Raw genomic sequence first — 115,978 nt, forward strand, 5'->3', positions numbered from 1 at the left:
GAAAGTATACTTCTTATTGGTACCTTGGTATTCTTCAGCTCCATCTGAATAAAGAAAACACATTGCTAAACAAAGAATGCAGACAATATTTTTCTGGTAGTTTTTTGTTTGTTTTTTAGCCGTTTTTTCACATGTAATGTACATACTATCTTCAGAGGGTTGGGACTAGGATCAGTCCAAAATTGTACCGTAACGATTGTACTGAAAAAATAGGATTTAGATATGTTCTTCTATACTATATCGTACACAGGCATCCTTCATGTACCATCATTATCATCATCACAAATTGTATTATTATTATGATTTTAGACGTTCCATAAAAAAAGGTGTCATGCGTGTCATCTCACTCAGCCAGACACAGAGAGAGAGAGAGAGAGAGAGAGAGAGAGAGTGGAGTAGAGATAAGGTGATATAGTTACAATGTTTGATCAGACTAAGATTGTGTCACAAATGGCACCCCATTTTTGACAAAAGTAGTGCACTGTGTAGGGAATAGGGTGCCATTTGGGACTCAGCCAATATCAACAGTACCACCTTGTGTCTCTTCATTACACTGTAATCAACCAAACCCTTCTCCCCAAAACAAAACACCTAAGAAAAGATCAAACTAAAATGCACTTTTTCAACACATGAAAATAAGTCAGACATAAACAAACAAACAGTTCAAAAGGTCAGATCAGATCCAGTCCAGAGCCACTGTCCGTAGAGAGTTCAGCCACTGTCCTGCTGAAACTACAACTCCCATGAGTCTTTGGGCCTGGAGCACTCCTCCAATCCGATCAGTGTATTTGTACCAGCGATGACATCAGTAAGAGCGTCCTTCCCACACTCACCATGATAGGTCAAGGGTTTAAGGGGGATGGGACCTCCTGAAACACCCCTGTCTGGGGGGGAAAGAGAGAGAGAGAGAGAGAGAGAGAGAGAGAGAGAGAGAGAGAGAGAGAGAGAGAGAGAGAGAGAGAGAGAGAGAGAGAGAGAGAGAGAGAGAGAGAGAGAGAGAGAGAGAGAGAGAGAGAGAGAGAGAGAGAGAGAGAGAGAGAGAGAGAGAGAGAGAGAGAGAGAGAGAGAGAGAGAGAGAGAGAGAGAGAGAGAGAGAGAGAGAGAGAGAGAGAGAGAGAGAGAGAGAGAGGGGAAAAGGGGTGATCTGTGGTGCTAGCATCTAGCAGATTAGCGGTTAGCCTTGGCTGCTTCTTTGGCTGCCAGGATGAGAGGAGTCAGACTGGATAAAGGCTTGGCCACCTTCAGGAACTGGTGCTGTGGATGAGTGAAGAGGAGGAAGAGAGGAGAGATGGGTTTAGTTTTATTACTGGTAAAACTAGTAATGTGGTTTGATGCTCAAACCAACCTTATGCACCACACACACACTTCCCCTATCCAACCTCCCGCTCTTCCTCCCTCTATTCCTCCCTCTATTCCTCCCTCTCTACCTGTAGTAGGTCTTTAGCGCTCCCTCTCTTCTCCACATCCATCTCCAGGCAGCAAGTGAGGAAGTCTCTGAAGACTGAGGACAGTTTCTCTGGGTTCTGAAGCTCTGGAGTCCCGTTGGTCGCAATCAGATACAATGCCTAGGAGATATGACAGGACAGACAGGGGCCGTTATAGACACACACAGACAGTGACACGCACACACACTCTCGCTCTCTCTCTCGCTTACCCTTAGTGGGTTCTCATTGAGGTAAGGGGGTTCTCCCTCCACCATCTCTATAGCCATGATGCCTAGAGACCAGATGTCAACTTTAGGACCGTAAGCCTTCCTGGTCACCACCTCTGGAGCCATCCAATAGGGAGTCCCCACCATGGTGCTCCTCTTACTCTGCTCTGGAGTGATCTGGGCACAGAACCCAAAGTCAGCTAGAGAGGAGAGAGAGAACACATGTTAGAATAGGACATTGCACTCAAATGCACTATATAAGGCTAAATATATGAAATGGCACAGTGGTAGTGCTACATTAGAACACAGACTATGAGCTCCCTCTGCTGGTCAAATGGAGACACTGCCCATTAATGCCCCCATCTCCAACCCCAAGTGTGTGTGTGTTACATCTCCAACCCCAAGTGTGTGTGTGTTACATCTCCAACCCCAAGTGTGTGTGTGTTACATACTGAGTTTCACTGATCCGTCCATTCCCAGAAGGATGTTGTCACTCTTGATATCGCGATGGATCACCTGGTTAGAATGGAGGAACTCCAAGGCCTGCAGACACTGGAGAGCGAGAGAGAGAGAGAGATGTACAAAAGTGCTCAAGGCATCACTTTCTGAATTAGCAAGCAGGCCGACAAGCCAGGTACACACACACACACACACACACACACACACACGCAGCAGCACTGACCTCCCGACACACAGCAGCGATCTGAGCCTCGTCCATACAGGTTTCAGTGACGACGTCAGTCAGAGAACCTCCAGCCAGATACTCCATCACCACCCACAGCTCCTCTCCCACCAGGTAACTACATAAACACAACAACCACACCCATGTTACCATGGTAACATCAAATATCACCACTGTACCAGTTCCTCAATGGTAAGGGGAAGATATGAGAGGGTGTGAGGGACAGTTAGGTTGTGTCTGTGTGTGAAAAAGAAGGAGCCGAAAGACAAGATGAAGATATCTACAGTGAGGAGAACAAGTATTTGATACACTGCCGATTTTGCAGGTTTTCCTACTTACAAAGCATGTAGAGGTCTGTAATTTTTATCATAGGTACACTTCAACTGTGAGAGACGGAATCTAAAACAAAAATCCAGAAAATCACATTGAATGATTTTTAAGTAATTAATTTGCATTTTATTGCATGACATAAGTATTTGATACATCAGAAAAGCAGAACTTAATATTTGGTACAGAAACCTTTGTTTGCAATTACAGAGATCATACGTTTCCTGTAGGTCTTGACCAGGTTTGCACACATTGCAGCAGGGATTTTGGCCCACTCCTCCATACAGAACTTCTCCAGATCCTTCAGGTTTCGGGGCTGTCACTGGGCAATACGGACCTTCAGCTCCCTCCAAAGATGTTCTATTGGGTTCAGGTCTGGAGACTGGCTAGGCCACTCCAGGACCTTGAGATGCTTCTTATGGAGCCACTCCTTAGTTGCCCTGGCTGTGTGTTTCGGGTCGTTGTCATGCTGGAAGACCCAGCCACGACCCATCTTCAATGCTCTTACTGAGGGAAGGAGGTTGTTGGCCAAGATCTCGCGATACATGGCCCCATCCATCCTCCCCTCAATACGGTGCAGTCGTCCTGTCCCCTTTGCAGAAAAGCATCCCCAAAGAATGATGTTTCCACCTCCATGCTTCACGGTTGGGATGGTGTTCTTGGGGTTGTACTCATCCTTCTTCTTCCTCCAAACACGGCGAGTGGAGTTTAGACCAAAAAGCTCTATTTTTGTCTCATCAGACCACATGACCTTCTCCCATTCCTCCTCTGGATCATCCAGATGGTCATTGGCAAACTTCAGAGGGGCCTGGACATGCGCTGGCTTGAGCTGGGGGACCTTGCGTGCGCTGCAGGATTTTAATCCATGACGGCGTAGTATGTTACTAATGGTTTTCTTTGAGACTGTGGTCCCAGCTCTCTTCAGGTCATTGACCAGGTCCTGCCGTGTAGTTCTGGGCTGACCCCTACCTTCCTCATGATCATTGATGCCCCACGAGGTGAGATCTTGCATGGAGCCCCAGACCGAGGGTGATTGACCGTCATCTTGAACTTCTTCTATTTTCTAATAATTGCGCCAACAGTTGTTGCCTTCTCACCAAGCTGCTTGCCTATTGTCCTGTAGCCCATCCCAGCCTTGTGCAGGTCTACAATTTTATCCCTGATGTCCTTACACAGCTCTCTGGTCTTGGCCAGTGTGGAGAGGTTGGAGTCTGTTTGATTGAGTGTGTGGAAAGGTGTCTTTTATACAGGTAACAAGTTCAAACAGGTGCAGTTAATACAGGTAATGAGTGGAGAACAGGAGGGCTTCTTAAAGAAAAACGAACAGGTCTGTGAGAGCCAAAATTCTTACTGGTTGGTAGGTGATCAAATACTTATGTCATGCAATAAAATGCAAATTAATTACTTAAAAATCATACAATGTGATTTTCTGGATTTCCGTCTCTCACAGTTGAAGTGTACCCATGATAAAAATTACAGACCTCTACATGCTTTGTAAGTAGGAAAACCTGCAAAATCGGCAGTGTATCAAATACTTGTTCTCCCCACTGTAGCTCTCACAACTAATGTGTGTGTGTTTACATCTGAAAGTGTGTGTGTGTTTGTATGCGTGTCTCACCTGTCTAGTAAACAATGTTGGGGTGTGTGTCTCACCTGTCCAGGTAGTTAACAATGTTGGGGTTCTTGTTTTCCCTCATGACCAGTATCTCGTTGATGATGAGCTCCTTCTTGGGCTGCTGCTGCAGGTTCATCTGTTTAATGGCCACCTCCTGGCCTGTAGCGATGTCTATGGCTGTATATACCGTACCTGACGCACTGGAGGGGGGAGGGAGAAGGAAAGAGAGGAGGGGAGAGAGAGACTTCTTTCATTTCAAAGTTAAGAAGTGTGTGTGTGTGTGTGTGTGTATGTGTGTGTAGTGTAGACTCACCCCTGTCCAATCTTCTCGAAGCGCGTGTATTTCTTCTTGGGGTCTCCCACACTGACTATACTCCCTGAGAGGAGGGAAGTAGGGAAGAAGGGAGAGAAGTGAGGTTAATAAATGAAACAGAAAGACAGAGTGAAGAGTCAAACACACACACAGAGAGAGCGAGAGAGAGAGAGCGAGAGAGCGAGAGAGAGAGAGAGAGAGAGAGAGAGAGAGAGAGAGAGAGAGAGAGAGAGTGAGAGCGAGCAAGAGAAAGATAGAGTGAGAGAAGAGAGACAGTAACAGACAGAACATCTTGTTGAGTAGACAGGAGGAGATGAGACTGTCAGATACGAAATTTCACAGAATCACTCGGTAACTCCAGGAGATTGGGTGGTAGAGAGAGAAGAGGACCAATCAGATGCCAGGGTTGGACAGGAGGGCGGGAGGATATGTCTGAGTGACAGTTTTGTTTCTTACCAGTAGAGGGAGACCTGAGTACATCTGAGGCATGGAGTGTCACAGGATGATATAGTTGAACTAGTTATACACACACACCCACACACACACACACACACACCCCTCCCCCATTGGATTAGAGTATACACACCATTCATCACTACAGAGTACCTTACGGCACAATGACAGGAGATGGTGCCTGGGATCTGAAACCAGCAGCCAGCGCAGTTCACTTCTATTGCAACTTTCAGACCACCTGTGTGTGTGTCTGTGTGTGTGTTACTTACGTAGTTTCTCCAGTATCTCTTCATCAGACATCTTCTTCTTGCGTGTTTTGTCTGCGGGGCGTGGCACAGAGGGGCCAGGGGCAGGACTAGGGGTGGGGCTAGTGGGGGGCGTGATGGCAGAGGTGGCGCCCTCCGGAGGTGGGGGGGAGATAGGCGATGTGGCAACGTCTCTGGTGGGAGGGGATGGGAGGGGATCTATCACAGAACGAGTGTATATCTGAGGCGAAAGAGAGGGGGGGAGAGGTGGGAGGGAAAGAGAGGAGGAGGGAAGGAGATAAAAGGGAGGGAGAGGGAACGGAGAGATAAGGACTGTTAGCCTTCTGAGCTATAGCTCAGTTCCTGTTCCTTATGTTACGGTGTCTGTGTGTCCCAGTCAGGTGCGCTGAGCTGCTAAATCACTGTGGCAACAGTGGCGCCATGGCAGTAGCCCTGTCTCAGACGCCACTTCAGTTCGGACCGAAAAAAAAAACCCTCACAGCCAATCAGAGAACAGACTTCTCTACGGGATTTCTCTGGTGTGTGTATGTGTGTATGTGTGTGTGTTTTCTGTGACAACAGAGTGAACAGAGAGACAGTGTGAGTTTAGTATCTCAATTCAGCCTCCTGCTGCCGCCCATGATCGTCACACACACACACACACACAATGCTGAGTCTGTTAGTGAGGAGCAGCACGAGGAGAGTGTTACTTTATTTACCCTGTCTGGAGCCAGGGGGCTGAGTGTATGTGTGTGTGTATGTATGTGTGTGTGTGTGTGTCTTACTGATTTGGTGTGTTCTGGTCGGGGAGCGACAACAGGAGGGGGCGTGGCCTCATCTTCATCCTCGTCTTCCGATACGGTTGCTATGGCGGGCGTCTCTGACACAGCCTTGGAGCTCTGAGGAGGATGTGACATCACTTCCAGTTAGCTCACTTCCTTTTCCTGTTGTTAATACTCCCTTTCCCTCCCTCCCTCTCCTTCTCCCCCTTTCTTCTCCCTACCTTCCTCCCCCTCTCTCCCCCTCTCTCTCCCCCTGACTGACTATGACTGCAGGACAGCCAGGCAGATAGTGAGCGTGAATGAAATGGGGGAAATATCCTGATTCACAGACAGTGCAGAAAGAGGGAGAGAGAAGTAGAGCCAGGGAAGAGTGCGTCTCACAGACTGTTGACCGGCACACCCCTCCATGTCTTCCTCTGCTCTCTCTTCAACCATCTCTTATCCTCTCATTCTCTCTGTTTATCCCCTGTTTCTCTCTATCCCTCCAATCATATTTGCCATTCTTCATCTAAATGCAGATGCCCTAAACACACATTGATAGCTGAGTAAACAAACAGATATGTTCGTATCAAAATGCACCCTATATAGTACACTACTTTTGACCATGGCTCATAGGGCAGAATTGTGGTGATGGGCCCTGATCAAAAGTTGTGCACTATATATGGAATAGGATGCCATTTGGGACTAAAGCAGAGATGTGTCAGGAGACTTACGGCAGTGTTGGAACAGCTGTAGTTGTCTGAACTCTTGTCTGTAGAGGAGAAGGAAAACAGGATGAAGAGATCAAGTTCTGACAAATAGTGTGTGTGTTTACATGTGAATGTGTGTGTTTGTGTTTTTGTGTGTGCGTATACATGCTAGTGTGTGCGAGCATGTGTGTGTGTGTGTGTGTGTGTGTGTGTGTGTGTGTGTACCTGTAAAGCTCATGTATTTCTGGCTGTTGTTGGTCTCCTTGGAGTCGTAGAATTTGAGAACGTCAAGGACAGCCTGAGGATTCTTCTTCTGTTCCAGCTTAGTGATGTTAGAGGTCTGGAGCAACCGAGCCCATTGCTCCGGCATGCCCTACACACACACGGTTAGTAACAAGACAGAGATGTCGTGTCTGCAGTGGTCAGAGAACTGGGTCATATCTCCATCCTACAGTATCTCCCCCTCTCTGCCTCTCTCATTCCTCTACCTTTCATTCTCCTCTGCATCTCTCTCCCTCTACTCACTCACTCCATTCGCCTAAGATCTCCCCCTATTACAGACAGACAGAGAGGGAGAAAGAGGCAATGACGGTGGGTAATAGTGAAATAGAGAGGATGCGTCTGAAATGGTTCCATATTCCCTATACAGTGCACACATTTTGACAAGGGCCCATAGGACTCTAGTCAAAAGTAGTGCACTATATAGGTATTAGGGTGCCATTTGGGATGCAGCAGAGAGAGATTAGGAGTAAGTGGAAGTATTGTGCTGTAACTAGTTAGCTTTAGAGTGAAGAAAACAGGCTAAAGTCATTCCTGCTCTAACTCAGTTATAGTACCCGAGAACAGATACTCCTACACCAGTGGCGGTCTGCTCCGTTTCAGATAAGGGAGGACAATTTGTTTTATTTTTCTCCAAGCCAAACCGCTACACACAGCCTACATCGTTGTCACCATATTAGCTAAAGTTACGTCCTAGTCAACATAGCTAATAGAACTAACACGTTAGTAAACACGCTACAATCATGCAGTAACATTACAGTGTATATAGTCAGTAAGCAGGTACACTGGCGGGCCCCGGTGGCAATAAATTAGTTAAACCAAAAGCTTACCTTGACTTGGAAGAGTTCCAGTGTTGTGTTGGATAGTCATAGCCAGCTAGCTAACATAGCATCCCTTTGTTTGAGCAGGGTGTTTCAGTAGGCTAAAATAGCTAGCTGCATTTGCTAGCTAAGTAAGTGAAACTGAAAAAAAATGTTTTGTTTAAAACTGTTCAACTATTTTCTTTCTCTCTCTTTGAGTCAACTACTCGCCACATTTTATGCACTGCAGTGCTAGCTAGCTGTAGCTTATGCTTTCAGTACTAGATTAATTCTCTGATCCTTTGATTGGATGGACAACATGGCAGTCCATGCTGCAACAGCTCTGATTGGTTGGAGGACGTCCTCTGGAAGTTGTCATAATTACTGTGTAAATCTATGGAAGGGGGTGAGAACTATGAGCCTCCTAGGTTTTGTATTGAAGTCAATGTACTCAGAGGAGGACGGAAGCTAGCTGTCCTCCGGCTACACCATGGTGCTACCCTACAGAGTGCTGTTGAGGCTACTGTAGACCTTCTTTGCAAAATAGTGTGTTTTAATCAATTATTTGGTGACATGATTATATTTAGTATAGTTTTATCTAAAAAATATATATATTTATTAATGAAATTCCCTCCAATGAGGAGCCTCCACTGTCCTACACAGGCCATAGTTGATCAGCTGAATCATAGTTAAACACCCTACTAGATACAGACCCTAGATCTAGAGCACTTCCAGATACAGACCCTAGATCTAGAGCACATAGACAGACCCTAGTAGAGCATAGATGTAGAGCACATAGACTCACTGTGAACTCTCCAGTGACTGCATCGAAGCCCACGTGGATGGTGTGTTCAAAATCAGAAGGCAGAGAGATCTCCGGACGCTCCTTCTTCTTGTTGGCTGAGAGAGAGAAGGGGGAGAGAGAGATAAAGAGAGAGAGGGAGAGAGAGAGAGAGAGAGAGAGAGAGAGAGTGAGAGTGAGAGAAAGAGATAAAATTAGGAGAGAAATGGAGAGAGGAGAGAAAGAGGGAGCATATTGTTAGAGGCAGCAGCAGAGTCTCGAGAGACACCCCCCCCGAGGCTCATGGGAAGGCTAACCATGCAAGCTACCGCAAGGTATCCTGGGGGATTTGGATGTCTGTCATATTCCCCCTTGTTACCTCCCTTCGTTGCACACACGCACAGTCTTGCACAGTTGCACACATACAGGACTCACTCTTGTCTCCTCCTCCTGTCAGGATGGACCTGATGGAACGATCTTTCTTCTTCCTGTCCTCTGGGTTGGGGGGGAGGGGCTTGGAGCCATGGGGGGCGGGATCTTTGATGCAGGAGCCAATCAGAGTGCTGGTGTTCCTCATGGGTGGGGCTGGGGGCTTGTCCTCAATGTCCCCATTATCAGACATCTTCACCAATCACACACCGGCTGCTGCTGGAACAACCAATCAACATTAGGTCACAGAACATTACCAGTCTACCAGCCTATCAACTAACATGACATTTGTCCACTAGCCAATCAACTGACAAAACATTTAGCCTATCAGCTGACAGGACAACACCAGTCCACTAGCCTGTCAGCTGACAGAACATTAGTACTCTAGCCAATTAGCTGACAGAACATTATTCCACTAGCCCATCAGCTGAGAGAGCATTAGTCGACTAGCCTATCAGCTAACAGGACACAGGTAGGAGAGCTACCAGTCCATAGTTCACTAGCTGGCATTCTGTTTGATCTGCAAACACACACATGATTTACAGGCCAGTTTCCCAGAAACAGAGTGTGTGTGTGCACGCTGCAAACACTGAGTCACAATCCAGGAAGAGAAAGACACACACTACCCTGCTGCCTCTGCTCACACACTCATTATAAGAGGCATTGAACTGAGGAGAGAAAGGAAGAAGCTAATGACTGGTTGTAGCACAAAAATGGCACACACATGAAGTCATTGACATAGCTAACCTGCTATAGTGAATGCGCTGGTGGACACACTCTACCAAAGGGAGGGAAGACAGACTGACTGACTGACTGACTGACTGACTGACTGACTGTGTGTGTGTGTGTGTGTATATATATATATATATAGCTTACCAGGAAAAACATCCAAAAGGACTAATTCAAGGTAGAAAGTTGGTGAACTAAACAAAAAAAACTCAGATTTACTTATTTTTGCTCACTTTAATCCATTCTACAGGAGAAGAACAGAGTTCATGTCGTCTCAATGCAGGAATGAATCATACAGTCCACACGGTAAGTAATGTGACATTTACATCTGGTACACTGACCTCATCATACCTCAGGGTTAGTGTAACAGAGTTAAGATCGTATACCGTAACTCAACAGCTTGAAATGTCTCCCTTCGTGCCGCTGATTTGCTAGCTTTTCGTTGGTGTAGCTGGCTAAGCCGTTATCAGGCGGGCGGTCTCTCATTTGCGAACCACTTGTTGGAGCCCAGTAAGAGGACTGGGACAATGAAGGAAGCTACAGTATACTTCTAAGCAGGCACAGTGACGCCTGTGTTACATTAGCAGTGGCTAGGTTCTGTCTGGCCTTACCTCGATCTGTCTGTCTGTCAGGCTGGAACTCTGATCTTGGATTCTGCTTCTGTCTCCTCAGTGTTCCTCTAACTGCAACAGCTAGTCCAAGTCCAAATACCATGCAGTGTGTGGGGGAGAGAGTTTGTGTGTGTGAAAGAATGTGAGTATGTGTGTGTGAGGTTCCGTGCCGAAGTGTTTGGACTTGAGTTCTGCTCTGCTGCCTTTTTAGTCATAATGAGGTCACAGCCTGTGATGTCAGAACGAGTCATGGGGTAGGAGGTGGGGTTTGTGGCTCACACACATGTCATGGAAGTGTGAAACTACAGTATATTTGTCACACAAACACTATACAATCACACACACCTCTTCACATACATAGCTCTGGTGACGAAGAGAGCAGCTGGCCACAAGGTGGGATCACACACACACTTCATAGGGTTCTGGAATTCTAGAGCACCTTCGTCACCTCCTCCCTTCTTTCCATCCTCCCTCCCTCCTTCAGACAGACATCAAACACATCCTCCCCTGTCTCACCCCCCCCACCCCACCCAATTCCTCCTCTGTCGAGCAGACACAAGGGAGGTCTCACATTTCAGACTCCACTGTCAGTTTACACACACAACCCTGTCATCACACATCACCCTACTAACACACACCACAACACACACATTGAGCAGAAGAGCTCTGGGAAAGTGACTAATAAAAGGTACAACCTGAGCTACGACCCAAATGGCACCCTATTCCCTTTACAGTGCACAACTTTTGACCAGGGCCCATAGAGCTCCAGTCAAAAGTAGTACACTATGTAGGGAATAGGGTGCCACTTGAGATGCATCTCTGGTGCTTTCCCCTGACTGAGCTGACGCTATAGATATCAAACAAGGTTGGATTCAGATTACAACCCTGTCTCACCCCTCACCCCCGTCTGACAAATTATGTTATTTTGTGACTAATTTTAGAAAGTACAAAACACACACGCATTGTTTTGTTGTCTGACAGAGAGCTACAGTGGGTTAGCCTGTTGGTGTTCCTCCCTGCTGATCATCCGAATTAGCTAAACCTCCAAAGCCTGCAGGGGAGGGGAGGCCTCTATACACCAAGCCCAGAAGACCTCACCATCCCTGGGAAGTTCAGGAAACAGAGACCCCCTCCTGGTGGAGCTAATGACTATACAGATCGAGCCTACACGACTGTTCACTCATCATTTTGTGTGTGTGTGTGTGTGTGTTTGTGTGTGTTTGTGTGAGATACAATTATTTTTAACAAAAGAAAGAACAATAGAAAGAGAAAAAAGAAAGAAAGGAAGCAAGAAAGCGAGAAAGATGGGGGGAAAGAAAGAGATAAAATAGTATTCCTGTCCCACCATGTTAATGAGCCAGCCCCCAGGGCAGAGAGAGACAGACTTCAAATGTATATTTTACCATATTTTAATGTCTCACACACACACACACACACACACACACACACACACACACACCAGGTTTCAGTCTTTCAAGTAGAGAGCAGACTATTCTCTCTGATACATTAGCTTCTTGGTTTATTTAAATTCTCAAACAAAGTGGAACACAGATTGGAATTATCATAATTGTCATGAAAAGATATAAATGTAATCACAACTTAATCACAACGTAATCATGCTTTTATCATCTAAGAAATATAGCTAAAGTCAAGTCTTATTTCAAGTCACTGATCTGGAGAAAATTATACATGCTTTTGTTTCCTAACGCCTAGATTACTGTAACTCTTTGTATACACTCTTAGTCAATCAATCACTCCATTGTCTACAGTTAGTTCAAAATGCTGCTGCTCGCTCGGCTTTTAACAGGCACCAGAAAATGTAACCATGTCAGCTTCTCTGGCTACCAGTCACTTTTAGAATAGAGGCGGCGCTCCTAGTGGCCGGGGACTTGAATGCAAGGAAACTTAAATCCGTTTTACTGAATTTCTACCAGCATGTTACATGTGCAAACATAAAAAATAAAGATAAACTCTAGACATTACTCCACACACAGAGACGCGTACAAAGCTCTCTCTCGCCCTCCATTTGGCAAATCTGACCATAATTATATCCTCCTGATTCCTGCTTACAAGCAAACACTAAAGCAGGAAGTACCAATGACACGCTCAATACGGAAGTGGTCAGATGACGCAGATGCTAAGCTACAGGACTGTTTTGCTAGCACAGACTGGAATATGTTCCAGGACTCATCCGATGGCATTGAGGAGTATACCACATCAGTACGTTGTCCCCACAGTGACCGTACGTACATACCCCAACCAGAAGCCATGGAATACAAGCAACATCCGCACTGAGCTAAAAGGGTAGAGCTGCCGCTTTCAAGGAGCGGGACTCTAACCCGGACGCTTACAAGAAATCCCGCTATGCCCTCAGACGAACCATCAAACAGGCAAAGCGTAAATACAGGACTAAGATTGAATCGTACTACACCAGCTCTGATGCTCGTCGGATGTGGCAGGGTTTGCAAACTATTACGTACTACAAAGGGAAGCCCTGCTGGGAGCTGCCCAGTGACACAATCCTACCAGACGAGCTAAACGACTTCTATACGCGCTTCGAGGCAAGCAACACTGAAGCATGCATGAGAGCACCAGCTGTTCCGGACGACTGTGTGATCACGCTCACCATAGCCGATGTGAGTAAGATCTTTAAACAGGTCAACATTCACAAGGCTGCAGGGCCAGACGGATTACCAGGACGTGTACTCCGAGCATGCTCTGACCAACTGGCAAGTGTCTTCAGACATTTTTCAACCTGTCCCTGGCCGAGTCTGTAATACCTACATGTTTCAAGCAGACCACCATAGTCCCTGTGCCCAAGAACACCAAGGTAACCTTCCTAAATGACTACCGACCCGTAGCACTCACATCTGTAGCCATGAAGTGCTTTGAAAGGCTGGTCATGGCTCACATCAACACCATCATCCTAGAAACCCTAGACCCTCTCCATTTTGCATACCGCCCCAACAGATCCACAGATTATGCAATCTCTATTGCACTCAACACCGCCCTTTCCCACCTGGACAAAAGGAACACCTACGTGAGAATGTTGTTAATTGACTACAGCTCAGCGTTCAACACCATAGTGCCCTCAAAGCTCATCACTAAGCTAAGGACCCTGGGACTAAACACCTCCCTCTGCAACTGACTGGATCCTGGACTTCCTGACGGGCCGCCCCCAGGTGGTAAGGGTAGGCAACAACACATCTGCCACGCTGATCCTCAACACAGGGGCCCCTCAGGGGAGCGTACTTAGTCCCCTCCTATACTCCCTGTTCACCCATGACTGCGTGGGCAAGCACGACTCCAACACCATCATTAAGTTTGCAGACGACACAACGGTGGTAGGCCTGATCACCGACAACGATGAGACCGCCTATAGGGAGGAGGTCAGAGACCTGGAAGTGTGGTGCCAGGACAACAACCTCTCCCTCAACGTGATCAAGACAAAGGAGATGATTGTGGACTACAGGAAAAGGAGGGCCGAGCACGCCCCCATTCTCATTGACGGGGCTGTAGTGGAGCAGGTTGAGAGCTTCAAGTTCCTTGGTGTCCACATCACCAACAAACTATCATGGTCCAAACACACCAAGACAGTCGTGAAGAGGGCACGACAATGCCCATTCCCCCTCAGTAGACTAAAAAGATTTGGCATGGGTCCTCAGATCCTCAAAAAGTTACACAGCTGCACCATCCTGACTGGTTGCATCACTGTCTGGTATGGCAACTGCTCGGCCTCCGACCGCAAGGCGCTACAGAGGGTAGTGCGTACGACCTAGTACATCACTGGGGCCAAGCTTCCTGCCATCCAGGACCTCTATACCAGGCGGTGTCAGAGGAAGGCCCTAAAAAAAAGACTCCAGACACCCTAGTCATAGACTGTTCTCTCTGCTACCGCACGGCAAGCTGTACCGGAGCGCCAAGTCTAGGTCCAAATTGACCCCCCAACCTTTTTTTTTACGCTGCTGCTATTCGCTGTTTATTATCTATGCATAGTCACTTTACCCCTACCTACATGTACACTACCGTTCAAAAGTTTGGGGTCACTTAGACATTTCCTCGTTTTCGATAGAAAAGTAATTATTTTGTCCATTAAAATAACATCAAATTAACCAGAAATACAGTGTAGACATTGTTAATGTTGTAAATGGCTTGTAATGGAATATCTACATAGGCGTACAGAGGCCCATTATCAGCAACCAACAGTCCTGTGTTCCAATGGCACGTTGTGTTTGCGAATCCAAGTTTATAATTTTAAAAGGCTAATTGATCATTAGAAAACCCTTTTGCAATTATGTTAGCACAGCTGAAAACTGTTGTGCTGTTTAAAGAAGCAATCAAACTGGCCTTCTTGAGACTAGTTGAGTATCTGGAGCATCAGCAATTGTGGGTTCCATTACAGGATCAAAATGGCCAGAAACAAATAACTTTCTTCTGAAAGTTCAGTCTATTCTTGTTCTGAGAAATGAAGGCTATTCCATGCGAGAAATTGCCAAGAAACTGAAGATCTTGTACAACGCTGTGTACTACTCCCTTCACAGAACAGCGCAAACTGGCTCTAACCAGAATAGAAAGAGGAGTGGGAGGCCCCAGTGCACAACTGAGCAAGAGGACAAATACATTAGAGTGTCTAGTTTGAGAAACAGACGCCTCACAGGTCCTCAACTGGCAGCTTCATTAAATAGTACCCGCAAAACACCAGTCTCAACATCAACAGTGAAGGAGGCGACTCCGGCATGCTGACCTTCTAGGCAGATTTGCAAAGAAAAAGCCATATCTCAGACTGGCCAATAAAAATAAAAGATTAAGATGGGCAAAAGAACACAGACACTGGACAGAGGAAGATTGGAAAAAAGTGTTATGGACAGACGAATCGAAGTTTGAGGAGTTCGGATCACAAAGAAGAACATTTGTGAGACGCAGACCAAATGAAAAGATGCTGGAGGAGTGCTTGATGCCATCTGTCAAGCATGGTGGAGGCAATGTGGTCTGGGGGTGCTTTGGTGGTGGTAAAGTGGGAGATTTGTACAGGGTAAAAGGGATCTTGAAGAAGGAAGGCTATCACTCCATTTTGCAACGCCATGCCATACCCTGTGAACGGCGCTTGATTGGAGCCAATTTCCTCCTACAACAGGACAATGACCCAAAGCACAGCTCCAAACTATGCAAGAACTATTTAGGGAAGAAGCAGTCAGCTGGTATTCTGTCTATAATGGAGTAGCCAGCACAGTCACCTGATCTCAACCCTATTGAGCTGTTGTGGGAGCAGCTTGACCGTATGGTACGTAAGAAGTGCCCATCAAGCCAATCCAAGTTGTGGGAGGTGCTTCAGGAAGCATGGGGTGAAATCTCTTCAGATTACCTCAACAAATTGACAACTAGAATGCCAAATGTCTGCAAGGCTGTAATTGCTGCAAATGGAGGATTCTTTGACGAAAGCAAAGTTTGAAGGACACAATTATTATTTCTATTAAAAATCATTATTTCTCAATGACTACATTTCCTATGCATTTTGCTATATTTCCTATTCAAACTCATTTCATGTATGTTTTCATGGAAAACAAGAACATTTCTAAGTGACCCCAAACATTTGAACGGTGGTGTACATATTACCTCAATTACCTCGACTAACCTGTACCCCCACACATTGACTCGGTACCGGTAACCCCTGTATATAGCCTCGTTATTGTTATTGTTGCTCTTTTCTTTTTTTACTTTAGTTTATTTAGTAAATATTTTTCTTAACTCTTTAAAACTGCATTGTTGGTTAAGGGCTTGTAAGTAAGCGTTTCACGGTAAGGTGTTGTATTTGACGCATGTGACAAATACAATTTGATTTGATTTGAGATTTTAACACTTTATTAATCACGTTTAAGGCTAGGCTCGGTTTAGCCCCCATCCTATATATCAGCCTGAGATCCTCTGGCAGGGCACTGTTGACCATTCCAAAGTCTAGGTTGAAAACTAAAGGAGACCAGGCATTTGCCATTAGGGCCCCTAGACTTTGGAATGGTCTGCCAGAGGAGATCAGGCTTGCAGATTCAGTGCCTCTTTTTAAATCCCTGCTGAAAACACACGTTTATAAAGATGCTTTTATTGTATGACTTCAATATATGCTTTTAATTAGCTATCTTTTTTTCATTCTCCTTCCTCCTGTCTTTGTTTCTTTGTTAGTACTTTTATTTTATTATTTTATGATGAAAAGCACTTTGTTACTTCTATTGAAAAGCGCTATACAAATAAATTATTATCATTATTATAATTACTGTATGAATAATATGTATGAGGACAGAATGCTTATTATTTGAAACTCCCACTCCCAGGAGTCCCACAACAGGCCCAAGCAGATGGCAGAGAGGACACGGCCAAACACACAATTAGAGAGAGAGAGAGAGAGAGAGAGAGCAGCATAGCACCTGCTGGCTGGCTGGGGGGGGGGGGGGGGGGGGGGGCTGTACTTTTTCGCATTAGTGAGGAACAAGCCAAGCCTGAACTGGACATGCAGTTAGAGACAGCGAGATGTTGAGAGAGGTGAGTGAGAAGGTATAGAGAGAAAAAAAATAGGTTATGGTCCTGCCATAGCGCACTGTCCTGCCCCCTCTGGTTGCCTGGGGTTACAGTGTTGATGGATGGACAGTGTCAGGAAGACACTCTATTCACATACAATTCAAATTACCCAACTCACACAGAACAAAACCCGAGAGCTCTTGCTCTCTCTCCTTCTCTTTCCCTCCCCCCTCGCTCTCTCACACACGTCACCTCGTCTCACTACAGGCACTCCACCATGCAGAACGGATGACAATTGATTCCAAGAGACATACCTTGTGTGTGTGTACCAGCTGGTCTATGATACTGCATGTTCTCTCAAGCCTAAGAGCAGGAAATGAAGCCAAACAGAGAAAATCAACAACCCTCTCTCAACCATGACCGACCGACTACATCACCATCATCACGACCAACAACATCACCATGACAACCAACCACCCCACCATCATCACCATGACCGACAAACTATACTGAACAAAAATATAAATGCAACATGCAACAATTTCAACAATTTTACAGTTCATATAAGGAAATATGAATATAATCTATGGATTTCACATGATTGGGAATGCAGATATGCATCTGTTGGTCACAGATGCATAAAAAAAAAATGGGCCTCACAATGGGCCTCAGGATCTCGTCATGGTATTTCTGTGCATTCAAATTGCCATCGATAAAATGCAATTGTGTTCGTTGTCTGTAGTTTATGCCTGCCCATACCATAACCCCACCGGCACCATGGGGCACTCTGTTCACAACGTTGACATCAGCAAACCGCTTGCCCACACGACGCTATACACCAGGTCTGCGGTCGTGAGGCCGGTTGGACGTACTGACAAATTCTCTAAAACGATGTTGGAGGCGGCTTATGGTAGAGAAATGAACATTCAATTCTCTGGCAACAGCTCTGGTGGACATTCCTGCAGTCAGCATGCCAATTTCACGCTCTCTCAAAACTTGAGACATCTGTGGCATTGTGACCTTTCATTGTCCCCAGCACAAGGTGCACCTGTGTAATGATCATGCTGTTTAATCATCTTATTGATATGCCACACCTGTCAGTTGGATGGATTATCTTGGTAAAGGAGAAATGCTCACTAACAAGGATGTAAACAAATTGGTACACAACATTTGAGAGAAATAAGCTTTTTGTGCGTATGGAAAATATCTGGGATCTTTTATTTCAGCTCATGAAACATGGGACCAGCACTTTACATGTTGCGTTTATATTTTTGTTCAGTGCAGATCACCATGACGACCAACTATATCACCATCATCACCATGACCGACCAACTACATCACCATGACCGAACTGGACTAACACATATTGTCCAAACAGTTGTTGATTATTCCTTCAATAACTAAGTGGGTGGAAAGAGAGTGAGGGATGGAGGGAAGCAGAGACAGAGAAGAAACTAAGAGGTGATTGTCAAATAGATGTACTTATTTTATTTCACTGGAGGACATTAAGTGCTTTCAATCCCAAGATGCTTTGGAGCCCGGCACTGTGAGAGGTCTGTCCTCCTAATAACTCTAAGTGAGCTTAATGTCAGCTTAAGAGAAACACACAGCAGCCAGTGTTGATAAATCAGTGTGTGTTGGCATCTTAAAAATGTCGACCTGAGGAGGCTTTTAGATACATTTTAACATACACCCTGGCTATGTGTGTGTGTGTTTTGGAATTGATGATGACAACAGTCAAGATTCCTAGTGTGCTCATAGGGCATATCCTAGTGCATGTTTGTGTAGGTTCAAGTTTATGACTAGCCTTCCCCACCTTTCATCAATGCACTGTGTGTGTGTGTGTGTGTGTGTGTGTGTGTGTGTGTGTGTGTGTCCCGGCTCTCCATGGGTGCCTAGAGATGATATCACAGGAATCTAGTCGCCAGCAGATTCTTAGGGTGGGGTGCATCCCAACATTATGTTGTGGCTCCCCCTTTTCCTCTCCTCCTTGACACTCCATCACCATGACATCATTATGAGTTCCACCAGGCGATTGTTTGAATCACAAAGAGGAAAAAGATCCATCTTCTTTCTCTCTTTCTTTCTGTCTCCCTTTGCATCGCTCCCTTTTCATCTGCTGTCCATTCGTTTAACCGTGCCTAGAGAGATGCTCACACTGACCGAGTTCTCCTTTACCACTGAAGATTTGTGTGTATGCACGTTGAGGAGGGAAGGGGGGTGAGATGGATAGAGGAGTAGAAAGCAAGGGAGTGAAGCAGAGAGAATGAGAACAATGCCTGTCCTGAGGAATACTAGGAGCTCCATTATTCACTAGAAACTGTTTGAAGCTGATCCCTATTTTACCCCCTCTACCCCTTGCCCTCTTTCCTTCTCTCTCTTCCTCTCCCTATTTATTTTTCTCTGAGAAAAAAGGGAAGGGTGTGTGAGAGAGAGAGAATTGAAAGAGAGCTGTGAGCCACTTTGACTAGTCTAAGTACCCCACACATAAACTCTCTCTCCTTCTCCCCCTCTCTGTGCCTGTCCAGAGTAAACTACAGGGAGAGGGCTGGTCAGTGACCTCACCACTGAACTACTCACTCCTCATATGATAACTATTAAACACAGAGCTAGACCAGACACACACACATACAGGTATGAGGGTCTCTGCCCACCAGCTGTCTGGCCCCGCCCACCAAGCCAATCACCAAGGCAACACCATAAATAATGCATGTTGCAAAGCCTGCTGGGAGCCCAGGCTGCTCCACCCCCGAGAAAACGAATGATATAACTAGACGTGTGTGTGTGTGTGTGTGTGTGTGTGTGTGTGTGTGTGTGTGTGTGTGTGTGTGTGTGTGAGTGAGAGAGAACAAAACAAAAGTTCAGCATGGTAGCAGGAGGCCCTTAACTAGTCAACTGGTAAATATTTAAACTCCAAGCATTGTTATGGTTTTATAAATGCATTGTATGCACACGTGTGTGTATATGTGTGTCTTCACTGAGTATTGTTAGCTGCAGAGCTGTCTGTGATTGTTAGCAGATCTCCTGTCACACACACAGAGAGAGAGAGAGAGAGAGAGAGAGAGAGAGAGAGAGAGAGAGACAGAGAGACAGAGAGACAGAGAGACAGAGAGGTGTAAAATAGCCAGCAACTCTCTCAGACGCACTTAAACCTTTAGCCTGTCACTAACCTGCTGGCTAGTCTTTCAACACATTGGTGTAGCCAGCTAACCAGTTAGCCAGCTAGCATGATAGCCAGTTAGCTTTATTGCCAATTAGCCTGATATAGACACAATCCCATCTAGCATGATCACCAATTATCCAGCTAGCATGATAGCCAAAGAGAGATCAAATAAGGACTTCTTCCACATTCTAACTGACTGTAGCAAACTACCTTTTTGCCACCAAACTATCCCTTTAACAAAACACTATCCCTTTAACACTAAACTAACACCCAAAATATCCCTTTAACGGCGAACGATCCTACTCCATACAGTTTGTGTTCCGCTGCTCAGACGTTGCATGCATCAACCAATGGTTGCGTGCCACGTCATCGACTGTGCAGTCAGGCACCAGATTGCTATAACATATGATGTGGTTAGCTGATACGTAAAATACCTACCCAGGCCTTGTAAGATCTGGCATGAGTCAGCAACGTCTGAGCAGGGGAACACAACCTATCTATTTAACACCCAAACTATCCCTTTAACACCAAACTATCATACTCCTCAGACTCCAGACAGACATGCCACCACACCGCCAGCCGACCAGATGCCAAACCAGCAGGGTGTGTGTGTGTATTTGAGAGGATAACGGCTATCAATGGAGGTCATCTGAGGTAGAGAAAACAGCTACATTAATATAGAGAGGTGGTGAGATTCCTACTGCAGCTGTTCACACATTCACACTCTAAGTGAGAAAAAAAGAGAGAAAGAGAGAGCGCGAGAGGACTTAACTACAGGTCCATATGGTCAGCAGCAGGATGTGAATTTAAAGGTGATTTAAATCAGTGATTAGTGCTAATGCAGCACTACCAGTCACTGGGTGTGTGTGTGTGTGTGTGTGTGTGTGTGTGTGTGTGTGTGTGTGTGTGTGTGTGTGTGTGTGTGTGTGTGTGTGTGTGTGTGTGTGTGTCTGTGTGTGTGTGTAGAGGGAAAAAGAGAGTGGGGAGACACAGACAGACAGTGAGAGAGAAAGACACAGACAGACAGACAGACAGTGAGAGAGAGAAAGACACAGACAGACAGACAGACAGACAGACAGACAGACAGACAGATTTATAGTTGATAGTGTTAGTCTTGCTTCAGTGGACAGGTTAGCTCTGATGCCAGCATTCTGTTCTCTACAGTACTACACTAGAAGGAGAGAGTACAGGGTAGATTTTGTTTAACAGAAATAATCACTCCCTCTGTGTGTGTGTGTGTGTGTGTGTGTGTGTGTGTGTGTGTGTGTGTGTGTGTGTGTGTGTGTGAGAGAGTGTAAATAGAGAGAGCAAACACACACACACACACACCTTGCAGACATGATTAAACCTTGGCCTGGCTAAAGTGTCCAACCCTAAACAGTCTGCAGGGTATAAATACATGGCTGGTGCCAGGTGAGCGACAAGGCAGCCAGAAAGACCACACACACTTTTTCTTACCCCCTTCACACCCCCACATCCTACAACGTCTCCTCATATCACATTGAATAGGCTAATCATAATATTATTACACTGTTTTTACACTTGTACATAACATGCGCCCACCCCCTTTCCTCCCATGCAGACAGACAGGTGTCCAGTCAGCCAATCACATCTCACTTATTCCTCTACATATTGATGCCATTAAACTTTTATGGGGCATGAAGGTCAATGTTGACTCAGTCTCATTAACAGAACGGAGACAAGACCAGTGCTGATAGAGACGACACTAAGATGGGGCTAGATCCCAAATAGAACACTATTCCCTATATAGTGCACTACCTTTGACCAGAGCCCCCAACATAGGAAAAAGGGTGCCATTTGGGACGCAAACTGTGTTGTTTCCCCAACCCAGATTAGCCTAGTTTTCTTTGTTAGCTTGTTATTCCTGATGTGTCATTTATTCAAAAGTGCCAAGTCAGACTGAGTGAAGGCTGTGGAGCACTGTGTCACTAATCAGACAGCTACAGCCACGCTTATCTAGCCTACCCCTTCTCTCTCTGTTTCTTCCTGTCTTTTTCTCTTTCTGTCTGTCGGTCTCTCCCTCACTCGCTCTTTTCTACCCTCTCTGTCTCTCTATTCTCTGTCTGTGTGTGTGGCTGTGTCTCTGTATGTGTGTGTTTCTGTCTGTCTGTCTGTCTCGCTCCCCAGTTAGTGCTATCCGGGATCCTTGGGACGTCCCTACCCTAAACCCTCATCTTAACCCCTACCTTTACCATACCCCTTACCCAACCCTAACCATTTCAAATGTCAACTTCAATGCTTCCAAGATGGCGAAGTAGTGCAGTCCTGTTTCTGTCGTGTGTCTGTAAATAGCCTGTAAATACCCTGTTTTTTTGTATTTTTCGTACATATTTCCCTATCAGACTTTTCATCCTTCTACAAAATATAATTTCCTGCAACCCGCCTCACTCAATGTGGAACGGATTCTATTTTTGACTTACCTTTATCTAGAATCTAGAATCTCCAGTTGAAACTAGCTAGCCAGCTAACTAGCTACTTGCTATTAGCCACAGCTAGCGGTGTTTCACCCAGAACATTGGATTTTTTTCCGCGGGATTAATTTTAATCACTGGACATTGATCACCGGATATTCGGCCAGTCTGCACAGCGCGTTATCGACCCAGAACATATCAGTTTTTCCGCCGGAATCACTGAATCACTGGACCTTTAACTCCGGATTCATCGCTATCAGCTGGCTACAACAAAACGGACGCTGTGGTCTGGCTAATCATCCTGAGCTAGGCCCATCTCCCGGCTATCTACCTCTCTGTCAACCGGACGGGACCACCTAGTGTTGACACGGAGCCCCGCCGATCCTACACGACTGGTCTGCCGACGAAATCGTCTGATGTGGTTACGACGTTAACCACGAAGATTCCATCCATCTGCTAGCCCTGGCCCGCTAGCACACGCTATCTGTGGCCTCTTACTCACAAGTGCTTCACCACCGGACCTTATGATAACTCAGCTATACAGCTGATATCTGCTGGACTGTTCCTTTTTACGGTACTACATCCTGTTTATGTTTAGCCTCAGCCCAAACATGGTTAGTTTATTGTTGTTTCGGTTATTTCTAATTGTACTATATCACTGTAGACCCCCCAGCCTAGCTAAACCTGCCTTAGATAGCTCCTTTGTCCCTCCCCCCATACACTCAGAGACCGACTCAATTGATGCCTCTAGAGATACTATCTCTTTCATTGTTACCCAACGCTTAGGTTTACCTCCACTTTACTCATATCCTTCCATATCCTTGTCTGTACATAATGCCCTGAATCTTTTCTATAACACCCGGAAATCTGCCCCCTTTATTCTATGTACCCAACGCACTAGAAGACCAGTTCTTAAAGCCTTTAGCCGTATCCTTATTCTAGTCCTCCTCTGTTCCTCTGGTGATGTAGAGGCTAACCCAGGCCCTGCAGCCCTCAGTATCACTCCTACTCCCCAGGCGCTATCATTTGATGACTTCTGTAATCGCAAAAGTCTTGGTTTCTTGCACATAAATATCAGAAGTCTACTTCCTAAGTTTGAGTTATTCACTGCGTTAGCACACTCTGCCAACCCTGATGTTCTAGCAGTGTCTGAATCCTGGCTCAGGAAGGCCACCAAAAATTCTGAAATTTCCATCCCCAACTATAACATTTTCCGTCTAGATAGAACTGCCAAAGGGGGTGGAGTTGCAATCTACTGTAGAGATAGCCTACAGAGCTCCATCATACTATCCAGGTCTGTGCCCAAACAGTTTGAGCTTCTACTTCTAAAAATCCACCTTTCCAGAAATAAGTCTCTCACTGTTGCCGCTTGCTACAGACCCCCCTCAGCCCCCAGCTGTGCCCTGGACACCATATGTGAATTGATTGCCCCCCATTTATCCTCAGAGTTTGTACTGCTTGGTGACCTAAATTGGGATATGCTTAATACCCCAGCCATCCTACAATCCAAGCTAGATGCCCTCAACCTCACGCAAATTATCAACGAACCTACCAGGTACAACCCTAAATCCGTAAACATGGGTACCCTCATAGATATCATCCTGACTAACATACCCTCTAAATACACCTCAGCTGTCTTCAACCAGGATCTCAGCGATCACTGCCTTATTGCCTGCGTCCGTAACGGGTCCGCGGTCAAACGACCACCCCTCATCACTGTCAAACGCTCCCTAAAACACTTTAGCGAGGAGGCCTTCCTAATTGACCTGGCCCAGGTATCCTGGATGGATATAGATCTCATTCCGTCAGTAGAGGATGCCTGGTTGTTCCTTAAAAGTAATTTCCTCTCAATCTTAAATAAACATGCCCCATTCAAAAAATACAGAACTAAGAACCGATATAGCCCCTGGTTCTCCTCAGACTTGACTGCCCTTGACCAGCACAAAAACATCCTGTGGCGTACAGCATTAGCATCAAATAGCCCCGGCGATATGCAACTTTTCAGGGAAGTTAGGAACCAATATACACAAGCAGTCAGGAAAGCAAAGGCTAACTTTTTCAAACAGAAATTTGCATCCTGTAGCACTAACTCCAAAAAGTTTTGGGACACTGTAAAGTCCATGGAGAATAAGAGCACTTCCTCCCAGCTGCCCACTGCACTGAGGCTAGGAAACACTATCACCACCGATAAATCTACAATAATCGAGAATTTCAACAAGCATTTTGCTACAGCTGGCCATGCTTTCCATCTGGCTACCACTAACCCGGCCACCAACTCTGCACCCTCTGCTGCAACTTGCCCATGCCCCCCCCGCTTCTCCTTCACACAAATTCAGACAGCTGATGTTTTGAAAGCGCTGCAAAATCTGGACCCCTACAAATCAGCTGGGCTAGAAAATCTGGACCCTTTCTTTCTAAAACTAGCCGCCGAAATTGTCGCAACCCCTATTACTAGTCTGTTCAACCTCTCTTTCATAACGTCTGAGATCCCCAGAGATTGGAAAGCTGCCGCGGTCATCCCCCTCTTCAAAGGGGGTGACACTCTAGATCCAAACTGCTACAGACCTATATCCATCCTGCCCTGCCTTTCGAAAGTATTCGAAAGCCAAGTTAACAAACAGATCATCGACCATTTCGAATACCACCGTACCTTCTCCGCTATGCAATCCGGTTTCCGAGCTGGTCACGGGTGCACTTCAGCCACGCTCAAGGTCCTAAACGATATTATAACCGCGATTGATAATAGACAGTACTGTGCAGCCGTCTTCATCGACCTGGCCAAGGCTTTCGACTCTGTCAACCACCGCATTCTTATTGGCAGACTAAATAGCCTTGGTTTCTCAAATGACTGCCTCGCCTGGTTCACCAACTACTTCTCAGATAGAGTTCAGTGTGTCAAATCGGAGGGCCTGTTGTCTGGACCTATGGCAGTCTCTATGGGGGTGCCACAGGGTTCAATTCTTGGGCCGACACTTTTCTCCGTGTATATCAATGATGTCGCTCTTGCTGCTGGTGACTCTCAGATCCACCTCTACGCAGACGACACCATTTTGTATACATCTGGCCCTTCATTGGACACTGTGTTAACAAACCTCCAAACGAGCTTCAATGCCATACAACAATCCTTCAGTAGCCTTCAACTGCTCTTAAACACTAGTAAAACTAAATGCATGCTTTTCAATCGAACGCTGCTAGCACCCGCCCACCCGACTAGAATCACCACTCTCGACGGGTCTGACCTAGAGTATGTGGACAACTACAAATATCTAGGTGTCTGGTTAGACTGTAAACTCAACTTCCAGACTCACATAAAGAATCTCCAATCCAAAGTTAAATCTAGAATCGGCTTCCTATTTCGCAACAAAGCCTCCTTCACTCATGCTGCCAAACATGCCCTCGTAAAACTGACTATCCTACCGATCCTTGACTTCGGCGATGTCATTTACAAAATAGCCTCCAACACTCTACTCAGCAAATTGGATGTAGTCTATCACAGTGCCATCCGTTTTGTCTCCAAAGCCCCATACACTACCCACCACTGTGACCTGTACGCTCTTGTTGGCTGGTCCTCACTACATGTTCGTCGTCAAACCCACTGGCTCCAGGCCATCTATAAATCACTGCTAGGCAAATCCCCGCCTTATCTTAGCTCATTGGTCACCATAGCAGCACCCACCCGTAGTCTGCGCTCCAGCAGGTATATCTCTCTGGTCATTCCCAAAGCCAACACCTCCTTTGGCCGCCATTCCTTCCAGTTCTCTGCTGCCAATGACTGGAACGAATTGCAAAAATCTCTGAAGCTGGAGACTCTTATCTCCCTCAATAACTTTAAGCATCAGTTGTCAGAGCACCTTACCGATCACTGCACCTGTACACAGCCCATCTGAAATTAGCCCACCCAACTACCTCATCCCTATATTGTTATTTATTTTGCTCTTTTGCACCCCAGTATCTCTATTTGCACATAATCTCTTGCACATCTAGCATTCCAGTGTTAATACTATTGTAATTATTCTGCACTATAGCCTATTTATTGCCTTACCTCCATAACTTGCTACATTTGCACACACTGTATATATATTTTCTGTTGTATTTCTGACTTTATGTTTTTTTTTTACCCCATATGTAACTCTGTGTTGTTTTTATTGCACTACTTTGCTTTATCTTGGCCAGGTCGCAGTTGTAAATGAGAACCTGTTCTCAACTGGCTTACCTGGTTAAATAAAGGTGAAATAAAAATAAAAAATAAAAAAATGGGGTAGGGACACCAGAAGGATCGCAAGGACCCCCTCCCCTCTCTCTGTCTATGACGCATAATGATTAGTTTCACATCTTTCTCCTAAATACATTAAATAAATGAACATGTCTGTATTAAAAGGTATATACTCTGTAATATCTAGCCTAGACTATACATGAGATCAGAAAATGTTATCCATGACATTTTCATTCAGGCGACCATCACACGGAGTTTATTTAATTCAAATGATAACTGTATATTCCCAAATGTTTCATTCATACCGGTCGACCCTGAAGCGACAGACAACTGGTCCACACACACACACACACACACACACACACACACACACACACACACACACACACACACAAATAATGTCTGGAGCTCCACCACTGCTCAACAACACCACCACACACATAAAGCACCCTGTTCCTTTCTTCCAGGGACAAAATCGGTGTAACGATAAATCTGCGTCGCGGCCCTAAGTCCAACCACTGATATAGCTACTGTATGTACGGTCCCTTGCCGTACAGTGTTGCGCCGTGAGCACGCTCCTCTTGTCTGTCTGGCGGTAACAGTCCTGTAATGTACCGGTAAAGGAAGGTACAACTGAAAAGACTGTCATGCCCGGTTCTGTCTGTGGATAAAGGAATAGGAGAAACTCACCTCTCGCCGTGTCTTTTGAAAAATTATTGATGGCGATCCGTTCTCTTTGCCAGCACTCACACACATGCATTCGCACAAGTCACTTCAGTTTTCTCTTTCTGCCCAATTTGCCAAACCCTTCTTCTATCGCTCTGCCCAGGCTCTGCCAATCCCTGGCTATTGTCAGACACACCCCACCCTGCTACATAGCAACGCCCGCCCACTACACTCGTTTCTGGTATGCCAGTGGTCAGGCTGAAGCTCAGTCGTGTGCTTATTGGTCTGTCTGGCTGTTTGTTTCACTGGGAGGTGGGGTGGGTCTCACCATGGTTAATGTTTATATCGCTTCCTATCCTTGAGTCCTTCTCTCCTTGTGCCCACTTTATCCATCTGTAGGCTACAGACTTGACAGGTGCAGAGGTCAATCACTGGGCCGGATTTTACATTAGCCTTATTCAGATATATCATCAGCATCATTTATCATCAGACTAATCACAGCATCTGCTGAAGGAGAGCATATAAGGAAAGGAGGAGAGAAAAGTGTGTGTAATTGAGTGAGGGTGATGGGCATAGACATAGGCCTGTCTCAAATGGCACTCTATTCTGTTTGTAGTGTACTACTTTTAACCCGGGCCCATAGGGCTCTGGTCAAAAGAAGTGCCCTATATAGGGACCTAGGGAATAGGGTGCAATTTGGGACTTGTATATGGTATACATGTATATGGTATGACATCATTGAATCTGTATTGTGCTCTCTGGTGGTGGGTGGGGGGATCACACCACACAGCCTGGCCACGTTATAGCAGCAATAGGCATGGGTGTAGCAGTGCAGTGTAGGGAGAGACAGAGGGGAGGAGGGAGGGAGAGAGACGAGAGAGGAGGGAGGGAGGCAGCCACTTCCACACCCTATGAGCTCAAGCTCATCATCATCTACAGCAGAGCGCATCTCTGATCACACGCACACATACACACACATGCACACACACGGTAGCCTGCTGCAGCCATAAGAAAACAGAGCCAGAGGAGCACGCAAGAAGACACATACAGGGAGAGAGGGAGAGAGGAAGAGAGAGAGGAGGAGAGACCGAGACTGAGGAGAGAGGCAGACATCTGCAGATAGAGATGTCAGGCGTTGTGTTGTCTCTGTGTGTGCTAGTGGTCTTTGTGCTGCTGTGTGAGCTGAGCAGGAGAATCTTAACCAAGCTACTAGCTCCCAGGGGGCTGTGTCTGTCTGCTGTTTACGCTGTGGAGTTGGTCTCTACGCTGCAGCTGTGTATCTGCAACCTAGAGCTGCGTCTGTTGGGGGAGGTGGGCCGGCTGCAGCCTCAGTTCTGTCTCAGCCTCACATACCTGGCATCTGTGGTCCATGGCCTCACCTTCCATGGAGCCCTGGGGAACCCCTGTAGCACGCTGGAACACACCTACCGGGGACGCCTCACTGCCAGGTTCTATTCTATTCTATTGTATTCTATTGTTGTCTCTATGTAATGGATACATTATCTATTCTATTGTTGATTCTATGTAATGGATACCTATTTTAGTCTATTCTGTATAATGATTAGTATTGCCTTCTTTTTTATATGGATGAATAATCTCTTATATTCTATGTAAAATGTATATTATATTGTATTCTATGGGTACATATTCTATTCTATGTATAATGACATTCTATTGTATTCTATTGCTGTCTTTCTATAATGGATATGTATTATATGGATAATGGATACATATTCTATTCTACTCTATTCTATTTAGGAGCGGCGTGCTGAGGATGGTGTGCCAGTTCATGGCAGCTAGCGTGGCTCGTACCATGCTACAGGGGCTGTGGGCCCTTGGTCTCTCTGACCTGCACCTGAGACACACACTCCAGGGCTTCCAATGCATTAGCCCCATCCACACAGACACACACACCAGCCTGGTGCTCCCCGGCCCTCTGGTCACCGCTGCAGCCGTGGAGCTGGCAGGGGCCTTTGCCATGCAGACCGCCTTCACACACACACACACTATGGACCAGAGGTACCGGGTACATGCCATAGCAGCACTCACCGCTACCCTGACCTACGCAGGTGGGTTACCGTGTTTAACCCTGTGTGTGTGTGTGTTATTGTTGCAGGTGGCAGTGTGATAGGAGCAGTGTTTAACCCTTTGTGTTTGTGTGTGTGTGTTGCAGGTGGCAAGATGACGGGGGCTGTGTTTAACCCTGCGTTGGCCCTCTCCACACAGTTCCCCTGCAGTGGACACTCCTTTCTGGATTACTGCCTGGTCTACTGGCTGGCTCCTCTACTAGGTACTAACACACACACACACACACACACTATGGGGTCCACTTTCTTTACTTTTTCTGACATTACTCCCACTCTCCTCCTCTCTTTTCTGCCTCTTCCCACCTCCCATTCTCTCTCTCTCTCTCTCTCTCTCTCTCTCTCTCTCTCTCTCTCTCTCGCTCTCTCTCTCTCTCTCTCTCTCTCCTTGTCACTCCTCCAATTCTTTCTCCTCTTCCCTTTTCTATTTTTTTGCCTCATCTCGCTCTCCTCTTCCCATCCGCTCTCTCTCCTGCAGGTATGATGTGTTCGGTCCTGTTGTTTGATCAGATGTTGTCTGGTAGAGCTTCTCCCTACCGCCCCCTTCTGGCTAACAAGAGGAAATGACCCTGGGTCATATTCATTCGTGCACACCGTAGCAAAACTGTTTTGCAACAGAAAACATTTAACAACAAAAACAAGTTTCTTATTAGCCAAGTTCAGGTAATTCCTCCCCTTTTCGGTTAGTTTTCTTCTGTTTGGTGTCTACGGCCCTGGACTCACCATCCATCCCTATGAACTGAAGACCCTGATGCATAGTGACCTCTTTAGAACTAAGCACATTCAAACAAAAAAAGACTGTACAGTGCTGCTTGAAAGTATGTGAACCCCTTGTGTAATTACAGATTTTTTCAGTTTTTACCATGAAATCTTAATTTAATCAGAACCAGTCTTTTTGATCTGACATAACAGGTTTATATTTACCAATACCATATGTTGGTGTAGAGGAAATCATGTGGGTAGTAGAACAACAAAATTAAAAAGGAATTAGTGCAGGTGCAAAAACAAGTAAACCACAAGTTGCATTGGTTGAATCAAGTAGGTAAGTAGAATCAGGTGGGTAAATAATTAGCTACAAATGAACCAATCAAAGGAGAGATCGTTAGGAAAGAGTTTGGGTGGGACTCTGATAAATATAGATAAGAAATCTAGTCAACTTGGTGTTACCCATCCAGGTGAATGCAAAGCACACCATGCCGAGAGGAAAGGAGATCTCAGAGGACATCAGGACGAGGGTAGTGAGAGCACATCAGTCTGGGGAAGGCTATAAATATCATCTCAAAAATATTTGAGCTCCATCAGTCCACTGTGAGGCAAATCATTTACAAATGGAGAGCATTTAACATGACAGCAACTCGGCCTAGAAGTGGACACCCTTCCAAAATATCCCCAAGAGCCACAAGAACAATAATAAATCAGGTAAAAGCCAACCCAAACATAACATCTAGAGATTTGCAGACCTCCCTTGCTGCATCTCAGGTAACTGTGCATGCTTCAACAATAAGAAGAACACTGAATCAAAATGTCATTAATGGGAGGGTTGCTAGGAAGAAGCCTCTGCTGTCAAAAAATAACCAAACTGCCCATCTTAACTTTGCCAGAGACCACCTGGACAAACCTGACGGTTTCTAGAAGTCCATTCTCTGGACCGATGAGTCCAAAATTGACCTTTTTGGTCACTATCAACACTGCTATGTTTGGTGAAAACCCAACACTGCCTTCCACCAAAATAACCTTATCCCAACAGTCAAGCATGGTGGTGGGAATGTCAACATCTGGGGCTGCTTTTCCTCCTCTGGACCTGGACGACTTCACATCTTTAAGAGAAACATGAATTCTGAGGTATACCAGGAGATTCTTGAACAGAATGTCAGGCCATCAGTCAAGGAGCTAAACCTGGGCCAAAAATGGGTCTTCCAACAAGACAATGACCCAAAGCATTCAAGCAAATCTACCAAAGAATGGCTCAGGAGAAAGATGTGTTTTGGATTGGCCAAGTCAAAGTCAGGTCGCAGTTGTAAATGAGAACCTGTTCTCAACTGGCTTACCTGGTTAAATAAAGGTGAAAAAAAAAAAAAAAAAGTCCTGACCTAAATCCAATTGAGATGCTGTGGCAGGACCTGAAGCGGGCAGTTCATGCCAGACACTCCTCAAACCTCACTCAATTGTCTGAGTTCTGTAAGGAGGAGTGGGCAAAAATCCCTCAAAACAGATGTCAGAGACTGATTACTGGCTATAGGAGACATTTAGTCCATGTTATCGCTGCTAATGGAGGTGCCACAAGCTATTGACTGAAGGGGTTAACATATTTTTGCACACATCAAATCTGAGTTTCTGTTAAATAAACCACTTCTGGTAAATAAACAATGAAAATAATTGTTTCTGTCATTTACTTGGAATGTCTTTATTACGAATTGGGGTTTAGATAAGGATTTTTTGTTTATTTTATAGCAAAATAATGGTTCACATACTTTCAAGCAGCACTGTATATTGAGATGTTTTTTAACCTAATATGATTTGTGCAATGGTGGCTGGTGGCACTTAAAAATCGGGCTGCAACGTAATGGTATCAAACGTGTTTGATACCATTTCATTCACTCTATTCCATACATTTTTATGAGCTGTCTTCCCCTCACCAGCCTCCTCTGGATTTGTGTAGCATTGATGTAAAAAGTAGATTTCTGTAGTTAGTAGCGTTAGTAGCATCTTTATAAAACTTTGAGATAGTAATTTATGTACAGTTCTACAATAGGTATGATGCCTATGGCCAACCTGAGGAGTATTGTCAACCTTCCCAAATCACCCCGCACCTCCGCAGTCCGCCCACTCCACTGGCTTCCAGTCAAAGCTCACATCCCCTACAAGACCATGGTACTTGCCTACGGAATAGTAAGAGGAACTGCCCCTCCTCCCTACCTTCAGGCTATGCTCAAACCTTACACCCCAACACGAGCACTGTTCTGCCACCTCTGGTCTCTTGACCCTCCCAACCCTACGGGAGGGCAGCTCCTGTAGGGGGCCTTTCATGAACTAGCACTTGACTTTCCCACCCTTTACTAGCTCTGACTTTGCTGAAAGCTACTTTGAGGAAAAACATACTAGCTATGACTGTGATATGTGGTTGTCCCACCTAGCCATCTTAAAATTAATGCACTAACTATAAATCGCTCTGGATAAGAGCGTCTGCTAAATGACAAAAATGTAATGTCAATGTACACAAACTGGGTCAGACCTAGGTGAATGATAAAAGGTGCTCTGACAATAGTTTTGATGCATTACATTGTTGAAATAAACAGTTGAAATGATCAGAGTTGAGTTGCTTTTCCAATCATTAAGGTGTGAGTGTGTGTAGCTCCGGTGGGTAAATGGTCTGCTACACCAGACGCATAACTTTAGGAGAGCAAGAGTTGCTCCTATTTATTTAAATGAAACATGGACGTAAACGCGGTGAGAGGCTTGCGTAAAATTACACTCTGGCTAAATTTTCAAGATTGACACAGCTCGCTCCCAAGACCAATAGTTTTAAGTGGCTCTCGCTCTGCTCGCGCTGCCTAAAAGCTAAGTGTAGCAAATAAGAAACCTTGTTTTCTGTTGCCACGGGTGGTCTAGTGCAGGGGTTTCCAAACTTTTTCACAAACATTACAACAATAACTATGGGCTAAAAAATATAAATAAAAAAAAAGGAACAAAGGAACTGATGATATACTACCCAATTTTGAAATTGCGCTTTGTGCATTCTGCTATTAAAAATTTCAAGAGTACGTTTAAAACAAAGACTTTAAAAATATTAAAATAACTTTTCAAAAATATAGTTCCCTGACACCCCAGTGTAGCTCCTATGTTACTCCTCTGGAATGTGCACCGAACACAAACACACTGTTATTCATACAAAAACTATTTATTTATTGAAGCGATTTCATACAAAGACAACACTGCTCCCTGTTGGGGAAAACTCAGTACAACTGCTCTTCAGGTAAAAAACACAAGAGAGGAATATGTGTGTGTGTGGAGATGAACAGAAAATGATGCGATGGGGACAGGAAGTGGAGAGGTTGTAGTCTCCTCCTATCCCACAATGCACCACAAGCGCTTTGACTGGCAGTAGAGTTGAGTTCCATCTAAGAGAGGGAGAGAGAGAAAGACAGAGTGAGAGACTTAACTACAGTATTGTAAGCAGGTCCATAAGGTTGACAGCAGGATGTGGATTTAAAGGTGATCACACAAAACATCACACAAACGTACTGATAATTACAACGTAGTATTATGATATGCTATTACTAGTGGTCTACGTCTGCATCTGCATCTTCAAACTGTCCGGCCACCGTCGACCCTGCATCCACCTCCATCCCATCTGCAAAGATAGACATAGAAATAGAATGACTAGAACAGACAAAGCAGACTCATCAGCCAATACACTGATTATCATTAAACACATACTGCTTTCTTCATGCTCACGTGTCCATAATATGCGTGGGCTATGCTCAGTACTACATACAGTCAATCAGTGAGAAGAAAGTGAGTGGGTTTTTTTTCAAGATAGAGGAAGGAGCTCTGAACGCCTTGAATGACAAAGTAAATGTGACCAAGTCACACAGGAAAAAGCCATTCATACTGAAAATTCCAGCAGTGTGTGTGAAACAAACCTGGCCAGATTGATTTACTATACGGAGTTATATTGACTTACAGTGCATTCGGAAAGTATTCAGACCCCTTGTTACAGCCTTATTCTAAAATTGACTCAATTGTTTTTTTCCCCCCTTCGTCAATCTACACACAATACCCCATAATGTCAAAGCAAAAACAGGTTTAGACATTTTAGCAAATAATTTAAAAAAATACCTTATTTACATAAGTATTCAGACCCTTTGCTATGAGACTCGAAATTGAGCTCAGGTGCATCCTGTTTCCATTGATCAACTTGATTGGAGTCCACCTGTGGTAAATTCAATTGATTGGACATGATTTGGAATGGCACACACCTGTCTATATAAAGTCACACAGTTGACAGTGCACATCAGAGGAAAAACCAAGCCATGAGGTCGAAGCAATTGTCCGTAGAGCACCGAGACAGGATTGTGTCGAGGCACAGATCTGGGGAAGGGTACCAAAACATTTCTGCAGCATTGAAGAAGTAGTGTGAAACCACCAAGACTCTTCCTAGAGCTGGCCACCCGGCCAAACTGAGCAATTGGGGGAGAAGGGCCTTGGTCAGGGAGGTGACCAAGAACCCAATGCTCACTCTGACAGAGCTTCTCTGTGGAGATGGGAGAACCGTCCAGAAGGACAACCATCTCTGCAGCACTCCATCAAATCAGGCCTTTATGGTAGAGTGGCCAGACGGAAGCCACTCCTCAGTAAAAGGCACGACAGCCCACTTGGAGTTTGCCAAAAGGCACCTAAAGGACTCTCAGACCATGAGAAACAAGATTATCTGGTCTGATGAAACCAAAATTGAACTCTTTGGCCTGAATGTCAAGCACCACGTCTGGAGGAAAGCTGGCACCATCCCTATGGTGAAGCATGGTGGTGGCAGCATCATGCTGTGGGGATGTTTTTCAGCGGCAGGGACTGAGAGACTGGTCAGGATCGAGGGAAAGATTAACAGAGTAAAGTACAGAGAGATCCTTGATGAAAACCTGCTCCAGAGCGCTCAGGACCTCAGACAGGACAATGACCCTAAGCACACAGCCAAAACAACGCAGGAGTGGCTTCGGTCAAGTCTCTGAATGTCCTTGAGTGGCCCATCCAGAGCCCGGACTTGAACCCGATCGAACATCTCTAGAGTGACCTGAAAATAGCTTTGCAGCGACGCTCCCCATCCAACCTGACAGAGCTTGAGAGGATCTGCAGAGAAGAATGGGAGAAACTCCCCAAATACAGGTGTGCCAAGCTTGTAGCATCATACCCACGAAGACTCATAGCTGTAATCGCTGCCAAAGGTGCTTCAACAAAGTACTGAGTAAAGGGTCTGAATACTTATGTAAATGTGATATCAGTTTTTTATTTTAATAAATGTGCAAACATTATGGGGTATTGTGTGTAGATTGATGAGGGGGAAAACTATTTAATAAATGTTACAATAAGGCTGTAACTTAACAAAATGTGGAAAAAGTCAAGCGGTCTGAATGTGTTTATATAAAAAAATGAAAAATGGTGGCATCGGTAGTGGAGCGTGTGGTGGTGGTGTTGCTAGGTGGGAGATTCGCTGGGAAGAGTTCCAGTGGCAACAGCCTCCTGGGACTAGACAGCGCTACTGGGGGGGGGGGTTCAACGTGGGGAAACAGACCGACATGTATCATGAAGGAAACTAAGACGGTACTCTGGTGAATGTGATCGACACGACGAGCTGGATGTGGATCCCTGCTGAGGACACCTCAGACAAGGTTAAAGGTCAACTGAAGGGGCTTGTGACCCTGGCCGAGGGGGGTGGACCCCTTGCCTTCCAATTGGTCTACCCCCTGGGGTCGCCCTTTGTCAGGAGACACAAGGTGGCTGTGGAGAAACACCTAGTGCTGCTGGGAGCAGGAGAGGTGGTGTGGAGTTGCACCATGGTTCTGTTCTCCAGAGGAGACTGGCTAGCCAGTAGGGGGACCACGATAGAAGAACACATTCAGGCGGCCGGGCCAGAGCTCAGATGGCTCTTAGAAAAGTGTGGGAACAGGTACCATGTCATCAACAACATGGAAAAAGAGACAGACAAGGTGAAGGAGCTACTACAGAAGATCAAAATGATGGTACGAAAGGAGGAAGAGATTCTAGCAGATAGGGAAAAGATATGAGAAAGTTATGAAGAAATGGTAGAAGAGAGGAGAAATGGAGGGAGAGAGATGAGAGGAGAAATGGAGGGAGAGAGATGAGAGGAGAAATGGAGGGAGAGAGATAAAAGGTGCTGGGAGAGAGAGAGAAGAGATGCCGCCGGTGAAAAGAAGACGGAGGAGCCAAATCAAAGTGAGTGCACCTCATAACCATCATATATTTATGCAGGGTCTTCTACCGCATCATGCCCAAGGTGCCCCACCAAGTTAAAGGACAAGGGTGAATTATATTTTTATTTAGTGTTCAGGTTGATGTTAGAATGGCATCTTTAGGTTTTAAAAAATTATCCTCCACAGAAAAACATTTAACCACAGAAATGGAGTGTTTTTTCACTCTGTTTTGTAGTGCCTGGAGATAAGTCAGCGGCAGGTGGAGAAGTTGGAGAACCATCCGGTGCTCAAGAGAAGGACTAACTGTACTGCCTTCTTAGTTGCCAGTATCAGGCTGACTTCAATGCTCTTATTGTAACTTCTAGAGGACTCCATGGCTAAGCTCCCTCTCATCTGACAGACTTGCTCGTTCCATACAAGCCAGTCAGGATATTCTGAGCCCAAGGAGCTAGCCTGGTAATGTTTTTTTTTAACCAATCTTTCACTAGTAGTTTTAGCTTATATCAATGTTTTTGTATGTATCTTTTATTGTATTATGTTATGTTCTCTTTGTTAGGTACTTGCTGCTGTAATGACTATGTAGAGTAGGATCATTGTTACTCTGTCCTAATGGCACCATCGGGTGGTTGTTACAATACACACCACCACTAACAAGCAGAGCTGAGAAACTCAGTGTCAAGAACCTCCGCTGTGTATTATTTACATCCCGATCATGACATTCTGCCTTTGGGATTCTATAAAATACTATTTCAGTGTGTGACCTACCCTCGGATCCTGTATTTGACTATGTGTGTGACCTATCCTTGTACAATGTGTGTGTGACCCACCATCAAACTCTCCATTGGCCTCATCAGTGCGGACACCAGCCATGTGAAAGGTGTTTGCGACAGACTGAGCTAACATGCCCTCCAGTCTCTGTAGAGTGGCCTGGCCTTCAGCCGTCAGCCCCGACACACCCTCCTCATATGTACAGAATGACGGGATATCACCCTGACCATGCTCTGGAGGACAGAGAGAGAATACCACCTGTGAGTGCGTGTGCATACCTGTGTGTGTAGTAGTAGCAGCTGATAGAGTGAGTGCGTAGTTGTTAGGCTTCTTACCTGCCTCTTTTCCGTTGAAGGGAGAAAGAAGGTGGAGATACAATGTTAGTATTATCATCTTCTTGATTACTCCATCTATGGGAGTTTGTGAACTGTATGTAAAAGTGTGTGTGTGTACTGTTTGTAGAAGTGTGTGTGTCTCTGTGTGCTTGTATAAATGAGTGTGAGTTACACACCTGCCTCCTCCACATCGTACTCATCTCCGTCAAAGTCCCCGTCGGAGTCTTCGTCATCTGGGTCTGGGTGCAGGGCCTGACACTCACACATCGCTGAAAACATAGACTCCACTGGACACACGCACACACGTTAGGGAAATCCTAGCTAGCATTGTGATTCCAAACTAGAGCTGCATGTCAAAGAACTGGAAAGCCAAAAGCTTTAGACATCCCTAATGCATGTGTGTAGCTTGTTATTGGCTATTGTACAGCACTTGTTGTATTATATGTGGAAGATGTTATTATCTGTGACCTGCTTAATAAAGATGAATTTAATTTAGTTTAGCCCTACCCTACTAGACATCCTTCTCCCCTCAGACTTACATGCTGCCTTGTTGCTAGGGACGAAGCGGATCTCTGTGATCCCCTCAGACTCATCTTCCTCACTGCTCTTATCCTCATCATCATGGGCATTCTCCTGCATCTCATCTGGGGAACACACACTTTAAGATCTTCTTACTCGATCACAAGTTTGCGTTTCACTGTGAGTTTGATATTGACAGGTGTGTGACTCACCGTTGAGTTTGGCGTTGACCATGACGTATAGATGTTCCTGTGGGTAGGCGCTGAGGTCTCGTGAGATGGCGTGCAGGCTGATAGTGGGGTACTCCAGAGAGAAGCCCATCCCTGACCCGTCAAACCACGACAACCGCCTGGAAAACACAGGAAAGCAACATTGTGACTACTAGTCATAGGGTGAAAACTCATTGTATTTCCTTGGTTCATCGTGTCCTCCCTCCTTGCCTCCTCAAAACGGAGGACCCTCAGATCTTCCCCGCCAATGTGCTTTGAGAAGGAGAGAGGATGTGAGGTAAGGAGATGTGATTAATCAATTAAATACAATTGAGATCCACACCAAGTCATTGACTAGTTAGCTAGCTAACATGGAACGTGATGCAAAATTCAAGTTCATGGTGCTCAAGTTGAAGTTGTAAGTCGCTCTGGATAAGAGCGTCTGCTAAATGACTAAAAACAATGTAAAAAAAAGTTGATATTTTCAAAGCCAAAAAACTAAGGAAACATGTAAGTATTTAAACTTCCTGATTTAAAGACTTTAAAGAAATTAGCTAGCATGCTAACTAACAAATGTCAACTGGCTAACAATGCTAGCTAACTTGCTAGCCACCACACCACACCAGAGTATCACATACGTTTCAGCAACGTAGAGAGTCCCTGCGCCGAGACCCTTCCCGTCCAACACCGCTGTGGTCTCGGCTTGTTCATGCCGGACTCCCTCGCTAGGTGGAGGGACACTCCTTAACATAACCATCCTCGGAAACTGACGGAGATGACGGCACGGTCCGGAGCTGTCAACAACACTGCACTTCTGTGACCTGGCTGGCGGGCTAGCTATTTCGTTTCCCAAAGCTGCCTATTTAACTCTGCTGAACAGAAGCGGATAGCTAGATGTCTGTTCAGGCAAGACGAAGACGATATAGCTAGTCAACTAGGTATCGATAGCCTGAAGAGTTAACGTTAGTCAAAATATTTATGTAGTCTATGTTCCCCAGAAACGTTAGTGCCACAAGCTTGCTCGGTAGTATTTACTCGACCCAGCTGCTTTCACTGCTAGCTAGTAGCTAACGTTACCGTTCTTATTATCCTCAGTGGTACTACTCCGAATCCACATCCCCGCCAAGAAAATACGTTTCCACTAGTTACCACAGCCACAACGGAAAAAATGGCTCGTAAAAAATAGAAGTGCTTATTGGTCTTAAATTAAGGTTAGGGTTCTTTATTATAGCTCAGAGTTAGGGTTAGGCATAATGTTAAGGTAAGGTTTCAAATCAAATTTTAATAAGATATATTGTAGAAATAGGCGAGGTTTATGACTTTGTGGCAGTGGTAACTAGTGACGACCAGGAGTAGAGGCAGAGATATTAGAGAAAGGAGAGGGAGAAGGAACAGCGACGGCAAGAAAACATTACCGCCAACTACAGGTCGGGGGTGTACGAGGAAGTGATTATTTACGTCTTCCTACTAGCCGCGCGAAAAGTTAAACAACAACATACACTACATGTCCAAAAGTATGTGGACATCTGCTCGTCGAAGGATCTCATTCTAAAATCATGGGCATTAATATGGAGTTGGTCCCCCCTTTGCTTCTATAACAGCCTCCACTCTTCTGGGAAGGCTTTCCACTAGATGTTGGAACATTGCTGTGGGGACTTGCTTCCATTCAGCCACAAGAACATTAGTGAGGTAGGGCACTGATGTTGGGCGATTAGGTCTGGGTTGCAGTTGGCGTTCCAATTCATCCCAAAGGTGTTCGATGGGGTTGAGGTCAGGGCTCTGTGCAGGCCAGTCAAGTTCTTCCACACCGATCTCGACAAACCATTTCTGTATGGACCTCGCTTTGTGCATGGGGGTATTGTTATGCTGAAACAGGAAAGGGCTTTCCCCAAACTGTTGTGACAAAGATGGAAGCACAGAATCGTCTAGAATGTCATTGTATGCTGTAGCGTTAAGATTTCCCTTCACTGGAACTAAGGGCCTAGCCCGAACCATGAAAAACAGCCCCAGATCATTATTCCTCCTCCACCAAACTTCACAGTTGGCACTATGCAATGGGGCAGGTAGCGTTCTCCTGGCACCCACCAAACCCAGATTTGTCTGTTGGACTGCCAGATGGTGAATCGTGATTCATCACTCCAGAGAACGCGTTTCCACTGCTCCAGAGTCCAATGGCGGCGAGCTTTACACCACTCCAGCCGACGCTTGGCATTGCGCGCATTGTGATTTTAGGCATCTGTGCGGATGCTCGTCCATGGAAACTCATTTCATGAAGCTCCCGACTAACAGTTTTCGTGCTGATGTTGCTTCCAGAGGCAGTTTGGAACTCGGTAGTGAGTGTTGCAACCGAGGACAGACTATTTTTACGCGCTTCAGCATTGATGAACTGACTTATAGGAAAGGTGGATGTTGAAAGTCACTGAGTTCTTCAGTAAGGCCATTCTACTGCCAATGTTTGTCTATGGAGATTGCATTGCTGTGTGCTTGATTTTATACACCTGTCAGCAACGGGTGTGGCTGAAATAACTGAATTTGAAGCGGTGTCCACATACAGTGCATTCGCAAAGTATTCAGACCCCTTGACATTTTCCACATTTTGTTACATTACAGCCTTATTGTAAAATTGATTTTTTTCCCTCCCCCCTCATCAATCTAAACACAATACCCCATAATGACAAATGTCTTGCATTGTCGGGAGAGGTTGTGTTTTCTCTAGCAGGAGGTAAGCTTGGCTTCTTATATGGTGTTGAGTAAAGCTTAAACCATGTATTTAGATTGTAGGTAGGTATTGTAGTTAGGTATTATAGGTAGTTTACTCAGGTAGTTATTGTAGGTTATTGTAGGTTATTGTAGGTAAGTATTGTATTCGGCGGACCCCGGCGAAGCACGAGGCTAGCTTACCCACTACTTGGACCAACAAAGCTAGCTAGCTAGCTAGCGGGTAGCTACTGGTAACTTTTAGCAACTGTGGTTAGTTGTTTCCAATGTTATTTCACGCTTAAGAGTACCTGTGATTGAGCCAGCTAGCTGCCTACCATTCAGCTGTTTTTCTAACCTCATTATCCGAGGCATTAACGTTAGGTGGTTGGTAGCTGCTGTACTTAATTACAGCTACTGATTGCAGTCTGCCACCCAGACAGCTGGCGTTGGGTAAGTTTGGCTTTATACATAGCTTGGGCTTTGTCGAGTAAGGCTTAAACTATGTATTTAGATTGTAGTTAGGTATTATAGGTAGGCATCGTGGGCTGTATATTAATAGGTAGTATAGGTAGGCATCGTGGGCTGTTGTGGGTAGTTGTTGTATGTAGTTATTGTAGGTTACTTTTGTATTCGGCGGTGCCGGGTGTAGCACGAAGCTAGCTAGCTAACTCACCTCCTGGATTAGCTGGCGAGTAGCTATTAGCAACGGTAGCAACTAAAAACAATATCATTTTAGCCAGCTACATTAGTTCGCAGCGACGCCGTTTTCAAACAAAGTCAACACAGCAGCCATTGCTAGCTAGCCAACACTACCAGCTAGCTGTACTGTGGTAGCTAAATACAATATCTTTGTGCTAGCTAGCCAACGTTTAATTATTGCTGCGTTATGAAAGAACTAGACACGGACACTAATTATCTGTTTAGTGTGTTCACACACTACTGGTAGTTTGTTGTAACCAAGTATTGGTGCTAAACTGTGTGTTATTGGATGCTAGCATGCTAGTTAGCTATGACGTCATAGTTAGCTAGCTGAATAAAGTAAGTTGAGTCTATTCATTGAAACATTGAATCGCTGTAGTTTACAACAATTCTAATTTCTAAAGTGGAAGTTGGGAGAGTTTTATTCGGGTGGTTCAGTGAAACAATTATAGTTTCTGAGGTGGAAGTTGGGAGAGTTATATTTTTTTTTGGTGAGGGAGGCCCTGCTCTCTCCTCTCCCAGATGTTTAGTTCATTTCATTCCGATCTCCTCTGCATTATTGTAGCCATCTGCTACAGCCTGTCAACTATGCCTCTGCCTATCCCTGTTCTCTCCTCTCCGCACAGGCTACACAAACGCCTCACACCGCGTGGCTGCTGCCTCTCTAACCTGGTGGTCCCTGCACGCACCACACACCTGGAGTTCCAGGTCTCAGGCAGCCTCTGGAACTGCCGTTCTGCCGCCAACAAGGCTGACTTCATCCCAGCCTATGCTACCCTCCAGTCCCTCGACTTCCTGGCGCTGACGGAAACATGGATTACCACTGAAAACACTGCTACTCCTACTGCTCTCTCCTCGTCTGACCATGTGTTCTCGCATACCCCGAGAGCATCTGGTCAGAGGGGTGGTGGCACAGGAATCCTCATCTCTCCCAAGTGGTCATTCTCAATTTTTCCCCTAACCCATCTGTCTATCTCCTCATTTGAATTCCACGCTGTCACAGTCACTAGCCCATTTAAGCTTAATATCCTTGTCATCTATCGCCCTCCAGGTTCCCTTGGAGAGTTCATCAATGAGCTTGACGCCTTGATAAGTTCCTTTCCTGAGGATGGCTCACCCTTCACAGTTTTGGGGGATTTCAACCTCCCTATGTCTACATTTGACTCATTTCTCTCTGCCTCCTTCTTTCCACTCCTCTCCTCTTTTGACCTCACCCTCTCACCGCCCCCCCCTACTCACAAGGCAGGCAATACGCTTGACTTCATCTTTACTAGATGATGCTCTTCTACTAATCTCACTGCAACTCCCCTCCATGTCTCCGACCACTACTTTGTATCCTTTTCTCTCTCGCTCTCCTCCAACACTACTCACTCTGCCCCTACACAGATGGTAACGCGCCGCCGCAACCTTCGCTCTCTCTCTCCCACTACTCTCTCCTCTTCCATCCTATCATCTCTTCCCTCTGCTCAATCCTTCTCCCTCCAATCTCCTGATTCTGCCTCCTCAACCCTCCTCTCCTCCCTTTCTGCATCCTTTGACTCCCTGTGTCCCCTATCCTCCCGGCCGGCTCGGTCCTCCCCTCCAGCTCCGTGGCTTGATGACTCATTGCGAGCTCACAGAGCAGAGCTCCGGGCAGCTGAGCGGAAATGGAAGAAAACTAAACTCCCTGCCGACCTGGCCTCTTTTCACTCCCTCCTCTCTACATTTTCTTCATCTGTTTCTGCTGCTAAGGCCACTTTCTACCACTCTAAATTCCAAGCATCTGCCTCTAACCCTAGGAAGCTCTTTGCCACATTCTCCTCACTGCTGAATCCTCCCCCCCACACACCCCCCTCCTCCCTCTCTGTGGATGACTTCGTCAACCACTTTGAAAAGAAGGTTGACGACATCCGATCCTCGTTTGTTAAGTCTAATGACACTGCTGGTCCTGCTCACACTGCCCTACCCTATGCTTTGACTTCTTTCTCCCCTCTCTCTCCAGATAAAATCTTGCGACTAGTGACTGCTGGCCGCCCAACAACCTGCCCGCTTGACCCCATCCCCTCCTCTCTTCTCCAGACCATCTCCGGTGACCTTCTCCCCTACCTCACCTCGCTGATCAACTCATCCTTGACCGCTGGCTATGTCCCTTCCGTCTTCAAGAGAGCGAGAGTTGCACCCCTTCTCAAAAAACCAACACTCGATCCCACTGATGTCAACAACTACAGACCAGTATCCCTTCTTTCTTTTCTTTCCAAAACTATTGAGCGTGCTGTCTTTAGTCAACTCTCTTGCTATCTCTCTCAGAATGACCTTCTTGATCCAAACCAGTCAGGTTTCAGGACTGGTCATTCAACTGAGACTGCTCTTCTCTGTGTCACGGAGGCTCTCCGCACTGCTAAAGCTAACTCTCTCTCCTCTGCTCTTGTCCTTCTAGACCTGTCTGCTGCCTTTGATACTGTGAACCATCAGATCCTCCTCTCCACCCTCTCCGAGCTGGGCATCTCCGGCGCGGCTCACTCCTGGATTGCGTCCTACCTGACCGGTCGCTCCTACCAAGTGGCGTGGCGAGAAGCTGTCTCCGCACCACGTGCTCTCACCACTGGTGTCCCCCAGGGCTCAGTTCTAGGCCCTCTCCTTTTCTCCCTATACACCAAGTCACTTGGCTCTGTCATATCCTCACATGGCCTCTCCTATCATTGCTACGCTGACGATACACAACTAATCTTCTCCTTTCCCCCTTCTGATAACCAGGTGGCGAATCGCATCTCTGCATGTCTGGCCGACATATCAGTATGGATGACGGATCACCACCTCAAGCTGAACCCTGGCAAGACGGAGCTGCTCTTCCTCCCGGGGAAGGACTGCCCGTTCCATGATCTCGCCATCACGGTTGACAACTCCGTTGTGTCCTCCTCCCAGAGTGCGAAGAGCCTTGGCGTGACCCTGGACAACACCCTGTCGTTCTCCGCTAACATCAAGGCGGTGACCCGATCCTGCAGGTTCATGCTCTACAACATTCGGAGAGTACGACCCTGCCTTACACAGGAAGCGGCACAGGTCCTAATCCAGGCACTTGTCATCTCCCGTCTGGATTACTGCAACTCGCTGTTGGCTGGGCTCCCTGCCTGTGCCATTAAACCCCTACAACTTATCCAGAATGCCGCAGCCCGTCTGGTGTTCAACCTTCCCAAGTTCTCTCACGTCACCCCCCTCCTCCGCACACTCCACTGGCTTCCAGTTGAAGCTCGCATCCGTTACAAGACCATGGTGCTTGCCTATGGAGCAGTGAGGGGAACGGCACCTCCGTACCTTCAGGCTCTGATCAGTCCCTACACCCAAACGAGGGCATTGCGTTCATCCACCTCTGGCCTGCTGGCTCCCCTTCCTCTGCGGAAGCATAGTTCCCGCTCAGCCCAGTCAAAACTGTTCGCTGCTCTGGCACCCCAATGGTGGAACAAGCTCCCTCACGACGGCAGGACAACGGAGTCACTCACCACCTTCCGGAGACATTTGAAACCCCACCTCTTTAAGGAATACCTGGGATAGGATAAAGTAATCCCTCTACCCCCCCCCCCCCCCCCCAAAAAAAAAAAAAAATTTGTAAAGTGGTTAACCCACTGGCTATAGGGTGAATGCACCAATTTGTAAGTCGCTCTGGATAAGAGCGTCTGCTAAATGACGTAAATGTAAATGCAAAAGCATGTTTTTAGAAATGTTTGCAAATGTATTAAAAATAAAAAACTGAAATTTACATAAGTATTCAGACCCTTTACTCAGTAGTTTGTTGAAGCATCTTTGGCAGTGATTAGCCTTGAGTCTTCTTGGGTATGACGCTACAAGCTTGGCACACCTGTATTTGGGGAGCTTCTCCCATTCTTCTCTGCAGATCCTCTCAAGCTCTGTCAAGTTGGATGGGGAGTGTCGCTGCCGAGCTATTTTCAGGTCTCTCCGCCACTCCTGCGTTGTCTTGGCTGTGTCCTTAGGGTTTTGTCCAGTTGGAAGGTAAACTGTCGCCCCAGTCTGAGGTCCTGAGCACTCTAGAGCATGTTTTCATCAAGGATCTCTCTGTACTTTGCTCTGTTCATCTTTTCCTCGATCCTGACTAGTCTCCCAGTCCATGCAGCTGAAAAACATCCCCACAGCATGATGCTGCCACCACCATGCTTTACCGTTGGGATGGGGCCAGGTTTCCTCCAGACGTGACGCTTGGCATTCAGGCCAAAGAGTTCAATCTTGGTTTCATCAGACCAGAGAATCTTGTTTCTCACGGTCAGAGTCCTTTAGGTGCCTCTTGGCAAACTCCAAGCGGGCTGTCATGTGCCTTTTACTGAGGAGTGGCTTTCCGTATTCGTGTATTTAATAAAACTCCAAAGAGCCCAAGAAAATCTGGGGCCATTGAGAAAAGGCTCAAATTGGAGGTACTGTATGTTGTCTGCCATGAGAGTAGTCTACATTAGTGGAGTGTCTACAATAGTAGGCTACTTCCTAGCTCCTATTTACAGTGAGGGAAAAAAGTATTTGATCCCCTGCTGATTTTGTACGTTTTCCCACTGACAAAGACATGATCAGTCTATAATTTTAATGGTAGGTTTATTTGAACAGTGAGAGACAAAATAACAACAAAAAAATCCAGAAAAACGCATGTCAAAAATGTTGTAAATTGATTTGCATTTTAATGAGGGAAATAAGTATTTGACCCCTCTGCAAAACATGACTTAGTACTTGGTGGCAAAACCCTTGTTGGCAATCACAGACGTCAGACGTTTCTTGTAGTTGGCCACCAGGTTTGCACACATCTCAGGAGGGATTTTGTTCCACTCCTCTTTGCAGATCTTCTCCAAGTCATTAAGGTTTCGAGGCTGACGTTTGGCAACTCGAACCTTCAGCTCCCTCCACAGATTTTCTATGGGAGACTGGCTAGGCCACTCCAGGACCTTAATGTGCTTCTTCTTGAGCCACTCCTTTGTTGCCTTGGCCGTGTGTTTTGGGTCATTGTCATGCTGGAATACCCATCCACGACCCATTTTCAATGCTCTGGCTGAGGGAAGGAGGTTCTCACCCAAGATTTGATGGTACATGGCCCCGTCCATCGTCCCTTTGATGCAGTGAAGTTGTCCTGTCCCCTTAGCAGAAAAACACCCCCAAAGCATAATGTTTCCACCTCCATGTTTGACGGTGGGGATGGTGTTCTTGGGGTCATAGGCAGCATTCCTCCTCCTCCAAACACGGCGAGTTGAGTTGATGCTAAAGAGCTCGATTTTGGTCTCATCTGACCACAACACTTTCACCCAGTTCTCCTCTGAATCATTCAGATGTTCATTGGCAAACTTCAGACGGCCCTGTATATGTGCTTTATTGAGCAGGGGGACCTTGCGGGCGCTGCAGGATTTCAGTCCTTCACGGCGTAGTGTGTTTCCAATTGTTTTCTTGGTGACTATGGTCCCAGCTGCCTTGAGATCATTTACAAGATCCTCCCGTGTAGTTCTGGACTGATTCCTCACCGTTCTCATGATCATTGCAACTCCACGAGGTGAGATCTTGCATGGAGCCCCAGGCCGAGGGAGATTGACAGTTATTTTGTGTTTCTTCCATTTGCGAATAATCGCACCAACTGTTGTCACCTTCTCACCAAGCTGCTTGGCGATGGTCTTGTAGCCCATTCCAGCCTTGTGTAGGTCTACAATCTTGTCCCTGACATCCTTGGAGAGCTCTTTGGTCTTGGCCATGGTGGAGAGTTTGGAATCTGATTGATTGATTGCTTCTGTGGACAGGTGTCTTTTATACAGGTAACAAACTGAGATTAGGAGTACTCCCTTTAAGAGTGTGCACCTAATCTCAGCTCGTTACCTGTATAAAAGACACCTGGGAGCCAGAAATCTTTCTGCTTGAGAGGGGGTCAAATACTTATTTCCCTCATTAAAATGCCAATCAATTTATAACATTTTTGACATGCGTTTTTCTGGATTTTTTTGTTGTTATTCTGTCTCTCACTGTTCAAATAAACCTACCATTAAAATTATAGACCGATCATTTCTTTGTCAGTGGGCAAACGTACAAAATCAGCAGGGGATCAAATACTTTTTTCCCTCACTGTACAAAGACCAGGGAGGTTTTCCAATGCCTCGCAAAGAAGGGCACCTATTGGTAGATGGGTAAAAATAAAACAGACATTGAATATCCCTTTGAGCTTGGTGAAGTTATTAATTACACTTTGGATGGTGTATTAATACACCCAGTCACTACAAAGATGCAGGGATTTCACCATAAGGCCAATGGTGACTTTAAAATAGTTACAGAGTTTAATGGCTGTGATAGGAGAAAACTGAGGATGGATGAACAACATTGTAGTTACTCCACAATACTAACCTAAATGACAAAGTGAAAAGAAGGATGCCTGTACAGAATAAAAATATTCCAAAACATACATCCTGTTTGCAATAAGGCACTAAAGTAATACTGCAAAAAATGTAGCAAAGCAATTAACTTTTTGTCCTGAATACAATGTGGTATGTTTGCGGAAAACACATTACTGAGTACCACTCTCCATATTTACAAGAATAGTGGAGCTGCATCATGTTATGGGTATGCCGATGGTCTTGTAGCCCATTCCAGCCTTGTGTATGTCTACAATCTTGTCCCTGACATCCTTGGAGAGCTCTTTGGTCTTGGCCATGGTGGAGAGTTTGGAATCTGATTGATTGATTGCTTCTGTGGACAGGTGTCTTTTATACAGGTAACAAACTGAGATTAGGATCACTCCCTTTAAGAGTGTGCTCCTAATCTCAGCTCATTACCTGTATAAAAGACACCTGGGAGCCAGAAATCTAATCTCATTTAAAATGCAAATAAATTTATAACATTTTTGACATGCGTTTTTCTGGATATCTTTGTTGTTATTCTGTCTCTCACTGTTCAAATAAACCTACCATTAAAATTATAGACTGATCATTTCTTTGTCAGTGGGCAAACATACAAAATCAGCAGGGGATCAAATACTTTTTTCCCTCACTGTATTACTATGCAGGCTATGGGCCCCATACCATTTCTCAACCTTCTGTTCATTTACTAATATTTGCACATTCTTATTCTAGATTTACAAAATGGCACTAGATGGACAGGCCGTTAAGTCAAATATGCACCAGAGCAAAGTATAGAACCCAGGAAACTTAGACAGTACCACTACCTATGGCCATGGTAACCGCAACACAGTCCTGCCAGACCACTGAGTCAACCACTCCTACACAGCAACACAACAGTAGATCTGCACACAAAAGAAAGCTGCATGTTCAACACCTGAGGAGATCTTAAACCAGGAAGGTAAAGGCACTTATATTCCCTATATAGTGCACTACTTTTGGCCAGAGCCCTACTATAGGGAATAGGGTGCCATTTTGAGGCGCATACAAAGACTTATGTTGAGCCAAGGAGATGGCAGCAGGCCTACTGGACTCCTGATTGATATATATATATATATATATATATATATATATATATATATATATATATATATATATATATATATATTACACACACTGTAGTCTTTATCTGATACGGCATTATCATTAAAATGTTTCAACAACATCTTTAAAAAGCACAACATTAAAATCATTACCGTAGGGCAGGTAGCCTAGTTGTTAAGAGCGTTGGGCCAGTAACCAAAATGACGCTGATTCAAATCCCTAAGCCGACTAGGTTAAATATGTCGATGTTCCCTTGAGCAAGGCACTTAACCCCAATTGCTCCTGTAAGTCGCTCTGGATAAGAGTGTCTGCTAAATGACTAAAATGTAAAAATCAACTAGAACAATTACAAATAATTTGTAGACCGCAAGAAGCCCAAACATATATATATATAATGACTAAAACAATAATTTCAAACCTTGCTTACATTTGTATACGATACTTGGGAACAGATTTCCAAAATGAAAGTCATTTGGAGCTGATTGGGGGGACAAATAAAACCACCATTTGGCCCATGGGCTGCCAGTTGGGAAACCCTGCCGTAGGAAGTACTCAATGAATGTGGTTATATTGGTATAACAGCAAACAAAAACACGCCAATTGTGTCAGTCAATGAACATGTCCTCCCATTGCATTGGTTCACTGTGTAGTCAATCTTTGTATAGTAAAGTAAAAGATAAAAGATTTCAAAAGCAGACGACAAGGTGCATTTGTGAGATGCTTGAAGATTGGTTTTTAATAACTTATAAAACACCTATGTTACAGCATCAACTATAAACATACTGTACATACACTGTGGATGAATAACAGGGTGATTTCTTGTTTTTTTTCAGACTGAACATTTAAAAATATTTGATATTTGGGGGTGGGGAGAGAGAGAAACCAACATAAGAACAGTGAGCTAGAATGATAGAATCTACAAGCGGTTCAGATGGAACTCTGTGATGATGAAAACAGAACAGACAGTGGACTGAGGGCCAGATACAGCATTCACACCTGGGGCCATATTCATTACGGCACACAGCAGCAAACATTTTGCAAGTTCAGGTAGGCCCTCCCTGTTTCAGTCCTTTTTCTGACTAATGAATATGACCCCATCTTCCCAAATAGTAGTAGGATGTAGAATGTATAGACTGGACTGGAGAGTAGTAGACTACTGTGGAGAAATGATTCTCTCCTCACTGAGCGAGAGAAGGAACACTTCAACTAACACAAAGCCAACAGTGAATTTATTTATTGAACATAGCTAGTTAGATCGTTTGCCAGTGTCCATCTGCCAGCCCCCAGTGTACTGTAGCTATAACTACAACTGTATCCAGAACTGTGGTCAAATCTGCAAAGTGCCATTTGAGATGAATCAGCCTGTATGAATCTCTTTCTGGTAGTTATCTTCCTGGTTCACAACAGAACAACAGGAGTAGCTCTTCCATTGGTTTAAAACATCCAACTCTCTCTTTTTTGGGATAATTAAACGCTCTAGTCCATTTGCTCTCTCCTTCATGGTATATAGAACACTATTTTACAGGGAGACAGAGAAGAGAGAAGGGAACATCTAGTATTTTACAGGATCAGCAGCCGAGCAGAGAGAGTATCTATGTACAGTCTAAGGAGGGTGTCTGTCTGGTGGAGGTCAGGACAGTCCTTCACCCTCTGGCTGTGTATTGTGTTGTGTGTCTGTGTGTTGGATGGTTCTAGTGTGTTTGGTCCAGTAGTTATTCATCCTGTTTAGAGGAAGGGAAGGAGAAAGGGGAGGAGGGATGATGAGGTAATGAGAGGTCCAGTTGAAAGGTTGTTGTTGAAAGGCAAGAAAGTAAAAAATATATAACTAAAAGTAAAAGTCTGTATGTCATCATGCGTCTGACTGGTCAGGAGGTGAGGGACTGTTAGACCTGTTCTGCCCAGCTCTGGCTGCTCTGTCCCTGGGTAAGGCTGCGCTCTCAGCCCCAGGCTTTGTTGAGCCTCTAGAGGCCTGCTGTCCGTTAGGGCTGTTTGATTCCTTGTCTTTTGACAACGGCTTTCTCAGCTTCTTCTCCTCCTCTTCTTCCTTGTCCTCCTCCTTATTTTTTCCCTCTTTCTCCTCCTCTTCATCAGAGTCGATGCGGTTAAGTCGTTTTCGGATCGGACGATCTTCCTCGGATGACGACTCCGATTCCCCTTCATCATTATCATCTTTAGTGGAGGGTCTGCTTTTCTTCCTCCGCTGTTCTATCAACACCTCCCTCCGCTTCCCTCTGCCCATCTTCTCTCCTCCCCTCTTCTTTCCCCTTGTTCTACTCTCCTCCACCTCTTCTCTCCGCCTCTTTCCCCTCATTCTCTTCTGTTCTTCTTCCTCCTCAGACTCTCTGGAATGGGAGGATTCTGAAATAGAGGGAGCGAGCGGCGGATTCAGACAGCAGCAGGAGTTAACCCCGCATTCAGACACTAGCGGCAAAAACGTTCCTTTGCCTGACGCAATGGAATCGATGGCTCTATTTTCTCTGCGTCTGGTGACGTGTTTTCCGCTTCATCCAGCCAACCAGGAAATGTTGGTTTAGGGACAGTGGTCGGTTTAGATTGGTTTAAATTTAGGAGGGGGAGGGGTGGAACGTAATCGGCACGCTTTCACTTGCGGAAGCAGAAGCGTTTTTTTCCGCTAGTGTCTGAATGCAGGTTGGTTATGAGTTGTTCACATTCACTAAATGACAGCCTGTCAAGTTCCACATGGACCTCCCTAATTGGGGGCAGGGATGGTAACCATAGTAACTGACCATCGCTGTTTGAGCTGGAGAGACGACGGCGGCGGGGTTTGGCCTTGTCCTTATTGGTGGTTGTCTGGGAACCCTCGGATTCTGACGTCTCGCGGTAGTTCACCTCCCACTTCCGGCCCCGCCTTAAACCACACCTCTTCCTGTCCCCATCGCTGTCACTCAAATCACTGGTCTCTACATAGAGAGAGAGAAGCAGAGGGACAGAGAGAGGGAGGGAGATACTTTTCTTTTACTTTCAACTGTTATTTAACCTCCAGCACCAAACCTCTGGATTTCTGTTTGTGTGTCATTTTTTCCCAACTCATATTCCAAGCCTTACTCACCTATCTCCTCTTCACTCTCCTCCTCCTCCCCCCATCCTCTCCTCTGTCTGCGTGGGCGTTTCTTGCACTTTGCTGCAGTCCTGGAGGTCCTGGTGGTTCTCTGTTTAGGTGCCCTTCTCTGTGCCCGTGTGGACTGGCTTACGAAGCCTGGGTCGCTGGCAAAGCTGTCCACATCACTGGCTGCTTCCTCATCACCTGACGCTACAAACTCCTCCTCCTCCGTACTACACACACACACACACACACACACACACACGTTAAAAGTTTGCATTTATAGTGCTCAAACTAAAAATTACTTTACAATATGGGGTGTAGCTCCAATGCGTAGCACCCACACACACACACATCCACGGAATTACTTGAACTGACTTAAGGCCAGTCAGGCACAAACACACCTGGCGCTGAGCTGAAACTCCTCCTCGCTCTCTGCAGCCGTGCTGTCGCTCTCCAGGTCGTTGAGTCTCCGCCTCTTCCTGCTCCTGGTGGGAGGGGCCTGAGCTGTGGTTGGTCCTCGTTTCTCCTTCCCCTCTTCTGATAGGATGGTGGCCATGTCCTTACCCTGCCCTACTCCTACACACAGGACCACAGGGTTACACACAACAACACGAACACAGGCAGGCCACTATTCTGTCATCTAAACCCTCGGTTGCATCTTGTTCCTCATATTGAATGCGTCCAAAATGACACCATATTCACTTTATAGTGCACTACTATTGACCAGTGCCCTTAGGGCTATATAGGGCAGGGTTCTCAAACTGGCGTCCCGAGGGACGAATTTGGTTTTATTTGGCCCCCCAAGTTTTCTGAGCCAAAAAATAATCTGTTCCCAAGTATTCCCACGCATAATAGAGAGACACGTGATCGTATACAAATGTAAGTCAAACATTATATCTGTTTGGGCTTCTTGCGGGTAATTTGCAGTCTACAAATTATTTGTAATTATGTTCCGGCCCCTCGACCATCCGCTCAAGTAAAAAAATCGTCCCGCGGCTGAATCTAGTTGATGATCCCTGATATAGGGAATACGGTGCCATTTGAGACAGCCATTCAGTCCTCAGTCTACACACTCACTCCCTTTCGCTCTCTCCTTTATCTCTCCTCTCTATTTCTCACCTCCTCCATCCGCATCTCTGACGTCCTCCTCTATCGCTTCATCAATGGCGTCATCAAAGTCATCAAACCTGGAACACACACACCAGGGTTTACATTAGGAAAATGTGGAGTCGGACAACACAGGGTAGCCACGGATGTTCAAGGCTGACCGCGGTACTAAAATGTAATGTAATGGTACTGCAAGCATTGTTAGTAGAAAACAGGATCCCCATTATAGTATATGGAAAAATGGCAATCTTCGTGTTCAATCTTCATGTAAATGTTTTTTTTTTTTTAAAGACAATCACGGTACCAATAATTGCTTCTAATACACCAATACCTTCGGAAAGTATTCAGACCCCTTCACTTTTTCCACTTTGTTACATTACAGCCTTATTCTAAAATGGATTAAATAATTAAAAATCCTCAATCTACACACAATACCCCATAATGACAAAACGAAAACAGGTTTTTAGATTGTTTTGCAAATGTATAAAAAAACAAAAAAATGATACCTTATTTACATAAGTATTCAGACCCTTTGCTATGAGACTCGAAATTGAGCTCAGCTGCATGCTGTTTCCATTGATCATCCTTGAGATGTTTCTACAACTTGATTGGAGTCCACCTATGGGAAATTCAAATGATTGGACATGATTTGGATAGGCACACACCTGTCTATATAAGGTCCCACAGTTGACAGTACATGTCAAAGCAAAAACCAAGCCATGAGGTCGAAGGAATTGTCTGTAGAGCTCCGAGACAGAATTGTGTCGAGGCACAGATCTGGGGAAGGACACAGTGGCCTCCATTTGGAACCACCAAGACTCTTCCTAGAGCTAGCCGCCCGGCCAAACTGAGCAATCAGGGGAGAAGGGCCTTGGTCAGGGAGGTGACCAAGAACCCGATGGTCACTCTGACAGAGCTCTAGAGTTCCTCTGTGGAGATGGTTGTCCTTCTGGAAGTTTCTCCCATCTCTGCAGTACTCTACCAATCAGGCCTTTATGGCAGAGTGGCCAGACGGAAGCCACTCCTCAGTAAAAGGCACATGAAAGCCCGCTTGGAGTTTGCCAAAAGGCACCTTAAGACTCTCAGACCATGAGAAACAAGATTCTCTGGTCTGATGAAACCAAGATTGAACTCTTTGGCCTGAATGCCAAGCGTCACGTCTGGAGGAAACCTGGCACCATCCCTACGGTGAAGCATGGTGGTGGTGGCATCATGCTGTGGGGATGTTTTTCAGCGGCAGGGACTGGGAGACTAGTCAGGATCGAGGCAAAGATAAACGGAGCAAAGTACAGAGAGATCCTTGATGAAAACCTGCTCCAGAGTGCTAAGGAACTCAGACTGGGGCGAAGGTTCACCTTGCAACAAGACAATGACCCTAAGCACACAGCCAAGACAACCCGGAGTGGCTTCAGGACAAGTCTCTGAATGTCCTTGAGTGGCCCAGCAAGAGCCCGGACTTGAACCCGATCGAACATCTCTGGAGAGACCTGAAAATAGCTGTGCAGCAACGGTCCCCATCCAACCTGACAGGCTTGAGAGGATCTGCAGAGAAGAATGGGAGAAGCTCCCCAAATATAGGTGTGCCACGCTTTTAGCGTCATACCCAAGAAGACTTGATGATGTAATTGCTGCCAAAGGTGCTTCAACAAAGTACTGAGTAAAGGGTCTGAATACTTATGTAAAATGTGATATTTCAGTTTTTTATTTGTAATACATTTGCTAAAATTTATAAAAACCAGTTTTTGCTTTGGCATTATGGGGTATTGTGTGTAGATTGATGAGGGAAAAAAACAATTTAATCAATTTATGAATAAGGCTGTAACATAACAAAATGGAAAAAGTCAAATGGTCTGAATACTTTCCGAAGGCACTGTATGTCCTTATACCTACTGTTTTAAAACTGCGCACAGAAGAAGTTCGAAGGATAATTTAGTTGCTAATGGCTGCCTGCAGTACACCGGTTGGCCTTCAATTTGAGTTACTCAATGAGAGGAGGCAGCACTGAGCTAGCCTGCAACATCACTTCCTGGAGTAGCTCAAACTAGATTTCTTGACGGGTCCAAAAAGTTGAACCCATTTTGAAATGGACTTGACCATTTGTTTTCTTCTCAATGATGATGCAGCGCTTGGGAAGGCTATTGGCAGTCAGAGAGCAGATTTAAATCCTCCACTTGTAATCAAATAGTCAAATTGAAAGATACAGTAGATTAGAGCCAGACTGCCTCATTACACCCACATCAGCCATTTTGTGTTGATTGTTTAGTTGCATACCATAGAAGCCACGTTATTTAAAATGCCAGCTAGTTTTACCTCCAATGAAAATCAAACATAACTATTTTTAACAACTTCAGTTCATTTAACAATTTCCAAACAGCCAGTTAATACTGTTAATATTTTCCAGCCTACACAGTCCATTGTGTACTTTATAGTAAACCCTCAGCAGTATAAGTCATCCCCCTCCCCAGCCCTGAGTTGCCTCAGAGCCTGTACCTGATATGCATAAAAATTTTTTTTATATAAAGACCCGTTCTGTACGGACCCGAGGACAACTAGACCCGTTCCGTAAAGACCTGGTCGGATCCAGACCTGGTCCGATCTGAGTGAGGGAAGCAGCAGAAAAGGCATTTTTTTAGCTACTTTATTAACCGGAGCTGCTCTAGCAGACAGGGGAGGGGCCTTACTGTAAGCGAGTGACACAGGGAGAGACAGCAACCAACCAAGCCGACTCGTGCTATAGTAGACTAAGGGTAACGCTATTGTATACAGCACACCTGATGCAAGCGGTTCCATATGTGACAGAGATGAAAATCTCTGTTAGAAGCTTAGAATGAAGGAGAATCTAAAGATACAACTAGGATGGGTCTCTAAAATTGTGCCTTTGGCTTCCGGACAACGAAATAAAGTTGATATGAAAACCAATACAACAGAAGAGAAATGCTGGTTTCAATGGAATATGAGGAAGTCTTTATAAAATAATTGCCTCCACGTTTCTATGGTCAGATTTTGCCTAGGCTACTTTGAAGCAAGGTAAAACATTCAGGTTTCAAATAATTAAGTATTTGTTTTCAAAATGTATACTGCCTCCAGCTCACACTGCAAAGTAGTGGGTGACTCGCTGATAGCCTGCCTACCATAGCCTACGCACTTGAATGGCGAATGGGAGGCGCGCTTCAATTACCAGTTGAGGAAAAAATATATAGTAGCTCTTTACAATCGTGGCCAACAAAACTGTTTTTAACATGCAATTGCATTTAGAATTGTTGCGCAATGACATGTTTCACTCCAGCAGCAACGAGTTTGACAAGTGATATTCCGCTCAAAATAGGCTCTGTATGCTTGTGATTAATAAGATGCATGACGACTAATGAAAATACACACGCCCCAATTTAGTTCCACTAAATGTAGCAAATTAACCTATAGACCGATAAGCATGACGGTCAAATGTATTTCCATCGACTGATATTTCCATCAATGAATTCAACTACATTTTGCAATGGGATTATTTTTCCTCTGCCAAAAGCCGGCAATTACTAGCTAACAGAAACCCATTTTATTTGAGCTGTGCTGTCACTTCTATTTCTCTCACACACACACACACCTGTAGCTGATACACTTCCTGGTTCTGGTAGACCTCCTTCCCAGGTTTTTGGTCTTTTTTGCATCTTTCTTCTTCGCCTGTTTCTCCTCTTCTCCCTCCCCTTCCTGCTAGAAACACATAACACACACATTCAGATTATGATCATTGATTTGGCCTTCTAGACTCATTTTGCCTGATAGCCTAATTGTGTGTGCGTGTACTTACAGGAATGATGTTCTCCACACTGATTCCCACATACACCAGACGCTCCCTCCTAGAGACAAAACACACAGGAATTACACAACCATTTCAGTGTGTTAGGTGTGTGTGTGAGTGAGACTGTGTGTGAGACTGTGTGTGTGTATGTGTGTGGTACCTCCTCTCAGCTCGGTCTCTTTTCTTCAGAGCGCAATCCAGATTCTGCAGCTGCTCCTCTAGTCTGTCACACAGCAGCTTCTACAGAGACCAGGGACAGTGTTAACACACATACACACGCACACACACACACACACACACACACACTCTCTCTCTCTCTCTCTCACTTACGTGTTGGCAGGGCGGGCAGAACCATTCTCCCTCAGGTATGACCATGAGAGGGGGTCTGAGACAGGCGGTGTGGTAACCACTATCACATGAATCACACAGCAGGATCTGCAGCAGAGAAACACACAGGTTGGTTTCAAACGGAGTGTACGCGCATTCAGGTGCTGGGTACAAATAAACTCATGAAATCAAGAATAGATAGTGATCTGCAGAAGGGAAACAGTTTAAACACACAGTGTTTCTGGCTTCACAGTAAAGCACACACAACACTTCATAAGTCATACAGATGCCGAGATGTAAAGAAACAAGAAACACATTCTCCTCCACACCCTCTCTTCTCACCAGTTCGGGGTGGTTGGGGAGTCCACAGTGGCTGCAGGGATCTTCATTAGGCGTCTCTTCTGATTGGCTAGAGTCATCTGAGTCACAAATACTTCCCTCCCTCCCTCTCTCCTCCTCCCTCCCTCTCTCCTCTCCTCCCTCGTTCGGTTTGCATCTCTTCGCTCGAGTGTTTGACCAGCGGGCGCCTCGTTGTCTTCGTCTGCTCTGTAGACACAAACACATGGTTACAATCAAGCACATTGACAACCAACAATTTCTTGGCTATGATCATTTTGGTATTCATACAAAGCCTTATTCCTACATCACTTATAAATGAGTAAATTAAACTTTTAAAACAAAGTAGTTACCTTTACAGTCCTGCTTTGTCCCTCAGGGTTTGCTCTCTTCTTTTGCCATTGAGCAGTCTTCCCCTCCTCTTCTTCCTCCCTCACTCTCGGGGGTGCGTCTTGGCTCTCCACCTTGTTTGGGCTGGGTCTGTAGGTAGGGTTGATCAGTAAAATATCAATTTACAGAACAATGGAGACAGCTCCAACAACACCAGCAGAGCTGGGGCACAGTTGGAGAAGATAGCCAAAGACAGTCAGAAGTGGAGAGCCTTTGTTGCTGCCCTATAAGCTAGTCGGCACGACGGGGATGAGTGAGTTACAGCAGAATATTGTATCTATTGTTCAGCTCTACATGATAAATTGTCACCTCAGTTATTGTGATGAAATAAGTTATATTATGGTAATAATCATTGAGACATTGTGATGGGAAGAGATTCCATCATGGACCTTACCTGCAGATCCGAGCCGATCTCCGCAGAGACCTCCCATCTCCCTGCTCCTCCCCCTTATCCTCCTCCTCTCTCACGTTCTCTATCCTCTGGTTGGGAGGGATCTTTATCTTCAGCCTGATCCCTTCTTTCTGCAGCTCAGAGGAGGCCTCCAGGGGACCCGGCCGGTCTGCTGCTCCATGCCCAGCTCCCCTCACCCCGGCATGGGTTAGTGTGTCTGTGCTGAGGGCCTCTCCCTGGTCCTCCTGGTCCCTCTGTCCTTCAACAGTCTGGCTGCTCTCGGACCCCTGCTCCTTCTCTCCTGAGGTACTCTTCTTCTTTGCTTCTTCCTCTGTTCCATGGCATCCCTCGCTTTTCTCCATATGGAGGGTGGTCTTTTTCTCTTCTTTCTCTTTTGGGTTGTCATCCCTCTCTCCAGACTGGTCTCCATCTAACCTCTCCCTCGCGTTCTCTCTTCCATCCTCTCCTAACCTCTCCCTCGATCTCTCTCCTTTCTCATTCCTTTCCCTCTCTCTCTCCTCTCCTCCTGCCTGTCTCTCCTGTCCTCTAGGCTCCAGGGGTGTTGGGGCTCCAGTCTCTCCCCAGCCAGGGCTCTTCCTCACCAGGACTGACTGCCTGCTCCTCTCCTCCCCCTCCTCCTCTGCCCCTGGTCTGGTTCTCTCCGTACAGACCGATCCACCATCTTGTTGCTGCGAGGCCGACCTGCAGATGACCCCCACATGACCTATACCCCCTGTGAGCCCTCCAAGCCCGTTTAGGGGAGCCCCCCCATTGGTCAGCTCCTCTGGCAGTGGGATAGCCAGGCCCACAGGTGGCGCTGACTGCCTCCCCAGCTGCTCCTCCTTGGTATGTGTTACTGAAGGGTTACGGACGATGATGCTACTGCTAGTACTGCTGCTATGGCTATTGTTGTTATGATGCGTATTGCTATGGTGACGGTTGGCACCAAAGAGCTCTCTCTTCTTCAGTGGTATCTTGGCCTGCTGGTCGGTCCTCAGGGCCCGTTCCGCTTCCTCCTTCACAGGAGGAATTTCCAGTTTTGTCGTTGCTGAGATGGGCACCATGACAACGGAGACAGCGTTGCTAGGGGAGTTGCTAAGCGTTTGGGGCTCCTCTTTGACGAGCGCAGTGATGGTGCTCACTCTGTTGTCAATCACTTCTGACCTCTCCTCCTTCCTCACACTCTGTGTCTCTCCCTCTTCTTTCTCACCACGTTTTTTTATTTCCTTTTCTTCCTTCATCTCAACTGCAATGTTTTCCTCCTTCACTGAGACTACCGGTTCAAGCTTGGTTGGGTTTTCCTTCTCTGCTAAAGACGCCGTGTTGTCATCCGTACTAGTGGATTCTGGGTAGGGAGATGATCTACTCTTCTCTCGCTTATCCTCCTCCTCTCTCTCTTTACTCTTGTTCTTGTCTTCCTCAGCCTTCCTCTTCAGTCTTTCCTCCTCCTCTTCCTCCTCCTTTACCTCTCCTCCAGCCTCGCCTTGAAAAATCACCACACATGATGACATATTATATTGCAGCTCTGGTTCCAACATTCATTTATAATAACACAATTATAATTTATCAGTAGTAACAACATGATAATTTACTAGTAACTACACCATCATATTACAAGTAGCAACAGAACCCTTACCCTCCTCCTTGTGTCTTCTCCCCCTCTCCACAGGTTTGGCACAGTTGGATCCTCCCTCCTTCTCTCTGTCCATGTCTTTCTCTCTCTCCGTCTCTCCCTCCTCTTTCTCCTTGTGTTCTGGGTCCAGCTGGGTCTTCAGGAGGTCTAGAGCATCGGCCAAGTCGTTACGGGTTCTGAGGACAAACAGAATATTCTGAACATACAGTGCCGTGAAAACGTATTTGCCCCCTTTGTGATTTTCTCTATTTTTGCATAATTCCCCTGTTTGAAAATGTAATTGCCCCCTTACATTCAATAACTGGTTGTGCCACCTTTAGCTGTAATGACTGCAACCAAATGCTTCCTGTAATTGTTGATCAGTCTCTCACATGGTTGTGGAGGAATTTTGGCCCACTCTTGCATGCAGAACTGCTTTAACTCAGCGACATTTGTGGGTTTTGAAGCATGAACTGCTCGTTTCAAGTCCTGCCACAACATCCCAATTGGGATTAGGTCTGGACTGACTCGGCAATTCTAAAACTTCAAATGTGTTGCTTTCTAACCATTTTCATGTAGACTTGATTGTGTGTTTTGGACCATTGTCTTGCTGCATGACACAGCTGTGCTTTAGCTCACAGACGTTTTGGAATGGCCTAGTCAAAGTCCAGACCTAATCCCAATTGAGATGTTGTGGAAGGACTTGAAATGAGCAGTTCATGCTTGAAAACCCACAAATGTCGCTGAGTTAAAGCAGGAAGCGTTTGGTTGGAGTCATTGCAGCTAAAGATGCCACAACCAGTTATTGAGTGTAAGGGGGCAATTACTTTTTCACAAAGGGGCATTGGGTGCTGCATAACTTTGTTTATGAAATAAGTATGTAAATGTTGTGTTATTTGTTCACTCAGGGTCCCTTTATATATTATTAGGTTTAGGTTGAAGATCTGATAACATTCAGTATCATAAATATGCAAAAGTAGAGAAAATTAGCAAGGGGGCAAATTATTTTTCACCCTTTCTCTCTCCTAAGATGCTCCAACTAGGGTTGCAAAAAATATATATTATAAAAGATCCATCCATCGTTACCTGACGATACATCTCCAGGTGGATCCGTCCCAGTCGTCCTGTTCCTCTGTGTACAGGCGAATGTTGTGTTGGGCGTCAATCTGCAGCCAGTACATCAGGCCCTGTCTGTCTCTGCCCAATGGCTGCAGCCTCATCGCCTCCGCCTCCTCCTCGTTCACCAACGTCTTGAACTTCAGGTTGTCATCAAACTGGATCTCACACAGGTACTGGGGTCAGGGGTTAGAGAGATGAGGGGGTTAGGGTCAGACAGAGAGAAGAAAACAGTACAGTGCCTTCAGAAAGTATTCACACCCCTTAACTTTTTCCACATTTAATTGTCATTTTTTGTCAAAGATCTACACAAGAAAAAAAGATTCATGAAACAGAAATACATGTTAGAATCACCTTCGACAGCAATTACAGCTGTGGGTCTTTCTGGGTAAGTCTCTAAGAGCTTTGCAAACCTGGATTGTACAATATTTGCCTATTATTCTTTTTAAAATTCTTCAAGCTCTGTCAGGTTGGTTGTTGATCATTGCTAGACAGCCATTTTCAAGTCTTGCCATAGATTTTCAGCCAGATTTAAGTAAAAAATGTAACTAGGCCAGTCAGGAACATTCAATGTCGTCTTGGTAAGTAACTCCAGTGTTGGCCTTGCGTTTTAGGTTATTGTCCGGCTGAAAGGTGGATTTATCTCCCAGTGTCTGTTGGAAAGCCAGGTTTTCCTCTAGGACTTTGCCTATGCTTAGCTCTATGCCTTTTCTTTTCATCCTAAAAAACTCACTCGTCCTTGCCGATGACAAGCATACCCATAACATGATGCAGCCACCACCATGCTTGAAAATATGAAGAGTGGTACACAGTGATGTGTTGGATTTGCCCCAAACATAATGCTTTGTATTCCGGACAAAAAGTTAATTTCTTTGCCACATTTTTTGCAGTATTACTTTAGTGCCTTTTGCAAACAGGATGCATGTTTTGGAATATTTGTATTCTGTACAGGCTTCCTTCTTTTCACGCTGTCATTTAGGTTTGTATTGTGGAGTAACTACAATGTTGTTGATCCATCCTCAGTTTTCTCCTATCACAGCCATTTAACTCTGTAACAGGTTTAAAATCACCATTGGCCTCATGGTGAAATCCCTGAGTGGTTTCCTTCCGCTCCGTCAACTGAGTTAGGAAGAACGCCTGTATCTTTGTAGTAACTGGGCGTATTGATACACCATCCAAAGTGTAATTAATAGCTTTCCCAATGTTCAAAGGGATATTCAGTGTCTGCTTTATTTTGATTTTTTACCCATCAACATTTACATTTGAGTCATTTAGCAGACGCTCTTATCCAGAGCGACTTACAGTTAGTGAGTGCATACATTATTATAAAAAAAAAAAAAATCATACTGGCCCCCCATGGGAATCAAACCCACAACCCTGGCGTTGCAAACGCCATGCTCTACCAACAGAGCTACATCCCTGCCGGCCATTCCCTCCCCTACCCTGGACGACACTGGGCCAATTGTGTGCCGCCCCATGGGTCTATCTACCAATAGGTGCTCTTCTTTGCAGTTTTCGTTGTTGAATCTGTGCTTGAAATTCACTGCTCGACTGAGGGACCTTACAGATAATTGTATGTGTGGGGTACAGAGATGAGATAGTCATTCAAAAATCATGTTAAACACTATTATTGCACACAGAGTTAGTCCATGCAACTTATCTGACTTGTTAAGCACATTTCTACTACTGAAGTTATTTAGGCTTGCCATAACAAAGGGGTTGAATACTTATTGACTCAAGATATTTCAGCTTTAAATGTATTAATTTGTAAAGATTTAAAAAAAAAAATTCCACTTTATGGGGTATTGTGTGTAGATCAGTGACACAACATCTAAATGTAATACATTTTAAATTCAGGCTGTAACACAAAATGTGGAAAAAGTTGAGGGGTGTGAATACTTTCTGAAGGCACTGTATTATCAATACTCTTCATACATAGAGTAGATATCACAACGGAGGTAAAGAGGTAGACTGGTATCTTAGTGTGATAGTCTGCACAAGGTGTGTGTGTCTTACTTTGAGGATGCTGGTTTTGCACTCCCATGCTCATGTCTTGGTAGCCTTTGTGTTCCAGCTCCCATGCCCAGCTACTGTTGATGTCCTGGCATACCTGGGTGATAAATATACATTCATTACAGGTGTACACACACACACACACAGTCACACACACAGTCACACACACACACCAAGCACAGCTCACCTTTGCCAGGTACCTCTCCCACTTGTCTGCAGACACAGACTTGCCAAGCTTCCTCAAAAGCTTGATGTGCAGCTCCACCAGTGGCGTAGGAACTGAGAGAGATACACCAGAGAGAGATAATACATGAGTTAATACATTTGTTTGTTATAAAACTAAACACACTGTCATAACACCAGCTAGTATAACACTAAACACTTATTACAACACATGTGCTATGGAATAAAAAAAATCAACATTCTCTTCATTTATTCTGAATGTCTGTGTAATTCACATTGATTCACACTTTCTTAGAATTATTCTCAAAGATCTAGCTAACAGTGGCACAGGTGGAGGTAAGATCAACAACAACTGTGATTGATTGTCATTTTTTGCATTAATAAAAAAAACACGACGATGTGTTTGGTGAACAAGGGAGGAAATGTGGAAAATGCTAACAACGTTATCACGGCAGTCTACATACAGTTAACTAACTAGCTAGCTAGTAACAACATATTTCCTACAGATACTGTAACGTTAGTAGCTAGCTAGGTACGCCACACACAGCTAGCCAGATAGCTAGCTAAATCGTGACAAGAAAACCTCAGTAGCTACCATTGTCTCTAAAGATGATTGAAATAGTTAGAACTGTGGCAAATGTAAAGTCTGAGGAATTTGAAATCAGCGGTATTTTATTTTAATGAATTGATAGCCACCAACACAACTAACGTTAGCTTGGTTTAGCGTGAAGTTGGCTAGCTCGGCTACATCACGCATTGCGCCTGCGCGAAATTGACAGTCAGCAACCCTACTTGCCAAGTAGTGTTTTTATCGGACTATTTTGACAACTGTTTACGACACGATTTGCCAGAATACGAGATCGATTGTATTCAAACTGTATTTACTCATACACAACTGGGGCTGAGTTTTATACTTTTCTTGCACTAGTATGGATAGGCAAACATGATGGAAAAGTACACCTGATAGCTAGCGAGCTAACAAAATGAAGCTAACTAGCTAGTTTGGTAATTCAAACAGGAATGGCTAGTTAGCTACTTATCAAATAGCTAAGTAACGGTACATCTAGCTATCTAGCTACATCAATCAGTAACGTTAGCCAGTTATACCCAGGCACATGTCACAGTGTCACTAGCTAGCTGTACTGGCTCCCCCCTGACCACCCAGCTAGCTAACAAGTCAGTGATGATGATGCTGAGACCCTCTTCCTCTCCCTTCCCACCTGTCGATGTGTCCCGGAGATACCTCTCCATCTGCGGAAATGTGAGTTCGGGGAGGTCCAGGGCTTGTCCGTAGCGCTCCAGGAACGAGCAGACCACTGCGAAACTGGGGCAGAGACCGGGGTTTGAGCCCTGCGCTGCCGCTGAAGCAGCCATTTTTCCAGCCGGGGAGTAGGATGAGAATGAACGGAGTTGGGAGGACAGAAAAGAGCCCAGAATTCAGCGCGCCAACATCGCATCGTGGGTGGCTCTGTGACCAGGTAGTCCCCCTACCACTATCCCACAAGGGACGCAAGTTTCAAACATCAATAATGTTCTTGTTGTGGTTTATTATCTAGGCCCAAACGATTACTAAACATTTCATTTCCTGGTAGGACAATGCGTCATGTAGCTAGCAGGCATATTTTAGGTGCTCTACAGTCTATAAATTATAACGTTGCGGCCATCGTGCATAATATAGCTAGTTTTTTATTTTACATAGCTACGGTAGTTGGCGAATTACGTCAGTGGTTACATTATTCACAGCAATGTCCAATGTAACATCACCCGTTTATGTAAAATAGAAATGTGATTTGTGGAAAAAGACAGGAGGACCAGCACCGTTTGGATGCGGATCTTGCGCACCACCGGTGAAAATGTGGCCTGTGATTGGATATAATATTTGCCGGAGGAGGGCGTGTACAGACGCTAGAGGGAGGGTAGGCAACTCTGTATCTACATACTGTGCCTTAAGAAAGTAAATACCTTGACTTATTGCACATTTTGTTGTGTTCCAGCCTGAATTCAAAATGATAAAAAATAAACAAAAAGTCAACCAATAATGATGTTTTTAGACATTTTTGCAAATTTATTGAAAATGAAATACAGAAATATCTCATTTACATAAGTATTCACAACCCTGAGTCAATACTTTGTAGAAGCACATTTGGCAGCGATTACAGCAGTGAGTCTTTCTGGGTATGTCTCTAAGAGCTTTCCACACCTAGATTGTGAAATATTTGCCTATTATTCTTTTCACAATTCTTCAAGCTCTGTCAAATTGATTGTTGATCATTGCTAGACAACCATTTTCAGGTCTTGCCATAGATTTACAAGTACATTTAAGTGAAAACTGTAACTCGGCCACTCAGGAATATTCACTGTCTTCTTGGTAAGCAACTCCAGTGTATATTTGGCCTTGTGTTTTAGGTTATTGTCCTGCTGAAAGTTGAATTCATTTCCCAGTGGAAAGCAGACGGAACCAGGTTTTCCTCTAGAATTTGCCTGTGCTTAGCTCCATTCCGTTTCTTTTTTATCCCGAAAAACTCCCCAATCCTTAACGATGACAAGCATACCCTTAACAATGATGCAACCAACACTATGCTTGAAAATATGGAGAGTGGTACTCAGTAATGTGTTGTATTGGATTTGCCCCACACATAACACTATGTATTCAGGACAAAAATGTCAATTGCTTTGCCACATTTTTGCAGTATTACTTTAGTGCCTTGTTGCAAACAGAATGCATGTTTTGGAATATTTTTATTCTGTACAGGCTTCCTTCATTTCACTCTATCAATTTTACTCCTATCACAGCCATTAAACTCTGTAACTGTTTTAAAGTCACCATTGGCCTCATGGTGAAATCCCTGAGTGGTTTCCTTCCTCTCCGGCAACTGAGTTAGGAAGGACACCTGTATTGTTGTAGTGACTGGGTGTATTGATACACCATCCAAAGTGTAATTAATAACTTCATCATGCTCAAAGTGATATTCAATGTCTGCTTTATTTTTGATTTTTTCCCATCTACCAATAGGTGCCCTTCTTTGCGAGGCATTGGAAAACCTCCCTGGTCTTTGTGGTTGAATCTGTGTTTGAAATTCACTGCTCGATTGAGTGTTTAACAAAGTCATGTTAAACACTATTATTGCACATGGAGTGAGTCCATGCAACTAATTATGTGACTTGTTAATCAAATTGTTACTCCTGAACTTATTTAGGCAAGCCATAACAAAGGGGTTGAATACTTATTGACTCAAGACATTTCAGCTTTTCATTTTTAATTAATTAGTAAACATTTCTAAAAACATAATTCCACTTTGACATTATGGGGCATTGTGTTTTAGGCCAGTGACCCCCAAAAAATGACAATTTCTAACACAACAAAATGTGGGAAAAGTCAAGGGTTGTGAATACTTTCTGCAGGCACTGTAAGCTACAATGTTTCCTACCAGAAACTTCTACATTAAAAACATTTAATAAAGTATTTCTGTCTGTAATAAAGTAATTTTTTGAGGAAAAACTCATTCTGATTGGCTGGGCCTGGCGCCCCAGTGGGTCGGCCTGGCTCCCAAGTGGGTGGGCCTATGCCCTCCCAGGCTCACCCATGGCTGTGCCCCTGCAGAGTCATGTGAAATCCATAGATTAGGGCCTAATTCATTTATTTCAATTGAATGATTTCCTTATATGAACTGTAAATCTTTGAAATTGTTGCATGTTGCATTTATATTTTTGTTCAGTATATATGGTGATACTGATGTCAATATGTAGGCTAGAACATACAGGGGCAACTAAACACTAACCCTCTGCTTATAGCTATCCAGATTCCAGACCCTTCAAAACTACAAACATCAAAGGGTTAGTGGGGCCAAGGGGAAGGGTAGGGAGCAAATTGAGATCAGCTTTCTATGTAGGCCTAGTCTACCCTACTCACAGGCCCTGCTCCTTCCTTCCTTAAACTGAGCCAGGAAAGGTAGCCTTAAGGAAACCAGCTTGATCTCGCAATAGCACACAATATGTTTCACTCAAAACTAAACGTGAGCGCTACGATCAGTCTGATTAACCAGGCTAATGGAGTGGTCCTAGACTTGGCAGTGGCTATATGGGGTTGTAGTGATGCCTAAAGTCCAGCAGGTGAAACCATTTTACTGATGTGTGGACTGTTAGATCAGGCTAGATGGAAAACAAATCTCCACTACAACTACCCAACATCATCTGACCTGGTTAGCACTGTGTCTGGGATGGGACTCACATGGCTGTTGTCCATAAATCAATGCTGTTGTCAGAGGGGTGTTTCTACTCTAGTCTGACTGCCTAATCTTTCCAAATCTCATCTTGTTGAAGGGCGTCCAAGGCTATTTCTGACCAGACTGTCGTCAGCCTCTTCCAGCCTGATCAATTCATCAACCACAGCCAAATTCCGGTTACAACGTTATAGACCATGTCAACCACAAGCATCCTCTACCTCTACCATAGCCAACCACAGCCTTCTGTTCCTCACCACCACAGCCAAAACCTGATGTGCATCCTAAATGGCACCCTAGACCCTACATAGTGCACTACTTTTGACCAGAGCCCTATGGGCCCCAATCAAAAGTAGTGCACTACAGCACATAGGGACTAGGGTGCCATTTGGAACACATACATTATAGAACCATCTCAACCACAGTCTGCTCTATGGGCACAGCTAACCTGATTAGCCTACATTGTTAGCTGGCAGCAGGAGGCTACTTGCTATATGTCTATGGCACATCTGTTAGCAGTAAACCAGCAGACTGTACGTTTATCAGATCAGGCTGACCTATGGCCATTCATCTCTATTATAACCCTACTCAGAGAGCAGACATACCCTGTAAACCTGAAAGTCAGATCACAATCAGACTTTCAAGCCAAGCTCTTCCTCAAACCTCAAATCCCATCTCAAACCTTAAATCACGTTATGACATTTTGATAGTCAGTGTTATGGGTTGTACATACTTCAGCCAAATGTAGATTCATGTATTTGGACTGTAGACCGCAACCAATAGTCCAGGGCTGGGTTTCCCAAAAGCACCGTAGCACTAAGATCATCTTAATTCCATTTAAATTAAATGGATGAAATATTTTCTTAGTGCTACGATGCTTTTGGGAAACCCAGCTCAGTTCTGAAGAATGCTGAAGGACAGACAGACACAAAGACAGAATTTGCACAACAGATCTCTCCTTCAATATGTTCACAAAACAAAAGCAAATCTCATGAGCTCTGTATAGCTGATGATTATATTAGCAGCAGCAGCTGATGATGATATTAGCAGCAGGAACAGGCTGGAAACAGTGCTTAGTCCCCTCCTGTACTCCCTGTTCACCCACGACTGCGTGGCCAAACACGACTCCAACACCATCATTAAGTTTGCTGACGATACAACAGTGGTAGGCCTGATCACCGACAACGATGAGACAGTCTATAGGGAGGAGGTCAGAGACCTGGCAGTGTGGTGCCAGGACAACAACCTCTCCCTCAATGTGAGCATCGACGGGGCTGCAGTGGAGCGGGTCAAGAGTTTCAAGTTCCTTGGTGTCGACATCACCAACAAACTATCATGGTCCAAACACACCTAGACAGTTGTGAAGAGGGCACGACAACACCTTTTCCCCCCCAGGAGACTGAAAATATTTGGCATGGGTCCCCAGATCCTCAAAGAGTTCTACAGCTGCACCATCGAGAGCATCCTGACCGGTTGCATCACCGCCTGGTATGGCAACTGCTCGGCATCTGACTGTAAGGCGCTACAGAGGGTAGTGCGTACGGCCCAGTACATCACTGGGGCCAAGCTTCTTGCCGTCCAGGACCTATGTACTAGGCGGTGTCAGAGGAAGGCCCAAAAAATTGTCAAAGACTCCAGTCACCCAAGTCATAGATTGTTCTCTCTGCTACCGCACGGCAAGCTGTACCGGAGCGCCAAGTCTAGGAACAAAAGGCTCCTTAACAGCTTCTACCCCCAAGCCATAAGACTGCTGAGCAATTAATCAAATTGCCACCTGCTGTCTATTATCTATGCATAGTCACTTTACCCCTACCTACATGTACAAATTACCTCGACTAACCTGTGCCCCCACACATTGACTCAGTACCGGTGCCCCCTGTATATAGCCTCGTTATTGTTATTTTATTGTGTTACTTTTTATAATTTTTTACTTTAGTTTATTTGGTAAATATTTACTGCATTGTTGGTTAAGGTCTTGTAAGTAAGCATTTCACAGTAAGGTCTACACCTGTGGAATTCTGCGCATGTGACAAATAAAGTATGATGTTATTTTATTTGAAATGACTTTGAAGTTTTATATTGGGATAAAGTTGTCAGAACACGTTCTCCAGTCATGTCCAGTAGAGGGCGCTGTGTCCCTCTGTTCTGCAGGTCATGCTGAGTTTTTCCCTATTTAGTGCACTACTTTTGACCAGGTCCCTGGTTGAAAGTAGTACATTATATAGGGAGGGAATAGGGTGCCATTTTGGACATAAACCTGGAGGTTCAGCTGATGTCTCCATGGAGGAGAGGAGGGGAAAGCTGTTGAAATGCATCGACAGAGGACTTAGCAGCAACACAGGGAAAACACTTATACAGGGATCACACAAATACGCAAAATGTATGCTCTCATTGTAATGTAAATTGTCTTGGATAAAAGGGAATGTTATGTGGCATTACGTTATATGTACAGGCCTATCAGATCCTCTGAATTTTCACCTCTGTAAATGTCAAAGTTAACTTCTAAAGGGCTAAGAAAAGGTTCTGTTCAAAAGTTGTGTTCTGTTACTACAGAGTCTAGCATAGGGAGATGTGAATGAAAGTATGTAGGGAGCATTCCACAGGAAAGGACAGTCATTCAACATGATTTCAATGTACAAAATCAACATACCACCTTTTTCCCCTTACATTCTGTGTTGAAAGAGGAAGTACAGTGCCTTGCAAAAGTATTCATCCCCCTTGCCGTTTTTCCTATTTTGTTGCGTTACAACCTGTAATTTAAATGGATTTTTTTTATTATTTCATGTAATGGACATACACAAAATAGTCAAAATTGGTGAAGTGAAATGAAAAAAATAACTTGTTTAAAAAAATGCTAAAAAATAAATAATGGAAAAGTGGTGCATGCATATGTATTTACCCCCTTTGCTATGAAACCCCTAAATAAGATCTGGTGCAACCAATTACCTTCATAAGTCACATAATGAGTTAAATAAAGTCCACATGTGTCACATGATCTGTCACATGATCTCAGTATATATACACCTGTTCTGAAAGGCCCCAGAGTCTGCAACACCACTAAGCAAGGGGCATCACCAAGCAAGCAGAACCATGAAGACCAAGGAGCTCTCCAAACAGGACAGGGACAAAGTTGTGGAGAAGAACAGATCAGGGTTGGGTTATAAAAAAATATCAGAAACTTTGAACATCCCACGGAGCACCATTAAATCCATTATAAAAAAATGGAAAGAATATGGCACCACAACAAACCTGCCAAGAGAGGGCCGCCCACCAAAACTCACGGACCAGGCAAGGAGGGCATTAATCAGAGAGGCAACAAAGAGACCAAAGAGAACCCTGAAGGAGCTGCAAAGCTCCACAGCGGAGATTGGAGTATCTGTCCATAGGACCACTTTAAGCCGTACTCCACAGAGCTGGGCTTTACGAAAGAGTGGCCAGAAAAAAGCCATTGCTTAAAGAAAAGAATAAGCAAACACGTTTGGTGTTCGCCAAAAGGCATGTGGGAGACTCCCCAAACATATGGAAGAAGGTACTCTGGTCAGATGAGACTAAAATTGAGCATTTTGGCCATCAAGGAAAACGCTATGTCTGGCACAAACCCAACATCTCTCATCACCCTGAGAACACCATCCCCACAGTGAAGCATGGTGGTGGCAGCATCATGCTGTGGGGATGTTTGTCATCGGCAGGGACTTTTTTTTATTATTTTTTATTTCACCTTTATTTAACCAGGTAAGCCAGTTGAGAACAAGTTCTCATTTACAACCGCAACCTGGCCAAGTTAAAGCAAAGCAGTGCGATAAAAACAACAACACAGAGTTACATATGGGGTAAACAAAACATAAAGTCAAAAATACAACAGAAAATATATATACAGTGTGTGCGAATGTAGTAAGTTATGGAGGTAAGGCAATAAATAGGCCATAGTGCAAAATAGTTAAAATGTTGTATTAACACTGGAATGATAGATGTGCAAAAGATGATGTGCAAATAGAGATACTGGGGTGCAAATTAGCAAAATAAATAACAATATGGGGATGAGGTAGTTGGGTGGACTAATTTCAGAATGGCTGTGTACAGGTGCAGTGATCGGTAAGCTGCTCTGACAACTGACGCTTAAAGTTAGTGAGGGAGATGAGAGTCTCCAGCTTCAGAGATTTTTGCAGTTCGTTCCAGTCATTGGCAGCAGAGAACTGGAAGGAATGGCGGCCAAAGGAGGTGTTGGCTTTGGGGATGACCAGTGAGATATACCTGCTGGAGCGCAGACTATGGGTGGGTGTTGCTATGGTGACCAGTGAGCTAAGATAAGACGGGGATTTGCCTAGCAGTGATTTATAGATGACCTGGAGCCAGTGGGTTTGGTGACGAATATGTAGTGAGGGCCAGCCAACAAGAGCGTACAGGTCACAATGGTGGGTAGTATATGGGGCTTTGGTGACAAAACGGATGGCACTGTGATAGACTACATCCAATTTGCTGAGTAGAGTGTTGGAGGCTATTTTGTAAATGACATCGCCGAAGTCAAAGATTGGTAGGATAGTCAGTTTTACGAGGGCATGTTTGGCTGCATGAGTGAAGGAGGCTTTGTTGCGAAATAGGAAGCTGATTCTAGATCTAACTTTTGATTGGAGATGCTTAATGTGAGTCTGGAAGGAGAGTTTACAGTCTAACCAGACACCTAGGTATTTGTAGTTGTCCACATACTCTAGGTCAGACCCGCCGAGAGTAGTGATTCTAGTCGGGTGGGCGGGTGCAAGCAGCGTTCGGTTGAAGAGCATGCATTTAGTTTTACTAGTGTTTAAGAGCAGTTGGAGGCTACGGAAGGAGTGTTGTATGGCGTTGAAGCTCGTTTGGAGGTTTGTTAACACAGTGTCCAATGAAGGGCCAGATGTATACCAAATGGTGTCGTCCGCATAGTGGTGGATCCGAGCGTCACCAGCAGCAAGAGCGACATCATTGATATATATACAGAGAATAGAGTCGGCCCAAGAATTGAACCCTGTGGCACCCCCATAGAGACGGCCAGAGGTCCAGACAACAGGCCCTCCGATTTGACACATTGAACTCTATCTGAGAAGTAGTTGGTGAACCAGGCGAGGCAGTCATTAGAGAAACCAAGGCTATTTAGTCTGCCAATAAGAATGCGGTGGTTGACAGAGTCGAAAGCCTTGGCCAGGTCGATGAAGACGTCTGCGCAGTACTGTCTTTTATCGATCGCGGTTATAATATCGTTTAGGACCTTGAGCGTGGCTGAGGTGCACCCATGACCAGCTCGGAAACCGGATTGCATAGCGGAGAAGGTACAGTGGAATTCGAAATGGTCGGTGATCTGTTTGTTAACTTGGCTTTCAAATACTTTTGAAAGGCAGGGCAGGATGGATATAGGTCTGTAACAGTTTGGATCTAGAGTGTCACCCCCTTTGAAGAGGGGGATGACCGCGGCAGCTTTCCAATCTTTGGGGATCTCAGACGTTACGAAAGAGAGGTTGAACAGGCTAGTAATAGGGGTTGCGACAATTTCGGCGGCTAATTTTAGAAAGAAAGGGTCCAGATTGTCTAGCCCAGCTGATTTGTAGGGGTCCAGATTTTTCTGCTCTTTCAGAACAGACTGGGAAACTGGTCAGAATTGAAGGAATGATGGATGGTGCTAAATACAGGGAAACTCTTGAGGGAAACTTGTTTCAGTCTTCCAGAGATTTGAGACTGGGACGGAGGTTCACCTTCCAGCAGGACAATGACCCTAAGCATACTGCTAAAGCAACACTCGAGTGGTTTAAGGGGAAACATTTGAATATCTTGGAATGGCCTAGTCAAAGCCCAGACCTCAATCCAATTGAGAATCTGTGGTATGACTTAAAGATTGCTGTACTCCAGCGGAACCCCTCCAACTTGAAGGAGCTGGAGTAGTTTTGCCTTGAAGAATGGGCAAAAATCCCAGTGGCTAGATGTGCCAAGCTTATAGAGACATACCCCAAGAGACTTGCAGCTGTAATTGCTGCAAAAGATGGCTCTACAAAGTATTGGGGGGGTGAATAGTTATGCACGCTCAAGTTTTCTGTTTTTTTGTCTTATTTCTTGTTTGTTTCACAATAAAAAATATTTTGCATCTTCAAAGTGGTAGGCATGTTGTGTAAATCAAATGATACAAACTCCCAAAAAATCAATTTTAATTCCAGGTTGTAAGGCAACAAAATAGGAAAAATGCCAAGGGGGGTGAATACTCGTAAGCCACTGTAAAAGCGAGAGCGAGAGTTCTCATCTTTAGTGTCTGTATCATTTTAAATGTATGTGTGAACCTAGGAGGGACATATGTTTGACATTAGTTTCACCACCATCTGACCAACTGGCTGCAAACATCCTTCACAGACACATTATCATGGCACAGACCAATGAGCAAACCAGTCATCTTGGTTATAGACTCAGTGATCATTGGTTATGCAGTGGGTATCATAAGTATTCACCCCCTTGGATTTCAATTCACATTTTATTTTGTTACAAAGTGGGATTACAATTTGGATTGAATTGTCATTTTTTGTAAAAGATCTACACAAAATACTCTGTAACGTCACAGTGGGGAAAAAAATCTAACATTTCCTAAACAATAATAAAAAATGAAACAATATACTGTACATTGATTAGATAAGTATTCACCCCCCTGAGCCAATACATGTTAGAAACACCTTTTGCAGCAATTACAGCTGTGATGCTTCTTGGGTTAGTCTCTAAGAGCTTTGCACACCTGGATTGTGCAATATTTATGTACACTATATATACAAAAGTATGTGGACACCCCTTCAAATTTCAGTCACACCCGTTGCTGACAGGTGTATAAAATCAAGCACACAGCCACGCAATCTCCATAGACAAACATTGGCAGTAGAATGGCCTTACTGAAGAGCTCAGTGACTTTCAACGTGGCACTGTCATAGGATGCCACCTTTCCAACAAGTCAGTTCGTAAAATTTCTGCCCTGCTAGAGCTGCGCCGGTCATCTGTAAGTGCTGTTATTGTGAAGTGGAACAATGGCTCAACCGCGAAGTGGTAGGCCACACAAGCTCACAGAACGGAACTGCCGAGTGAAGCTTGTAGCACGTAAAAATCGTCTGTCCTCGGTTGCAACACTCACTACCGAGTTCCAAACTGCCTCTGGAAGCAACGTCAGCACAATAACTATTCGTCGGGAGCTTCATGAAATGGGTTTCCATGGCCGAGCAGCCGCACACAAGCCTAAGATCACCATGCGCAATGCCAAGCATCGGCTGGAGTGGTGTAAAGCTCGCCGCCATTGGACTCTGGAACAGTGGAGACGTGTTCTCTGCAGTGATGAATCATGCTTCACAATCTAGTTCCGACAGTGCAGCAATATTTAACAGTTCCACAACAAAAACCTAATACACACAATCTAAGTAAAGGAATGGAATAAGAATATATAAATATATGGATGGTCACAATGTTTTTGCAACGTTCCCATGAAATGTGTCTAGAACATTAATATATTATATTCTGAGAACATAGCAGCCATGTTCTGTCTATGTTTGGTGGGACGTTGATGGAATATTCTCCTGACCCTCAGAAAACTGGACACATTAATGTTCTTGCAACATTCCATGAATAGTGTCTAGAACGTTAATATGGTATATTCTGAGAACATGGTAACCATATTCTGGCTATGTTCTGTTTGACATTAAGGGAATGTTCTCCTAACTCTAATGACAAAACATGCTAAAAAAGGTTCTCAGAAGGTTTTTGCTAATATACGTAGAATGTTCCCCTAACTAATGGAAAAATGGACACTCAAACATTAGGGGAACGTCACGGGTAACGTTACAAAAACGTTCTCCCTCCCTAGAATTGTTAAAAATCATTCAAAAATCATGTCAATCCCTATTATTTCACACAGAGTGAGTCTGTAACTTATTATGTGATTTGTTAAGAATATTTCTACTCCTGAACTAATTTAAGCTTGCCCAAACAAAGGGGGTGAATACTTATGCAACGACTATATTTTAGTTATTACATTTTTTAAATTTGTAAACATTTGTAGAATTTTCTTTTCACTTTGACATTATGGAGTATTTTATGTAAATCAATGAAGAAAAAAAACACACAATTAAATCCATTTCAATCCCACTTTGTAACTCAACAATATGTGAAAAGATCCAAGGGGGTGAATACTATGATACCCACTGTAGATGTGATTATCAAAAGTAATATTTCATTGAACCATTAAAGTGCGACTATTTTCTTCAGAAATGGGAAACAGAGCATCATAACCATTATAAGCACATTGATACACCTCAGTTTGCAGTTTTTTGAAGACCACTCTACGAGATCTCAAACTACATGCTTGCTAGTTGAATGCCTTTATGAAAAATAACAATACTTATTTTTCAAATTATAAATGGGGAAGATTGAAGAGCAGGAAATTACTTTCTATAAAGCATCCATTTACTGTTATGTCATAAATTCTCTTCACCAATACCATAATAACAATAAAGTTGACCTATACTTGCAACCATCAGGGGACATGGACTGAAGCACAGCTGAAGTATTTTCTTGAATGTTAATTACTTGTTTTATGATATTGTGCTTGAATCTGTGCTGTAGACTTGTAGTAAAAAGGTAATAACTGTAGCCCAGAAAGACACTGCCCCTCTCTCTCCCCACCCTCTCTCTGACATACAGTACATTCCAAGGGGATGACTGCAGTCATACATCTCTGTGGTGTCCAGAGGTTGAAGTAGTGAGAGGGATACAGATGAGTTTGGGAAAGACGGTCCGTTTGGGAGCTAGTTTAGCGTTATGGTCTTCAGTCAGCTGTCTAAAAAGTGGTCGCTTCCCAAATGGCAGCCAACCCAGTGCACTACTTTTGACCAGAGCCCTATGGGTCCTGGTCAAAAGTTGTGCACTATATAGGGAATAGGGGAATAAACATTTAAGATTATCTAAGATAAATAAAAAAATCTGTCATACGTTTTACATTTTTGCCGAGGAGATCTTAGTCGCGCAATTTGACATCAAACTAAGATGTTTGGTGCAGTATTTCTCAATGAAAAATGTGAATGAAAACGAGTTGTCTATCGTTGAACGATGGGTGGTCCTCTGTAGCTCAGCTGGTAGAGCATGTCGCTTGTAACGCCAAGGTAGTGGGTTCAATCCCCGGGACCACCCATACACGAAAATGTATGCACGCATGACTGTAAGTCGCTTTGGATAAAAGTGTCTGCTAAATGGCATATTATTATATTATTAACAAACACTTCATTTGAAGAATCCCTACTGTTGACCAATCACCGACGAAGGGGCGTAGATTTCGGCTTGCCTCAATAATGTTTTGGGTGTGCACGAATAGACCAAAAAAACCTTGCCGAAGGCCAAAACGAACAAAAACGTCACAAAATGTCATCATAATATATGCACGAACTGTTCTGAACTGTTTCGGATGGGAAGCAAGTGTACGCCTTAACTTAAGTTGAAGGCCGACTGGGGTACTGCAGGCTGCCATTACCAACAAAATGTGTGATTTAAAAATAATTTGTTCCAAGGATATACATCTGGTGTATTAGAAGCAATTATGGGTAACATGATTGTCTTGGATTTTCTTTTTTATATTTACACGAAGATGACCATGAAGATTGACATTTTTCCATTCACTATAATGGGGATAGTGTTTTCTGCTAACAATGCTTGCAGTACGGCGGTTGGGCTTGAACTTCCGTGTCTTCAATGAGAGGGGGCAGTCGTTCTGTGGCTTCAATGAGAGGGGGCAGTCGTTCTGTGGCTTCAATGAGAGGGGGAAATCGTTCTCCCCTGCCTTTTCTCTATATAGAGAAAAATGCTGATGCTGCCAGTATCCTCAGGTACCTAGGGCTCACACCTCATCATGGAATCGCTGTTGCCTCTTGGGGAAAATATTCTACCTCTTCAACTTGTTCTTGCATGTAGTGTATGACTGAAGGGTTTGTTTTGTTGAAGAAGACACTCTCAAACTCTTATCTACACTGAACAAAAATATAAATGCAACCTGCAACAATTTCAAAGATTTTACTGAGTTACAGTTCATAGAAGGACATTTGTCAATTTAAATAAATTCATTAGGCCCTAATCTATGGATTTCACATAACTGGAATACAGATATGCATCTGTTGGTCACAGATACCTTGGAAAAAAAAAGTAGGGGCATGAATCAGAAAACCAGTCATTATCTGGTGTGACCGCCATTTGCATCATGCAGTGCTTTAGAGTTGAGAGTTGGTCAGGCCTGTTGATTGTGGCCTGTGGAATGTTGTCCCACTCCTCTTCAATGGCTGTGCGAAGTTGCTGGATATTGGTGGGAACTGGAACATGCGGTCGTATACATCGATTGAGAGCACCCCAAACAAGCTCATGTCTAGTGAGTATGCAGGCCATGGAAGAACTGGGACATTTTCAGCTTCCAGGAATTGTGTACAGATCCTTGCGACATGGGGCCATGCATCATGCTGAAACATGAGGTGATGGCTGCGGATGAATGGCACAACAATGGGCATCAGGATCTCATCACGGTATCTCTGTGCCTTCAAATTGCCATCGATAAAATGCAATTGTGTTCGTTGTCCGTAGCATATGCCTGCCCATACCATAACCCCACCACCACCATGGGGCACTCTGTTCAAAACGTTGACATCAGCAAACCGCTCGCCGACACGACGCCATACACGCTGTCTGCCATCTGCCATCTACCATCTGCCCGGTACAGTTGAAACCAGGATTCATCTGTGAAAAGCACACTCTCTAGCCTGCTAGTGGCCATCGAAGTTGAGCATTTTCCCACTGAAGTCAGTTACGACGCCAAACTGCAGTCAGCTCAAGACCCTGGTGAGGACGAGCACGCAGACGAGCTTCCCTGAGACGGTTTCTGACAGTTTGTGCAAAAATTCTTCGGTTGTGCAATCCCACAGTTTCATCAGCTGTCTGGGTGGCTGGTCTCAGATGATCCCATAGGTAAAGAAGCCGGATGTGGAGGTCCTGGTGTGGCCTGGTTACACGTGGTCAAGCAAGACAGTTGCAAGTTCAAGAAGTAGGCCTATAAGCAAAGACTGCCAAAACACTACTGTATGTGTGGTCATAATTAAATAATGCATTCTATCAGCCAGGGAACAAGAGGCTTGGCTATTTATGTGTTCAGTCCTGTATTTCTAATTACTTTTACTGTCTTTAGGTCTGAAGAGGAAGACATGATCAAAGCCATTTGAAGACTAGTTAATCTATACTGTACTACTTTTCCATATGTTCATTACACATATTAATCCATGAATTCCTTAAAGAACACTGGCTACCATGGCTAGAAGAAGAGATCTCAGTGATTTTGAAAGAGGGGTCTCAAAGGAGCATAGGGTATGTGTGTGTGTGTGTGTATATGTGTGTGTGTGTGTGTGTGTTGTGTGTGTGTCTCAGTCACCAGATCTCAACCCAATTGAACACTTATGGGAGATTCTGGAGCGGCGCCAGAAACAGTGTTTTCCACCACCATCAACAATGGAATTTCTCGTGGAAGAATGGTGTCGCATCCCTCCAATAGAGTTCCAGACACTTAGAACACGTAGATCTATGCCAAGGTGAAATTTAAGCTGTTCTGGCGGCTCGTGCTGGCCCAAAGCCCTATTAAGACACTTTTATGTTGGTGTTTCCTTTATTTAGGCAGTTATCTGTATGTGTGTGTGTGTGTGTGTATGTGTGTGTGTGTGTGTGTGTGTGTGTGTGTGTGTGTGTGTGTGTGTGTGTGTGTGTGTGTGTGTGTGTGTGTGTGTGTGTGAGAGAGAGAACTGAGCAGCAGCAGCAGCAGTCTTATAAAGCTATCACTCTGTGAGAGATGATTAATAGTCTGATCTGTTGTTTTCTCTTCTGCCTCCAGGAAACTGACACAGTGTAAAGGATCAGAACAGAGCAGCAGAGCGGAGGTGAAACCGGGCCCCGGTCGAAAGTAGTGCACTACGTAAGGAATAGGGTGCCATTTGGGACGCAACCCATGATACGCTGGAGGACATCTCTGCTCTCTTATTAACAACTGAAGCTGTGTGTAAATATGTGGTAAATATGTACTAGGGAACAGCTAATCGGGAACAGGGCGCTCAACGATAGGGACTGGAATCCAATGATAGAGCGTACCCAGGACACACTTCAAAAAGTTATAATTTGTGTTGTTGGAACACTCAAAAACAGAGAGAGAGATGTATATAATAAAGCTCAGGATTTATACCATGATGAGCAAGAGATGGCGCCTGAGCGTGAGAAGATATTTATCTGCTGGGTTTTTTTTGTGCTCCAACACCTGTTAACCATCAGTTGGTTCTTATGGGAGTTTTTCCTGCATAAGCCCTATCATTGGATTCTAGTTTAAGTTAGTCCACAGACCACAGTTATACCCAACAGAGCATATGAAGCTCCTCCCCATTTATTGTCACTGCCCTGACCCTTTTCATTTGGGATGGATATCAACATGTTGAACTGACGTTTCTATGTGAACTGACATTTCTATGTGAACTGACATTTCTCTCTCTCTCTCTCTCTCTCTCTCTCTCTCTCTCTCTCTCTCTCTCTCTCTCTCTCTCTGACGTTTCTGTGTTAAGAACATCTGTAGTGAAGAATATGGCACTGTCCTCCATTCTTCCTCTTCTTCTAACCAGTCTTCAAAAACACTTCTTTCTCCTTCAGAGGGCACCAGTGGGCCATAAAAAGCCAGTCATTAATTTTGTATCACTGTTGGAAAGCCCCTTTTCCCATAAATCAAACAGATGAATTTAAGGAGAAATGGAGAAAGGACATGACCAGAGTCAGACAACTTCACAGTCTGGACAAAAAAACATGTGATGGATTTGAATGTAAAGCAGAAGGTACCACATCATCATCAGTGAGAAGAAAATTTATGCGTCCCAAATGGCACCCTATTTCCTATTAAAGTACACTACTTTTGACAAGAGCCCATAGGGGCATGTCACCCTATTCCTTATATAGTGCTCTACTGCTGACCAGAGCCCGTAGGGGCATGGCACCCTATTCCCTGTATAGTACACTACGTTTGACCAGAGTCCAAGGGCCCTGGTCAAAAGAAGTGCACTATATAGGAAAAGGTTCAAGGGTCAAATCAGAGGTCATGCTCTGTTATTGGTCCACCGCTGCAGTAGAAGGCATCTGTTTGAGTTCGTTAAATCTCTCTTCATAAGGATAATTGTGTCTGTGGTAAAAGCAGTTGGACACTGAGGAATTAACATTAGTCATGCATGCCTCTGCTGTACTAGTCACAGATGACTGCCCTTTTTCAAAACCATCTGGCACGGGGTGGAACGAGCTGGAGAAGACTGCCCAGAACAGAGAGTGATGGAGAAGAGTTGTCGATGGCCTATGCTCCCAAAGGAGCGATGAGCTCCTAAGTAAGTTTTTCAACACTGTATCATATAGCACACAAACACAAATTAGGGGATCCTTCAAGAAAATGCAAGCCTACATCTACAGTGGGTATCATAAGTATTCACCCCCTTTGGATTTCTTCAAATTTTATTGTGTTACAAAGTGGGATTAAAAGGGATTTCATTGACATTTAAAAAAACAAATAGAACATTTCTTTAAAAATAATTATTTTCAAAATTATTCAAGCTCTGCCAAGGTGTTGGGCGTCATGGCTAGACAGCCATTTTCAATCAGATTTAGGTCAAAACCAGTGGCGGCTCCTGAAAAAATTCTCAGGAGGGGCAATTTTTCTGATGATTTAGGTGACCTACACACATTTTAAAAAAGATATGTCCAGCAACAACATGAAGACAGGGGCAGCATATAAGTCAATACCAGAAGCATTTATTGACTGATCTGGGGAGATGGATTCCAGTTTCTGTGATAGATTATAAATAATCTCTGATGCCTTTGTTATATTAGCTTTTGGTTGAATGTACTGTCGTAGTAAATATATAATCTTATAGCTTGGTCTGACTAAAATCTTGTGCATGACCCATTTTGTGTTGGGCGTTTGTTTTCAATCAATGCTGTTCCTATCCTATAACAATGGACAAAAGAGTCCTATCTTGTCAGCCTTGTCAGCAGGTGGCCAAGGACAACACCCACGCCATAGGTCTCTCAGTTCTTCCAACTCACGAGTTCTTGCTCTGAGGACACACACACACACACACACACACACACACACACACACACATCATCACTGATAACACACACACACACACACATCATCACTGTTAAACACACACACACACACACACAAAAATCCCCTCTCTTTAGGCTGAACATTTGAAGACAGAGAACCCGACTCAGAGCCAATGCAACAGTGGAGGGGACCTCGCCCAACTCATCAGGACCAATCAGAAGATCAGAACTACTAGATTCAACCTACATCATTTATTGTATAAAATGTCTGCACACAATGTTTTCGGGGCTCTCTTCTCCCTAAGAGTTTGACGAACGAGTCCGTGCACGCGATTCCAGATATCTTTACCTCTGAATAAACTGCCTTTATTATACCATATCCACCCTGTCCAAAGTCTCTACTTGGTCTCAGTTCTCCAGTAAACTTGTGATTATCAACAGTACACAACGGTAACAAACAATTGGGGGAACTCACGGGGCAGATAGTAAGGTCGCAATGACACAGAAAGCAGTTCAATGTCGGGGTACAGAGTCGCTCTCTTACCAGGATCGCGGTCCGCTCTGACCAGGGTGAAGCCGGCCGGCTCCACTTCTCTGTCCGGGACTCTGTCATCCAGCCAAGTCTCCCAGCTGTATTGGGATTCCGCTGCCAGCAGCGTTTTCATTATTTAGTCCGTTCGTAGCGGGTATGTACACGATCAACAAGATCAGTCCAAAACCAACCACTGGAAATCCATGGTTGGCAGAATGTTTGTAAACTAAGTCTACAAATTAAAAACATAAAATAACGCCACACTGCAGGTCGCAACAGAGACGCTGCTAGCCGCTATTGTCTTAGTTACGTTCATGGTTACGTCACGTATGACGAAAGCGCGTAAGTGCAAGCCCACAGACACCCATAGAGAATGTATTGAAAGCTTTGAAATTTGAAAAAAATAGATTTTACATGACAGGCTATGAGAGACTTCTGGGCGATTTTCAACTTGACTGAAATCGCCCCAAAAACGGGCGGGGCCATTTGAAGCACGACTTTAGCCTGATTTGACATTTAGTGGCTGGCAGATCAGACGTGAACACTGATAACTACTGTTGCCGTGATATAATTGATTAGAAAAAAAATCCCTTCCTTTTCCCGTTTGGCAGTGCGTCGCCCATATCGCCCTATTGAACAGGCCGTCCCTGGTCAAAACTGTAACTCAGCCACTCAGGAACATTCAATGTCTTCTTGGTAAGCAACTCCAGTGTAGATTTGGCCTGTGTGTGTGTTCGTGTGTGTGTGTGTGTGTGTGTGTGTGTGTGTGTGTGTGTGTGTGTGTGTGTGTTAACGTTAGGTAGCAAGTGGCTACTGTGCTACTGTGCTTGAAAATTAGCAAGCTTGTTGCAACCTGGGTAGCTACTTGTAAACAATAGCTGGAACGACCGAGCGAACAGACGCGAACTGGCTGAGTCAATTCAGTGGCTAGCTTTGCACTTGGCTAGCTAACAGTAGCTGCTAGGGGTAAGTCATAACCTACACTTGTGTTTTGTTTTTACATATTGATAGCCCGAGTCGCTCAAGGAATTCGGGACATGGGTGAATAGTTAACGTTAGTTTGGCTCTCTCTGTGTGTTCGTGCCGTGAAAGTAGGGGTTCTTCTTTGTCTGAAAGCAAAGGCTAGCTAGTTTGCTAACTTTTCTAGCTAACTAACTGGCTGAATAAGTTGACGACGGACTCGCTCAAGCTGTCGGGACTAACCCACAACGTTAGACACAGACACGAACGATCTGCTTGCATGTTGATACACTGGTGGTTGTTGTGGCTGAGTATTGGCGCTAAACCCTGCTGTTGGAGACCGGCATGCTAGCTGGCTGTGGCGTCTTATGACGAGGTGCCCGGACGTTTTTCACGGAATAATACTGCACCTAGTTAGCTAGCTGAATAAACTAGGTTAGTCTATTCCTAGAAAACATTGAACCGCTGTAGTTTACAACAATTATAGTTTCTGAGGTGGAAGTTGGGAGAGTTATATTTGGGAGTTGTGGTGAGGGAGGCCCCGCTCTCTCCTTTCCCAGATGTTTAGTTCATTTTATTCCGATCTCCTCTGCATTATTGTAGCCATCTGCTGCAGCCTGTCAACTATGCATCTGCCTATCCCTGTTCTCTCCTCTCCGCACAGGCTACACAAACGCCTCACACCGCGTGGCTGCTGCCTCTCTAACCTGGTGGTCCCTGCACGCACGACCCACGTGGAGTTCCAGGTCTCAGGCAGCCTCTGGAACTGCCGTTCTGCTGCCAACAAGGCAGACTTCATCCCAGCCTATGCTACCCTCCAGTCCCTCGACTTCTTGGCGCTGACGGAAACATGGATTACCACTGAAAACACTGCTACTCCTGCTGCTCTCTCCTCGTCTGACCATGTGTTCTCGCATACCCCGAGAGCATCTGGTCAGCGGGGTGGTGGCACAGGAATCCTCATCTCTCCCAAGTGGACATTCTCAATTTTTCCCCTGACCCATCTGTCTATCTCCTCATTTGAATTCCATGCTGTCACAGTCACTAGCCCATTTAAGCTTAATATCCTTGTCATCTATCGCCCTCCAGGTTCCCTTGGAGAGTTCATCAATGAGCTTGACGCCTTGATAAGTTCCTTTCCTGAGGATGGCTCACCCCTCACAGTTCTGGGGGATTTCAACCTCCCTACGTCTACATTTGACTCATTTCTCTCTGCCTCCTTCTTTCCACTCCTCTCCTCTTTTGACCTCACCCTCTCACCATCCCCCCCTACTCACAAGGCAGGCAATACGCTTGACCTCATCTTTACTAGATGCTGTTCTTCTACTAATCTCACTGCAACTCCCCTCCAAGTCTCCGACCACTACTTTGTATCCTTTTCTAATAATATAAATAATAAAAATAATATGCCATTTAGCAGACGCTTTTATCCAAAGCGACTTACAGTGATGCGTGCATACATTTTTGTGTATGGGTGGTCCCGGGGATCGAACCCACTACCCTGGCGTTACAAGCGCCGTGCTCACTCTGCCCCTACACAGATGGTAATGCGCCGTCGCAACCTTCGCTCTCTCTCTCCCGCTACTCTCTCCTCTTCCATCCTATCATCTCTTCCCTCTGCTCAATCCTTCTCCCTCCAATCTCCTGATTCTGCCTCCTCAACCCTCCTCTCCTCCCTTTCTGCATCCTTTGACTCTCTATGTCCTCTATCCTTCCGGCCGGCCCGGTCCTCCCCTCCAGCTCCGTGGCTTGATGACTCATTGCGAGCTCACAGAACAGAGCTCCGGGCAGCTGAGCGGAAATGGAAGAAAACTAGACTCCCTGCAGACCTGGCATCTTTTCACTCCCTCCTCTCTACATTTTCTTCATCTGTTTCTGCTGCGAAGGCCACTTTCTACCACTCTAAATTCCAAGCATCCGCCTCTAACCCTAGGAAGCTCTTTGCCACATTCTCCTCCCTGCTGAATCCACCCCCCCTCCTCCCTCTCTGTGGATGACTTCGTCAACCATTTTGAAAAGAAGGTTGACGACATCCGATCCTCGTTTGTTAAGTCAAATGACACTGCTGGTCCTGCTCACACTGCCCTACCCTATGCTTTGACTTCTTTCTCCCCTCTCTCTCCAGATAAAATCTTGCGACTTGTGACGGCAGGCCGCCCAACAACCTGCCCGCTTGACCCTATCCCCTCCTCTCTTCTCCAGACCATCTCCGGTGACCTTCTCCCTTACCTCACCTCGCTGATCAACTCATCCTTGACCGCTGGCTATGTCCCTTCCATCTTCAAGAGAGCGAGAGTTGCACCCCTTCTCAAAAAACCAACATTCGATCCCTCTGATGTCAACAACTACAGACCAGTATCCCTTCTTTCTTTTCTCTCCAAAACTATTGAGCGTGCCGTCTTTAGCCAACTCTCTTGCTATCTCTCTCAGAATGACCTTCTTGATCCAAACCAGTCAGGTTTCAAGACTGGTCATTCAACTGAGACTGCTCTTCTCTGTGTCACAGAGGCTCTCCGCACTGCTAAAGCTAACTCTCTCTCCTCTGCTCTTGTCCTTCTAGACCTGTCTGCTGCCTTTGATACTGTGAACCATCAGATCCTCCTCTCCACCCTCTCCGAGCTGGGCATCTCCGGCGCGGCTCACTCTTGGATTGCGTCCTACCTGACCGGTCGCTCCTACCAAGTGGCGTGGCGAGAAGCTGTCTCCGCACCATGTGCTCTCACCACTGGTGTCCCCCAGGGCTCAGTTCTAGGCCCTCTCCTATTCTCGCTATACACCAAGTCACTTGGCTCTGTCATATCCTCACATGGCCTCTCCTATCATTGCTACACTGACGACACACAACTAATCTTCTCCTTTCCCCCTTCTGATAACCAGGTGGCGAATCGCATCTCTGCATGTCTGGCAGACATATCAGTATGGATGACGGATCACCACCTCAAGCTGAACCTCGGCAAGACGGAGCTGCTCTTCCTCCCGGGGAAGGACTGCCCGTTCCATGATCTCGCCATCTCGGTTGACAACTCCGTTGTGTCCTCCTCCCAGAGTGCGAAGAGCCTTGGCGTGACCCTGGACAACACCCTGTCATTCTCCGCTAACATCAAGGCGGTGACCCGATCCTCTAGGTTCATGCTCTACAACATTCGGAGAGTACGACCCTGCCTTACACAGGAAGCGGCACAGGTCCTAATCCAGGCACTTGTCATCTCCCGTCTGGATTACTGCAACTCGCTGTTGGCTGGGCTCCCTGCCTGTGCCATTAAACCCCTACAACTCATCCAGAATGCCGCAGCCCGTCTGGTGTTCAACCTTCCCAAGTTCTCTCACGTCACCCCGCTCCTCCGCACACTCCACTGGCTTCCAGTTGAAGCTCGCATCTGCTACAAGACCATGGTGCTTGCCTACGGAGCTGTGAGGGGAACGGCACCTCCGTACCTTCAGGCTCTGATCAGTCCCTACACCCAAACGAGGGCACTGCGTTCATCCACCTCTGGCCTGCTGGCTCCCCTACCTCTGCGGAAGCATAGTTCCCGCTCAGCCCAGTCAAAACTGTTCGCTGCTCTGGCACCCCAATGGTGGAACAAGCTCCCTCACGACGCCAGGACAGCGGAGTCACTCACCACCTTCCGGAGACATTTGAAACCCCACCTCTTTAAGGAATACCTGGGATAGGATAAAGTAATCCTTCTACCCCCCCCCTCCCTTTACTCCAACCCACCCCCCCCCCCCCCCCAAAAAAAAACATTGTAAAGTGGTTATCCCACTGGCTATAAGGTGAATGCACCTATTTGTAAGACGCTCTGGATAAGAGCGTCTGCTAAATGACGTAAATGTAAAATGTAAATGTGTGTGTGTGTGTGTGTGTGTGTGTGTGTGTGTGTGTGTGAACCTGCCTGAGAGCAGCACGTGTGTATGGGCTCCTGCCAGACAGAGCGGGAAATGCACAAAACAAATGGTAGGAAGTCACAGTGGCCAGACATCTGGCCCTCCTCCTCCTCTTCCTCCTCCTTCTCATCCTTCCCCTCTTTCTCCTCCTCCTGCTCCTCCTCCTCCATCCTAACCAGAGGCTAAAACCACATCATTAACCCTGCTTCCCCTTGGGAAATCTAAACAGTGTTGTGATAATTGTGGTGATTGTTTTGTTATATTATTAATCACATCCCCCCTGTGATGTTGTGTAGCAGCTATTTCCACCCAATAAAGCAGGCTAGTGACTGATTTTGTGCCCCAAATGGCACCCTATTCCCTACATAGTGCACTACTTTTGCCCAGAGCCATATGGGCCCTGGTAAAAAGTAGTTCATTATATAGGGAATAGGTTGCCATTTAGGACGGAAGTTGATACAGAACACTGTCTCAGCATGGATTGACAACCTCTGAGCTTTTGAATGATGTGTGAGTGTTCTTATTCATCCCACAGTGCGGCTCTAGTTCCTGTCCAGGGGTGATGGTCGTAGCTGGACTATTCATCACAAAACTAGCATAGAACAGAGAGGATGAGCCACATGTGGTTGTGTAACACGCAGGATATGAACCCGGGTCTCCCACGGGAGCAAAAAACATCTTAGACCATGAGGAAAATCCCCTTTTGGGCCAAGAGCAAATGGGCCGAGGGCAGACACTGGTTTTGAGGTTCGCAGGCGGGGCAACCTCATCACATGACCATGAACGACTCATGTCTGCTACATTCAGTCCCCTTTGACCCACAGGGCTCTGGTCAAAAGTAGTAGAATAGGGTGCCATTTTGGACACAGACAAAGACTGTGTTGGAAAGTACACCAATGTGCAGGTGTCATTACCAAGATTCCCAAGGTATCCTAATAGCAGGGGACGTTGGTTGGAGGCCAGAAACATGAACACAGGGTTGGGTGTCTCATTCTCATAGTTTCATGGTAGTTATATGTTATGGTGATAAGGCTGTGTAAGAGGCGTCATGCTGCTGCTTAACAGTAGCTCTTCCTTCCTCACAAGCCTACACTGGAACCTATTTATCGCAAACACACATGACCGCATGCTTGGCAAAACCTTAGCCAGCTGCGCCACTGAAAAGCTATCAATTTGATGGTGTGGGTGATGATATTTCAAGCAGTTTTGAATAACCAATTGAATTTCGGTTACAGCTGGTTATAGGATAGGAATCATGCTTATGACAGTAATATAAGCCTTATAGGAGAATCAAAGGCCTGTAAGCATCGCCAGGCCTGCAGGGCAAACCTGTAGAAGTGGACCAATAAATAATCATGGTGCATAATACAACAACATTATATACATTCTGTCTGGCCAGGTCTCCCTCGTGAAAGATGTATTCTGATCTCAATTGGACTTTCTGGTTAAATAAAGGTTTAATACAGTTTAAAAAAGTTATCGAAATGGTATACAGCAGGGCTATTTGAGGTAGTGTGTTCTTTTTAAACTCCTGTTGAGTACAGGGAAACATGCCAGAGACAGTCCAGAACATCTTAGACATCATCAGGCAAACAGATGGTTTGGAAATCGTAACAGTCCTAACAAATCAAACCCATACTCTCATCAGACTTGACAAATCTAACCAAGGCTCTCTTCAGACCTGACAAATCTAAACCAGACTCTCTTCAGACCTGACAAATCTAACCCTCCTAAAACACTATACAACCAGGCAGCATATCACCTTACATGTACACTGGTGTACAAAACATTATGAACACTTGTTCTTTCCATGACATAGACTGACCAGGTAAATCCAGCTGAAAGCTACGATCCCTTATTGATGTAACTTGTTAAATCCACTTAAATCAGTGTAGATGAAGGGGAGGAGACAGGTTAAAGAAGGATTTTTAAGCCTTGAGACAATTCAGACATGGATTGTGTATGTGTGTCATTCAGAGGGTGAATAGACTAGACAAAATATGTAAGTGAATTTGAACAGGGTACGGTAGTAGGTGCCAGGCTCACCGGTTTGTGTCAAGAACTGCAACGCTGCTGGGTTTTTCACTCTCAACAGTTTCCTGTGTGTATCAAGAATGGTCCACACCCAAAGGACATCCAGCCAACTTGACCCAACTGTGGGAAGCATTGGAGTCAACATAATCCAGCATCCCTGTGCAACGCTTTCAACACCTTGTAGAGTCCATGAACCCAACGAATTGAGGCTGTTCTGAGTGCAAAAGGGAGTGCAACTCAATATTAGGCAGGTGTTCTTAATGTTTTGTACACTCAGTGTATGTTACTGAGTAAGTGAGACATAATGTTGAGGTTAAGGTTGAGTCCCAAATGGCATCTTATTCCCTATGGGCCCTGGTCAAAAGTAGTGCACTACATAGGGAAAGGGATGCTATTTGGGATGCAGCCTACATCACACTCCTTACTGAGTGAACCATACAAAGAGTATAATATTATTGTCTGACTCCTCATCAGAAGATATAAACATTGAGGATGTTGTTTTGGGCAGTTCAATGGTGAGAAATGTCTCAGTCGATGGAGCAGAAACGTTGTGCTATCCAGGAGCACGAGTACAGGACATCAATAAGCTGCTCCCAAACATTTTAAACCTGCATCAAGAAATTGAGTCTATCATAGTTCATGTGGGATTCAATGACATTATGAAGGGCAGCTCAGAACAGCTGATGATGGATTTTAAAGAACTGATTGGGTCACTGCTTAACACCAACAAACGCCCCATAATATCTGGCCCTCTGCTCTCCCTAAATCGTGGCATTGAACGTTTCAGCAGACTTTTAGCCCTCCATAACTGGCTACGAGACTATTGCAGCTCTGTGGGTGTAACATTTATTGACAATTTTGATACCTTCTGGAAACAAAGCTTGTTTTATAAGGAGGATGATATCCACCCAAATAATTTTGATTCCTGAATCCTTTCACAGCATTATAAGGCTGCGTTGAGACAATGACTTATCAACGACCCAAGCCCAGCTCAGTTAATCCCTACCATTATGTTTCTGAGTTGTCATAATGCTTAAGCAAATGTATATTATCCCAGGGGCGTTGGAAGTAACCTAATTTACAGTGCCTTCGGAAAGTATTCAGACCCCTTGACTTTTTCCACATTTTGTTACGTTACAGCCTTATTCTAAAATTGACTAAATCGTTTTTTTCACTCATCAATCTACACACAAAACCCCATAATGACAAAGCAAAAACAGGTAATTTTTTTTTTTGCAAATGTATAAAACAATAACAACTTAAATATCACATTTACATAAGTATCCAGAACCTTTACTCAGTACTTTGTTGAAGCACCTTTGGCAGCGATTACAGCTTCGAGTCTTCTTGGGTATGATGCTACAAGCTTGGCACACCTGTATTTGGGGAGTTTCTCCCATTCTTCTCTGCAGATCCTCTCAGGCTCTGTCAGGTTGGATGGGGAGCTATTTTCAGGTCTCTTCAGAGATGTTCGATCGGGTTCAAGTCCGGGCTCTGGCTGGGCCACTCAAGGACATTCAGAGACTTGTCCCGAAGCCACTCCTGCATTTTCTTGGCTGTGTGCTTAGGGTCGTTGTCCTGTTGGAAGGTGAACCTTCGCCCCAGTCTAAGGCCCTGAGCGCTCTGGAGCAGGTTTTCATCAAGGATCTCTCTATACTTTGCTCCGTTCATCTTTCCCTAGATCCTGACTAGTCTCCCATGCTGAAAAACATCCCCACAGCATGATGCTGGCACCACCATGCTTCACCGTTGGGATGGTGCCAGGTTTCCTCCAGACATGACGCTTGGCATTCAGGCCAAATAATTCAATCTTGATTTCATCAGACCAGAGAATCTTGTTCCTCATGGTCTGAATCCTTTAGGTGCCTTTTGGCAAACTCCAAGTGGGCTGTCATGTGCCTTTTACTGAGGAGTGGCTTCCGTCTAGCCACTCTACCATAAAGGCCTGATTGGTGGAGTGCTGCAGAGATGGTTGTCCTTCTGGATGGTTCTCTCATCTCCACAGACGAACTCTGGAGCTCTGTCAGAGTGACCATTGGGTTCTTGGTCACCTCCCTGACCCAGGCCCTTCTCCCCCGATTGCTCAATTTGGCAAGGCGGCCAGCTCTAGGAAGAGTCTTGGTGGTTCCAAACTTCTTCCATTTAAGAATGATGGAGGCCACTGTGTCCTTGGGGACCTTCAATGCTGCAGAAATTTGTTGGTACCCTTCCCCAGATCTGTGCCTTGACACAATCCTGTCTCTGAGCTCTATGGACAATTCCTTCAACCTCATGGCTTGGTTTTTACTCTGACATGCACTGTCAACTGTGGGACCTTATATAGACAGGTGTGTGTCTTTCCAAATCATGTCCAATCATTTACATTTACCACAGGTGGACTCCAATCAAGTTGTCGAAACATCTCAAGGATGATCAATAGAAACAGGATGCACCTGAGGTCAATTTCAAGTCTCATAGCAAAGGGTCTGAATACTCATGTAAATAAGGTATTTATGTTTTTTATTTTCAATAAATTTGCTAACATTTCTAAAAACCTGTTTTCACTTTGTCATTATGGGGTATTGTGTGTAGATTGCTGAAGTATTTTTTTATTTAATCCATTTTTGAGTAAGGCTGTAATGTAAAAACGTGGAAAAAGTCAAGGGGTCTGAATACTTTCTGAAGGCACTGTATACAGTATTGAGACTGAAGAGTTTCATGTCAACATAAGCAGACACTCATTAGCCCTGGACCTCACAGGTAATTTACTACCAGGTGCTGAGTGTTGTTACACACACACACACACACACACACACACACTCACACACGCTATTATTAAAATACATTTTCAAAGTTAATAATACATGTTTCAGTCATATGTCTCCATCCCTTGTGTTCTGAATGAAACATGTTTAAGCCTGGCTATAACATTCAGATGCGGAGAGGAGAAAGAAAGAGCCTGTTTTTGTGGCAGTTTTATCCTGTACAGACATCAACCATCAGTAGTTCAGTATACTATGCTATATTGCTTGGAGGCGTCCACATACTTTAACACAGATACTCATATCCACACTTGATCTGGATAGTAAACCTGATTTATTATATTATTGCACTACACTTAAAATGCCTAGAACGTCAAACACACCCCCATAAATCTATCCTTTTTTTATCTATCATACATCTATAATTGTCTTTCATCTGTTATTTTGATGGCTTGTCATAGAGGCAGCAACAGTACCTGATGGTGGAGGAGTAGTTTGAACTAAGGTATGATGATGATTCATTTGTCGGTCATTCGTTGTTTAAAAAATGTTCACTCATTGACACAAAGTATCAAATATCCTCTCAAGGCCTTGTATCAAGGCACTATGGTGTGTCCCAAATATATAGAGCTCTACTTTTCACCAGGGCCTAGTGCACTACTTAGGAAATAGGGTGCCATTTGGGACACAGGATATGCCATTATACACTCTTAGAAAAAAGGGCTCTCCCAATAGGAGAACCCTTTATGGTTCCAGGTAGAACTCTTTTGGGTTCCATGTAGGACCCTCTGGGGAAAGAGTTCTACATGGAACCCTATAGGGTTCTACCTGGAACCAAAAGGGTTCTACCTGGAACCAAAAATGGTTCTTCAAAGGGTTCTCCTATGGGGACAGCCGGAGAACCCTTTTAGGTTCTAGATAGCACTTATTTTTAAAGAGTGTAGAGTACAGTCTGGTATAAGTACTAAATCCACACTGTACTGAACTTGTCGAGGCAGATGGCCAGAAAAAGCCCTCCTGCTTGTACCAGAGCCAACAATTACCTCAACACATCACTATGTTACAGCATCTCCGCTGGCCCCTGGCCCCTGGCCCCTGTTGTGAAACTACACATAGATACGCAGTGGGAGAAAACTTGGCACCTGATGAGGTAAAGATGTATTGTATATGCAGCTATAGACAGAACATGTGTCCAAATGGCATCCTATTCCCTATATAGTGCCCTACTTTTGACCAAGGCTAATAGGACTCTGGTTAAAAATATTGCACTATATAAGGAATAGGGCGTCATTTGGGACGCAGACGGAGGACTTGGCACCTAAAGATAGAGATTTACTGTATCTACAATGTGCCTGTCAGCACACTTGGTGGAATTCCTACACCCCAGTTAGGTGTGGCTGTGTTAGTGTAAGGCACTCCTCAGTGTTGTAAGTAGGTTAGTGTCAGCGTTGTAGGTAAGTAGACTACCCAGGGTACAAAGCACTCAGAGTCAATGAGAACAAACCTCCATGACATCAGGTGAGGGGGAACAGAGCCACACTCTAACACACCATCCCCCTCACACCACACAGACACACCTTCAGCTTCTCTCTCTATCTCTACCGCTGCAGTGAGAGAGGAGAAAGCACAGACACATCCACAGACGCACCCGACGTTCTAGCCTACTACATGGATGGGATTTGTAGAAACTTTATAAATGGGGATTGAAGCAGTATTTTACTCAATAGTTGCATTTTGATACAGCGTTATTCTAACTTATCTCTGTGCTATTGTCCTTGTTGTACAGAAAGTAATTCTTTCCATATCATGAGTTGCATTTAATAGACATTACATTGTAATTGTTAGTAATTTATTTTAAAGGTGGCCACAGGGAATGGAAACAGTGGGACAATAGAACTCTTATCCACAACTCTGTTTCTCCTATTATGTTTCTTTCCTATGTAGAGGCCAACTATGTGTAGGCTAAACCACTGCTAGCTGTTTAAACAAATTGCTTATCAGTGCTATTACCACTAGAAATACTCTGCATTTACCATTATAGTATTACAGCATTAGTCGAACGCACTAATTAAGTCCCTCACTACTAATACTTAAACATATCTGCTCAGAGCAATACACAACTAAACACAACTACACTGTAGGGGTTCGTATGTATATTCAGATGAGGGTTGCATCCCAAATAGCACCCTATTTACCTTAAAAAGTACTACTTTTGACCAGGGCCATAGCTGCCATAGAGCTCTGGACAAATGTAGTGCACTATATAGGGAATAAAGTGCCATTTGGGACACAAGTGAGAATTACTTCAGAGAACACTGAACAATTGCACACTGTCTTCTGTGACTTGGCATATTGAGATATTGTACGGTGTCTTTCTATTTGGGTGTGAGTGACTTATCTACATTAAGTTAAAATCAGATGCAGTTTTCAGTATTTGTGTCAACAGCTGTAAGAACCAGAGAGAACAATAGAAAGTACTCAATCTGTTTTCTAGAAAGAAAAACACTGAGACCCTCTCGTCTATATATGTTTATGACATAGGTTGAGTGTTGCGTCCCAAATATGGGACAAAGCCACAGTCTAATGCACAGTGAAGCTAATTCAACCAGTTGGCTACTATAGAGTATTTTGTCTGGTTCTCTCAGACAGAGACAGACAGTCTCTTTTGCCACAAAGTGGTGTATGTATGGTTCTGGACCACACCTGAGTTAAAATGCTATTCAAAATCATTTCAAATACTTTATCTGTGCTTGATTGAGCTGGCCTGGCTTAACGGGCCAATAGAATAATTCCAAAAATGTAAACCCCACCATCTGGCACAAAGTATTTGAAAGACTTAAAATTGTATTTTAACCCAGGTATGTTCTGGCCCTAGCTGTAGTCATAGCCTGGGTCTGTTAACATGGAAATGTCAGGGGCCAGGAGGAACAGAAGGGCCTTGGAACAACACTGGAGAGAGATGGAAGGAGGGAGAGACAGACAGAGAGAGAGAGAGAGCCAGAGAGAGAGCGAGAGAGAGGAAGAAATAGAGAGTGGGAGAGAGAAAGAGTGGAGGGGGGGGGGTCGGGGGTCTGGGCCTTGGAACAACACTCCATTGGAAAGAGAGAGTGAGAATAAGTGAGAGATTAAGCTCCATCCTATTCGACATATATATCAATGAATTGGCGAGGGCACTAGAACAGTCTGCAGCACCCGGACTCACCCTACTAGAATCTGAAGTCAAATGTCTACTGTTTGTTGATGATCTGGTGCTTCTGTCCCCAACCAAGGAGGGCCTGCAGCAGCACCTAGATCTTCTGCACAGATTCTGTCAGACCTGGGCCCTGACAGTAAATCTTAGTAAGCAAAAATAATGGTGTTCCAAAAAAGGTCCAGTTGCCAAGACCACAAATACAAATTCCATCTAGACAAAGTTGCCCTAGAGCACACAAAAAACTATACATGCGGTGCATTCGGAAAGTGTTTAGACCCCTTCCCTTTTTCCACATTTTGTTACGTTACAGCCTTATTCTAAAATGGATTAAATAAATACAAATCCTCATCAATCTACAGACAATACCCCATCATGACAAAGCGAAAACAGGTTTTTACACATTTCTGCAAATATTTTACCTCTGTGGAGATGGGAGAACCTTCCAGAAGGACAACCATCTCTGCAGCACTCCAACAATCAGGCCTTTATGGTAGAGTGGCCAGACGGAAGCCACTCCTCAGTTAAAGGCACAACAGCCCGCTTGGAGCCAAAAGGCACCTAAAGGACTCTCAGACCATGAGAAACAAGATTCTCTTGTCTGATGAAACCAAGATTGAACTCTTTGGCCTGAATGCCAAGCGTCACGTCTGGAGGAAACCTGGCACCATCCCTATGGTGAAGCATGGTGGTGGCAGCATCATGCCGTGGGGATGTTTTTCAGCAGCAGGGACTGGGAGACTAGTCAGGATCGAGGTAAAGATGAATGGAGCGAAGTACAGAGAGATCCTTGATGAAAACCTGCTCCAGAGCGCTCAGGACCTCAGACTGGGGCGAAGGTTCACTTTCCAACAGGACAACGACCCTAAGCACACAGCCAAGACAATGTAGGAGTGGCTGTGGGACAAGTCTCTGAATGTCCTTGAGTGGCCCAGCCAGAGCCCGGACTTGAACCCGATCGAACATCTCTGGAGAGACCTGAAAATAGCTGTGCGGCGACACTCCCCATCCAATCTGACAGAGCTTGAGAGGATCTGCAGAGAAGAATGGAAGAAACTCCCCAAATACAGGTGTGTCAAGCTTGTAGTATCATACCCAAGAAGACTCGATGCTGTAATCACTGCCAAAGGTGCTTCAACAAAGTACTAAAGAGTATGAAAACTTATGTAAATGTGATATTTCAGTTTCTTATTTTTAATAAATTAGCAAAAAAATCTAGAAACCTGTTTTTGCTTTGTCATTATGGGGTATATTGTGTAGATTGATGTGGGGGGAAAAACAATTTAATCAATTTTAGAATAAGGCTGTAACGTTACAAAATGTGGAAAAAGTCAAGGGGTGAATACTTTCCGAATGCACTGTACCTCGGCCTAAATATCAGCGCCACAGTTAACTTCCACAAAGCTGTGAACGATCTGAGAGACAAGGCAAGAAGTGCCTTCTATGCCATCAAAGGGAACATAGAAATTGACATACCAATTAGGATCTGGCTAAAAATACTTGAATCTGTTATAGAATCCATTGCCTGTTATGGTTGTGAGGTCTGGGGTCCGCTCACCAACCAAAAATTCACAAAATGGGACAAACACCAAATTGAGACTCTGCATGCAGAATTCTGCAAACATATCCTCAGTGTACAACGTAAAACACCAAATAATGTATGCAGAGTAGAATTAGGCCGATACCCGCTAATTATCAAAATCCAGAAAAGAGCCGTTAAATTCTACAACCACCTAAAAGGAAGTGATTCCCAAACCTTCCATAACAAAGCCATCACCTACAGAGAGATTAACCTGGAGAAGAGTCGCCTAAGCAAGCTGGTCCTGGGGCTCTGTTCACAAACACAAACAAACCCCACAGAGCCCCAGGACAGCAACACAATTAGACCCAACCAAATAATGAGAAAACTAAAAGATAATTACTTGACACATTGGAAAGAATGAACAAAAAAACTGAGCAAACTAGAATGCTTTCTGGTCCTAAACAGAGAGTACACAGTGGCAGAATACCTGATAACTGTGTCTGACCCAAAATTAAGGAAAGCTTTGACTATGTACAGACTCAGTAAGCATAGCAAAGGCCGCCGTAGGCAGACCTGGCTCTCAAGAGAAGACAGGCTATGTGCACACTGCCCACAAAATGAGGTGGAAACTGAGCTACACTTTAGAGACACATATTTCCCTCAGATTACACAGACCCACAAAGAATTTGAAAACAAATCCAATTTTGATAAACTCTCATATCTATTGGGTGAAATACCACAGTGTGCAATCACAGCAGCAAGATTTGTGACCTGTTGCAACAAGAAAAGGGTAACCAGTGAAGAACAAGCACCATTGTAAATACAACCCATATTTATGTTTATTTATTTTTCCTTTTGTAGTATTTGCACATTGTTACAACACTGTACATAGACATAATATGATGTTTGAAATGTCTTTATTATTTTATAACGTTTGTGAGTGTAATGTTTACTGTTAATTTTTTATTGTTTATTTCACGTTTGTTTATTATCTATTTCACTTGCTTTGGCATGTGTTTCCCATGCCAATAAAGCCCCTTAAATTTCAATTTCAATTACATTGAAATTGAATTAAGAGAGAGAGAGAGACAGAGAAGAGGGAGGGAGGGAGGGAGGGAGGACCGGGCCTTGGAACAACACTCCACTAGACCAGAGAGGATGACATCCTCATTCTCCTCCTACCCGGTGGAAACCTGGCATCTGGAAGCACAGGGAACCCCATCTACGTGGCGCAGGAGCCACGGGTCCGCTTCCCAGAATCCATGGAACAGCCAGCAGGGAGTGGACTTGGACCACTCGGCAGGTAGCGAGGGATGAGAAAGAGGCCAAGGAGAGCCCGCTCTGCTGTGAGTGTGTAATACTGTACAATACTGTTTTGTTAGACTTTAGTGCGGCTTTTATAATAATAATAATAATAATATGCCATTTAGCAGACGCTTTTATCCAAAGCGACTTACAGTCTTTTGACATTATCGATCATAGTCTGCTGCTGAAAAAAATTATGTGTTATGGCTATACACCCCGTGCTATATTGTGGATAAAGAGTTACCTGTCTAACAGAACACAAAGGGTTTCTTATAGAAGCCTCTCCAACATAATCCAGGTAGAATCAGGAATTCCCCAGGGCAGCTGTTTAGGCTGTCAAGAGTTGCTGTAGGTAGGTGTGGTGTGGAATCAGGCGCAGGACGCAGAAGTTAAGTCCAAACAAAGTCTTTAGTCGATCAACACAAAATAATCCAAGAACAGCCCGGAGGCAAGAAAAGCGAGCACAGGCGTAACCAAACGGGCGCACTAAACATGTGCGTAAATCTCTCCTAAAACAACAAGGAGGCAAACTACTAAATAGCGCACCAAAATAGGTAGCGCAGCAACACAGCAAGAAAACAATTACACACAACACCTAACTAACAACAAGGAACTAAATAGGGTGCTTAATGAGACATAACACAAAACAGGTGTGACAAACAGACAAAACCAATCAAACAAGAAACATAGAACGGTGGCAGCTAGTACTCCGGAGACGACGACCGCCGAAACCTGCCCGAACAAGGAGGAGGGGCCGCCTCGGCCGAAACCGTGACAGTACCCCCCCCTTGACGTGCGGCTCCAGCCGTGCGCCGCCCCCGGCCTCGGGGACGACCAGGAGGACGCGGAGCAGGGCGCGTAGGATGACCACGATGGAATTCGGTCAGCAGGGACGGATCCAGAATGTCCCTCCTCGGCACCCAGCACCGCTCCTCCGGACCGTACCCCTCCCACTCCACGAGATATTGGAGACCCCCCATCCGGCGTCTCGAATCCAGGATGGTCCGAACAGTGTACGCCGGAGCCCCCTCGATGTCCAACGGGGGCGGAGGAGTCTCCTCAATCTCAAAGTCCTGGAGTGGACTAGCTACCACCGGCCTGAGGAGAGACACATGGAACGAGGGGTTAATATTCTTGTAATCAATGGGCAGTTGTAACCTGTAACACACCTCGTTCAATCTTCTCAGGACTTTAAAACGCCCCACAAACCGCCGACCCAGCTTCCGGCAGGGCAGGCGGAGGGGCAGGTTTCTGGTTGAGAGCCAGACTCGATCTCCAGGTGCGTACACTGGCCCCTCACTGCGGTGTAGGTCGGCGCTCGTCTTCTGTCGACGGATGGCTCGCTGCAGATGGACGTGTGCAGCGTTCCACGTCTCCTCCGAGCGCCGCACCCACTATCCACAGCAGGGGCCTCGATCTGGCTCTCATGCCAAGGTGCCAGAACCGGCTGGTACCCTAACACACACTGGAAAGGGGTTAGTCTAGTGGAGGAGTGGCGGAGAGAGTTCTGTGCCATCTCGGCCCAGGGCACATATCTCGCCCACTCCTCCGGCCGGCCCTGACAATATGACCTCAGAAACCTACCCACATCCTGGTTGACTCGTTCGACCTGCCCATTACTCTCCGGGTGGTAACCCGAGGTAAGGCTCACCGAGACCCCCAACCGTTCCATAAAGGCTCTCCAGACTCTGGAGGTAAACTGGGGGCCTCGATCGGACACTATATCCTCGGGTACCCCGTAATGCCGGAAGACGTGAGTAAATAGAGCCTCAGCGGTCTGTAGGGCAGTAGGAAGACCCGGCATGGGAAGGAGACGACAGGCCTTCGAGAACCGATCCACAACGACCAGGATGGTGGTATTCCCTTGTGAGGAGGGAAGGTCGGTAACAAAATCCACCGAGAGGTGAGACCAGGGTCGCTGTGGAACGGGCAGGGGTTGTAATTTACCCCTGGGCAAGTGTCTGGGCGCCTTACACTGGGCACACACTGAGCAGGAGGAGACATAAACCCTCACATCCCTGGCTAACGTTGGCCACCAGTACTTCGTACTAAGGCAGTGCACTGTCCGGCCAATACCTGGATGTCCAGAGGAGGGTGACGTGTGAGCCCAATAAATCAGCCGATCCCGGACCTCGAGCGGGACGTACGTCCGACCCACCGGACACTGTGGAGGGCTAGGGTCGGTGCGTAATGCCCGCTCGATCTCCGCATCGACTTCCCACACCACCGGTGCCACCAGACAAGACTCCGGTAGTATGGGAATGGGCTCCACGCACCTCTCCTCCGTGTCATACCGCCGGGACAGGGCATCTGCCTTCCCGTTCTGGGACCCAGGGATGTAAGTGATCTTGAACACAAACCGGGCGAGAAACATAGTCCATCGAGCCTGGCGAGGATTCAGTCTCCTAGCTGCCCGAATGTATTCCAGGTTACGGTGGTCGGTCAGAATGAGGAAAGGGTGTTGAGCCCCCTCAAGCCAATGCCTCCACACCTTTAGGGCCTGTACTACGGCTAACAGCTCCCTGTCCCCTACGTCATAATTCCGCTCCGCCGGACTGAGCTTCTTAGAATAAAAAGCACAGGGGCGGAGCTTAGGTGGTGTGCCGGACCGTTGTGAAAGAACTGCCCCGATACCGGCCTCAGACGCGTCCACCTCTACTTGGAAGGGTAAAGCGGGATCCGGGTGCGCCAGCACCGGAGCCGAGGTAAACAGGTCCTTCAGTCTCCCAAAGGCCCTGTCCGCCTCAGCCGACCACTGCAAGCGCACCGGACCCCCCTTCAGAAGAGACGTTATGGGAGCTGCCACCTGTCCAAAACCCCGGATAAACCTCCGGTAGTAATTCGCAAAACCCAAGAACCGCTGCACCTCTTTAACTGTAGTTGGGGTTTGCCAATTACGCATGGCAGACACTCGGTCCACCTCCATTCTCACCCCTGACGCAGACAACTGGTAACCCAAAAAGGAAACTGACTCCTGAAAGAACAGACATTTCTCGGCTTTGACATACAGGTCATGCTCCAACAGTCTCCTCAATACCTTGCGCACCAGGGCTACATGCTCGGCCCGAGTAGAACTGTACACAAGAATATCATCTATGTACACCACTACTCCCTGCGCCTGCATGTCCCGGAAAATCTCATCTACAAACGATTGGAAGACTGATGGAGCATTCATTAACCCATATGGCATGACGAGATACTCGTAATGGCCGGAGGTAGTACTAAATGCTGTCTTCCACTCATCGCCCTCCCTAATGCGCACCAAGTTATATGCGCTCCTGAGGTCCAATTTTGTGAAGAACCGTGCCCCGTGTAATGACTCCGTCATGGTCGCAATCAGCGGGAGTGGATAACTATATTTCACAGTCACCTGATTGAGACCGCGGTAATCAATACACGGACGCAAACCTCCATCCTTTTTCTTCACAAAAAAGAAGCTCGAGGACGCGGGAGAAGTGGAAGGCCGTATGTATCCCTGTCTCAGAGACTCGGCAATGTAAGTCTCCATTGCCCTTTTCTCCTCCTGTGACAAAGGATACACATGGCTCCGCGGGAGCGCAGCTCCTATCTGGAGGTCTATCGCACAATCCCCCTGTCTATGAGGCGGCAACCGTGCCGCTCTGGTCTTACTAAACACGAGTGCCAAATCCTCATACTCAGACGGAATGTGCAGTGCTGGCATCTGGTTCGGGCTCTCCACCGAGGTCGCCCCTACGGAAACACCCAGACATAGCCCCTCACACTGAGCAGACCACCCTTTAAGAGCCTTCTCTCGCCACGAAATCGTAGGATCATGGGTAATCAACCAGGGAAGCCCCAGTACCACCGGATACGCAGGAGAGTCGATCAGATAGAGTTGAATCGTCTCCTCATGACCCCCCTGCGTCATCATCCTAAGTGGCGCTGTGACCTCCCCAATCAACCCAGATCCTAACGGACGACTATCTAAGGCATGTACAGGGAAGGGCTTATCGACTGGAAGGAGGGGAATCCCTAACTTAACACAGAATTTACGATCTACAAAATTCCCAGCTGCGCCTGAATCGACTAGCGCCTTATGCTGGGAACGAGGTGCAACCTGTGGGAAACAAACAGGTAATGTAATGTGTACGACAGAAAGCTCTGGGTAAGTAGGGCGCCTACTCACCTGGGAGGACTCCCCAATGTGTGACCTGCCATCTCCCTCACCAGGGGACCCTCCCCAGCACCTAGCCGCGGTGTGCCCTCCGCGGCCACAGTTGGTGCAGGAGACTGCCCCCCTCGGGCTCCTTCCTCTCCTCCCTCTAGCGCCAGCACCTCCAAGCTCCATCGGGCTCGGCTCGGAGGCGCTGGAGGGTGGAATGGGAGGCCCCCACCTGGGACGTCCGCGGGTCGCGAGCAGGGTGTCCAGCCGAATGGCCATGTCCACCAACTGGTCAAATGTTAGTGTAGTATCCCTGCACGCTAACTCTCTGCGGACGTCCTCCCGAAGGCTACATCTAAAGTGGTCTATGAGGGCCCTCTCATTCCACCCTGCATCTGCCGCCAGAGTCCGGAACTCCAGCACAAACTCTTGAGCGCTCCTCATCCCCTGTCGGAGGTGGAATAGACGCTCCCCCGCCGCCTTCCCCTCTGGTGGATGGTCGAAGACAGCACGGAAGCGGCGGGAGAACTCCGCATAGGTGACTGTGGCGGCGTCTATTCCCCTCCATTCGGCGTTGGCCCACTCCAACGCCTTGCCGGTGAGACAGGAGATGAGGGCGGAAACGCTCTCGTATCCCGAGGGCGCCGGGTGTATGGTGGCAAGGTAGAGCTCCACTTGTAATAGGAACCCCTGACACCCGGCAGCGGTGCCGTCGTACGCCCTCGGGAGCGAGAGCCGAATCCCACTGGGTTCCGGTAGTTGGACGGGCGGGCTGTCCGATGGTGATGGTGCGATAGGTGGGGGTGTGGGTACCCCGCTTGTCTCCCATCGATGGAGGGTGTTCATGACGCGGTCCAAGGCGTGCCCGATCTGGTTGATTCGATCCTCTTGACCACGAAAACGCTCCTCCATGACGTCGGTGGGTGCTCCTGCTGATTCCATATGTGGTGTGTAATTCTGTCAAGAGTTGCTGTAGGTAGGTGTGGTGTGGAATCAGGCACAGGACGCAGAAGTTAAGTCCAAACAAAGTCTTTAGTAGATCAACACAAAATAATCCAAGAACAGCCCGGAGGCGAGAAAAGCGAGCACAGGCGTAACCAAACGGGCGCACTAAACATGTGCGTAAATCTCTCCTAAAACAACAAGGAGGCAAACTACTAAATAGCGCACCAAAATAGGTAGCGCAGCAACACGGCAAGAAAACAATTACACACAACACCTAACTAACAACAAGGAACTACGGTAAATAGGGTGCTTAATGAGACATAACACAAAACAGGTGTGACAAACAGACAAAACCAATCAAACAAGAAACATAGAACGGTGGCAGCTAGTACTCCGGAGACGACGACCGCCGAAACCTGCCCGAACAAGGAGGAGGGGCCGCCTCGGCCGAAACCGTGACATAGGCCCCTTACTTTTTTCAATCTTTACTAACGACATGCAACTGGCTTTGAGTAAAGCCAATGTGTCTATGTATACGGATGACTCAACACTATACATGTCAGCTACTACAGCGACAGAAATAACTGCATCACTTAACAAAGAGCTGCAGTTAGTTTCAGAATGGGTGGCAAGGAATAAGTTAGTCCTAAATATTTCCCAAACTAAAAGCATTGTATTTGGGACAAATCATTCACTAAATCCTACACCTCAACTAAATCTTGTAATGAATAATGTGGAAATTGAGCATGTTGAGGTCAAAACATATTGATACAACAGTAGCTAAGATGGGGAGAAGTCTGTCCATAATATAGCGCTGCTCTGCCTTCTTAACAACACTATCAACAAGGCAAGTCCTACAGGCCCTAGCTTTGTCGCACCTGGACTACTGGCTCAGAACTGGGCAGCACGGCTGACCCTTAAAAGTGCACGGGGAGCTAACATTAATGACATGCATGTCAATCTCTCATGGCTCAAAGTGGAGGAGAGATTGACTTCATCACTACGTGTTTTTGTAAGAAGTGTTGACAAGCTGAATGTACCAAGCTGTCTGTTTAAACTACTAGCACACAGCTCGTACGCCCATGCATACCACACAAGACATGCCACCTGAGGTCTCTTCACAATCTCCAAGTCTAGAACAGACTATGGGAGGTGCACAGTACTACATAGAGCCATGACTACATGGAACTCTATTCCACATCAGGTGAGTGATGCAAGCAGTAGAATCAGATTTAAAAAACAGATAAAAATACAACTTATGGAACAGCGGGCACTGTGAAGAGACACACACAAAGGTACAGACACGCATACGCACACAAGTGCTAGTACACGCACTCTACACACATGTACATTGTAATATTGTTGTATGGTGGTATTATACATTTTGTATTGTAGATATGTAGTGGTGTAATAATGTTATATGATGTACTGTTTTATCTTTTGTTTTATAGGTAATGTAAGTGCCTTAATGTGTTTGGACCCCAGGAAGAGTACTAAATACAAATAGACAGACATTTTCAAGTCTTGCCATAGATTTTCAAGCTCATTTTAGTCAAAACTGTAACTAGGCCACTCAGGAACATTCAATGTTGTCTTGGTAAGCAACCAGTGTATATTTGGACTTGTGCTTCTGGTGAAAGGTGATTTTGTCTCCCAGTGTCTGTTGGAAAGCAGCCTGAACCAGGTTTTCCTCTAGGATTTTGCCTTTGCTTAGCTCTATTCCGTTTCTTTTTATCCTAAAAAACTCCCCAGTCCTTGCCAATGTCAAGCATACCCATAACATGATGCAGCCATCACCATGCTTGAAAATATGAAGAGTGGTACTCAGTGATGTGTTTTGTTGGATTTGCCCCAAACATAACGCTTTCTATTCAGGACTTATAGTTCATTTCTTAGCCACATTTTTTGCAGTTTCACTTTAGTGCCTTATTGCAAACAGGATGCATGTTTTGGAATATTTGTATTCTATACAGGCATCCTTCTTTTCACTCTGTCATTTAGGTTAGTATTATGGAGTAACTACAATGTTGTTGATCCATCCTCAGTTTTCTCTTATCACAGCCATTAAACTCTGTAACTGTTTTAAAGTCACCATTGGTCCTCTGTAGCTCAGCTGGTAGAGCACGGCGCTTGTAACGCCAAGGTAGTGGGTTCGATCCCCGGGACCACCCATACACAAAAATGTATGCACGCATGACTGTAAGTCGCTTTGGATAAAAGCGTCTGCTAAAATGGCATATTATTATTATTATTATTATTGGCCTCATGGTGAAATCCCTGAGTGGTTTCCTTCTTCTCCGGCAACTGAGTTAGGAAGGACGCCTGTATCTTTGTAATGACTGGGTGTATTGATACACCATCCAAAGTGTAATTAATAACTTCACCATACTCAAAGGGATAATATTCAATGTCTGCTTTTTATTTTATTTACCCATCTACCAATAGGTGTCCTTCTTTGCGAGGCATTGGAAAACCTCCCTGGTCTTTGTGGTTGAATGTGTGTTTGGCAGCAGCTAATAGGGATCTCTAATAAATACAAAATACAAAGACACAACTCAACCTATTCATCTTTTACTTGGCTGGCCTCATTGTAATGGGATTTGATTTGATTTGATTTGATTTGTTTTGTGGCTAAGCTGATTTAAGTGTTAAGTCTGAGGGAATGAGCCAGGAGCTGTTGTTTTTGTATTTTGGTTTTCAAGGCCTATTAGATTCCCCTCACAATCTCACAATCATAACTCAGTATATTGAGACATAGAAGACATGGGCTCTGTAGGAATCTTTTTAGGTCTTAAGACTGAGGTTACATACAAAATGGCACCCTATTCCCTAGGGCCCTGGTCAAAAGTAGTGCACTATAAAGGGAATAGTGTGCCATTTCGGATGCAGACTAAGTGGTATGCCGTCCACTAGACTAGAGTATTTATTTAGGTCAGTATTTATCTTATGTAACATAATGCTCTGGGAGAGTTCAGTGCTCTGTAGGACAGGGGAATGTATCTTTGTAATCAGAAGGATGAGGTTGTAAACAGGACTCACTTGACTGGTAATAAAAGTCAGTGACCCTCTTCTTGAAGAGGTACGGTGTTGCAAATATCAAGTGTTCCTTACAGCTGGGTGCTAAACGCTAATCTCAAGCACAGTCATGAAAAGCACAGCTGGGGTAACACTGTACAGGCAACCTTCATAGAGTGTGGGGTTTCATCGTCAGCATCCAAATGTGCATGTTTTCAGGGGGCAGGATATTGAGGAGTAGTTTGTAACGCTACAAAATGTTAAAAGATACAAGGGAGGGGAATACTTATAAACACTGTAGGTGTTACCAGTGCTGTAAAGTACTTAAGTAAAAATACTTTAAAGCTCTATTTAAGTAGTTTTTTGGGGGGTATCTGTACTTTACTATTTATAATTTTTACTTCTTAAATAAAATAATGTATTTTTACTCCATACATTTTCTCTGACACTCAAAAGTACTCTTTACATTTTAAATGCTTAGCAGGACAGGAAAATGGTCTACTTCACACACTTATCAAGAGAACATCCCAGGTCATCTCTATTGTCTCTGATCTGGCAGACTCACTAAACACAAGTGCTTTGTTTGTAAATGATGTCTGAGTGTTGGAATGTGACCCTGGGTACTTTTTCCACCACTGGGTGTTACACATGCACTCCACAAGTTATTTAATGCAATTCCAAGTAAAGTCTAAAGTCTTTGAGCTAGAGTCTCAGTCAAGTCTCAAGTCTCAAGTCTTTGTAATCAGAAGGCACATGACGTTGTAAAACTGGACTCATAATAAAAGTCAATGACCCTCCTCTTGAAGAGGTATGGTGTTGCAAAAAAAATATTTGTGTTCCTTCCAGCTGGGAGAAAAGTCTAAAGCACAGGAGGGGTAACACTGGACAGGCGACCTTTATAGCGCATCTGTTAGCGTTACTTGTGGCAATACAAATGTGCAAGTTTTCGAGGGACAAGTAATTGAGGAGAAAGTGTTACACATGCAGTCAGTGACATTAGTTATCAAGATTAGCCTATAAATTAATTTAGGACTTGGGTCCACCATTGGTCTAAATCTATCGAATTGACTGACCAGCCCACAAGCAGTTCTTTAGGAATAAGTAGAAGGGCTTTGAAGAGTTAAGACCTCCTTGGCATTGTCATGGAAAAATGTATTCCCAAGACAATGCTCATAAAAGCAGTAATGTGTTCCACAGTGTTTAGATTGGCTCAGATAGAGAAAGGAGTCAAACTGGAGCTAGATGAATGACATTAATGAGAACCAAACAGACTTGAATCTCTGCCTCCAACGGCCTTGTAGTAACACCACCATACAGGTGTGTACCGTAGGCAGGTGTAGCAGAAGCTAGCTAGTTGTGTAGCTGAGACTAACTAGTGGTGTAGCTGAGGCTAGCAAGTAAGTGGTCTTACTGCCTTTTGCCTCACCTTACTGAGATCAATCACAACAGAACAGCAGCCTGCCTGTTGTGGTTCTGAGATATTGTGCTGAAGGCAGTTAGCTGGAGTGCATTGTGTTGATGCGATTCAGTATTGTGTTGTACATTTAGCTGAAGTTGTTGTGTTCTTGTGTTTCATTATTGTGCTGTATAGTTGGCTGGAGTCATTGGGCCTATTGCAACCATTATTGGTCACCATATTACCACGAGGTGATCTCAAAGTGCTCCATTACCACGAGGTGATCTCAAAGTGCTCCATTACCATAAGGTGATCTCAAAGTGCTCCATTACCACGGGGTGCTCTCAAAGTGCTCCATTACCACGAGGTGATCTCAAAGTGCTCCATTACCACAAGGTGATTTCAAAGTGCTTCATTACCACGAGGTGATCTCAAAGTGCTCCATTACCACGGGGTGCTCTCAAAGTACTCCATTACCACGAGGTGATCTCAAAGTGCCCCATTACCACGAGGTGATCTCAAAGTGCTTCATTACCATGAGGTGATCTCAAAGTGCTCCATTACCACGGGGTGATCTCAAAGTGCTCCATTACCACGAGGTGATCTCAAAGTGTCCCATTACCACAAGGTGACGACAAAGCGCTCCATTCAAATTCGGTAAACACAAATGTTGTACTGTATGTACTGTAGTGGTAACTGAAGCCCTAAAACTGTCATTGAGTTCAAATGTTAGAGAATCTCATATATTGTGTCCCCTACATACCGACCCGGAGCGGATTTTCAAACATGTATACCTACCTGCAAACATGTATACCTACCTGGTCCTCTGTAGCTCAGCTGGTAGAGCACGGCGCTTGTAACGCCAAGGTAGTGGGTTCGATCCCCGGGACCACCCATACACAAAAATGTATGCACGCATGACTGTAAGTCGCTTTGGATAAAAGCGTCTGCTAAATGGCTTATTATTATAAAAACAACTACCGTATTGGTCCGAATATAAGACGACCCTGATTATAAGACGACCCCCCGTTTTTCAACACAAACATTTAGAAAAACAGATTTGCAGACTAGATTTGCCGAACAAAGAACTTCATTTTATTTTAAAATAACAATATTAAAAACACAGTGAATTAAACACAAAGGCAAACTATGTACAGTATGATTCAAAATTAATATCAAGCAATAATAAAGCAACATTTTTAAATAACAGAGAAAATACAGGCCACACATTTAACTAAACTTAACAAAAATTCGCCAAACTTCTCCTCCGATGTCTCTCTATCCCTCACACACGTCCTCTGCCCCGCTGTGTTCGCTCTCGCTGTCATCGCTCCCCAGCTGCTCCGCTTCCACCATAAGTGACAGTCCATTACGCCGCATCATCCTACGACACCAGCCGAGGCTGGCTTTAAATCCAGTGATGTTGAGCTCTCTGGCGATTTCCAGGGCCTTAACCTGGATGACAGCTCTGGTAATGGGCATTCCCTCACTTCTTTTTTCCCTGACATATTCAAAAACCCTCCGGTCAACCTCAATGAAACGACCACTTTGAGGACCACGGAAGGATTTTCGCTGACTGTTAGCATCTTTTAGACGTTGTTTTTCTGCTCGCCATCTTCTTACATTACACTCAGTGACCCCGAATGTCTTGGCAGCTTGGCAGTTGTTAGATGACTCTGCCTTATTGACAACCATTATTTTGAAATTGGCATCATAGCTCCTCCGCTGTTGTTTATTGACCTGGCCCACTTTTGAGCCACTTGTCTCTAAATGGTCAGCCTGTCTTTCCATCTTTAAACACCGGTAACGGGCTGGTTGTTAAGGACGCCTCTTCCCTCCGTCCGGAACGAATTTTTGGCGCCATCTGTGCCCGCGAATGTGTATTGACATTTAAAGGGAGCGCCGAAGAAGAGAAACTGCGCTCTGAATACTAGACCCCGAATATAAGACGACCCGACTTTTTTGGACCTATTTCGAGGGGAAAAAAGGCCGTCTTATATTCGGACCAATACGGTATATAAAGAAACATGCATACAGTGCCTTCAGAAAGTTTTTAGACATTTTTGCATTTTCCATTCCCTTTATTTTTTATCCTGAAAAACTCCCCAGTCCTTAACGATTACAAGCATACCCATAACATGATGCAGCTCCACTATTCTTGTAAATATGGAGAGTGGTACTCAGTAATGTGTTTTCCGCAAACATACCACTTTGTATTCAGGACAAAAAGTTAATTGCTTTGCTACATTTTTTGCAGTATTACTTTAGTGCCTTATTGCAAACAGGATGCATGTTTTGGAATATTTTTATTCTGTACAGGCATCCTTCTTTTCACTTTGTCATTTAGGTTAGTATTGTGGAGTAACTACAATGTTGTTCATCCATCCTCAGTTTTCTCCTATCACAGCCATTAAACTCTGTAACTATTTTAAAGTCACCATTGGCCTTATGGTGAAATCCCTGCATCTTTGTAGTGACTGGGTGTATTAATACACCATCCAAAGTGTAATTAATAACTTCACCAAGCTCAAAGGGATATTCAATGTCTGTTTTATTTTTACCCATCTACCAATAGGTGCCCTTCTTTGCGAGGTATTGGAAAACCTCCCTGGTCTTTGTACAATGAGGGAAAAAAGTATTTGATCCCCTGCTGATTTTGTACGTTTGCCCACTGACAAAGAAATGATCGGTCTATAATTTTAATGGTAGGTTTATTTGAACAGTGAGAGACAGAATAACAACAAAAAAATCCAGAAAAACGCATGTCAAAAATTTTATAAATTGATTGGCATTTTAATGAGGGAAATAAGTATTTGACCCCCTCTCAAGCAGAAAGATTTCTGGCTCCCAGGTGTCTTTTATACAGGTAACGAGCTGAGATTAGGCGCACACTCTTAAAGGGAGTACTCCTAATCTCAGTTTGTTACCTGTATAAAAGACACCTGTCCACAGATGCAATCAGATTCCAAACTCTCCACCATGGCCAAGACCAAAGAGCTCTCCAAGGATTTCAGGGACAAGATTGTAGACCTACACAAGGCTGGAATGGGCTACAAGACCATCGGCAAGCAGCTTGGTGAGAAGGTGACAACAGTTTGGTGCGATTATTCGCAAATGGAAGAAACACAAAATAACTGTCAATCTCCCTCGGCCTGGGGCTCCATGCAAGATCTCACCTCGTGGAGTTGCAATGATCATGAGAACGGTGAGGAATCAGCCCAGAACTACACGGGAGGATCTTGTCAATGATCTCAAGGCAGCTGGGACCATAGTCACCAAGAAAACAATTGGTAACACACTACGCCGTGAAGGCCTGAAATCCTGCAGCGCCCGCAAGGTCCCCCTGCTCAAGAAAGCACATATACAGGCCCGTCTGAAGTTCGCCAATGAACATCTGAATGATTCAGAGGAGAACTGGGTGAAAGCGTTGTGGTCAGATGAGACCAAAATCGAGCTCTTTGGCAGCAACTCAACTCGCCGTGTTTGGAGGAGGAGGAATGCTGCCTATGACCCCAAGAACACCATCCCCATTGTCAAACATGGAGATGGAAACATTATGCTTTGCAGGTGTTTTTCTGCTAAGGGGACAGCACAACTTCACTGCATCAAAGGGACGATGGACGGGGCCATGTACCGTCAAATCTTGGGTGAGAACCTCCTTCCCTCAGCCAGGGCATTGAAAATGGGTCGTGGATGGGTATTCTAGCATGACAATGACCCAAAACACACGGCCAAGGCAACAAAGGAGTGGCTCAAGAAGTAGCACATTAAGGTCCTGGAGTGGCCTAGCCAGTCTCCAGACCTTAATCCCGTAGAAAATCTGTGGCGGGAGCTGAAGGTTCGAGTTGCCAAACGTCAGGCTCGAAACCTTAATGGCTTGGAGAAGATCTGCAAAGAGGAGTGGGACAAAATCCCTCCTGAGATGTGTGCAAACCTGGTGGCCAACAACAAGAAACATCTGACCTCTGTGATTGCCAACAAGGGTTTTGCCACCAAGTACTAAGTCATGTTTTGCAGAGGGGTCAAATACTTATTTCCCTCATTAAAATGCAAATCAATTTATAACATTTTTGACATGTGTTTTTCTGGACTTTTTTGTTGTTATTCTGTCTCTCACTGTTCAAATAAACCTACCATTAAAATAATTATAGACTGATCATGTCTTTGTCAGTGGGCCAACGTACAAAATCAGCAGGGGATCAAATACTTTTTTCCCTCACTGTAGTTGAATCTGTGTTTGGAATTCACTGCTCGGTTGAGGAACCTTATAGATAATTGTATGTATGGGGTAAAGAGATGAGGTAGACCTGAACCAACCGCCAGGCCACCAGTCCTCCAAGATCCCCCCTACAGTTCCCAAGAGCTGCCCCTCAACCATCCATTCCCCACCCTCAAGACCCCCCCCCCCCAAGACCCCCCCCAAAGCCCCTCCCAAGCCCCTGTCCCCGAATGCACCAACAAAACAACAACAACAACCAAAAAGACAAAGACAAAGGAAAACAGAAAACAACAATGCAAAAAACAAAAGACATCAAGGACAACAAAAATCATAACATTAAGGCCAACTGAATATGTTTGAGTGCATGTATGGCACTATTTACATGTGTGTATGTGTGTCCGTGTATGTGCACGTGTGTGCATTTGAATGAGAGTGTGTGTACATGTATGTGTACAAACACCTGTACGGCATCAGCCTCAAGCAAACAGGCATTAGCTGTAACAACACTGCCCCTCAGTGTCATTCAATCTTACTTTTTGTTATGTTTTATTTTAACTTTATTTTTGTACTTTTATCTTTGACCATCATTCTATTCCCCGCCCAGCATCTCCACTCCCACTTGTCTCCAATTCCATATCCCAACCCTCAGCTTCCCTAAGCCCATCCCACCTATCTCTGCTGGCCACCCTCTTCGGATTTCTACGCCACAACTATGCTGTGATGTTTAACATACAATTTGAATCTATCTAATCGAATAGAATCCACATATTGCGAGTTGTAGATAAATACTTTTACTAAGAGTATTAGCATATTAGTAATTGACTGACCCAGTCTCTCCAGATATTCAACATTTTGTTGGTGCCAAGAATTCTATACAATAATTTTAGCTGAATAGCACGAAGTCTTGAATCTTGGGTCGTTTTATATATCAACTCGTATACCATGTGCCAAGGAATCGGTACATCAAAAATCTCTTCCCAACTATTTTGTAATCTTTATGGCACAGCTGTCAACATCCTGGTCCTCAAATGAAACTGAATGTCCTTGAGTGGCCCAGCCAGAGCCTGGACTTGAACCCGATCGATCATCTCTGGAGAGACCTGAAAATAGCTGTGCAGCAACGCTCCCCATCCAACCTGACAGAGCTTGAGAGGATCTGCAGAGAAGAATGAGAGAAACTCCCCAAATACAGGTGTGCCAAGCTTGTAGCATCATACCCAAGAAGAGTCGATGCTGTAATCACTGCCAAAGGTGCTTCAACAAAGTACTGGTGGTCCTCTGTAGCTCAGCTGGTAGAGCACGGCGCTTGTAACGCCAAGGTAGTGGGTTCGATCCCTGGGACCACCCATACACAAAAATGTATGTACGCATGACTGTAAGTCGCTTTGGATAAAAGCGTCTGCTAAATGGCTTATTATTATTACTGAGTAAAGGGTCTGAATACCTATGTAAATGTGATATTTCCGTTTATTTTATTTTATAAATTAGCAAAAAATTCTGAAAACCTGTTTTTGCTTTGTCATTATGGGGCATTGTATTTAGATTGATGAGGGGAAAAAATGATTTAATCAATTTTAGAATAAGTCTGTAACCTAACAAAATGTGGAAAAAGTGAAGGGGTCTGAATACTTTCCGAATGCACTGTATGTCATATACAGTATGGATATCACTTACTGTAGGTGCAGACTTCATTGTATATATATGGGGCCTATTCAGTCGCAATCTATTATCAGTTTTCCAGAGTAAGATAAAAGCAACATTTTAGCACTGCAACAGAGCATATTTCAATTCCAAATGAGCACGGTGTAAATATTTGTCTTCCCAGAGACAACTGAAGTACAGTGTTTTACCAGTGAGAAGCTGTGGATGAATAGGCCCTGTTTTGTATCTACTGTAAATGAGCCCAGACCTCATTTCATCGCCTTATGTCTATTTTATTATCTTTCTACAAATTTCTCTGTATACACCCCAAATGGTCTAATACACTGGAATACTGAATGAAACCCTTTGAACGAGAAGCCATATAATAAATATAATTATTGTCTGTCTTTCATTTCGGATGCAGATTATGGAATCCATCTGTTGACTGAACAAAACAATATTTAAATCAAAGACAGGACTAAACTCACAAACCACGGGGTGTGTGTGGTGTCACTGAGTGGTTATAAACAACAAACACAAGCACGAGACAGACAGTCACTTAGACATTTAGCAGGTTTAGCATTTTCTCTGTTATCTTTGTCTTAGTTATAAAAATTGTAAATGGGCCCAGCCAAAGTTAAATTAAGAGATTTTCACACGGATCCGTACTAGCATCTCCACTACATCAGCGTTTCATCCAAATGGCACCCTATTCCCTATGTAGTGCTCTACTTTTAACCAGAGCCAATAGGTCTCTGGTCAAAAGTAGTGCATTATACAGTATAGGGAATAGGGTGCCTGTCACATTGTATAATAATAGAAGACAGGTGCAGGAATACGTAATAGTTTTTTTTATTTCTCTACCCAACATAAGGTACGTCATGAAAAACAACAGGGACGAAGCCCAAAACAAACACGTATATATATAACACAGGGATGTAACCCAAACAAAAGAGCGAGGTGTAAACCTCTAAATAATACACGGGACGAGACCCGTAATAACAAGTGCACAATGACACGGTATGTAAACCGTAATACAATGTACAGTAACACGTAGCACGAAAGCCGTTACAACAGAGCACAGGTACTCACGAGTCCAACGGACATGGGACAATAATCGACAAGGACAACGGGGAACAGAGGGCACATACAGTGGGGAAAAAAAGTATTTAGTCAGCTACCAATTGTGCAAGTTCTCCCACTTAAAAAGATGAGAGAGGCCTGTCATTTTCATCATAGGTACACGTCAGCTATGACAGACAAATTGAGAAAAAAAATCCAGAAAATCACATTGTAGGATTTTTAATGAATTTATTTGCAAATTATGGTGGAAAATAAGTATTTGGTCACCTACAAACAAGCAAGATTTCAGGCTCTCACAGACCTGTAACTTCTTCTTTAAGAGGCTCCTCTGTCCTCCACTCGTTACCTGTATTAATGGCACCTGTTTGAACTTGTTATCAGTATAAAAGACACCTGTCCACAACCTCAAACAGTCACACTCCAAACTCCACTATGGCCAAGACCAAAGAGCTGTCAAAGGACACCAGAAACAAAATTGTAGACCTGCACCAGGCTGGGAAGACTGAATCTGCAATAGGTAAGCAGCTTGGTTTGAAGAAATCAACTGTGGGAGCAATTATTAGGAAATGGAAGACATACAAGACCACTGATAATCTCCCTCAATCTGGGGCTCCACGCAAGATCTCACCCCGTGGGGTCAAAATGATCACAAGAACGGTGAGCAAAAATCCCAGAACCACACGGGGGGACCTAGTGAATGACCTGCAGAGAGCTGGGACCAAAGTAACAAAGCCTACCATCAGTAACACACTACGCCACCAGGGACTCAAATCCTGCAGTGCCAGACGTGTCCCCCTGCTTAAGCCAGTACATGTCCAGGCCCGTCTGAAGTTTGCTAGAGTGCATTTGGATGATCCAGAAGAGGATTGGGAGAATGTCATATGGTCAGATGAAACCAAAATATAACTTTTTGGTAAAAACTCAACTCGTCGTGTTTGGAGGACAAAGAATGCTGAGTTGCATCCAAAGAACACCATACCTACTGTGAAGCATGGGGGTGGAAACATCATGCTTTGGGGCTGTTTTTCTGCAAAGGGACCAGGACGACTGATCCGTGTAAAGGAAAGAACGAATGGGGCCATGTATCGTGAGATTTTGAGTGAAAACCTCCTTCCATCAGCAAGGGCATTGAAGATGAAATGTGGCTGGGTCTTTCAGCATGACAATGATCCCAAACACACCGCCCGGGCAACGAAGGAGTGGCTTCGTAAGAAGCATTTCAAGGTCCTGGAGTGGCCTAGCCAGTCTCCAGATCTCAACCCCATAGAAAATCTTTGGAGGGAGTTGAAAGTCCGTGTTGCCCAGCGACAGCCCCAAAACATCACTGCTCTAGAGGAGATCTGCATGGAGGAATTGGCCAAAATACCAGCAACAGTGTGTGAAAACCTTGTGAAGACTTACAGAAAACATTTGACCTGTGTCATTGCCAACAAAGGGTATATAACAAAGTATTGAGAAACTTTTGTTATTGACCAAATACTTATTTTCCACCTAATTTGCAAATAAATTCATTAAAAATCCTACAATGTGATTTTCTGGATTTTTTCTTCTCATTTTGTCTGTCATAGTTGATGTGTACCTATGATGAAAATTACAGGCCTCTCTCATCTTTTTAAGTGGGAGAACTTGCACAATTGGTGGCTGACTAAATACTTT

At 45.0% G+C, this 115,978-nt stretch overlaps 4 protein-coding genes across 11 annotated transcripts; 1 reads left to right on the forward strand and 3 right to left on the reverse strand.

Moving 5' to 3' along the window:
* Positions 1 to 1,071: 1,071 nt before the first annotated feature.
* LOC311106006 (serine/threonine-protein kinase PAK 1-like) lies at positions 1,072 to 27,510 on the reverse strand. Of its 5 annotated transcripts, XM_084148270.1 has the most exons (15): positions 27,392 to 27,510; positions 17,208 to 17,256; positions 9,053 to 9,262; positions 8,642 to 8,736; positions 6,983 to 7,130; positions 6,782 to 6,819; positions 6,072 to 6,185; positions 5,311 to 5,527; positions 4,589 to 4,652; positions 4,314 to 4,475; positions 2,334 to 2,451; positions 2,104 to 2,203; positions 1,655 to 1,851; positions 1,428 to 1,565; positions 1,072 to 1,254 (listed from the first exon to the last, which is right to left on the reverse strand). In XM_084148270.1, exons 3-15 carry the CDS (start codon positions 9,237 to 9,239, stop codon positions 1,168 to 1,170), a joined length of 1,665 nt encoding a protein of 554 aa, XP_084004396.1. In that variant the 5' UTR covers positions 9,240 to 9,262; positions 17,208 to 17,256; positions 27,392 to 27,510; the 3' UTR covers positions 1,072 to 1,167. The 5 variants fall into 5 exon arrangements, with proteins under 5 accessions (XP_084004396.1, XP_084004395.1, XP_084004394.1 ...); XM_084148269.1 differs by lacking the exon at positions 17,208 to 17,256; XM_084148268.1 differs by lacking the exon at positions 17,208 to 17,256 and having other exon boundaries at positions 9,053 to 9,265.
* Positions 27,511 to 28,492: 982 nt separating this feature from the next.
* Positions 28,493 to 30,018, forward strand: LOC311105623 (aquaporin-11-like; the record flags this gene model as incomplete). The annotated part of the gene is made up of 4 exons (XM_084147825.1): positions 28,493 to 28,815; positions 29,126 to 29,436; positions 29,541 to 29,657; positions 29,930 to 30,018. The coding sequence occupies 4 exons, from the start codon at positions 28,493 to 28,495 to the stop codon at positions 30,016 to 30,018; spliced, it is 840 nt and encodes a 279-aa protein (XP_084003951.1).
* Positions 30,019 to 33,335: 3,317 nt separating this feature from the next.
* On the reverse strand, positions 33,336 to 39,335 carry LOC311105641 (methylosome subunit pICln-like). 4 transcript variants are annotated; one of them, XM_084147848.1, is made up of 7 exons: positions 38,847 to 39,335; positions 38,212 to 38,348; positions 38,020 to 38,124; positions 37,657 to 37,767; positions 37,205 to 37,378; positions 33,730 to 33,802; positions 33,336 to 33,569 (listed from the first exon to the last, which is right to left on the reverse strand). In XM_084147848.1, coding segments are annotated over exons 1-7 (720 nt in total). In that variant the 5' UTR covers positions 38,966 to 39,335; the 3' UTR covers positions 33,336 to 33,568. The 4 variants fall into 4 exon arrangements, with proteins under 4 accessions (XP_084003974.1, XP_084003975.1, XP_084003972.1 ...); XM_084147849.1 differs by having other exon boundaries at positions 33,694 to 33,802; XM_084147846.1 differs by having other exon boundaries at positions 37,205 to 37,486.
* Positions 39,336 to 49,755: 10,420 nt separating this feature from the next.
* Positions 49,756 to 64,776, reverse strand: LOC311105872 (remodeling and spacing factor 1-like). Its single transcript, XM_084148094.1, is given in 18 exon segments — positions 49,756 to 51,407; positions 51,797 to 51,970; positions 52,120 to 52,343; positions 52,515 to 52,689; positions 53,233 to 53,300; positions 56,819 to 56,925; positions 57,023 to 57,071; positions 57,174 to 57,253; positions 57,344 to 57,448; positions 57,683 to 57,886; positions 58,030 to 58,156; positions 58,461 to 59,940; positions 60,094 to 60,266; positions 61,156 to 61,361; positions 63,202 to 63,225; positions 63,227 to 63,295; positions 63,386 to 63,477; positions 64,602 to 64,776. Coding segments are annotated over 18 exon segments (4,020 nt in total). The 5' UTR covers positions 64,756 to 64,776; the 3' UTR covers positions 49,756 to 50,898.
* Positions 64,777 to 115,978: the final 51,202 nt, after the last annotated feature.

Source organism: Coregonus lavaretus (genome assembly GCF_964263955.1).
Source record: "Coregonus lavaretus genome assembly, chromosome: 30".
NCBI lineage: Eukaryota > Metazoa > Chordata > Actinopteri > Salmoniformes > Salmonidae > Coregonus > Coregonus lavaretus.

Excerpts from the sequence above, each read along its gene's own strand:
- LOC311106006 (XM_084148269.1), bottom strand. The coding sequence starts at position 9,239 with ATGTCTGATAATGGGGACATTGAGGACAAGCCCCCAGCCCCACCCATG. Across the intron at positions 7,131-8,641 it reads CAGTCACTGGAGAGTTCACA|GGCATGCCGGAGCAATGGGC; the intron begins GTGAGTCTATGT and ends GTGTGTGTGTAG. Across the intron at positions 2,204-2,333 it reads TCGCTGCTGTGTGTCGGGAG|TGTCTGCAGGCCTTGGAGTT; the intron begins GTCAGTGCTGCT and ends CTCGCTCTCCAG.
- LOC311105641 (XM_084147846.1), bottom strand. The coding sequence starts at position 38,965 with ATGGTTATGTTAAGGAGTGTCCCTCCACCTAGCGAGGGAGTCCGGCAT. Across the intron at positions 38,125-38,211 it reads GGTCAACGCCAAACTCAACG|ATGAGATGCAGGAGAATGCC; the intron begins GTGAGTCACACA and ends TGTGTTCCCCAG. Across the intron at positions 33,803-37,204 it reads GGCCAATGGAGAGTTTGATG|ATGGGATGGAGGTGGATGCA; the intron begins GTGGGTCACACA and ends CTATCTTTGCAG.